Raw genomic sequence first — 144,179 nt, 5'->3', positions numbered from 1 at the left:
GAACTCAAACTCCCCACCCCAGTCTCCCAGCTCCTCTGAAATCTCCTCTTCCCATGCTCCTTATCTCAGTATTCTTTACCATTGTCCATCCAACTTTGTACAAGCCAGCACCCTAAATACCAAATATATATTTTCTTTTTCCACATCCCATAAAATAAGATATCAAGTTCTACTGATTTTCCAGATCTGTTCACTTCTTTGTATTTCCTCCAATATCTCCCCGGTTTAAGAGGCCATCACCTTCCCAGTCCCACAAGAGTCTTCTAACCTTTCTGACAACATCCATTCTTGCTCCATTGCCCATCCATTCTCCATCCGATAGCATAATTTTTTTTTTTTCAAAACAAGTCTGACAATATGACACCATGTTTGAGACCCTTCAGTGTGTATCCATTGCTGCATCACTGACTATATGCCTAGACAGTGTCTTCCAAGAGCTTTCACACTTTCTGGTCCCCTCTTCTTGCTCAAGTTCTTGTCCTCGTCATGCTTTCTCATTCTCCGGGTTCCAGTGCAGTGGATTTCTTTCAGGTCTCTCAGAACGTTAAGCTCTTTTTTGCCACAGATCTAGTCCTCTTTCCTCCAACCTTATCTAGTTGAACTTCCTCAGTGTTCAGATTTCTGTCTAAATATTGTTGCTTCGGGAAGCCTTCTCTGACCTAAACCAGATCAGCTCCCTTTATCATATGCCTTCTTCTTCATGTTTTAAAATTTTATGTTTATATTTTATTACATATTTTATATTTATTTTTAAACAATTTGTATTTTTAAGTTCATTCATTTTGAGAAAGAGTGCATGTGCATGAGTGGGGAGAGGGTCAGAGAGAGACAGACAGACAGAGAATCCCAAGCAGGCTCTGCATTGTCATCACAGAGCCTATTGTGGGACTCGATCTCATGAACTGTGAGATCATGACCTAAGCCGAAATTAAGAGTTGGGTGCTTACCTGAGCCACCCAGGCGCCCCATAGTTATTAAAATCTAAGCTCCATGAGTGCAGGCCAGTGCCTGTTTTCTTATTATCGTATTCCCACTTTTCAGCAGAGTTCCTGGCACAGAGTAGGTCCTCAAGAAAGACTTGAAATATTTGTCAAGACAGGGTAGAACCAGGTGACATCCAAAGTCCCCTCTCCCCACCAAACTGCTGCTTCTAAGATACAGGTTTTTATTGTAACATTATTTATCGTATTTAATGAATGTTTTAGGCTTTTAGGTTTGCACTATTCTCTTTAAAATTAATTTTCTCATCCACCTTTTTTTAACTTTTTAATATTTTTGGGTTAGTCATGTGTGATTTTTTTCAAGTTTTTCGTTTCTGCATTATGATAAAATCATGTTGTTATCAATTCCGTTTGTTTGCTATTGGTATTTCATCTATTGCTATTTTTTTCCTTTTTGCGTGCATAGCTTGCTTTTAATTGTATAATAGTTAAGGTGATCTTCTGCGTCGGGAATTTAATATTTCGGTGATGACTAGCAAGTGTTACTCTGCTACTTTTACACCCCTAGGTCTTTATTTCAATTAGTATAATTTGCTCATTAAATTAACACATCTATTATGGTGCCAGCATTCATGTAACAGACAGAAAAATATCTCATGTGGGTCAATTGGAATCATTTGGTTATATTAACTTCGTAGCCTTTTATAAGAGGGTCTCAGTAGATGCTGTTATTAACAGAGATAGGGCACAAATTCAAATGAGGTTTTTATGCATTACATGCTCTGAGTAGATTTTCAATCGACAAATCTGTGCAGAAGGCAGCTGGGCTTTCAAAATGTACCTTATTCATGCGTCCACAGAGCCATTTGCCAATTTTCACAGAATTAAGGACCATGCATGTTTGCCTGGGTCAGTGTATAATAAGGCAGAGCAGCAAGCTTGTGGCAACTTCAGAAATATTATCTGATATTATTTTACCTGAATGTAAGAAATGTTCTCACACTTTGTGAGTCAAAGACATCTCCGGCTAAAAAGCCTCTATCCTGCTTCTCAGGAGCCTTCTAATTCTGTGTGATTCGGCCCCTCCTAAGACAACCAGTCCCACGTCGGCACTGACCAACACAGGATGCCCTTCACGTGTTAGTGCACTGGCCAAGCTTTAATAAGACAAATAAAACTAATCGATGGTGATTAACTCCCATCTGGACTCTAGCCCTAAGCTTACGTTCTCGTGTGTGGCCTTGAGCAAGTCACATGCCCTCTTCTCCCTTGTTTTTTCAACTTTGAAACCTACCCTGACTCACCCAGACATTAAGAATATCTAATGTATTGGGGTGCCTGGGTGGCTTCGTCGATCAAGCATCGGAATCTTGATTTCGGTTCAGGTCATAAACTCAGGGTTGTAAGATGAAGCCCCACATCAGGCTCTGCGCTGAGTCGAGACTGCTCGGCATTCTCTCTCTCCTTCTCTTTCTCTCTCTCTCTCAAAATAAATCAATAGACTTTTGTAAAAAAGAATATTTAATTTAATAATACAGTAATAACTTTATAAAGTGAAGGTATTCTACAAATAGAAGATTTCATTTGTGTTGTGAACAACTTGCATTTTTATCGACTAGCTATTTCAAGCACTTACCATGGTTTGTCAGCCCACCTATAGCTTTCCCTCCCAGATGTTACCCCACTTGATTAGCTTTCCCTGGGACACTACTCTGGTCATGTCCTTCGCCAATGCAAAGCTTCCAATGATGTACCATTGACCTAACAGTGAGTTAAAAATTCCTCAGTCTAATAATCCACATTCTACAATACACCCCCATTCACATATATTTTGAGGCTGACATACTTATTGATGCAACAGGTAGGGATAATCATTAGTGCTAACTGGGGAGGGACTTGAGGAGATTCGTGTCACAACTGTTTGTTTTCTTAATAAATATTTCTCTGCTTCGAAGGTTTTTTCTCATTTGATTCTGGCTGCATTCACAATGAGTAGGACCTGGAAGATCTGATTGAAGATGATCACAGAGCAGAATTCCAAGCAACACCTGTATGAAACGTCCTTATTCCTACCCCACACAGTATAGTACATTCACAATAGTGTATTCACAATATAAATACTCCTGTAAAGTGTATTAGGCTAAGGCCATTGGGGTTGTACTTTGTATTTGGCAACCAACGTGAACTAACCTAATGACCAATGAGAAGAGAAAAGGTGAGCACCAGGACCTCCTGAGGTCAAAGGCAAGGGAGACCCCCCCATGACTCAGAGAAGTGGATAATGCGTCAGGATGATGTACTCAGGAGGATGTCCTGAATTCTAAGTTGGAGACAAAACCTAGGGGAAGCAGCCCATGCTCTATCAGGTCAGAATCCCTCAGTTACAAATGGGAGAGTCGACCTGGGCTGAGAGACACCTGTATACACCTGCGGAACAGAGAGGAAGCCATCACAAAGTAAGCAGGTGATAATCCTCAGTAGGGTTATCATCTGATTCTCCTCTTGATGGGCATTTAGCACAAATTGCCCATTCATACAGATACAGGACTTCATAAGCTTTTAACCTTCCTAGAAATAAAAAAAGGTCCTTATTCATGCATCTTTCCCACAAAACTTATTAAAGACCTGTTACGTGTCAAAGACTATACTAGACACTGAATATATGGTCATAAGCAAGGCATGTTCTTGAAAAGAAGACATATTCCACCCTTCCGTATAGATGAAATCCAGCAGTAACTATACATTTATAATAGATACTTTGTCCAAAAAAAACCCACCAGATGTTCATAGCAGCTAACAAAGTGATTAAGTCACTTTACGTTTTTGCACTCGATTCTTGACTAATATTATAAAATGTCAGAGCTAAAAATAACTCTACATGCGTGAAATGTAGAAGACAACCAGGGGGAAATTAAAAACAAAGGAGCAGGAACTGGGGACTTTCCATAAAACCATCAGATAAAAGTGTCACATAGTTTATAATTCCATTTATATAACATTCTTGAAATGACAAAATTATAGAGATGGAAAACAAATTAGTGATTCTCAGGGGTCAGAGCTGGTGTCAAGGGGTAACGACTATTATAAAGAGATAGCATAAAGGAGATATTTGTAGTGATGGAACAGTCTGTGCCTTCATCACGATGGTTTTCACACAAATTTACGTATGCGATAAAATGGCATCGCGCCATATACACATACTGTAACAGTGTCAAATTCCTAGGTTTGATATCCTACTGTAGTTACATAAGATAAAGTCATCGGCGAAATGAGATAAAGAGTACCTGGGACCTCTATATACGATCTTTGCAACTTCCTGTTAATTTATAATTATTTCAAAATTAAAAGCTAAAAAAAAAAAAAAAAAAAAAAAAAAGGAGAAAGCACTAGGGACTTTCCATGAAACATCAGTTAAAAATATTTGTGTAGAAGCCGAATCTGCTTTCAAGTGCGACCAGAGGCAGCTTTTAAGAGTTTGGGGCACATGAACAATGCGTCTCTAGCTGTTCAAGACTGACCGGGGGAGTATAATTGCATCCACAGATGATCTCCTGGTCAACTAGTTCGTGTTATATTCTTGTGGTTTGATAACATGAGTGCAAGACTAATGTTTAGAAGAACAAACAAAAAGCTTAAAGGCCGCCACCTGACATCTATCTAAAGCGTGTATTGCTTCTAATTCCTATCATGCAGTCTCTGGTTATTAGCTTAGGTAAAAGGAGAAATAACTCAGAAATTTTTCGGAGTGGTATTATTAGAGGCACACAAATTAGATCGACACAAGAAGTTTAAGATACGCAGCAATGTTTCATGCTAATGAACTGAAGTACCTCTTGAGCCTTTCCCATCATCGGTGTCTGTGGTTGTATTATTTCTGTTGAGGTAAAATTATCTACGTAATGTCATTCCTTAGGTCTCTTGTGTATAAGGATAATAGAAAGTGCCTCCATACTTTGCAAACGCATTATATTCTAAAAGAATATTAACGTGGTATTTCATGTAAGTTCCCAATGGGAACAGTTCTAAAACTAAAATAATTATTCAGAATGCCTCTCTGCTCATAATTGCAACAAATTTTATAAAATTATAGATTCGAGGAAGATATTTCTATCTATTAGATTTTGCTTTGTTAAGGTACGAGGCATTCTAATTCACTTTAAATATTCATAGAGTTTATGTATACATGTTATGTATAGCTATGGCATAGAGATCAGAAGACCATGATGATAAAATATATCATTGACTATACTGTCTAGTGCATTCTAAATACTTACACCGGCAGTATTTCAACTTAAAATAATCCTATAACTGGCTCTATCCCGTAGTTGGTTAAACACAATACTGGTATATTCTGTGGAGCCATTTTCATGAGCTATGGCTCCTCAAATCCGAACTCCAGACATGAAAATTCAAAACTAGAGTAAGAAAAGAAATTGCACCGTTGCCAGTATTCTAATTATTGGGGGGGATATAGGTGTAAAGACCCCATGGGAGAGGAGTATAAAGGTTCATTTTGGTTGTGACCCAACACCATTCTCCTCGAGTACAGCAACATGTGTACATAAAACCTGACATTAACTTTAAGAATCATCTGAAACATGGGCGCCTGGGTGGCTCAGTGGGTTAAGCGTTCAACTCTTGATCTCAGCCTCAGGTCATGATCTCAAGGTTTCTGAGTTCGAGCCCTGAGTAGGGCTCTGCACTGGCAATGCGTAGCCTGCTTAGGATTCCTTCTCTGCCTCTCTCTCTCTGTCCCACCTCTGCTAATGCACGCTGTTTCGCTCTCTCTCTCTCTCTCTCTCAAAAATAAATACATAAACTTAAAAAAAGAAAGGAATTGGAGAATTGGGGGCACCTGGGGGTTGGGAAGGAGATCAGTTTGTTAAGCACCCAACTTCAGCTCAGGTTTTGATCTCACAGTTCATAAGTTAGAGCCCAGACATCATCAGGCTCTCTGCTGTCAACATGGAACCCATTTCGGATCCTCTGTCCCCCCTCTCTCTCTGGCCTTCCCTCTCTCATTTCATTCTCTCGCGCGCCTGCGCACAAGAAAAAAAAAATAAGTATAAAATTTTTAATTAAAAAATAAAATTTTTTTAAAAAGAATCGTTTGAAACAATAAAGTAGAAATATATTCAGGAAACATTTCAAGTTATGTTTTTTATTGTATTTAAACCCTCTAGAAATTGGTAACTCCTACATATAGCATAGGCAGGTCTTCATTAACCGAAACATTTTATCGGAACACCCTGTACATAGTACTAGTTCAGAAAATCCTCTTTAAATAAAAGCAAGATTGATGAATGTCATTAAGTGACATACTTTTTAAAAAATGTCCCATTAGGGAGGAAATGGATAAATAAAATGTGGCATGCCATACAATAGATTTCTTCAGGGCAATTTAAAATAATAAAAGAGCTACATCAACACAGATGTAGCCCAAAAATACATGTGGAAAAAGCATATTGCAGAATATATTAAGATATGTCATAATTTGTGAAAAAATTTAGATAATGCCAAAATAATATTTTATACTTCTCATGAATACTTAATTTGTGTAAAACAATAAAAAACAGACTGCAAGAACATACATTAGATTTATAATAAAGATGTCCTTTAGGGAAGGGAAAAAAGAATAAATTAGCAATGGGGGTTTAAGGACACTTCAGATGTTGCATTTATTTTAGTAATTCAAAACATGTACCAAATTTATTTTAAAAAACTGAAAATTCAGATGCAATTCATGTCTCTCAAATAAATGAAAATCATCTTTTAACAAGCTTCTTTGTCTCAAGTACGCTTGCATTGCATCTCATATTATTTTTAGGAATCATTTTGGGAGTATTATAAACCAAAGGAAAGAAAGTATTTTGTGAACTCTGCAGACAAATAAAGGATAAATCTATTCTAAGTCCTGTTAGTAGGTATTTTTCATGAGCACAAAATGACTAATCTGACAAAATGTGAAATATAAACAGAACTTTCTTATTATGGTTATTTCTTAAAAGAAATATGGTTATTTCTTAAAAGAGCTAATTGAGATTGTCTGGGACACTTGGAAACCCTGCCACTAAATGTCTGTAGGTCAGAGTGAATACGTAATCCAGTAAAACAGAAACCAGTGAGCCTGCCCCTTCCCATCCCCAGGGAAGTTCCGAGTTGAACCTAGGGATGTGGTACAATGCATTGCCCCAGTTAGCAGGTATTATGATTGGAGGTCGCTCCACTCCCAAAATAAGAGCTCCAAACCCATCTCGGCAATCCCGGTGTTTCAGTACCAGACCTTCTACCCCGTGAGCAGACTTATGAAGTCTGGTCAGAGAACCGCTCACTTGGCAAACAACTCGCTTGGTTTTTATATGCTGTACACTCCTCATAAGGGATCCGACATGTTCCATGGAACGTTCCATTCCATAGCTAACCCTAGACCCCGAGTGCAGACTCAGCTGTCAGTGCCCAACCTCTGTTGTCTGGTCTACAATGTCTTCTTAACAAGCCCTGTCCGCCCCAACTACAGAGTTGTGGAATACTACAAAATTCTAAATCAATTTTCAGATCTTGAATAAAAACTTATTCCCTTAGTCCATTAAACTCACATGTCATACACATTTTATTGTGTTCTTATCCTCTGAAAATGAGTTGAGCTTTAAAACATGTAGCAGAGTCCTCTCTCAAATTAATTTAGCAAAACATGGCACACATTTTACAAAACACTGCACACATTTATGACTTCTGAACAGTAACTGACTAGTAAGGAGGAGCTAGGGTAGACCCCACGCAGCCAGACAAATTCTAACACTCCCCAAATGCCCTGCTTGTCGATGTGTCTACACTGCACCCAGCCCTGGGGATAACCCCAATTCTGTGTTCTGACTCTAGTCTCTCCACTTCCTACTGTGTATCTTGTAGCTTTATGGAAAGACGCTCTAGATATATATCTTCTGATAAAAGAACGCACTTTTACTCTCTGGTTGAATGTTAAAATAAGATTGAGAGTGACATCTATTCATATTCATAATTTTTATGAAATGCACTATGCCTCTTAAAATATACTACTCTCCTTTGTTATGCTCTTGGCGTTTTGTTGCTCTCAGTGCAAGGGACAAAGGTCTCTCTAACCACAAGCTTGCTTGGCTACATGACCTTCTTCCCTGCATAGGAAAGATTTTTTTTTATTTTTTTAATGTTTATTTGTTTTTGAGGTGGGGTGGGGGGGGGGGGTCTTGGGAGAGGCAGAGGGAGAGGGAGACAGAGGTTCTAAAGCAGGCTCCAGGCTCTGAGCTGTCAGCACAGAGCCCAATGTGGGACTCAAACCCACATGCTGTGAGATCAGGACCTGAGCTGAAGTCGAACACTTAACCCACTGAGCCACCCAGGTGCTCCAATAGGAGAGATTTGGACCACATGACTCAATTAGACTCCCACAATCTGTTGTCCCAAGAAGCATGAGTGAGGAAGGTACAGGAAGGGAGGAATAGCACACACACACACACACACACACACACATTTTTAGAATCTTGGCAACAGATAAGTGAGGTGAGCTTTTGAAAGATACACAAAGGCTCCCAGTTGAAACATTGCCTGTGTCTCAATGCCACAAAGACCACTCTTGTGGTTCATAAGTTTTCTTACTCTTTAAAAGAATTCTATAAACATGCAACATCCCTAAAAAAAAAAAAGAAAGAAAGAAAGAAATTACTCTACACTCTCTAAATCCTTAATTGTCACTGCGGCAAACACAGAGATGCACCGCCCAGATGCCCCATCAAGAACAGACTCACTGCCCAACCGTGAGGACTGTGGCTAACTACAATCTCCAGCTGCCAGCTGCTTCTCAATCTGCCTCAGCATTTGCGCCCGGGTCACAGTCTTCTCAGGGTGTGGTGGCAGTACCCATTCATGAAGGTGATGGTAGCCACAGTCATGCATTACTCATTGCACTCCCAAAGTATGAACCAAGCAAGGCAGGGCCACAAAGGACCTCCTCGGTCCCACCCAATGCAGGTGGGACACATTTTCTAGATCAAATTTCCCACAAATATTTATCCACATATCCTTGATGTACTGTGCTACAAAGTTACCTGCCTTCAAAGATAAAAGAAAGGTGCAGATATGTCCACACGCAATTGAAGTAAATATGATGAGTAATATGAAGCACAGAGAAAAGGGTCACCTGTCTGGCCTGAGAATTGAGAGATCTCCAAGAGGAATTAGTATCTAAGCTGACTCATGAAGCATAAGGACTCATTTCACCTGGGATTAGCCAGGTTTTAAAAATGTGGCAAGGATAGTTCAGGCCAAGACACTCCACGTACAAGTAAGAGGAGAGCCCAAAGTTTGACTCTCAGATTCCTTGTAAAAGGAAGAGTCAGGATTCAGACTCAGTTTGGACTATAAAGATCATCGTTAGTACATTTCCACCAAAGTTCAGAACTGAAGATGGTAACAGACATCAAATTGCCTCCCCATTCCCCACAGGTGTGTCTAGAGCCAGCCCTCGCCACTTTGATTCTACGGGGCATGCCTCCCTTTTCCTGTCATTCCCATCAGTAACAAAATAAAGTCCAAGCAAACAACTGACGAGTAACACAGAGAATTGTGAAGGCCTTTTCTGACTGCCAATGGTTAGTTGAGTTGGCAGCAAAAATACTTTCTGAGCCAGAAAATCATTGACAGTGAAAACTTCCGGAAAGTTACACTTAACCTCCGCTATGCCGTTGCTCACACTAAATGTTGACCTACTCATGTATGGGAGGCAGAAAAGAAATGTTTTGGTTAATGCCTGAGGGTTCCTTAAATATTCATGTTAAATGAGTGCTTAAATCTCATAGACTAAAAGATGTTTTGCCTCACCAGAATAATGGAAATCGTTTTATGATTCAGTGTTTAGCTAATGCAAATTACCTCCTCGAGACTCACCCCAAATGTTTCAGAGTGGAATCTAAACAATTTTTAGTCGGGAATGTCAATATGCAAGTAGAATATGAAATTAAGGAACTTACAATAAGGCAGCCCTTGGTACATTTATTTCAACCGTTGATAGGCTCTGTTAGCAGAGTCATTTTGGCACTTGCTTCCAGGTGGAGCATGATTAATCGTGACTCCTGCAAGATGCTAATTTGTCATTAACTGAGTAAATAAACATTTTTACATCTTTAATTTCAATACCTAAATCAGCCAGACAAAAATTATTTTATTTACCGGGTGGTGAGAGATTTCTTCGGTAGAATTAAAGGTCTATGTTGACCAGGAAAGAATCCAGGGGTCACATCGGGTTCGTAGCCCAGGATACTGAAGGCAGTAGAGAAGCAAAGACCACAGCCCAGACTGAGGCTGTGATAGGAAATGTGCCAGAACTCCTAGTGTCTATGGAGGCCAATTCCGAACTCGGAGTCAGACTTGGGTGAACTAGGAGTCATCCTGGAATGTGGGCTTTGATGTGATGCAATTTCGAGTGATGCGGTATACGTGGAAGGACCCCGCGGTGGGCCCAGAAGTAGTAGCCTGGAAGTTATAAGCTGACTCAGACTCTGAGAAGGTCAGCAGGGTTGCCACCAACCACTGTGGGTGGGCTCTGGGTAGAGGATCGTGTAGGAGACTGGTTCTCAAATTTGAGCATGTGTCAGAATGAACCAGTCTGCTTGTTAAAAATGCAGCTTCCCTGGCCTAATCCCAGAAAGTCTGATTCAACAAGGCAGGGATAAAACACACAAATCTGCATATATAACACTTGCCAGGTGGTCCCCATGTAGGTTTCTGACAAGGAATCATGGCCTAGGTGGTAACTGAAATAAATAAGAGAAAGACATTATCTTCTACCTGGCAGAATGAACCATGATATATTAAGGCAGTAAAAATATAGCTCAGTGGCACAAATAGGAAGACAGACGTTTACCACCCTCTCCCACTCGGGCTGCACTACAGGTAAGTGTAAGTGCCCCCGATTGTGCTGCCTCCAATTTTCAGAGGCCATTAAGAAATTGCTAAAAACGCTGTACATTTTTTTTTAATTTTTAATGCTTATTTATCCTTGAGAGAGAGAACACGGGCTGGGGAGAGGCAGAGAGAGAGGGAGGGGCACAGTATCTGAAGCAGGCTCCTGGCTCTGAGCTGTCAGCACAGAGCCCAATGTGGGGCTCGAACCCACAAGCCGTGAGATCATGACCTGAGCCGAAGTCGGATGCCTAACCAATTGAGCCACCCAGGAGCCCTAAAAAGCACTTCACATTTTTGAAATTGAAAAACCTTCAACTCACGTAAGCATACCCGTCGAGCACTTAACAAGTATTATAGCAAAAAGTATATTGGATACTAAAAGGAAAAAAACCTGGATTTTAATCCCAGTTCCATTTCTAGTTAAACTGATCACGTTGACATGTTACTAAGAGCTCAGCATCTCGATTTCCTGGACTAAAAACTTGGAATAGTAATAATGCCTGTTGAGAATGGTTGTCTTAAGAATTAAATGAGGAGTATATTTAAGCTCTGAGTCTGCTATCTGGTACATAGAAGAAACTGATTTTTTTTTTTTTTTAGATGAATGGGTGAATGAACAAACAAACATTCGGGTAGATGAGAAGCTCTTTGGCAATTCAGTGAATGTTGGAAATGTTGACAGACATGGTGTGTTAGCTTTCAAGTTATCGACAAACATAAGGGATTCTTTATTTTTAATTATCAGTCTATTTCTCTTTTCCAGTGTGTTTTTACCCACCAGAAACACAAATGTAATCATCCTTTATTTTTATCCTGCTTTGGCTTTGACTTCCTACATAGCCTTGGTGTAAATCATTCAAAATACCACTTAAGCCATAGACCAGCAGAACCTAGCAGTCTTTGGAATCAATGCTGCTGAACCAGACGGGAAAACTAATTCATTCATCTGGCTTTCATTTTGTATACCCTTCCCATCTTCTTTAGTACTTTTATTAATTTCTAGAGCATGGTCTGTGAGTAGTTCCACAGAAGTTCACAATTACGTCGGGCTGTCTTCCATGTTAACTCTTCAAATGGCCTCCTTTATGGGCACAGCTGTCTTCTCTTGATTTCACTGGGAGGGCGGCAGAACTGGCATTTCCCTTCGCACAGCTCATTGATTTTCAGACACGTATCGCAGCATACATTAAGTTCAATTTCTGCAGAGCTGTTATTGAGGTGTACAACCACGCACAGTTGGATGGCATCGTGCCCTCCAAATGGGACAAAGAATAAGGCAGACAAAAGGACAGGCATAAGAAAAGGTAAATTTTCCAATCTGTAACATCCCTTTCATGTTGTGGAAGTCCCCAAGCTTTTCCCAGGAAGAGAAGAGAGTCTGGGACTTGGAGGTAGACAGCGCTTTACTACTTATAAATAACTTCATACACATCACTTGATATTCTATACTATAACATAGGTATTGTTAGAACCCTTATTTTATTTTTTAATGCTTATTTTTAACTTGGGAGGGACAGAGAGAGTGCGAGCAGGGGAGTGGCAGAGAGAGGAGAGAGAACCCTAAGTAGGTTCCACACTGTCAGCACAGACCCCAACATAGGGCTCAATCCCATGAACCAGGAGATCATGACCTGAACCGAAATCAAGAGTCAAATGATCAACTGACCCAACTGACTCAGACGCCCCTAAGATCCCTGTTTTATTTTTTCTAATTTTTTAATGTTTATTTATTTTTGAGAGAGAGAAAGAGACAGAGCACAAGCAGGGGAGGGGCACAGAGAGAGGGACACACAGAATCCGAAGCAGGCTCCAGGTTCCCAGCTGTCAGCACAGAGCCCAACGCGGGGCTCGAACCCACCAGCCGTGAGATCATGATCTGAGCCCAGGTCAGACGCTTAAGCGACTGAGCCACCCAGGCGCCCCTCAAATCCTTATTTTAAAGATGAGGAAGTGCCAGCACAACAGGGCTGTATCAGTTACCCAAAGCCACACAGTTGGCCAGCTGCATAGCGGGAACCACATATCACTTTTTTTGTCTTAGTCTGTTTGAGCTGTTATAACACAATACCACAGCCTGGGTGGCTTATTAACAACAGAAGTTTGTTTCTCTCGATTCTTCAGGCTGGGCACCAAGATCAAAGCACCAGCATGGTTGGTTTCTGGTGAGGGTTCTCTTCCTGGTTCATAGTTGGCGCCTTCTCACTGTGTCCTCACATGGGGGAAGAGACAAACTAGCTCTCCGAGACACTTTTATAAGGACATTAATCTCATCCCTGAGGACTCCATTCTCATGACTTACGCACCTCCCAGAGGCCCACCTCCTAATCCCATCACATGGGGCTTTAAGGATTTCAGCATAAGAATTTTGGAGGTGACAGAAACATTCAGACCATAGCATTTTTCTAGCTCCAAATCCCAGATTCCTTCCAAAATAACAATATTTCTCCATAATCAGAAGTGACTCTAGGGTTAGCAGAGTCCTTAAAAAGGGAAAAAGAGACATGTTCAAGGCAAATTCAGTTTTCCAGAGTCAACCTGCATAATCTGATTCAAATAAACTTCCTGCATCATAATCTGCTCAAAGGTACTCTGCAGATGTAAGTTTATTAATTAATTGCCAGTCACTAACTACAGGAGATTCCCTTTTTCACATGGTCACCATTACCTCCTGGCTTTAGTTTAGCCACAGACACCTAACAGCTGCCAAGGGAAACAGTTCAGTAGGATCATGGGCTGATCTGGACATGCTGTAGTCCCATTTGGTTGAGTTGCCTTGGACGTATGTTCTGAACTTGACTGGGCTGAACAGTCATTTTCACAGAGGAGTTGTTGCACACAACTGAGATTTTACTTAGTACATAACGGTATTTGTTCTGAGTAATTATAAATAATCTCCTGTTCAAAGGATTCCACAGATAAAATGCCCACAGATATGGCCCTCCTCCTCCCCTTCCCTGAAGAAGAAGAAGAAGAAGAAGAAGAAGAAGAAGAAGAAGAAGAAGAAAGAGAAGTAGGAGAAGGAGAAGGAGGAGAAGGAGAAGGAGAAGAAGAGAAGAAGGAGGAGGAGAGGAGAAGGAGAAGCAGCTAAAGCACATTCATTTTTATCTTCTATAGTTCATGTAAACTGCACTTCTGTGACTAACACAGGAATAGGTTCAGGTGAAGAATTACGTGTTCTGCATTCTCAGGTAAATCTCAGAGGATCTTGTTTACCTTGGTTTTTTTATGGTCCAGCAAAGTCCTTTTATAAATGAACTACAGATTTCTCTGCTCTCAGCTGAGACTCTCTTATTGAACATTTGATTAACTGCCTTGCATACATCTTCCAGGCTCAGGTAGTTGCTTAATGCATCAGGTACTAAGAGCTTGAGCAGGAGATCAAGCGTTGGGGGATTGAGGTGAAATCCCCCAAGCACAAGGGGGAACACAGTTAGTGCTAACATTTGGAGCAAAGGAAACACCTCCTCCTCCCCTCCTCACGCACCGCCTGTGCCTGGGGTGCAAGGTGTGATTGTGGCCCTTTCACTTCCAGTCTCCCCACCCACCCACTTCTGCTCCCCCACCCACCCTTATGAAGTCTCCACAAGAGAGGAGTAGCTAATCCTCAGAAATGGAGATGTTCATAGGCACCTTGTACTAGGTACCTTAATATTAACCTGTCCTTAAAGAGTATTGCTGCTGAAAGCTCTCTGCTTTTTCTTCCTGCCTTCCATATTTGCAAAGTAAGCAGATCCAGGCAAAGCCTGACTCCTCTCCAGAATCTTGCTCTCTCTCTCTCTCTCTCTCTCTCCCTCTGAGCATGTAATTGAACAGTGTTAGATTTAGGGGAAAAGGAGTCTTGCTTTGGTTGAGCTGATGAGCCTGGATTGAGAGAGCTTTAATAAGTTGACATTTCACTATTGATGAAATGGTACTCTACTTCTCTTCTGGCTATTAATCTTGAGTTTATCATTCTCCCTATCAGGCATCCAGCAGGGAGAAGTTCTAGAAGGCAGAAGTGTACTCTTTCGTTCTTGGGATGCCAATTAATAACTGCAAAATATACACCACACTTCTTTGGCATAATTTTTATACTTAATTCTACTCAATCATTCACTGGGCTAATGAGAAAATCTCCAAATGAAGGAAACTAAGCATGTGATGGGAATTTCTTAGGGAATACTGAAAGGTAATTCACGTATGTCCTCAGAAGAGCCTTTTAATTTTCCTGTTTCACTTAATTGATCAAGCCTACCATGATGGGTATTATCACTACTATTCTGTCCCCAGTAGGATTTTCCTCCGTCTATTAGCCAAGGTTACTCAGTTGCCTGTTCACAGCTGTCACTGACTAGGGAAGCACCAAAGGCAACTCAGTGAATTCCCATGTTCCAGACCTACTCCTCTCTGATCCTATTATGTAGCAGCAGACCTACCTCCTCATGATAATCAGACTCAAGTTCCCCACCAATATAGTAATTGCTGTCTTTGCCTGCTGGTCCACCAACATGAGGATCCAGGGGTGACCAGGGGTGGTACAACTTCATCCAGTGGAAGTCTTACTGGGTTGTATTCTGGAAGAGCCTAAGATTATGAGGACAGATCCGCTCCCCAAGTGAATTGCCGGAAGTGATAGTTAAATGAGCCAATCTTACTTCTGCTCCCTTGGTTCCCAGACTCCTATTTGATAATCATAACAAAAGAACGTCACATATTGAATGTTTTCCTCTGAAAGTAGTGCCTTAAGCCAAAAGTTCATATACCACGTCCGAACCTTTTACATCATCCATAACTGATACTCCATATCCATTAAACAACAATAACTCTTCATTACTCCTCCCCAGAGCCCTGGTAGACACTCCTCTACTTTCTGTCTCTGTGAATTTGACTATTCTAGGTCTTCAAATAAGTGAAATCATATCATATTTGTTCTTTTATTTCTGGCCTCTATTCAATATAGTATTAGAAGTTCTAGCGAGAGCAAGTAGGCAAGAAAAAGAAATAAAAGGCATCCAAACTGGAGAGGAAGACATAAATTTATCTCTAATCACAGGTAATATGATTTTATATGTAAGAAACCCTAAAACTTCCACACATGCACCAAAACTGTAGAGTAGAATGGCAATGGTTGTACAACCATGTGGGTCTACTTAATGTTATTGAATCGTACACCTAAAATGGCTAAGAAGGTAACTTTTACATTTTGTCTATTTTACCACCATAAAGATAGACAGAGAGAGTGCACAGAGAGGAGAAAATGTTTTTGATTTTCGTTGATATTGGGAGTTGAGAAAAATGCCAAACCCACAACCATACGCCAATGTCAGAGGTTATAAAAAGCAGCTGTGTCTCTGGATACCATTTGATAAACTCATGGCTATGGGGACACAGAAAGGGGAAAGAGCACAGGAAAAATAAGATGGAGGTTTCCCGTGATAGACACCTTGAGAACAGGGAGAATTTCCATAGTAGAGGTTGAGAAGATTATTCCAGGCTTTCCAACTGCGGAAGCAAGACATTGGCTCTTATTCAATTACATCTAGAACGTGCTCTGAACAATCTGCTAAGGTAATTTCCATTTTCATGATTGCTAACTAGCTGAGAAGTAGAAGCCAGCCACTACAGGCAATATTTGATATTTAGGAATAAAGAGGTGCTCCGTGAAATCTAGGGTCTCCCCCCACTCCCATTCAAGTTCTCCCAAAAGTGTTCCCCTCTGGTCCTTATGTTCACCAAACGGACTTAAGAAACCTAATGTCCAAGTCCATCAGGGTACTGTACCAAAATTAACTATACATTTAAAATCCTCTTAAGGTTTTCAATCCTTAGATTTAAAGATAGTTATTACAAAATTTACTTACAATTAAATCATACGTATCAAACTATCACTACATGTATCTCACATAGCCAGCTCTTTGATCAGCGACCCAAACTGCCTATATTTTTCCCAGTGCCTCCTATTTTTTTCAGAACTTTTCCTTCATCTGTGTTTCAATGACTTCCTCCTTTGCAGCCAAATGAAAGATGCATCTGAAGCCATTTCATTGTTTACATACTGGGCGGCCAAGCATTCTCGTGGCATCCTTACCTGTGGCCTTGTCTGGAACACAGGCCTTTATGTCTCCTTCTTATGAGCAACCCCATTCTTTCATAGTATAGAAATGAATCCGTATAAAAGCTCATCCAATTTCTCACGTGGACGCACGTTGGAAAGCATGGGCTCAGTGTCAGTTTTTTCACTGTCTGCAGAATAATCTGGTGAGAGGCCACCTGTGCTGTGACTTTGTCAGCTCTTTAGTAAATTACATGCAAGGATAAAGAGGATAAAGGATAAAGAGGACAATCCTTGCCTGCTGATAAAGCACATTCTTCATTCTCCTTTTTCTACAATGTGTTGAATAACACCATAGTACATAAGTCATTATACCCTTTATATAACAAATGTGTAATTACAAAACATAGAGCCAAAAAAATCCATCTCGAAGAATCTTGTGTTTTCTAACAGGAAGTAGAGAGATATTTCAGAACAGTGAACACAGGTTTTCAAGTCTGAAATCTTTTAACAGCATGATGTTTTTGAACGTCTAGCTTAGGATCCGGCATTCTGCCTTGCCTTAAAACACAAGTAGCAATTGCCACTTGGAAAAATTTGAAAAGAGGAAGGAATTTTTTTAATCTACTTTACTTTCCTAATTTTGTATGCATCAAGTACTTGCCTGTGACATCATTGACTCTTTATGGCATCCTTATAGACTAGGCATTATTGCCTCATTTTATAGCAGAAGCGGAGAAGTGGTAAGAAATTTGCTCAAGGTCAATCTCCAAAGAGGTGGAGTCTGGATCCAAACAGAATATGTTTGAATCCAGTAGCCTTTGACTCTTCAGAGTCCAGGACATTTCTCATTGGAATTCAGTGTATAAAATTACCATTAGGGTTTTTTAGCTTCATAAAAACAAAAATTAACGTTTTTCTTAAGAATAAATTTAGCATATATAGTGCATATTAATAATATGTCCAAATTATATGACACAGCAAAAAAAAAGCTATTTATGGTTATTTGACCTTCTAATATCTAGTTTTATTCAGTTAACACGTTTTGCTTCAACATAAAACAAAAAGTTACATTTAATGGCCTTAATTCTGAATAGTTCACTAACTTGATACTCTAGGTATTTTTCTTCTCTATACATTTTTTAATATTGAGATCTACCTAGACTATTAGCATCAATCCTTTTAAGGAACTTAACTTCTATACATTTGCAGCCAACAAACCAGAAAAAAAAAAAGTGGGGGACGGGGAGGGTGGGAACTGGAGGAACGAGAAAGGTGAGCTAAGGCACCGAGCAAGAGGCTTACAGAATGGAGTTCTTCTGCCACCTCGTGGCTCTTCTGTGTTATAGCCAGAACCACTTTATTCATTTTTTTTTTTTTTTTTTTTTAAGAACCATTTTGATACATTTTCATTTCCAAAAGATAAATTACTCCCTCGGTGGTCTCCAAATATGAATGCCCCACACGGTCATTAAAAAAACTATTCAGAGGACCCATCCCTTGATATGTTGATCTCGTATTTGGAGGACGGGCCTGGGATAGTTTCCCAATTATCCCAGTTGATAATGATGCCTGTTGATTCCACACTGGAGGTCAAAGCTGGCAAGCTTTTTGTAAACCATCAGCATTCTCTTCATTCTGGGCTCACAGCTCCACTCCGTTTAGTGCCTCTCTTTAGCTGGGTTGTGACCACGTGACTGAGCTGTGGCCGCCTTCATCTTCATTGAATGTGGTTAATATTGTTTCCATTTTCTTCACCTTGGATATTTTGGCTAATTTTGGCTTTGTTAACCTCTTTCTTGAAACTTTTTCTTCTGTTGGGTTTCGTTTTTTCTCTGGTTATCCTCCTCCTACCGGACAAACATCATCCTAGTAAAAGTCAAAGTTTCCCTTCCCTCTGGTTGAACTGGCCTGATTCTCCAGCACATCAGACATGCCTCCCCTTGGGGCTTTGGACGATTTAGCGTTTCTGGCTCAACACTCTCTCCTCAAATACCTACATGGGACCTGCCCCACCTCATTCAAGTCTTTGTTCCAACATTTACTTTGCGCTGATACCCCTACTCATAAATGCAACTTCTTCCCAACAAATTTCTTATGTTTATCCGGCTTTATTTTTTCCATAACAGTTACAATATTCAAATACTACACAATTTTAATACTTGTTATGTTTATTATCTTCTTTACCCCAGAAAACAAAATTCATAAGGACTGGGATTTTTGTTTTCTCCACTGCTGTGTGCTCCGAAACAGAGATAGTGCCTCTCACATACATTGTGGGTGCTCAAAAAAGTATTTGTGCAGTGACTGAATGAAAGAAGGATCGAATGAATGAATAACGATCCATGCTGTTGGTAAATAAACACATGAAACAATATTCAGCCTCACAAGTATTCAAACATAAAAATTAACACAAAATACCATATTTTCCTATTGATTTTTCAATTTATATGGTCTTTAAATATAATTCCTAAACCCAGTGAGTATGTAGTGAATTGCATTCACATTTTAAATTGATGCAGTCATTTTTTTAAATCAATTTACATGTCGTCATAATGTATGTATAACCTCTGGCCCAGTAACCCCAGTTTTGGAATTTTGCTTCAACAACCACAAACAAAATTTTTAACACATATGTTCTACTTAGCCATCTACTGCAATAATATTAATAATGATGAAAACGGAAAGAAACTAAATGAATTAAATTATGTCAATGCCATGGACTATTTGCAGCCATTATGATCATAAGGACTATGCTTCAATATGGAAGATTGTTTATGGAAAATGGAGTCTGTAATTACACAGCTTTTATATGTATACGGGAAAAACTATAAACAATACACAAATATTAGAACTGTCGCGTATATGAGGGATGAGATTAAAACTTATATTTGTCTCCATTTCCCAAATGCTCCAGTTTGTTGCCATAGCTTTTACAGGTCCTCAGCATTGGAAAAGAAAATAAATTGTCTTATTTCTAAATGTTATACCCTCAACTGATGTGAATTTATTCGAAGTTCCAAAAAGGTGATCATTACTTGCTTTTATTGAATTCATCCAGAACGATTTACATCATTGTGGAAATACTTTTAGAGTCCTTAAAACAGATTTATTTGCATGAAAATGAGACATTTACCCAAAAGGATCAGGCTAGAATTTAACATTACTTCAAGAATTAAATTGTCCTTCTCCTTTCTCATGTGTCTGCTTTACCTAACTGTCTGCAAGGGTTTATGTTCTAACTGCTTGGTTTGTATAGATCTGGTTGAGCCCATTATCTCTCTACATTTTAATATATAGGACTACCTGTAACTATTCTTCTTTGCATACATTGCCACGAGTTCCTTGGATACTCCCCGGGGATTCATGGAGGGGAGGGGTTTTCAGACAAAGGAACTCAGGGCATGCCCTTCCCCCTCAAAAATAAGTTTCCTCCCTTGAAAACTGAACTAAGCCTTCAGCCTTCACCAGATCCTGAGATTGTGACTTCCTTGCTTGATCTACCCTTCCCTACCAGCTCTCAAACCAGTAAACCCTTCCCTTCAGTCGTGTATGACCGGACATATTATTGAAATTCAGTCTTCCTCCGGGTGCCTTGGTCAGCAAGGATTTGGGCTGTGCCCTTGATGCCCTTCCTGGTCATAGAGAGAAGTAGCTACTCTCAATTTCATAGTCCCCCATTTGCATGACTCTCTACTACTCTGTCACTCCCCAGTCAATACTGACTGCCAAGAATTATTTTCAGGGTCATAACATTAACTCATCGGTGTGAAATGACATCAAATCAACTATTCCTTGGTTTGCATGCTTGCAAAGCTAAAGATTCTTATAACAACAACAACAAAAAGACAAAAATCCCTCCCTGTGGGACCTCTTACTCCAAAGGCCCTCCCTAGAGAAGAATTGCACTTCTCACCATTGACAGCCTTGCCATGGACTTACTTAAGCCACAGAAATGTGAGAAAAAGTGCTATGTTCCACACCCAGTAGAAGCTGTAGGAGCCATCACATGGTTCTTCCATGGCGTTATATTTCCTCTGCCTAAAGATGAACAGCGTCCTAGAGAGGGGCTGCTTCTTCAGGAAAAGTCCAGAAATGAAGCAGACCAAATGTCCTGTAATGAAGTTTAAAAAAAAAAAAACTTATTATTAGATACAATTAAGATTTTTAAAATCTGTTACCATATGCTATTACCATAGCATAACCCAGCCAAGCCTGCCTGACACAACTGGTGTCTTTCTGACATTTTAGGAGGCAGGAATGAGCTGGATGTGTGACTTTGGGCAAATTACCTAATCTCACTGTGCCTCATCTATAACATTGAGGTAGTAACTGCTGCATGAGGTTATTGTGATAAATACGTAAATGAAAACTTATGAACATGTAAACACTACCTGGTAAATAGCATATGCTTAATCAGTGTTAGCTACTGCTATTTATTATTCTTATTATTACTATTGTGGTTATTAATCTACAACAGATAAGGGTCATATCCTAATTCTGTACACACAGTCTCCAGCACAGCGTCTGACTCATACACCCCATTTGACTATTTTCCAAGTGTCTTTAATTGATCAGCCTCTTCCCTTTTGTTTCGTTTCCTCATATGATCACTTCCTTTGATTTTCTTTTGCCACCACTTTTTCCTCTTCCCTTTAAACTAGCAAAGGTTTTATAATATAAATTTAAACAGGAACCGAATACCTTCAAACGTTCAGCTCATTTTACTTGATATCCTGAATTTGGTACTTTTATAGACTTCGATCTATTCTTTGCCCTAATGGAGCTCCCAATAAATCATTTCATGTATCAAAATGTCTGATTAATGGATGTCCTAGGACACAGTAGGTTCAATTTGTAAACACAAGTATCTGAAATAGTCAAAAGTTATGGAGCCAGAGTCTCCAGAAAAAAAGTCTTTTTAAAAACCATTCTTTTCTACTGTCATGTTCTCAAGGATGGGGAATAATGTTCTTTTCTCTTTTTCCTACATGGGACAATTGTACAAAAAGACAACCTTTGTTTCTGAGAAATCCTATATTTTTTGTGTCCTGAGTTTCTTGACATCTTTCTATTTTTCTCACACAAAGCATCCTTAATCATCTGTGACACTGATCTTCATTGCGACCCATTTTCCTGGATTCTATAAACAGAAGACATATGCTTTGAATTACCAAAATTTCACTCACCTCATTTTTCACTGCAAGAAAATAAAATGGAAAGTTCTTTCTCAAAGTGAAAACGATTATTTTCTCTTCAGCTTTATAGATGCTTAAGGTCTTCAGGGTTGTTCTTATTACCTAATTTTCTAACTGGCCACCTGGACTTCAGTTTCTCCCGTAACCCAATACTTTTTTTGTGTGGCCAAAATCATCTTCTTGAAGTTAAAATTTGACTATTGAACTTTCTTGGGTAAAAACCTCCATACACTCTCCAACAACAATGGAATTATTGCAGTTGGAGAATTAGTGCCAAACTAGCACTCCTATCCAATAGACCACCCCTCCTAGAGCTTCCTCTTCCTCTCATTCCTATGACATGTTTTCTGTTCATTCTCCAGCTCCTTGCCAGCCTCCTTCTCTTTTTAGACCTATGAATGTAGACATTCTCCACAGTTACGTTCTCAAGCCTTCATACTTCCCTTACACCCTATCCTTAGCTTCACACTATCCTTAGCTTTAGAACTCAAAAGAGTTTGAACACCATGACCTAGTGACTCTTCTCTCTTCTAGAATGGCCACACCCAGTTTACTACCAAATTCTGTCCCTTCAACCTTCCAGATGTCTCTAATGGAAACCTTTTTCTCCCTTCCCGCTACCACTGACTTATACCCATATCTCCTGGATTGTTTTGGCTATGAGAGCATGAGACTCTGCCAGGGAGCAATGGGGCCAATCTGTCACTGACGGAAGTGGCTCGATCATGCATGAACACCCATGCAGGATCGGGTAGGTCAAGATGATTAAAAAACGGAATCAGTACCAAGTCAGTCGGAAGAAGAGCTGTGACTAGTGTTTTGGCCAGACTATACCAGATGGCATCAGACCCCAGCGGTCTGAGACACCACTGAGTTTCCTGCTGGGAGGTCTCAGTGCTCTGAGAAGAGGCTGGCTGCGGTCCTTTTGCGGGGACCCTCAACACTTCCCTACCCAGATACCTACAGTAGACATGTTACCAGTCCCGGTATCCCCTTGACTGTGCTTTGTCTCATGTCAACAGATTTGTTCTCATTTGCACAAGATGGTATTTGGTATCCTTATGTTGGATGGAGGATACAAGTTAAGGGCATGTCCTTCAGTCTGAGTAGAGGTTGTTGGCTTCCAGAGTCTGAGGATTTATCTCAGGCCCACCCTTTTCTAGGGCTGAAAACAGTTTTCTGGAAGTTGGACTTTGGGCTAATGCCTTGACAACTGACTGCCCCTTCCTTAGGTATCTCTCTCCATTACATCCTGCAGACCTCTGACTGATGAAACGTCCTCTCTCACAGATACAGTGTCACTCCCCTTCTTAGTTATTCTTCTGGGTGCCTCTCAGCCAAGAAATAAAATCAAAACTCTCTATAGGCACCTGGGTGGCTCAGCGGGTTAAGTGTCTGACTCTTGATCTCAGCTCAGGTCTTGATCTTAGGGTCATGAGTTCAAGCCCCACGGTGAGCTCCACACTGAGTGTGAATCCAACTTTTAAAAAAAAAAAATCAAAACTCCTTAACTTTGAATAAATACTTTTCTGGGATGTTTCCTGAAAATTGCCTTTGTATCCTATCTTCTGTATTTCTCTACCCATAACTAACACTCAAAAAGAGGGATATCAGGGGCACCTGGCTGGCTCAGTCGGTGAAGCATGCAACTCTTGATCTTGGGGTCATGTGTTGGAGCCCCATGTTGGAGCTAGAATTTATTTAAAAAAAAGAGAGAAATAGAGAGAGAAGGCAGAAGGGGAATATCAGAGCTTTTGATCTTGCTAGTCATTTGTTTCATATTTTCAAGAGGACAATTTCAATCAATGGTATTAGATAAGAATCACTGCACCCTGAAACTGCCATCTCCTGTGCAGGCATATTAACACTGGTGATAGAATGGCCATAAATAATGTAAAGTACTTAAGTTGTCAGACCTCTCAGGTCATAGGAGTCCTAACTCATATTCACGAGCTCACTCATGACCCTCTTCATCAGAGTTCCAGCCCACTCCATGCAAACTGAAGTAGGCAGGTTGACAAGTCGCCATGGCTTATGTCAGACATTGAAACTGAAGAATGGCCCCAAACTGCTACAAAAGAGACTGAATTGTCCTCTAGACACTATTTTGGCCCTGATGCAAATTCCTATTTTGGCCTCCTGCCATCCTCTCATTTCTACAAAAATTTAAGCTGCCTGAGAAATATTGGTCTTTCACATGGGCAAAGGGATGGTAGGACCCTCTACGATGTGTCCCTCAAGCGGAAGCTGTTGATTCCGAGATCAAACCCTCCAGCTGCTCCTTGTAATACTCCCTCTGTTCTATCCCAGTGCTGTAGCTGAAACCATTTGATCTATTTCTCCCTCACACTTCACTAGTCAGAGTCCAAATTGCTTCGCTTCGTTAAGGCCTTTATCTCTACCCACTGGTGTAACCAGAATCAAATCTGAGAGAATATCAAGGTTGCTCATGTTATTCATCACAATGCCAACCTGGGAAAGAAGCAGCTCAGTGTTGGGAGAAATAATGCTCAGTCTTCATGTCTCCTCAGAGAAAATCTCCAAAGTTGCCAGAACTTAGGCCTTGTCAATACACCACTTCCCCACATCTCCATTTCAATGATAATGATCCGCGGAGCTCACAGGCACGAATGGAAGGTTGCTGATTTTTACACAAACTCTTTTGTGAATTAGTTTTAAAATACCATTCAATAGTCACATAACATATTTGTTTTAAAACAAATTTATTGTGATCAATGAAATACTCATTTAAATATGGGAAATGGTGGATCCCATGGTAATTTGATATGTAATATCTCAGTAATATAAAGAAAACTCTTTTGTAGCACACATTTATATTATACCTTGAAAGCTCCCTTTAAAATTCCATAAAACACATAAGCACATAAGGGAAGGGAAACAAAAATAATATAAAAACAGGGAGGGGGACAAAACAGAAGAGACTCATAAATATGGAGAACAAACTGAGGGTTACGGGAGGGGTTGTGGGAGAGGGGATGGGCTAAATGGATAAGGGGCACTAAGGAATCTACTCCTGAAATCCTTGTTGCACTCTATGCTAATCTGGATGTCAATTTAAAAAAATAAAAAAGAAAAGAAAAGAAAATTCCATAAAAGAAAACAGAGAATGGAGGAAGAAAGAGAAGGAAGGAGGAAAAAAGGGAAAGAGGGCAGAAGGGAAGTAGGAAACGAGAGGGTAGGCAATGAGGGAAGGAGGGAGGGGAATAAAAAGTTCACATCTCTAGAGGGCAGGTGGGTCGGGATGGGTGAAATAGAAGTGTGCAATAGGGATCAAAAAGTGCACCTGTTGTGATGAGTACTGGGTGATTAAAATAGAAAGAAGAGGGAGAAGAAGAAGGAGGTGGGGGGGCAGGAGGAGAAGGAGGAGGAGGAGGAGGAGGAGAAGAAAGGGCACAAGAAGCCTGTGTGGTACAACCAAGTTTCTAGTTCTTGGTCAGGCCGTTGGCAGTATGAGTGTATTCCCTTTGTGAAAATTCATCTAACTGTATACTTGCGATTTGTGCACCTTTTTGCATGTGTGGTACTTCAACAAAAAGTTTTCTCAAAACAATGCTCAACAGAGAAAAGTAAAATATAATAGAAAATCACCCCCTTGGGGATTTTTCTATAGAAAAAAAAAGTCACATCTCTAACCACACATGAATAGTAAGCAGAATGCTTTATTAATCACATAGAAAATTAGATCAATTAACATTACTTGTGATTTTTCCTGTGCAATTTTGTAAATGATTCTGTCTGTGTTGACCATGGCCAGTGAAAAGCTCCTAGAATCTTTCTTTCTGTAATTTTTGGTTAACAAACCTAGGGAAAATTCAAGGTTATTTGGAACATTAAATAAAAGCTTTCTAACTCAAACATCCTAACTTTGAAAATCATCACATTCATGATTCTGCCAAACACTGTCAGAAGTTGGGATCTTTGTTTTCCTAATCTCATTCCAGGTGTGGTCTGATACAATTAGGAGGTTCTCTGGAGTCTGAATTGAAAACTTGTACTTCAGAGAAGGGCCTCGAGTTTGTAATCTGTTTACTTCTATAAAATAAATAGAATTTATTCATTCAGTCTTATTTCTTAGCAACAACAGGAAGTGCATTTAATATGCACCTTGCCCTCAGTAAGGTACTCCATACTCTTTATTATGTGAAAAATAATCATCATCTGTGTTTTGAAATATCCCATGTGAACTACAAATAAATAAAAGATAAAGATACAGATAAAATAAAAGATAAATATCTGTAAAGATACAGATAAAACAAAGCAGTAAGAAGTATATAAAAGGACTAAAAGAATACAAGTTACCATTTCTTTCTGTAACTCTTCATACATTTTCAGGGAATTCATATTTGCAGGACTCTGGAGGAAAAACCAAAATGAGACAAAAGTTTTCTGGCTTCTTTTGAATGTCATAGATATGGATGTTGGGCAACAGACCTGGAGATGTGGTTTGGGTACAAGACGTTTATTAAAGAACAAAGTCTACAAAAGGAAGGGAGAAAAGGCAGGATTGTGTACAAGAAGTTACTCTGGGATCCAGGCTTTTCAGTGATGGTCCATATGCTTTGTTTCTTCACCAAATAATAGACTGGAAATACTCTGAAGACATTGTTTTAGGGATCTAGTAGATCCCTAAAATGTTCTCTTCTATTCAGCTTTCATAAGTAATGTTTATAGAAAGTTTTGGCAATAAAAGAAACCTTCTTTCATACTAACAGTGAACCGTGACTGGTGGAGAAAGGTGCTAGAACGTGAACGTTGGTGGTGGGTATGTCTTCTTGTACATACAGTTTTTTCATTTGCCGAATTATCTAAAGTGGATATGTGCAACTCTTAAAACAGTTATATGATAAAAGTCCACACTGAAAGGAGTCCCACAGTGGTATGCAGGGCCAAAGGTAGGAGCTGAGGAGCTAGGACAATTAGTGTTTATAAACAATGGTTTATTTTGGTCGAGTGGAACCATAAATAATTGTGTTTTCTTTTTATTTTACCAACATTCCTAAGATAAGAAGTTATTACCTTTATGGCAGGGTGATAGGGGAAACAAGTCCTCCAAGCTCATTTAGTGTTTAAAATAATACTAAAATATAAAGCAAAGACCCAAGTAGAGAGTTTAACCTTGGGTAGCTAAGACGCAGCTGAAAGAAGTGATGAACAGCTGACCCCAGTGTGGGCCCCATGTGATTCAAGTTGCAGTAGGAGGAAGGCAAGTCTCAAAGAGGGAGAAGCAACGATATTTCGGGCGAGGGGATGGGCTGAGGTGCGTAGACTAGTTAGACAGCCTTTCAGGGAATGTCAGGACTTTTGAAAATGAAAATGCTCTTCTCTACTGGAGCCCTTTTGAAAGAGACAAATAACAGTAACCTCTCTTCCATGAGGGGGGCTTTCCAAGTGTATCGTATGAAAATTATAGCAAATGGCATCTGGTGGAGAGTCCTGTTAACACTCCCCTCCCCCATGAGTCATTCAGACATTCATCACACCCACAGACCCTTCACCAGCCCCACAATTTCCCCCCATCACACTGGTTTGTGAATGTGTGACTGAAGGCCTCCTGGAGCCTCTCCTCATCCCCTGAGCTGAAGCCTCTCAGAAACCACATTCAGCTCCAAGCAGAGCCTGTACCACAGCCTTTGGCCTCAAGGACTCAGAGACTGTTCTTGGCAATCATAGAATTAGTCAACAGGAACTTGACCTTGTTGGGGGAGTTTTCCAGGCCTCACCTCATCTCTCAATTCCAGAGAGCTAATATGAGCGATACACAAAACCTACACAAGTACTGCTGTAAAACCAAAAAGAAAGTCATAAATGTTGTAGAAAGCCTGAAGCCATTTCAACTGTCAAAAATATTCAAACCTTTCCATCAATGTTCAGTTACATTCTGTCTCATTCAAGTCAAGCAGTTCACCTAAAGAAAGAATCTGGACATGAATACATTCTACATCATAATACACAAGAGATAGAGATTAAATGGATTCTTTTTAGAACTTTAGAAATCTGCAACTAATTATTTCTATAATATATGCCAGTTTCAGAAAATTATGATGTCTAAAAATCTCCTCTGAAATCTCCACTAAAAATCTATGTTATTACTTACATTTGAAATTTCAGATTGTTTATTCAATGTAATCTTTTAATAGTCTTACTTAGAATAAGTGTTCCATTAAAAAAAATTATCCTTTCAATTTCTGAATTTAAGTTTAATCATCTTATAATTATATTAAAATGTTCTAAAAGCATTTTAATCTAATATCTGATTTCATGGAGTCAATTTTTTTATTCGATACAAATTGAGTCTTCACTAATTTCAGGAAGAAAGATCTGTCCGTAATTTAGCCCTCAAAATAAAATTCAACTAGCTATAAGCCACTGGATGCCTGCCTTGTGGGCAGATGGAATTTATTTATGAAGGAAGTTCAGTGGTCAAGCGTTAGAGACCTAAAACAAGGGTATGAGATTTCTGATCACTGAAATGAAAAACTCATCAATTAAGGTGTTAACTGAACTAAGGCATAGGGGAAGGAAGGGTTCTTTAGTGAGATTTAGGAAGACCTGTTCCGGAATATATAGTTTTCCAGAATAAGATTTGTGTCCTCTGGTGGGATTTTGAGTGGTAGATACTTTAGCAGGGAAAAGAAGTCAGTGGAGAAATGATAATGAAAACACTCCCACCTGGAGAATGCAGGGTGTGGGGGGTGTGAGTTCCACCACATGAGAACTGAGAGTTTCTCCCAGGGTACCAACGCTTTTTGGTAGAGGAGGGGTGGAGAACGGCTCTTGGCATGTGATAAGTACCACCTAAGTGTCTATTGTTATTGTCAACAGGTCAGAACACAGGAGAAACATGGTGAACAGCATAGGGCACATCGCTCCAAGGGACGCCACATCTATTCTAGCTAGCTCTTCTAGCTATAGGGTGGGCCAACCTTGGAGCAAAGTATTAAAAAAAAAAAAAGTTATTTACATGGTCATGGTTCGTTGCGTATCTTAACACAAAGCGAATTTAATTTTTAACAATCTTTTTTCACCGGATTTAAATTGTCACCGTTAACTAGATGAAGAGCATAAACCAAAGGGCATATGGGTTAACACGCATTCTCACTGAAGGGCATGATTCAGCTGAAGTCACACTTATTTCCTCTCATCTTGAGGTATCGCTGTAGACTCGGGTTGAGTGACTCCAAACCCCGGAGCCACAGCAAGAGCCCATGGGAAGATCTTGAATTTAGCAGGGAGAACAAAAGACCCTGAGGGTGCCGGAGGAGGGTGAGAGCCAGAAAGTTGGAGAAAATAAGTAGGTTGGGCCAAGGATTTGCTCTTAAAGGTAACCTCTGATTGAATCTGATTATCTGTGACGTGACCATAACAGAGCAAGAATGATTTGCAATTAGAATCAAGATGCATGAAGTTCACTTTATGTTCACACTTCTTGGAATGATATTAAATATATTTATTGCTCTTTTCTCTCTACAAAAGGGCAAGGGACCTGTTTTTTATGAACCTGCTTAAAATATGTAAAAACCCAAGGCGGCTTTCTTGGTGTGGGAGTTGTTTTATGGCAATTGAATAAAGACAATCATTCCAGTGGAAATTCTGCACACAGGAAAGTTTGAAATATCTGAGGACATATGTAATATAAGACAAATGTGCTCTTAAATATTATGGTCCTCAAGATGTTGATGAGTTTTAAAAAGTTGAAGTAACATTTGTTCCTTCCTAGGGCTGGATTTATATTTGAAAATTTTAATAACAGGTAAATAGACAAACTTTAGGAGGATTCTAAAACAGGACACTGGTCAATAACTTTCAGGAGTACTTGGAATTTTGAAGAAAACAAAATAAGTCCTAGAGCTGAGAGGAAATGACAGACTCTCTAAAGAAGAACTATCAAGCTCTGGAAAATAAGCATTCTAAAGACGAATTCTGATTTATAATATGGTGTTTTATTGAGTTCAACATTTTATTATTTCAACAGTGAAAACAGTGTGGTGATTAGTGTTACGTCTCAACTTGACTGGGCCACGGGGTGCCTAGATATTTGGTCAAACATTATGCTGCATGTGTCCACAAGGGTGTTTTAAAGTGAGATTCATATTGGATTAGACTACGTGAAGCAGGTCCGTAATGTGGGTGGACCTCATCCAACTAGTTGAAGACTTGAACAAAAAGCCTGGCTCTCAAACAAGCAAAAGAGAACTCCTCCCGCCCGACTGCTTTGAACCAAGATGATGGTTCTTTTCTTGCCTTCAGACTCCAACTAAAATGTCAGTTCTTCTCGGGTCTTGAGCCTAGAAACTTCAGATTTTTTGATTTCTCAGCCTCCATAATTGCATGAGCCAACTTCTTGTAAGGAAGAAACAAACAAAAAACACATTGGTTCTGTTTCTCTGGAGAGCCCTAATACAAACCGGGACTCCCACAATCCTGACGAGCACATTGAACATTCGTCCAGGTGAATTAGTCAGAGTAGGTGATCTAGCCCAATGCCTTACCTGTGCCAGCATTTAACTTATTTCTTGAATGCGTGAATGTATGAATGTTTGAATAACTAAAAACTTGAATGCATGAAGAAATAAATGATCGAATGTTAAAATGATCAAGTGAGTTCTAAGAATAAAAATGTGTGATTCTTCAATTATTCAGGACTGAGAATTTTTCAAAAACAAGCATTCAGATGACTAGCTTCTTTCCTGCCCAACATAAAGCAATGCCAAATGACCCAGAGAAGTTTCTGGAAACTGAAGGCTGGCTACGTCCATGTGGCCCAAATACCCAGTTGAAAACTGATTAGTGCAGGGTGCCGGGGTGGCTCAGTCGGTTAAGCATCCAACTTCAGCTCAGGTCCTGATCTCACAGTTCCTGAGTTCAAGCCCCATATCGGGCTCTCTACTGTCAGTGTAAAGCCCGCTTCGGATCCTCTCTGTCTGCCCCTCCCCCACTCATTCTCTCTCCCTCTCTCTTTCTCTCTCCCTCCCTCTCACTCTCTTTCTCTCTCTCTCATCAAATAAATAAACATTAAAAAAAGAAAACTGATCAGTGGTATCTTTAACATTGTGCCAAGTAAGAGTGGCCAACGTGTTGTCACAAATGAATGAGTTTCAGAGGCAACATTATTCAAAGCCTGTACCTTGTTAGGCAATTCACATTCTCTGTACTTTGCTGAAGCAGAGCTGATCGCTACTGCTTTCTTGCAACCTCTCAGCTCCTGCAACAGACACCCATCTCTTAAAATCTAAGAGGCTGAAACAAATGGAAAATTCAAACACACACAAATCCAAAACCCTTATCCATTCTATCATACCAAAAATCTGGGGGGGGAATGATATTCATTGTTCAAAAAATAAAATCAAAAATCAAATAGAAAGTCACACCCCTTGTACTCTAAACTCTATTAGGAGTCATTATTCATTTAAAACCGCATTAGAAATGGGGGTTTTTTAAGTTAATTGAAATTTACCTAAAAAGATTCAACTAAAAGTTATTGAACCCTAAATCCAGGTCTGTGATCTCATACTTGTTTTCTCAACTATCTTTAAAACAATGCTTTAAGCAAGTTATTATTGATTTCATAATGAAACTGATACGGGTTTAGTGGGTTTAGTAATTTGCCCCTCTCCACACGTAATAGGCATCAGGGCCCAAATCATCCTGGTCCCTTTAACTCATGAAAATCTCAAGTCCATCATTCTGATTTTAAATATAATTGTACAGTAAGACCTGTAGTTAGCCACTCTGCGACGTTCTGGCCAAGTGCAGCAATGATTTTGATTATTACAAACACTACCACAGACATGAAACTGACACCTGTTGAGAGACATTACAAGTAAGGTGGTTTTGCAAGATTATGCCTGGAATTTTCTAATGCTCCTGATGAAAGCCCTGACACCTAGGATTCTTATTGTGTTATCCTACGTGAATGTGTCTGAACCGCAGGACTAATATCAGATACACTCAGGCAGGATTCAAGAGGTGTCCCTCATTTGTATATATCATGTATCTTAGGAAGAAAACAGAAAAATGGAATCCTAACCTTTTAAGATGTGTGCCTCCTTGAATTACTTCACTCAGTTTGAACAGAAGTGTGCTAGCAGTCATATCACTCTCTATCTTCTCCAGAAACAAAACCAGACCTTCACATACCCCTGGCGTGACTTTATGTATTGCACACACATACACACATACAAACTCATTGCACAACCCTTTCATTATTCCACTGTCTAAGTGTGTTCTCTCCAACTGGAAGACACTTGCAGAAATGTCATGCAATGACTGACTTCTGAGTCTTTCTTAGCAAAACAATGAAATAAACCACAATTTCCTGCCTCTGGCACCTCACCACATGGTGCTGGTGCAGTGCCTACCCATGAAATGCCAGATGGCCCAGAGACATCAATTGTTCAAGAATAACATCACACGCACTTTGAATAGTATATTTTAACAACATACCTGCTGCTGTCATGGGGGCAAGAAGTCCTACAGCTGTACTCGTCCTTGGGCTTTCGCAACTAGTACAGATCACAAACTTCTTTAGGAACTTTCCCAAAGGGTTGTATTACCCTTAACTGTGAATCCTTCTACATAGCACTGGAGGTTTATGTCCAAAACCTAGAATATTTACTTGGACATTTAGAAAGGCAATCTTGAATACTTATGCCATGAGTCATCACCTTGCCAATCCCCAATTTCATTGTGCCGTGTTATTAAAAATGTTGATGCTAGAACATCAAATCCGACAGGTATCTCTGAGGGATGCCAGCTTTTATCCTGAGGTTGGTGTGGAGAGGATATCTCGTAGAGAAACTGCCTGGGTAACAAAAGCAATTACAAACCCATGTAACACTCCTTAGATTCAAAAATGAAATGAAATTCATCCTAATATTTTGCCAATGATACAAAGCACAGATCAGAAATTTATTTCCATGAAGGCATTGACTGAAACTGGGAATCTTCCAACCTGCTAATTGACTTTTATATTGAATAAAGTTTTAAGTAAGTAAAAATAGTATATGCTATACTACTTAGCACAAAACTGCCAAGAGTGATTTTATGCCCTTGGGAAGTGACCAAGAAACCTTGGGCAAAAATCAATACTGACTTTCCAAGACTCTTCCAACAGAACAGAGTCTGGATTAGGGTAATCTCCTTTGTAAAATGAACTGTAATGAGCATCCAAAAATGTTGCCACTATAATCTCAGAATTGTGATCGTCAGACATTAACAACTAGTCTAAATTTTCATCAGGTGAGCTAAAGGAATTTGTACAGAATTTGTTTCCAAACAATGTGGATAAAGAATTCAGATGAATAAAAATGTGCTAAAAGTGCATTGCTGGAGGAGACTGATCAAATTTCAATAACCAATATAGGGCTTCTATCAATTTACTTTTTACAAGTTATGCAGCAAATTGTAAGGTAATGCAATGTATTGTCATTATCACAGGATGCTGAAATATGAATGGATTTTTCCTAAAGTTCCCACTTTCCCTTTTCCACTTGCTCACCTAATTCAGGCAAATAATCTGTCTATTCTAGTTATTTCCTCAGGATACAGGCGTGACAGGGTAACGCAGAAAACAGAAGCTTCCTATGAGTGCCTGGTTTATATTTGCCAAAATCATAATGCCACAAAATGATTATTTGAGGGGCAAAAATGAATCTGGGGGGGGGGGAGCTATCAAAAATTATAAAGGGAGGGATCTTCCCTGAATACTAGAAAAGTAATCTACTAGGCTGGGGGACAGAAGAAAGAAAAAGTATGGTGGTTTAGAGATAGTATTGACTCTGCTCTCCATATTAGAACTTCATTGAGGAGGCAAGACCCTGAGGTGGTCTGGGAGACAGAGAACAAAGATGGATATTTGCCCCTTCTCTTAGATCATAAACCCAAGGAAGTGATAAAGGCACAACTTAGGCATCAAGGCAAATGAAGCCATAGATACGTCCCAGGAGAAGTCCCTTACTAGGGAATAGCATAAAAGCTTGATGTTTCAGTTTTCAAGCCTGACATGAAAATACCAGAGAGATCCATTGGACCTGAGGCCCTCGATGGACAAGAATGAGAGTTGTCTCAAGAGTTTACTATATGGATCAGAGAGCAAAGACTAAATGGAACCATGGATTGGTCAGCAAATATTTCTGTGGATGGATGATTCAAAAACAAAATAGGTCATATAACATCTTGAAATTGCATACATCTCCCTGGAACTTAGACCCAAGCCAGGGAAAAGAGAGACAGTGTAGGTGTCTGATGGCCTCAGGAACTGAAGATTCAAAGAGGTCTTGCAGATGCTGCCCCCTGAGGCCACCTGCGACCTCACTGTGTTCTTCAACACCGTGCTGGAGGGCGAGCCCTTGGGCCATGTCTCCTTCGAGCTGTTTGCAGACAGAGTTCCAACAACTTTTGAGAACTTTTGTGCTCTGAGCACTGGAGATGGAGAATTTGGTTTAAAATCTCCTGCTTTCACAGGATCATTCTGGGATTTAGGTGCCAGGGTGGTGACTTCGCACACCACAATGGCACTCGCAGCAAGTCCATCTATAGGGAGAAATGTGACGATGAGAATTTCATCCTGAAGCATACAGGTCCTGGCATCTTGTCCATGGCAAATGCTAGACCCACACTAATGTGGGTCCCAGTTTTCCATCTGCACTGCCAAGATTGAGTGGTTGGATGGCAAGCATATGATCTTTGGCAAGGTGAAAGAGGGCAGGAATATTGTGGAAGCTGTGGAGACTTTTGGGCCCAGGAACAGCAAGACCAGGAAGAAGATCACCATTGCTGACTATGGACAAACCTAATAAATTTGACTTGTGTTTTATCTTAACTATCAGGCCATTCCTTCTGTAGCACAGGAAAGCACCCCTTCACCCCCATCTGCTTGAAATATTCCATAATCTTTGTGCTCTCACTGTAGTACTGTGGGTTCCATAGTTTCCTTACTCTCCTCCAGGGCTAGCTGTATTGCAGAGTTAAGTTACAATTATAAAATAAAAACTAAACAACAGCAACAACAACAAAAAATTCAAAGAAAAATTTAGTTGCTATATAGAAGAATCAAGTTATGTTTCTTACATTTCTGGATCATTCTGAACTAAGATTTATACCTGTTATAACAGATAATGTCATTAACACATATATCATGATTTACCATTTCCGAGTTAGCTTCCAAGTACCCTGATCGCCCAGATTTTCCTAATATCGTGAACACAATGAACTTTAGATCCATCTAATTTGTCATCATTTGCCCTCACATATATTTTTTAAGTTTCACATATTTGCTTACATTGTGCATTTCACTTTTTTTCTTTTTTCTCTCCAGTGGTTTGTGAACACCTACTATGTGCAAACCATGATAGAGAAATAGCGTCTCTGCCATTCAAGTCCCATGTTCTATTATTTTACGTGAACTATCATTTATTGTACGTTAATCAAAGTCGGAGCTTTACAAGAGCTATCTCCTCTTCACAAACACAAAGCGTGTGAGTTCAGCATCATGATCCCCTTTTTACAAACAGAAAGCAGAAGCTTCGAAGGGCTACATAACTTGCCTAAAGTCAAACTGATTGAACGTCAAGGAGATGAACTTCAAGCTCTCTTCTGTGTTTAAACCTCCAGCCCACATTGGTCTCTAGCTTGCTACCACCTTTTGAAAGCATTGTCACCTCAATGTATAGTACCCAATTTTCTTTTCTCTTTTCTTCCCTTTCTCATCACACAACTAGTTCACAACAAAAGTTCTTTTTATAGGATGTCTTATTCTTATGCCATTACTTATGTTTCATATTTACCTTCTAAACCAAATTGGAAATAACCAAAGGTCATAGGTAAGGCCTCTTTTGGGGGAAACTTTTTCCCATATTTCTCACTTTCAAATAAATAGTCGTGTACTTCCAGCAATGTTTAATCTTGTGATCATCTTTCCTTTAAAAAAATAACAAAACCCTGACATTTCTTTATTCTTCTTGTCCTCTGGATATTTATCCCATCTCTTTTCTTCTTTCTACACCCAAGATCCTTTAGAGTGTCTGCATTCTCTGTATTTTCTAGCTCCCCTCTTATTCACTCTCTACCCCACTGCCATCTGACTTCCTCTCCCGCCAAGCCACGAAGAGCTCTTTGGAATGTCACCAATGACTTCCTTTATGCTAAATCTATTAAACACCTTTTGGTCTTTATCTGATTGGCCATGTGGCACATAAATATAGCCAAGTAGAAAGAGTGACTGTCTGCCTTGAGCACTTTTTCCAAACGTAAAACCTTGGAAGCATTTATTTCTGAGATAATATGTTCATATAACCAGGGCAGTTGTTAAAACTGTGATGTAAATAAGTAGAGGCGTCAGTGTGAAAGCCAGGGAACACACACAGAAAGAAGAGTCAAGGGCTTGCTCCTTTCTGAACAATGGAGTTTCCAATACCTAGTGGTGACAGCCACTCAAGACTCTGCACTGATATGAGACCGTGGAATCCTCCTCCTAAACAGTGTCTTCCCTTGGACTTTGGGAACCTGAAGGCTTCCGTGAGGAAGCCATTCCCACTGCCTGAACCTCTAGCATCCCGGCTGATTTCTACTCATGCTTCAAGACTTCACTGAAACATCTCCTCATCATAGAAGCCTTCCATGATTCTCCAGGATTCATTAAACTCCCTTTGCTTTAGACAACTTTACAACTTCTTCCATAACCCTCATCACAGCTGTAATTACTCATTGAATATCTGTCTCTGCTAACTGTGATCTTCAGGAGGACAGATGGTCGTGTTCACTCTCATAGCCCCCAAGGCCCAACAGAGTGTCTGGCACATCAAAAGTGCTTGATAACTATTCCCTGAATTGAACTGAAATGAATTTTTTTTTAATTGACTTTCTAATCATATTTTAGTAGATACATTTATGACCTAGGGAGCATTGAAGGAAAAAGGTTATTACAGTACTAAAATGTCTAGAATAACTATCAAAATGGAATAGCTGAAGAACCTGAGAATATTGAACCTACAAAAGAAAACATCATTTGAAGCCCATCATACGGAAGAGAGCCTAGAATTACTCCCGATGGCCAAACTAGAACATAGAGGAACACTTCAGCTTAGTATGAGGAAAGACTCTCCACCAATTGAAGCTAGAGGGGGAAAAAAAGTCATGCCTCAAAGTGGGAGCAGTTCTCTGCTCCTGCTGTAGTTTAGACAGACATGATCCTTAGAAGGGATATCCTCACTGGACAGGTAGTTGGAGGATATGAGTCCTGAAGACATTTCCACACTCTCATGTCTCCTTTGTAACTGAAAGAAAAATAAAATGATATAACAACCCTCTTCCCCTTAAACCATTCTAAGTTTAAAGGGGGGAAAGTTGCATAAAGCAGAGAAAAGGTGGACATAAGCTCTTCAAAAAAAATGTGTTTAATACACACTGTTGTTATGATTTATTTTTCCCCCAGGTATTTTAAACTTGTTCTAATGCTATTTTCATGTTCAATTCATTTTTAGTTGAGGTTTGTTTGGTTGATTGGTTGGTTTATTTGTTTCTTAGTATCTATGAATACATTACCCATGCAAAGAACTTCTTGTACTTTGCCCTTTATTCTGAATTCTGTATCCCAAGTTTGTGGTTCAACAAGGAGCAATTGCTCAACAAACATGAAAATGATGATTGCTTATTGTTGGTATTTAATACAATTATTCAAAAATTTAATAAACACTTTTATAGAAGCTCAAAATTTCCAGTCAGTACACATCCCTTGAGACATGGCTGGTAGTAAGAAGTAGCTTGTCCAAGACATTTCAGAGGGGGGAAATTATTTTTGAAAGAAAATCATGAAGCCATAATATTAGTTTAATTAATATTAGGGTTTGATATTAGGGTTCTAAGGTTAAACACACTTTCTTCATTAGGAACCATTTTATTTCACGTACTTTCTGCCTCGTCTTTCTTGACTCTCAATGTCAGGAAAAAACAGATGGCCAATATGGAGGCATTTGGAATTAAAAATAATTATGCAAGTTAATTCTCTAACAAGACAGCGACAGTATTTAAGTGGAGATTTTTTTCATTTACACTATTATTTCCAATATTATTTAGTATTTCTCTACTATTCAGCAATATAACACACATACAACAGTCTCCTTACGAAGAGAATGAAACTTTTTTCTCTCGAGAAAACAGTTGTTTTGGGCGATTCAAATATGCCCATTTAAAAACAAAATCACTAAATGATAAATTTAAATTTGACTTGAACAAATATTAGAGCATGTCAAATTATAGCATAATTGAGATTATTTTTATCCCTCTTAGTACTCGTTCTCCATCCTACAGAGAATTTTTATTCAGTTTCTCAACAGAGGACAGACGTAGACTAGACACTGGGAAGGACCCAGTAGAAGCACATGAGAAGATACGTACATAAGGATATCAGGATGGAGCCGGGTAATGGGTTTGGAACATGGTAGTGTCTGGGCAGGAGGAGGCACACCTCTTACACAGCCAGATACTGCTCGGAGTGGTTCAGCATTAAGACCAAAACAGATAACCACAAATGAGAGTCTCAGGAGAGCCCACTGAGCCTCTAAAACCTCAAAGTTACTCTATCTTGACATCGGAGATATTTCTACTTCTGGAAAAATGGAGCTGGAGTAGTTTCCCCAGCCTAAGTTTCCTTATGCTAACTAGAGCATAAACAAACAAACAGAGACATTATACATAAAACCAATGTAAGAAGATCCTGAAAGCTACAGAGAACAAAGAAGTCTGGCTAGAGATTTTGAGAACCATGGAAAGACACAGTGGTAAGTTCTCTAGGTTTTTGGGTTTGGGATTTTGTGCTTTCTTTGCTTCAGGTATTCCAGACTGCTTTCTGGATAAGCCAGGAATTCAGAAACACCAATAGCTACCAAAAAAAAAAAAAAAAAAAAAAAGCTACAGTAAACCTGCTCCCATTATCCAAAGGAACATCACAGCTAGACAGAAAACTTCTGTAAAATAAGCATCCTAATCCAGCTAAATACCACAGACAAAACTGTGCCCCCCCCCCAATCGTACTCTCACCAGCAAAGTCCAAGTAGGGTACACAGCCTTCCACCTTTGCCAGGCTATAATGAAGTGCCCCAACCCTTCCACTAGACTGGTATCAAAGGAGACCCAAATGACGACGGGGCTCTTCACTATGCCAGGTCCCATACGCCACCCAACTCCATCCCGTTAGTGTCACTGGGGAGGCTAGATTTCCATCCCTGCCCCTCCCTCATCCCACTGGGTGGTGTCAGAGGTGGCCTAGAAAAAAATCAAAACTTTGATCACTGCCTAGTGTAAGAAGGACCTCTTCAGCCCCACGGTGTTGGTGGAGGCCATGTGAGGAGCAGTAACAAGGCACTCCCGCCTGCCTCCAAGCCAGAGTAGTATCAGCAAAGACCTAGCAATAAGCCTGACCTTCCACCCACACCTACACCCAGCAATAATGAGGATCACCTCTTCTCCAGCTGTCAGTGAGAAACGTGGATTTCCACCCCTCGTGGCAGTCACGAGGCAGTGCCCTTCTTCACCTACCTGATCTGAGTCAGGGGAGGCCGACTATCACAGAGGTTTTACATAAGATCCAGACATCTATATTTTCGTCAAAAACCACTCAGCCTATCAGGAACCAGGAAAATCTCAGCACGAATCAGAAAACATAACCAACAAACACCAACACCCAGATGACACAGAGGCTAGGAATACTTGACAATGGAGGTGTCTGGGTGGCTCAGTGAGTTGAGCAACCAACTGTTGATTTTGGCTCGGGTCATGATCCCAGGGTCATGAGATCTAGCCCCATGTTGAACTCTGTGCTGAGCATGGCCTACTTGGGATTCTCTCTCTCTCTCTCTCCCTCTGCCCCTCTGCCTCGCTCATGCTCTCTCTCTCTCTAAAATGAATAAATAAATAAATAAATAAATAACAATGATTTTAGAGCAGCAATCCAACAAACATGCTCCAGCAAACAATTATACACATGACTGAAATAAATAAAAAAAAAATAGAAAGTCTCAGCAAAGAAAATATAAAGAAGACTCAAATGGAAATTTTAGAATTGAAAAATGTAATACAAAAACAAACAAAAAACTTAATGGATGGTCTCAATAGCAGAATGGAAAGGATAGAGTGAAGAATCAATGAAGCTGAAGACAGAACAATGGAAATTTTCCAGTCTGAAAACAGAAAACAGAAGGACTAGGGCAGGGGAAGAAGAGGGGAGACACCTCAGGAACCTGTGGAACTATAACAAAATATCCAACTTATGTGTCATTGGAGTCCCAGAAAGGAGCGAGAAAGAGAATGGGACTGGAAACGTACTCAGAAAAAGAACATGAAGAAATGAATAACACCATTAAGTTAGCACCAACAGCTCTCTGCTTTCCCCACCTCACCCATCCTTAGAAACTAGAGTCTGGCTTACTGAATTTCGGGAAAACAATTTTGGCTTCATGATGCAGCACTAGAAGGCAGTCAATGTAGCATCCCAAGCCCAATTCAAAGATATATATTTTGGCAGAAGTTGTAAAAACTTCTTTTCTATCTCTCTTACTTCTGGTCCTTCCCCATGATGTGAACCTGAGACATCCTCTAGAGCTACAGTATAGGTCTCTCAGACCTCAGTCTGAGTCTCAATGGGACCCTCAGTCTCAATGGGACCCTCAGTCTCAATGGGACCACAGCCCATATTAGGCAGTTGGAGCTGGATTTGGCCATGAGGAGGGGCAGATGGCGTAAATTCTGACCCTTGGATTTTCTATTCACAAAGGGAAGGGTAACAAAGTCTACTCCTGTCCTGCTTCCTTTAACAAAAGCCCCTGGTCACAGAGCTATGAGTAATGCTCTGACCTTGAAACCACCTAAGAATTTGATCTTTAAGCAGTTAAAGAAAAGCTGTGATTTTCAAAATTTCTAACAATTCTTGGATTGCTAAATATGTATTGCAAACTGGCATTTTGTTTGAGAGGATATATTGGGACTTCAAAAGGCAAAGTCTGGGGCAGACTGGAATAAGGAGGTTGAAAAACAGAAGCTAAATTCTTCCATGGAACGAATTATCAGTAAATTTTACATGTAGTTATAATGTCTATTTTGAAAAGGTTTTCTTTGAAATGGGTGGGAGGTGAATTTGGAACTAGGAGAAAGATGCGGGGGGAAAAGACCCTAGAGTGAGAGAATGGACCCACAAAAATGGCAGCAGGCCAGTGGCCCAAAAGAAAATATGAGCAGAAATGGCCGATGAACTTGAGATAAGGTTATTCACTTACTCGAACTTAGGTTGTTTACTGATTTGTGCTGTAATTCCTTGCCACTTTCACCAAGCCTTCATGTAAAGTTCTCTGTAGCAGGTCGGGGCTGGTGCTACAAAAGAGGAATAGAGGACAGGTGACTGTGGCTTAGAATGAATTGGTGTGGGCAGGAGACAGGTACAGCAGGATGGCTGATACAGAGTGAATTAAAGGGAGACAGGAACAGCCAATGGGAGGATATATGAGCTGAGAGCATCTTGTACGCATTCTCCTCCACTCCCCTACCCAGGGAAATAAGAGGCAAGGTATTAGACTGACTGCATCATTTAGTGCCTTTGTGCAGGAGGGGTTGTTATTGAATTTGTATTTGAAAGGACAGAGTAACCCCAGAAGGCTGAAGGTTTTGGGAACGCTCAGCTCATACATTCTTCTTCCTGAGGATTCTTTAAATCTTGCAACTCATAGCATCTACCGTTGGTCATTATAAAGGTTTCCAAGTAGAGCTGGGCAAGTTTATCCCTTGAGCTATTACCTGGGTTTGTACATGTTTCCTATCCAGGGTTCCCTGACACCCAATAAGACAAATATTCAAATGATATAAATCTTACACAGCAATTAGAAGATAGATGTTCTAAAACAAAAAGTATCAGTCAAGTTGTCCTTGGCTGGACTTAATTACAAATAAGGGAAGTGTGTGCCTGTTTGTAGAGAAATTGTGTTGGGTATTATGTGGAAATCTGGAGCAGAAAAGTGCCAGCCACTTAGTGCTTAGTGACCTCTGCTACTTATGCTGGTGTCTTGATTTGAGTCTTGGTGAAGGATTGCTCCCAGGGACAGGTATCCCTGCCACCCCGTCTGTATTTCTCTGAGCCCGTTCCCAGGAAAACAAGACATACCTGCCAGCAGATGAGTCTGGACTCCCAGGGTATGTCACTCAAAGCTGGGCTGAAATCAGAGGTGGGCTAAGAGGAAGAAATGCAGGCTACCAAGAGCCGCTGCCACACTCCGTGCCCAAAGCAGGCCACCCTAGGACATGCCGTGTCCTTTCCAGCTCCCGCCACAACCTTGCTACTGACAGCCCAAGAGTGAACTTCAGTTCCCTGTCCCCCCAAAAGTAAAGCTTTTCCACTGACTGAACCAACTAGGTGCTCCAAAGAGATCATTTCTAATCACATGGTAAAGACAACTGAAGAACTACAAACGAGGTTACAGAAGGTACGGAGAAGGCAGCAATGGTTTCCTTAGCCCCGCCGGGAGTGGGACAGTGGTCAGTGACGTTCTCCTGAAGGGGACATTGTAGGTGCATGCAATAGCTGGGAAACACACACACACACACACACACACACACACACACACACCAGCATGCTGTGTACTTCTGTGTTTCTTATTTGGTCCTTCCAACTTTTACATCTGATAATAGTGCATTAAGCGTTTCCTTCATAACAATATCTTTATGTATACGAAATTTTTCATGTTCATCCTATGAAGACAAGTTACTTCTGGCTTTATTTGTTTTTTATTTTGGCTGCTTTGTTTTCCAGTTTGGGGTTTCTTTTTACTTCTCTACCCCCAGTACAAACTTATTGAAACTCCCAATAGTTGGTGAATTATTTAAAGAATGAATGAATGAGTGATATTTATAATCTCCTTAAATTCTATAATCTATAAGGAGACTCAGAGCGGTCTGTAGTAGACGAGGCACAGGCTCATCAATTAAGGGCAAACAAGAAAATCAGGAGGCATACTTAGTACTGTACCTTTAAGACATTTGAGTATTTACCTTCCCTGAAAGAGTAGATAATGTTCCAGGAAAAGTTGTTCATTTCCATAATCTAGAAAGTATAAGATTCAAATGCTCTATAAAACAAACTGAGGGTTGCTGGGGGGTGTTGGGTAGGCAAATGGGCTAAATGGGCAATGGGCATTAAGGAGGGCACTTGTTGGGATGAGCACTGGGTGTTGTATGTAAGTGATGAATCACTAAATTCTACTCCTGAAACCATTATTACACTATATGTTAACCAACTTGGATTTAAATAAAATTTAAATAAATAAATGGTCTGTTGGAGTTATTTGGATATTTATGGATATTAAGGCTCTCTGCATCACAAACATCATCTCTGTATAGATACAGAGGGAAATTCGGGGGTTCAGTGCTCCTGTATAAGTTAGTAAGAGTCTCTTCACTAATATGTGTCTGGAGTTCTTACTGCCTACAAGTGTTTTATGGGGTGGGTGGTGGGCACGTCCTTCTAACCAGCACCTTTGCGCACTGCTCCGTGGTGTTGGCTCTTAACTGAACCTGACCTTGGCAAATACATGGACAGCACAGTAGCTTGTCTCAATTCTCAATTCAGCAACAGTCATGTGTAGTAAGGTTAGATATTTGGTTTTCACTTTTAATTTGGCATACTTTGTTAAGTTTAATTTTTATGTGTAGATTACTATTTAATTTGAATACCAACTAATATGTGATGTACTTATCCAAAGGAATAATCCTTGGACAAATTTTTCAATCATTTTTGTAGAATTAGTGATAGATCAGTTCAGGTACATCTATACTTAAGAGGCCTGGGTTTGGTTATGACTTACAGTAGAAAGTTACAAAATAGTATATAAGTTTAGGAAAGCAGTCTACTTTTAGGGAGCAAATTAAAGCTAGCTTTAATTTAGCTTAATTTGAAGCTAAACTAGCTTCAAAGAGTCAGTTTGAAAATTTTATTCTTTCCACAAACACTTACTGAGTATCTACTATGGACCAAACATTGTGCTACATAATAATCCCAAACATCAAGGAACTCACAGGTAAACAGGCTATTTATATTAAATTACAGTGAAAAAACCTCAAAATTCATACTAGGCATAGGAGCATGCTGGCATCGATCAGCAATCAGTATGAAACAAATTTTTAATTCAAGAGTTAAACTAGAAAAGAAGAAAAGCAATGTCTGAGTTTATTAACATGTCACATACCTACCGGCATCAGAAATGAGGTCAGTTTCATGCCCTAATAGCTAACATTTTAAAAATTAGAAAAGCAGGAGCACCTGGGTGGCTCAGTCAGTAGTGTCCGACTTTGGTTCAGGTCATGCACTCATGGTTCGTGAGTTCAAGCCCCACACTGGGCTCTGCACTGGTGGTGCAAAGCCTGTTTGGGATTCTCTCGCGCCCTCTCTCTGCCCCTTCCCCACTTGTGTTCTCTCTCTCTCTCTCAAAATAAATTTAAAATTTAATAAATTTAATAAAATTTAATAATAATAAATTTTAATAAATTTTAAAATTCTCTAAAAGTTAGAAAAAGAATTACTCTGGGAAATTGATTTTCTTGTATGAAAATAAGAGTATTAATAGATATTTCAATATGAAGAGAATGGTTTCAAATTTTAAATGTGTCTATCTTGGTACTGTCCCTTTAACTAGTCTGTTTTTCATTATTTTGTGGCAAAATTTTTGAATAGATTTAATTTAGACCACTTTAAAACCTTTCAGAGGATGATTCTGGTCGAATTCATTGATCTGATATTATGACAAATAATTATCTTAATTTTACCGAATCCTTTTTAGCAACAGAGTGACCATCTTGCCAGCTAGATGAAGGAAAACACAAAAATCAAATCTAAAGAATAAACTGAGTTAAAAGTTTGTGACTAGAGTTTATTCATGTGTTAAACATAGCTGTAGAATTTTTTAAATTATTATAAGAAATATCCTAATCCCACCAATCAAACAACTCTTTTTTCTCTTCTATCTTTCCCTTTCTCTCTCTCTCTCTCTCTCTCTCTCTCATTGTCTTTCTTTCTCCCTCTCTGTCTCATTCACTCTTACACACCCACACACTACACAGAATCATATTGAGTCCTATAATCAATGGCCCATGAAACATTTATTCTTTGTTACTTCTCTTTTTCACTTTTTAGAAAAGGAATATGATGGTATCTGTTTCTATATAACATAGCCAGTGGAAATTTGAAGCAAATTCCTAGATATCTGTCCATAGTATGCACATTTTTAAGTGTTAAGAAAATTGAAGAGTGTGTTGCCTTTATATTCTTAACTACTCAAATTTTATCTTCACTGTACTTATACAAATATTCACACATGACTAAAAAGAAACATTTCTAGTCTTTCTCCTCAGTTATATTGAGCATACATTTTATTGTGAAGCCACTGGAGAAAAAATGGAATATTCTCCAGTTGTTGACCCCAAATCAAGTTCACTTTGCAAGAAAACCATTCCATATTTGTTCCTAAGGTAATAAGAGTTCCTCACATCCAAATGACATACGGGGTGGGGGTGGGGGTGGGGGGAACATGTAATTGCCAGGAAGAACTAAAACTTTTTTCAAAACTTTTCTGGGTTCTCTCATTTCTACTTAGAAAGTCACTGAAGTGAGAAGACCTCAAATAAGGAAATTCCCCTCTGATTGTAACTTACACTGGGTCAGAGAAGCCTAGAGAGGGAGGGACACGACCTAGGAGGTTATCGGTTACATAGCAGTCAGTGTCCTCCCTATGTAGAAAATATCCTTCAGACCTGCCAAATCCCTATGGAATTCATGTGTCATATGAAAATGCCATAGAAATTCTCTTTTCCTTTGCCCTTCCTATCCTAGCTTCATGGAATCAATCTATTTCCAACCAAGTCATTTTCTTCTACATTCTCATAAACCTAACTATAAAAGGAGAAACCAACCTATTGTTCATTTCTGTGCTGATTTACAAACCTCTAAAGCTTTTACATTTTTTTTTTTTTTTAAGAAAAGGAATAGATCTTTGAAGGTACACAGAGTGTAACAATAAAAGAGAGAGAGAGAAAGAGAGAAAGCAGACAGGATACAAGGAAAGTACAACTGGAATAAAAAAAATCTCTTCTTAAAAAGAATGGACCTACCTACAAACCCATTCTTTCTGCAGTTGTTTGAAGATTACCCCGTGAACTGAAAGGGGCGAACACAGGTGATTCATGAAAGCGAGGGAAAATATTAAAAGAAGGTTGTGTCCATTTTCTTTTGGGTCTCCCATCTTCTAAGTCTCAGCTACCACCTAAACATAAATCACAAAACCGTTAAGCATAATCTAGGCAGCAGACTGCCCTCACCATGCACAAGTGGAACTCCCACTGGCCATCTCCTTCTCCAGGAGCCAAAGTTATTTAAAAAAAGTTTCAGACTCTCCAAGTTTTGTCTCTTAGTCTTGAATTCCTTGCTCTTTCCAGTAGCATAAAGGCAACAAGAGAAATAGGACGATGGGGGGGCGCCTGGCTGCCTCAGTCCGTTGGGCGTCCGACTTCGGCTCGGGTCACGATCTCACCGCTGGTGGGTCCGAGCCCCACATCGGGCTCTGTGCCGACAGCTCGGAGCCTGGAGGCTGCTTCGGATTCTGTGTCTCCCTCTCTGCCACTACCCCATTCTCGCTCTGGCTCTCTCTCCCTCAAAAATAGATAAACATTTAAAAAAGTTAAAAAAAAAGAAAGAAAGAAAGAAAGAAAGAAAGAAAGAAAGAAAGAAAGAAAGAAAGAAAGAAAGAAAGAAAAAGAAATAGGATGATGGGTTCAAAAGCCAGAAGCACGTTTTCCCAGAACTGCAAACTCCATGGATCCCACAATCCCTAAAATATTAACCCACATCTTGTGATTCCTGCAAATGCCTCGCATCTTGAAATAAGGCCTGGGTGAGGATGAAAGAGAAGAATTTAGCAAGGTCACGTTCGGTCACATCAGCACGCACGTTACTGGTGGCACCAATCACTAGCACTCTATCCCATAGGTGCTAGTTAACACAAATCTGTTTGATAGAATAAAGGGAGTGAATAAATGAAGGCACAGCAGCAACACATCAAATAAACGGGCACCTGGTGCCAGAAACAGGCCATCCCGGAGGCACGTTTCTTTTGGACAGACTCCCATAAAATACTGATGGTGTCTACTTGCCAATGTTGTTAATTTACCCACCTCTGGCCTTCATCTCTTAGCTTGCAAAATTCCCACAAGACTTTATTAGTATTTTTATTTTTCCCTTTCTCCGACTTCAACTTTTTCTCATCATTAAGCAACTTATGATATTTTCTGATCGAAATTCTCCCTTTGAATTGTGATCAAGAAAAACTGAGGCGCAAAAATAAAAGTCACTTGCTAAGCCCTGCAGTGACTCAGCTGCTAAAAAGAATTCAAATTGAGCTTTCAGTATTCTACCATATAGCCCCAAATAGTATCATATTTATTATTTGACCACCACCAAGAGGCTTTCCAAATGGCCTTGTCCAGAATAGAATCTTAGTCATTTTTCAACCAGACAATACATAAGCAAGTCTATGTACTTTCTGAGATTGGCATAGGTATACTAGTTAGAAATACGAGAAATAGTCCTTTTGTTCAAATCAATAAAAAATCGCTTCCTTTTTGCATGGATTTGTATCGAGGAGGTTGTCTTGTTTATTTTTATTTTACTAAATCTATGCTTATTTGAGATTTAGTTTGGATCTTTTCAAATAAAAAACATGAAAGTTGAGGAAAGCTTTGCTCAATACCACACAAAACAAAATATTTTTCAACATAAGACTTGCCACCCTTGGATTTTTTTAATTAACTACACAAACCAGATTGTAGTGGATTTTAATTAAAGTAATTATATTGAGAATTAATTGCAGTCTCCAAATTGTGAGTCAGAAAATGTTTGCTAAATATCCCATTTTAATGTTCCAGAAAAAAAAAAAAATCCCTACTCATTTCCTAACCAGGGTTATGTAGAAACATATGACATTAAATTCTAGTGCCAAATAATTTTTAAAAAGAGGAAACATATTTGTTTAGTGTGTTTGTTTTATATGATCCTCAATATTTAATACACTTAAATCTCATATTCTAATTATGCCTTTTAATATTATTAAATAAACTTAGCTTGACAACAAACACAAATTCCTAAATAAGTATTAGACCACTCTAGATGTAAAACAATTTCTTTTCTGAGGTTTACCTATGTTTCGTGTTTGATCTGCCACACTGACATTTGGAAAAAGTAGAAGCAGTAATTAACAAGTACTTAAGTTTGACACAAGAAATATCAATCTGAGTACTGCCCTCTGAGTACATGTAAGCTATGTATAATAGTGGTTTTCACAGAGTTAAGACAGATCCTAATCTGAATGGGACAGCCTAAAAGAAACATAGAAAAGGGAGAGATCTTTATTGGCTGGAAAGTAGCAGAGCCCCAAAGAGGCGTGACAGTTGAGCTTACCTGCTGAAGGATGCGAAGATAGCAGTGGTTCTAAATGTTTGGAAATATGAAGGTGGAACACAAGTTAAAAACTCGGAGCACAAGTGTAGACTTGATGTTTTTCATCATCAAGGTTATAATATAAACTCTGAGCAGATCAAAGTCTGGAGAAATTAGTGTGTCAAAAAGAAGAGAAGGCTAACGTGTAATTCTTGAGAAATTCCGACGACCAGGATGTGGGAGGGAAAAGAAGAAAAGAGTGAGGATGTTGTGGTGACACAGAAAAGAAAGGGAAGAGATTTTTCAAAGAAAGGATTCTCAACAGAATCATATGCAGCTGAATAACTCCAGAGGGTGATAATTTAAAAGGTCATTGATTTTCACTGGAAACAGGTCACTGCTTATGACCTTCCCATAAGCAGAGTCAGGAGGCTAAAATTCCCTTTCAAAGTGTACAAACAAAACAGATCATGGAAAAGAGAAGGTGAGTGTAGACTGTGTTGAAGAGTTGGTAATGAAAAGGAAGAAAATAAATTAAAAATGTATTCAATAGGCATCAGGATCCAAAGAAAAAAGTTGGTTTAAAGTAGTTGGCCTCTAAGTATAACCAATGTCAAGAAAAAATGTGTGTAAAGAAAGAAGGAAGGATAGAAGGATGGAAGGAAGGAAGGAAGGAAGGAAGGAAGGAAGGGAAGAAGGAAGGAAAAGAAAGTAGGTTGAGGACCCTACGGAGGTTGGGGAGCAATGTCTGAAAAGCCTCAATCTGGGATGGGTCCCAGGCAGAGAAGAAAAGTTAACTAGAATAGAAATGATAGTGGTTTAACATTCATTGAGGAATGTCATGTGCAAAGCACTCTTTTAAATGCTCAATGTTTATTATCTTTTAAATACTTAAAAAATCTTAAGAGGTAGAGATTATCATTCTCACTTCACCTACGAGGAAATGGGAACTAAAATAAATTAAGTAACCTGCACAAGATCACCCAGAATATATGAGGCAGTGTCCAAACACACACTTATCTGACTTAAAGCTCAACCATTAAAAGCTTTTATTTCTGATTCATTGCCCAGTGTCAGATGCTATAAAAGCACAGTCTCACTCAGCATGATTGGTAGAAGTTATAGTCTGTTTCTTTTCTTTTTTGTTTTTTTGGTAGGCTTTATATTCTTAAAACTAATCTACACATTCATATAATTTGGGCCTGCACAACTTCTGAGGCTGAAAATACAGTTTCTCCATACAGCATTTGCTATATAGATTATACACGGGGAGGCTCTGAAGGTGGAAAAGGAGAAACCCTTATTCCTGCGACAGTCTCCTTCCAAGGAGCAATTCCTTGATGTCCGTGAGTGGGGTGCACAAATAGAATACATAAAGTTGATTTCAGTAATATTACTTCAGGAAGCCAAAAGAAATTCCTTTCTACCACGCTCCCTCTTTGCAGATAGTGGAATGGTGTGCAACCCTAAGCTAGCCCCTCTTTCTCTAGCCATCTCTAACCACACTAAACCCTATCCCAGGGAAGAGAGTGATGCATGAGAGTTTTCATTAAAGTGAACAGAAATGTTACTTCAATCATCCCTCTGTTGCTAAATTCAAATGATGCTTTTCAATCTTTTCTCACTTCTCTGTAGAATTTGAAATTGTTCCCCAAATACCCCTTTTGGAATTTCTAATGTGCTTTTGTTTTATGGATTATAGTCAGCCCTGGATTACTTTTGACCTCTTGGGTTTTCCTTCTTTTTACTTTTCACAGGCTCCTCTTCCTCTACCCATCCTTTGAATATTGGAGTTTCTACTACCCATCCTCTTTTTTCTCTTTCTTCATCCTATCCCTTAAAAATCTCATCCTCTCTAATGACTTGAATTACTACCTTGATGCCAATAAGTTCCAAAGCATATGCTCAACTTGGGCCTCTCTGCAGAGTTCCAGATCCATTTGTACAACTCTAAGCCTCCCCACCTGGGTGCTCGGGAGAGGTGGCCCAACATTTGAAACTAGAAAGTTCCAAAATGGCTCTAGAGCCAAAGCATAAGAGACTCTTAAAAACTGAGAACAAACTGAGGGTTGATGGGGGGTGGGAGGGAGGAGAGGGTGGGTGATGGGCATTGAGGAGGGCATCTTTTGGGATGAGCACTGGGTGTTGTATGGAAACTAATTTGACAATAAATTTCATATAATAAAAAAAAATGGCTCTATACCCCCACTGACATCTGGTACCAGGGATAACACATTAAAAAGATGAAGATATCTGCTCTAAATAACTGAACAATCATGTAGGTCAACCTGATCTCCTTATCCATAGATAAGCAAAGTCAAGATATTAGAGAGATATGACGAATGGAAAGAAAGAAAGAAAGAAAGAAAGAAAGAAAGAAAGAAAGAAAGAAAGAAAGAAAAGAAAAGAAAGAAGCAGAGAGAGAGAGAAGGAAGTAAGGGAGGGAGGGAGGAAGGAAGGAAGAAGGAAGAAAGAAAGAAAGAAAGAAAGAAAGAAAAGAAAGAAAGAAGGAAGACAACTCTTTTGATTTCAGATCTTTACCCTTTAAGTTCATCTCAACCTTTGTTTGAATAACCCCCTCTGAAGGTCAATAAAAAGTTTGTGAAATAAATAAAATAAATGTATTTTGTAAATGCAGTATGTTGTCTATGCCTTAACAACAAAATTTTTCTAAAAACACTTGTTCACACAGCCACGGGGATGAAATATTTTCATAAGGAATGAGACTTAAGGTCTAGGCCAATTGATTTCATAGCTGTACAACTAAATTTTTTTTAATTTTTTTAATGTTTTCATTTATTTTTGAGACAGAGACAGAGCATGAGCAGGGGAGGGGCAGAGAGAGAGGGAGACACAGAATCCAAGGCAAGCTCCAGGCTCTGAGCTGTCAGCACAGAGCCTGATGCGGGGCTCAAACTCACAGACGATGAGATCATGACCTGAGCTGAAGGCGGACGCTTAACCAACTGAGCCACCCAGGCACCCCACAACTAAATTTTTTTTAAGTTTATTTATTTATTTTGAGAAAGAGAGAGAGAGATAGTGAACTGGGGGAGGGGCAGAGAGAGAATCCCAAGCACAAGCACTCCACATAGCCAGCATGGAGCCCGATGCGGGGCTTGAACCTACAAACGGATAGATCATGACCTGAGCTGAAACCAAGAGTTGGACACTTTCCTGACTGAGCCACCCAGGCACCATGTACAACTAAATTTTATAGTGTGGCCAGAGGTGATCTCTTTGCTTGTCCATAAACAGTAGGAGCTCAATTAATCCTTTCTGAAGGAAAGAGGAGAAATTCAGCTGAATGACTTTTCAAAGTCTCTGGATTGCAAATGAATGATGTTTACTTGTGCATTTATGCTTATTGTCCTAAGATAAAACCCATTTAATAACATGCATTTCATACCTCATTGATGCAACATCTTCTTCTACTTGGTTTTTCACAATCTAATTGGCCAACATGAAATAAATTTCCATTCTGAAAGCCAAGTTTCACAAGGGAAAGAAAGAATAGCTGCTCTTCATATTTGTCTTTATAATTTACAAAAGAAAAGAACTCACATACATCATCCCATTTAATTCTTGTCTTGGTCAGGGATTGTTTGGTGGTGAGGAAACGTTTTCCTTCACAAGGGCAAATAAGAGTTTTATTAGAAAGTTACAAAAAGGAAAATTTCATGGGTATTCATAGGTGAGAAATAAAGCACAGCAGGGTCTCTTAGAGACAGACTAGGAACTAAAAATTCTGAAAATGTAGTCATCTCTCTTGGTTAACATGATTTCTGGTCTCCTTTCTAACATACTACCTCCTGATCTCTGGTCCAATCCATTGTATTCATTGTTTCCACTCAACATGAGTAATTGCCATGAGTCACATCAAAGTTTGTAGGAAGATACTGCTTCAGGCCATTTTCTCTCTTAGAGAGTTACAATTACAGTAGATTCTTGGATCTCCATGAGCTCCTCTATTCTTTTTATTACATGGGGGTCTCATTACCCTTGATCAAATGGAAGATTCCTTCTAACTGGCCCATGGCTTCCAGATGGAAAATGGATGCAGACATGTAATGGAGAAGAAGGGAGAATCAATGTCTTACTTCAGCAAAGTCAATCAAAGTTGGCCTCTTTTCAATGGGTTCATGAGAAATGAAATGTGTCCTGGGACACAAAGGAGAGATAGAAAAATATCTCTTTATGAGGGAAATGAACCATAAGAAAATGCTGTTTTGTGGTAAAAAATGGTCACATATCAGCAATTTTATGTGGTCCAAGCGAATAATGAGTATAACCAGACAAATCATCCTGATTATGACGCATACAGATGGTAAAATTTTGTTGATGTGTTATTTATATATTTGAGTTACACCATCCAACTTTTCCCAATCGTACTTTTTTAGTATATCTGGAACAATCCTTTAATTCATCAAGGAAGATAAATCTCAATTTTCTGAGTCTATATTTTTCTTCCACTTAATCAAAAATATCCAGAGTTCCTGGTTCGGGGCCATCTGAGATTATTTTTTCTTAATCACATTTCATTAAAAGCTAATCAAGTTATTTTTCCAAAACACAAATGCATGTTCAGAAATAAGTACAATCACTAAGAGTCCAGATGCCCAGTATAATCCAGCAACAAAAAGGTGGGGGCGGGGGGGAGATGGATGTAGTCACATGGTTCCTGTTATTCTCCAAGCTTAAGAAACAAGGAGCTCTAAAATATAGTAAGGAAGAATAAAAACAGTATAACTTGGTTTCACTTCCAAATTCTTCCACCTATCAGTTTTGCAGTCTTGGGCATGTTGATCAATGAACTGAACTTCTCTGGCTGTGCATATAAATTGAGGAATGAAAGTACCATGAAGGCAAAGTTGATATGAGCACTAACTGAGACCATGCATTTATTTATCAAGCTTCTGCTGTGTGCCAGCACTTTGCTAGGGTAGAGATACAATAGGAAGAAAAGAAAGACACGGTCCCTTTCAGACTTCTTGAGGCTTATGATCTAGTGGGAAACAAAGACAATAGTCAAAAGATTACATGAATAAATCTCAGTAATGTTAAATTTTCTGAAGGAGAATAATGTTCTGAGAATACGATAGGAGAGTGCAGGCAGAGGGAACAGGTCCTATGGCCAGAAGTCACGTGATTGGAACAAGGAAATGACAAGATCTAAATGGTTAAATGAAGGGAAGACTGATGTGAAATGGGGCTGGAATGGTAGTTAGTGCACAGAGATTTTAACTTTAGCCAATGAGCGTGAGAAACCATTGATTATTTTTAGAAGAGAAATTATATGATGAGGTATAAAATTCAAAAATACCAGCCTGGCTACAGTGTGGACAAAAAAAATGGAAGGGGTGGGTGGTCAAAAAAGATGCAAGGCTGTAAGCCAGTGATCTAGATGAGAAATGATGGCTGCCTTGGATTAAGTGGAACAGAACTGGTAAGTCTTGCTGTTGGGTTAAATTTGGAGAATAAAGGAGTGGGATAAGGGATAACTCATAAGTCTCTGGCTTTGTAAGATACAAGTTGGAAACACTGAAAAGGAACAACAGGTATGTGATGAGGGGCAGGTGAATGCATTTTAGGACACGTTGAACATGAGATTACTCTGAGACAAGTAGGCATTTGAGTATTCAGATCTGGAGCTCAGTGGAAAAGTCTGGGTTATAGATGCAAACTTGTGAGTCATGTGTCACATCTGTGGTAACTAAGGCCATGCATGAGTGTGAATGGGATGTTCTGGGGGGGAAGCATAGAATGAAGAGAGAGAGAGAAGGATTGAGCTTGTCCCAGAAGAGGACTGACTGTGCCAAGGAGTCAAATGTGAAGCACCCAAGGAGGTGGGAGAAAACCAGGAGACAATCATACTAAAAATCCAATGTTCTGAAAAGAAGGCCATGGTCAGCACAACTGAGCACTGCTGAGATAGGGTACAATGAGGACCCAAAGGCACCTTGCTGAGCATATATACCAGTATATGCCAAGCATATATAACAGTAAATGAAGCCCAACGAAAAGGGTTTGATGTTCCCCTCACTGGAAATTCATCCCTTTTCAATGAGCCCTTCAGGCTCTGTCCAACCCCTCATCTGTCCTGATTCTGCTCAAGCATGACCTTCTTTGACTAATATTCGCGGAGATTCACTGTCTCAGGTACTGTTTTAATACGTAAATGTATAAAATCAGTTACCCCTCACAAAAACCCTGTCCACAAGGCTTAATTACTACCCTTATTTTACAAATGAAGGAAACAAAGCACAGAAAGGGTAAATATCTTGCTCTGGGCTACCTATCTGGTGATGTGGCAGAACAGAGATTCAAATCCAGGCAACCCAGCTCTAGAGTTTGTGCTTTAATCATCTACCCAGCTCTACAAAGCCTTCTTTACCAGCCCCAAGCAGATGTCAATGTACTTCTTCCATGCTCCATGGTACCCTGTGCATGTATCCTTTAGGAAACTTGGTATCTATTTTCATAAATGTCAGGAGCAATACTGTTCATTAGAAATCTAATGTTAGTGACAAACGTGAACCACACATACAATTTAAAATTTTCTAGGAGGGGTGCCTGGAAGGCTCAGTTGTATAAGCGTCTGACTTTGGCTCAGGCCATGATCTCACAACTCATGAGGTCAAGCTCCACATCAGGCTCTGTGCTGACAGCTCAGAGCCTGGAGCCTGCTTCAGATTCTGTGTCTCCCTCTCTCTCTGCCCCTCCCCTGCTTGTGCTCTGTCTCTCTCTCTCTTAAAAACAAATAAACATTTTTAAATAAATACATAAATAAATAAATAAAATTTTCTAGTAGTCACATTTTAAAAAGCAAAAAAGAAAGAGGTGGAAATGATTTTACTAATATATTTTATTGAGCCCAAGTGTGACGGTTAATTTTATGTGTCACTGTGGCTAGGCTATGGTGCCCAATCGTTTGGTCAAACACCAATCCAGATATTGCTGTGACAATATTTTTTAGACCTGATTAACATTTAAATCAGATTTTAAGTAAAGCAGATTACTCTCCATTCCGTGGGTGGGCCTTATCCAATCAGTTTAAGGCCTGCAGAGAAAAGACCAAGGTTTCCCAAAGAAGGAATTCGACCTCAAGATGGCAATATATAAATCCTGCTTATTTAGCTTCCTAGGGCTGTCATAACAAAATACGACAGACGGGGGGGGGGGGGGGGGGGGGGGGGGGGCTTAAACAATAGAAATTTATTTCTCACATTTCTGGAAGCTGGAAGTCTAAGATCAAGGTCAGCAGTTTGGTTTCTCCTGAGGTCTCCTTGGCTTGCCGAGGGCCACCTGCCTACTATGCCTTCACAGGGCTGGTTCTCTGTAGTCATGTATCATTGGTGCCTCTTACTTTTCTTATGAGGACACCAGTCATATTAGATTAGGAACCCACACTTATGACCTCATTTAACTTTAATTACCTCTTACAGGACATATATTCAAATATGGTCACATTAAAAATTAGGGCTTCAACGTATGAATTGGTAGAGGTAGGGCAACAATTTGGTCCCTTACTCTGCCTGTTTCCAACCTGCCTGGTCTATCCTGCTGACTTCAGACTCAAGACTGCAACATCCACTCTTACCTCAACTTCAGCCCACTAGCCTGCTCCGCACATTTCAGACTTGCCAGCTCCTAAAAGTGTACAACCCAATGGCATAAATTCCCACCTCTCCCTCTCTCGTCTCTCTGCCTTTGTTGATAGATACATAGGCAGAGAAATACTATGGGTTCTGTTCCTCTGGAAAACGGTGACTAATACATCATTATATCCAAGATATTATTTCTACACATAATAAATACAAGAACTATTGAGTTATTTTACATTCTTTTTCATACTAAGGCTTTGAAATCTGGTTTGTATTTTACGCTTAGAGCACTTCTCAGTTTGGGTTGGCCGCATTTCAAGTGTCCAATAGCCTCACGTAGCTAGTGGCTATCACATCACACGGTGTGGATTGAGAGCAAAGCAACAAGGTGAAGCAGAGAAAGGTGGGCTTGAACTCTACCCTGTCACTGAGGCTCAGGGAAGGCTAGCTATAATTTTAAACTCACAGGAGGACCTCTCTGGGCCTAGATGTTCTCATACACAAATGAAGGGTAATAGTACCTACCTTGAACAGCCCCTGTGAAGATCCATTGGAAAGCCCTTAATGGAGTGCCTGCCTGGTACAGCATAGATGCTCAGTTAACCTCACGTGCTGTCTTTCCCTCTTAGCCTCCATATATGTTTTCTGATCTTTCCTCTTTAAGGAAAAGGTTGGTGTTTGTTTCGTCTTTGTTTATGCAGTCTGATACCTTGGCAGGTGCTCAAAAAATGCTTGTGGAATTAATGAATGGTCTCACGTCGCTGTGGTGAGGATATCTACTTGTTGATGTACATTTTCCTTTAATACATCACTCTTAAAAACACTTGGGCAGGACTTGCAAGCTGTGGAGCTGTTGACGTAGTGGTGGGTGGTTCAGTGGGGAGATGAGTCAGGTTTGAGTTTGGGGATTTGAGGGAAGAGCGGGTTGAGCTAAAGGAAATGGAGCGGCCTCACAAATAAAACCAACTGGGTGAGATATACCACAGGCATCTCTGACATAAGAGTACACCAAATTTTTAAGTTCATTACTGCATATAATTTTCCATTACTGAGGATAAATTTGACAAGTGTTAATGAGATGGGATGTATCCTCATTAAAGGAAAAAAAAAATAGGAAACACATTCACACCAAGTCACAGAAAATCTAGTTTAGGCGAAATATTTTTCCCCTGCCAGTAAATACATGAGAAGACCTAATTCGTTTGCAAAAGTAAAATTTTGATACTACGCCAATTGATAAGACACCCAATTATTTAGTCAGTGTTCTCCAAAGAAACAGAACCAATCAGATGTACACAGACAGAGAAAGAGATTTAGTACAAGGAAATGGCTCACATGATTATGAAGGCTGATGAGTTCCGAGATCTTCAGCCAGCAGGCTAGAGACACAGGAGAGCTGATGTTTCGGTTAGAGTCGGAAACAATAAAATACTGTTGTTCGTCTCAAGGGCTGTCGGCCAGAAGGAGTTCTTTCTCCTGCAGGAGAAGTTCAGCCTTCTGTTCTACCAAGGCCTTCAACTGATTAGATGAGGCCCACCCACCCTGGGGAGGGCAGTCTGCTTCATTCAGCCTACCCATTCAAATGTTAATCTCATCCAGACACACTCCCACAGATACACTCAGAATAGCGTTTGGCCAAATGTCTGGACACCCTACGGTCCAGTTAAGGTGACACATAAAATTAGCCAGAATACTTGACAAGGCACAACATGCCATCACAGGAGGGATTTCTATCAGAGCTTAATATGTCAATCAAGTATTCCTTCAGCAAACTGCTCTCCTTTTCCTCCCTGCTCTGCGTCTTCCCTATATAAGCCGTCAGAGAAAACACTTTGGGATGAAAACTAACGTTTCTTGTGCACCACTCTGTGCCACACATTTTCCCAGGTATTCTTCCGCACTGTGCCCACAAGCAGTGAGGTCAGGAGGACTCACCCAAATGGCAGAAGCCTTGTGGAAGCCACTGCAGCCCAAACTCGACGGCTCATTCTCGCCTATTTGAAAACTCAATCTTTCCAGTGTCCCAGACTTGGTCAAACTGGGGAATTGTAACCAGATTCGGGAGACTTCTATACAATTCAGGGGGGAGAAAACATCAATTCTGATGAGAGATACAACTACCAAGACATCCTCTACCCAAAGCATTCCTACCTTGTAAAGCGATCGCAGAAATCAAATTATAATCAAAATACTGCTTCCTGAAAATGAATTCAGAATAAGTGGAGGTTGATTTAAACAAGATGTTCAATGGCAGCAAGCAAAGAATAACTAATGCTATAACTTCAACAGTTTATATCAGAAAGGAAGAAACTTGGGAACAAATAGCACTAGAATTCTCTGCCAAAGTGTACTTCATGAATTCTTTGTTTTATTCTTTCATATGCCAGGCTGACCAAACCCCTTTCTGTTTAACACATTATTTCTTTTAAAAATACTTAACCAGTTACAAGTCAAGTTTTAATGGTTTATAAACTCTTCTGTCTCTGTAAGATGACTTCCATGCTTCTGCTCTTAATTTCCTTAAGTTTTCGAAAAGAATTTCACCATTTGACTTTCTTTTCGTTAATATCCATTTAATCTTTCAAACAATTCCATTCTGGTCGTCTACTGCTGGTTATCACAAAACATAGTGTCTTAAAACAAGAACCAATTTATCAATATCACTGCTATTCTCAGCACATTCTCAGTTTTCAACTCAGGTTATTGGTATAACTGACAATGAGATGTTCTAATATTTTTAAATGGTGTTTTAGGGTTCTACAGACAATATTTGGAAGGAGTAACTTTTATATTTCCTAGTGAACAATCCTCATAAATGTGCTGTACTGTGGACTTTTTTTTTACTTGCTTACACTTATACGATGATATCCCTCCTGTATTCTGACTTCTCAGAAATCCAAAGAGTGACCAGCTAACTGGTCTGTTAGAGTATTCCACCTTAAGGTGTTAATGACGGTTAAACACAGGTGACAGTGGGGTGCCTGGCTGGCTGAGCCAGTAGAGCATGAGACTCTTGATCTTGGGGTTGTAAGTTCAAGCCCCACCATATAGAGATTATTTCAAAATAAAATATTTATAAATAAACAAACAAACAAACAAACAAATACAGGTGATATTAAGATCATTCTTCAATGCCTTAAGCTAAAGGATTTGGTAACTTTGAAATACAAGTTTCAAGGCAGTATAGGTAGAAAAAAAAATATTTGGTCTGGGTATAATATTTGAAGGTGAGAAATTAAATTAATTTATAGGGAAACACATGTTGACCCATAAGACATAATTCTTTGGTAGGAACTGCTAAATGGCAACCCGCAGCCCAAGAAGGTAATCACATTTAATAGAAAGGTTTTTTTAATCACATTCATCATTACAAAGCGTCTATAATCTCTAGCAAAATTCTCACTCTACAAGTAATGTTAAAGAATTACATGGCATTGAGGCATCTAGCCTTCAATCTCCTACCTCATGATAGGAGCACTAGTATTTTTTTTTTAATGTTTATTTATTTATTTGCAGGGGAGGGGCAGAGGGAGAGAGAGGGAGAGAACCCTAAACAGGCTCCATGCTGTGAGCACAGAGCCCGACAGGGGGCTCAATCTCACAACCATGATATTATGACCTGTGCCACAATCAAGAGTCAGATGTTCAACTGACTAAGCCACCCAGGTGCCCCAGGAGCATTAATATTTTAAAGACCTTCTAAGAGAAGGATCTCATTAGATTCCTGATACTTCATGGTTACTAGAATGCTGAGACCTCAGAAGACATTTTTTTTCTTGTGGTTTTCCACAGAAAACCATGAAGTACAAGAATTTACTTTTATTCTGTTGTGTTCATTTATTCAACAAATATTTGTCGAATGTTGCTATGTGCCAGAAGCTGACACAGCAGTGAGCAGGTGTGACCCTGCCCTAAGGAAACTTTAATTATCACTAACGCCTTTAAAACATGGATTCATGTTGGAACTTTCCATATGATCCTTCCTTCCTTCCTTCCTTCCTTCCTTCCTTCCTTCCTTCCATGCTCTTTCTTTCTCTTTCTTTCTTCCTTTCTTTCTTTCCTATTTAGCATCTACCTAAGTAGCTAGGTAGCTATCATCATCTTTCTATTATAATGTACTGGTTAAAAGAACAAATTCTACAGGTAGAAGGCTAGGATTCATAACCCAGTTCCATGAAAAAAAAAAGTTTTAAAAGAATTATAGATGGATGGATAGATGATTTATAGATAGATAGATAGATAGATGCCAAAAGAAATCATAAGTAAATTTTTTATGTAAAGCAGAGCTCTGGCAATGGCCATTGTTAAGTCCCAGAATAACTTTCTAAGAGAATTTTTGTCATAACTACATTGCTTTTTCCTTAAGAAGTTATTTTCACAATATTCTCAGACTATAATCCCTAACTATCTGGTAAATCATTACATTCAACCTTATTTTTCTTCTCCCTTGTACACTGTTGGCCAAGGAAACAGTTTCATTTTCACTTTTGCAAAATGATAGTATAAAAAAACAGAAGTGAAAGTATGAATCATAATATAATCAGGCGTTCATAGTGAGATATCCATTTATAACTCAGAAAACCACAGGGTATTTCCAAACTGATGTCATTCATAGAAAGAATGCCATGTGTTGTGGAAGAATAAGAAAAATTACCTACACTACTTGGGGGATTTAGAATGCATGTGGGATAGTCCCAGCTAATTATTTTAACTTACTTTTAATTTTATTACAAAGATCGATCTCTATTTCAAATACTGAAATTGACACTCATCTTAGAAAGTACACTGGATTCTGGGTTATACTTTTTAATTTTGATATTATCCTTTTACTTCAGAAATCATCAGTAGAAGTGCTGTATATAGGTTAAGGTTTTCTTTTATTTTCTTTTAAAACAACTGTATAAATATTAAAATTACCATGAAATTCTGTGTAATTGTTTTACTTTTTGGGAAAACATGAAATGAATCTCTGCTCAAATTATTAAACTTGATGTTATTTTATTCTCTTCCAGGACGCAGAGAAATAATATAAATTTTATTTTTCCCAACTAAATCATTAAAATAGGATTTTTTCCGTTCCGCCACGTTCAGTTTTTTAAGAACATGAAGAAGATCATAGTATGTGTTAAATAAATTTGTGATGCTACAGGGAGGGAACATTATCCAGAAACAAATCTCCTCTAGGTTATCCATATTTTCTTCAAAAAAATACTTTGGCAGTGTTAGGTCTCCCATATTTGCTTGTTGTTTGCTTGTTTTGATCCCAAGACTAATATCGAGTTGTGAGGCCAGGCCCATTATATCCTTTTTCAATCAGTGAATGTTCCTGTTTCCTACTGGCCAATGTCCACAGCATAGAAGACTCCACAGAAGTCACATCACTCACTCACCCAAGTAACACCACTAGTTTGCTCTTTGGTTTCTGAGGCTTATCTACGAGCCCAGTGACTTACCCACAAGTCTGGTCCTGATGCCCGCCATGAACAGCTTTGCTATCCTGGATTTTTCAGTAAAGCTGCAGGTGAATCTGCTAATAGGATGGGCTGACCCCATGTGATTAAGAAACAAGTCTTAAAGTATACCCGAAAATTAAATTCTCCTCATTCCATAAACAAATAGAAAGTCCACGTGGATCAAAGACTTAAAAGCTAAAAGCAACCCTTAAAAGTTTTAGAAGAAAATGTAGGAGACTATCTTATACGAGGAAAGTCAGGCAAGATTCCTTAAAATACAGAAAGATTCAGTAGTTGTAACACATGTACAATTCTGATAGGGGTGCTGATAATGGAAGAGGTCATACAGGAGTTGGAACAGAAGGTGTATGGGAGATCATGTATCTTCTGCTCAATTTTGTATGAACTTAAAACTTTAAAAAATAAAGTCTATGAAGAAAAAAAAAGACTGAGCCCTCAAGTACAAACTATATATTTGATGACATAAAGATGTTAAATCTTTATACATTAGGGACCAGAAACAAAGCTAAAAGACAAGCTACAGACAGAGAAAATATTTACAGTACTTTTGAGAAATAAATTTAATATAGAATACATAAAAATATCCTAAAAGTAAGACCACAAAAAGCCCTGATGAGAAATCAATATAAACCTTCAGTTCACAGAAGAGAATCTCTATATGACCAAGGAAGATATTTAAAAAAAAAAAAAGTAACTTGCGAGTCATAGGAACATGCAAATTAAAACAAGGTACCTTTTCATGTCCCCAAGACTGGAAAAAATTCAAAAGTAAGTAGTGGTGAGGAAGGAGGGGAAACAGGAACTTTCAAATTCTTAATGTACATTCCTGATGATGAATGAACAGTGAAGTTTTACTAAATGGAGCATAGTTTAAATTTGAGAAAAGAAAGGTTAGAGATTGAGGGGGCAAATTGGTTTAACGTTTAAGGCATTTTCACAATATCTAGCAAAGTTTGAAGGTTAGTACCTAGCAAGTCAACTTCTAAAGCATAAATTACAGAAAAACTCTTGCACAGAGACATTAGAATATTCAGTACAACATTTTCTATAATTCTAAAATGTTTGTTGTTGGAAGAACGGATCCCCTTAATTTCATTTGTCTCAATTCCAAGCATCTATTTCCTCCATGAAGTCTTATTATTCCCTTCTTTATATGGTTGAAAATCAGGCAAGGACCTTATGTCCTTGCTCCCACAGACTCCTCCCATCTCCTCCCGACACTCCCCTATTCCCATGGGAATCTCCTTCTAGCATGGAAAATTCACCTCCCATCGTGTGTCTGGCCCAAGCACTTGGTTAATGCCCACAAATCCTCCATTTGGCCTTTTCTGGCAAAATCTCTCATGACTTCTTCAGACTTGCGTTATTGGAACTTAATAGCCAGAAACATGATCCTGCCTCACACTTCCCCAGCACCAACTATTTGCACAAATGAGGAGGAAAAGACACATAAAAATAAAGATAAATATAAAATAGACATATATAATATGTATACCTAATAGAGAGATAATATACATAATAGAGAAAGCATATTATTGTGTCATAAAAAGCACAGATTAATAACTTAACAGAGTATTGTGCCATATTTTTTCCTAGAAGAACTTTAGACAGTGACATCCACACATAAATCAGTGCTTGCTCTGTGGGTGGGGTGAGGAGAAGATTATCGATGTCTGGCAAATTTCTTGACTCATCTAGAAGTTTCCACTCATGCCTGGAGTTGATGTGCCTTCATCCATCAATAGCCCTCCGCTGACCTTATCCCTACACCCTAGGAGCTTGAGCTTGGCGCAAGTAAGGGCAAAACTTCTCCTGAGGCAGGATATTACCGCACGACTGCACAGAACCGGGAGGAGACTGGCCCTGGGCCACCTGAACACAACTCTACAGAGAAGAGGGGCTATCCGGAATTGCAGGCAACTTGGGTAGTCCAGCCATACTCCTCCTCCTTAGGCAACATCCTTCTCCAAATCTCTGCACTCAAAAAGTCAGAAGCAGCTCTCTGTTCCCATTAGAGAGGAGAGAATGAGGCTGGCTGCCATATTGGTATCCAGCCCTTCTCTCACCTAGCACCCATCACCAGGATGGTGTTCTACTTTTTCTTTTCTCCTGCCTGTGTCTTCCCTTTTCTGATTTCATTCATTCATTCATTCATTCATTCATTCATGGAAAGTAAATGATCCCCCCCACCAAACCTCCCTTAGGTAACAAATGTGAAGAATTGGGTGTGTACTTGTCCCAGTTTCTCTTTGGTCAACCACATAACCTGTGTTTGTTGTTGTTGTTGTTGTTGTTGTTGTTGTTGTTGTTGTTATTCTTGTTCTTGTTGTTTTGGGGGGGGGGGTTGTTTGTTTTACATTTCAGTTTGGAAGCGGTAACTGTTTATTAACTGGCCAGATTACAAAAATAATCATGATAGATACCTTAGTTTATTCTTCTGTTAAGAAAACCACAGACCCAAAAGTGGTATCACTTAGGTTAAGGCCCCAGGTCAGTAAACCAAGACTTAACACCTAATCTAACTGTAGTTTCAAGCCCCTAAAAGGGTAACCTTTAGCCAGTCAACATGGGAATTTCCTGGTCAGCGCTAGGAAATTTACTGATAGACCCTTTCGGTCCCCTTAGGAAAGCAACTTTACCTGAAACAAGGGATTCTCTGCTTATAATCTCCTTTCTTACACCCCCTCTCTACCTTTAAACCTTTTCTCTTCTCTATCCTTTTGGAGATCCCTTCTACTTGCTAGATGGAATGCTGGCCCATTCACAAATCAATTAATAAACCCATTAGATCTTTAAAATGTACTCAGTTGAATTTTTGTTATTTAACACTTCTAATAAGCTTATTAATTTGGTCTTCCCTTTTGCCAGCATCTCTAACTTCTACAAAATGAATGGTCCTTTTCTTTTAATTTTTTAAATATTTATTTATTTTTGAGAGAGAGAGCGAGCGAGCGCGTGCACATGTGTGAGCAGGGGAGGGGCAGAGAGAGAGGGAGACACAGAATCGGAAGCAGGCTCCAGGCTCTGGGCTGTCAGCACAGAGCCAGACGCTGGGCTTGAACTCACGACCACGAGATCATGACCTGTGCCCACGTCAAACGCTTAACTGACTGAGCCACCTAAGGGGCCCCTGAATGGTCTTGTGCTTCCGGCCACCTCGTTCAGAAGATAATGGGAAGAACCAGTAGACACTGTTTGCTACTTTGAAGGGTCTGCCAACAGTGTAGATCTCATGAATTACATCCTCCGCTCCAGTAATGCCATATTTACTAAGAGATGCGGCAATCAACTCTTGTTGATTCTGCCATAACCATGCATGAAAAACATTCACTTACGGACTTCCAGTTAATGGAAGCATTGTTGAGCTTAACAAAGGTACACTGAAAGTCTGGCGAATACAAAGAAGCCGCAGCACCTTTCAGAATTTGGGGGTCACACCGATCCTGATGGCAAGTGCCAATTTGGGTTCTGCAGGTGCAGAGAAGTTGCCAGCTTTTCTTGCCATCCTAGCTATTCTCGTATCGGTTCTGTACATCCATCTATATTCTTTGTGATAGCTTATCTTTTTCATAGATAAGCTTTTTCCTTGCCTTTCAAAACATCCTTTGGGCTAACTTCTTTCTTAAGCATTTGATTTTCAAGTTTTTTTGTTGGTCTGTTTTGTTTTGGTTTGTCTTTTCCTTTTTCTTAGGGGTTCCTGACATAGCAGGAGCCATCTTTTTATTCTCTTCTGCATCTTCCCTGGCTCCAGCCAGAAAAGAGCACCACATAACGTGTTTATCATTTTTTATTTTTTTTTTAATTTTTTAAGGGTTTATTTAAGAGCAAGAGAGACAGAGCATGAGTGGGCGAGGGACAGAGAGAGAGGGAGACACAGAATCCGAAGCAGGCTCCCGGTTCTGAGCTGTCAGCACAGAGTCCGACGCGGGGCTCGAACTCACGAACGGCAAGATCATGACCTGAGCCGTAGTCAGAAGCTCAACCGACTGAGCCACCCAGGCGCCCCAGTTTGTAATTTTTTTAACAGGTTGGTGTTACTCCCTTTACTTTGAATTTGCTTTTTTCCCCTCACTATTTATTGTAAGCATCCCTCTTGTTTGGGACATTTATATATCCCAATACATCACTTCCCACTGTGTGTTTGTGTGTGCAGACATGTGCCCATGCCATAATTTATTCATTTCCCTATTCAGGGGCATTCAGATTGCTTTCGGTTTGTTGACCCTACAAACAATGCTACAAAAAGCATTACTCTATATACGTCCTTTATCAAATGTGACCTTTCTTTAAGTTTATTTATTTATTTTGAGAGAGACAGCATGAGAGGGGGAGGGGCAGAGAGAGAGGGAGAGAGAATCCCAAGCAGGCCCTGTACTGTCAGGACAGAGCAGGATGTGGGGCTCGAACTCACAAAACCATGAGATCATAACCTGAGCCCAAGCCAAGAATCCAACGCTTAATCGACTGAGCCACCCACTTTTTCATGTAAGTTAGGATTCACGAACTAGAATTTCCATATAACATATAGTCATTCTGATTCAAATGAGCACTGTCAGGTTTATTTACCAAGACAGTAGAATTCACACTGCTGCCACCAAAGTAATGGAATTCTCATATTCTTGAGTATATGCCAGCAATAATTGTTATTTCTTGTTTAAATGTTTATTTCTGTTTGAGAGAGAGCATGAGCAGGGGAGGGGCAGAGAGAGAGATGGACAGAGGATCTGAAGCTGGCTCTGGGCTGACAACAACGAGCCCAACGCAGGGCTCAAACTCACGTACCTTGAGATCATGACCTGAGCCGACGACGGACACTCGGAAGACTGAGCCACCCAGGTGCCCCTGTTTTTGCTTGTTTAAAACGTTTCCCAGTCTCAAGGGTGAAAAGTATTACTGTTGCAATTCAGTATCCTAGGCCAGGGGCAAAGAAGTAAATCCAAAGCAAAGAGAACGATGCCTGAGAATCTGAAATTCTTAGTTGCGCCCATTGGTATCTCTTTCTCCACCTGACCCTTGTTTCAGACCTACTTCCCTCTTTGCCGAGGTCTGAGAAAGTTGGAAATAGCCAGTGTTTTTCCTTGGTAGTGTTTTCTTAAAGATCAACAGGATTATGTCAACTGTTATTACAAGGAAAAGGCCACTGACACACCAGTTTAAAAAGGAAAAGGTGTGTCCACTGGCTAAAGTAAATAAAAGGGCAAAACACATAGTAACAGTTTTAAAACTTAACAGTTACAATAGTACTGAGGAAGCAGGTAAGACAAAGCTGGGGCTAGTTGCTTGCAAATTTCAGGGTGTCTCCTGAACTTTCACAGCCTAATTTGGGAAATTAAATGTCGAACATCCTTGAGAAGTTCCGATACTGGCATTGATATTAAAGGTTTCAAAAGGGTATTAACTACAGTCCTAATTTTGGCCCCACATGACACCCATGATTTCAGAATGATTCATGACTAATGAAAGGATGACCGAGCGTAAACTACATAACATACTGGTGTATGGACTCACCTAATTTTATTTTACATCAAAACAGAAATTGATGCAATTGTAAAACTAACACTCGTTCAATTTTAATTCATAGTCGGCAAGAAATCATTCTTCGTAAGTGGCAAGTGATTCAACTACAGTTAGAAGTAGTCTTTACTAGGGGCACCTGGGTGGCTCAGTGGGTTAAGAGCCCAATTCTTGATTTCGGCTCGGGTCACGATCTCATAGTTCATGGCTTCGAGCCTCACATCTGCCTCGCACTGGGAGTGTGGAGCCTACTTGGGATTCTCTCTCACCCCCTCTCTCTCACCCCCTCTCTCTCATCCTCTCCCCACCCCTAGTGTCTCTCAAAATAAATAAATAAACTTACAAAAAATTTTTTAAAGCAGTCCTACTAGTTGATAGGGGCAATGTATTGACTTGGAGAGGATGTGAAAATCATCTAACATTCCAACTCATATTGATTGTACATCGACAGAGAAAAAATGCTAAGAAATGATGCCACAAGGACAAGTTTGTCACAGTCCCTGAAGCAAGTAGGATCTGGCACAAGATCCCAGAGTAGCTCAGGAATAAAATACTCTATCTAAAACATAACACAGTCTGGGCATAACTCACTGCACAGTGCCCAATATGTCAGAGAGCTGAGCAGAAAATAATGGACACTACTATGTAAAAAAACACAATCACAGATTCATTTATATTGATGGGAGGGACACCTGGTTGACTCAGTCAGTTAAGCGTCTGACTCTTGATCTCAGCTCAGGTCTTGATCTCAGGGTCGTGAGTTCCAGCCCCGCACTGGGCTTCACGCTGGACACGAACCCTACTCAAAAAAAGAAAAAAGACATATTGATGGGAAATACAGTGAAAAGAGACATTCTTTCTGGAAGAGCATGTGCACATTTCTTTTTGTGTCTCACATGGTATTATGACATTAGTGGGTGTGCACATCAGTCTCGCTCATTTGTCTACAAGCTGACAGGCAGAAGGCTCTTCATTCATCTTTTCGATGCCCCAAATCTAGCACAGTGTCAGGTTCAGAGTACATGCTCCATAAATGCTGAATGTAGAAATTGAAACATTGATGTTAAACCACTGGAAATACTGTAGTTAGATCTGTTGTTATGCCAGGGCTATGGGTTGAATTTTGCTCCCTGCCCCATGCAAATTCATATATTGAAGTCCTAACCTGCAATGTGATTATATTTGGATATTGGGCTTTTAGGAGGTAATTAAGGTTAAATAAGATCATAAAAGCAGAGTCCTGATCCAATAGGATTGGTGGCCTTGTAAGAGGAAAAGAGACATCTCTGGGCAAACACACCAGTGAAAGAAAGCTATGGGAGCACAGATGGAGAACTGGTCATCTATAAGCTAGGAAAAGAGCTCTCTTACCAGGTTAGAATCTTGATCTTGGGCTTCCAGTCTCCAAACTATGAGGAAATAAGTTTCTGGTATTTAAGCCACCCAGTCTCTTGTATTTTGTTATGGCGGCACAAGGAGACCAAATCAACAACCGGTACAAATGCTAATGCTTTTCACTGGTTTTATGACAATGAACAAGACCAAAGAAAAATGGCTATCTTAAAGTCATTATAATGATCGCCCAAGAATGAATTTTAGCACAATATTTGACATGTGTGAATTTAAGGGTAACCTGAAAGCTTGAGAATAGCACATAACAAAGTAGATGAGAGGGGGGAATTTAAAATATGAGCTGTAAATTACTTTCAACACAAAAAGGGTTTGTTCTTTGCAGAACCATTTATTCAGCCTGCATGTCATTTGACAGAGGGCTCTTTGATTATATTTGATTAACTCTAATAAAGCTTGAAAACCATTTTAGCCTAATGCAAATGGCCCCGTCTCTTCTTAGATTTCATCAAAGATTGGTAACACATTGCATAAGTGTTACTTTCAAACTATAGCCCACTACATTTTCTAATTTGGAGAGAGGAAATGCTTCAAGTGTTTCTTATGAAGCATAGGAGCCCACACAAAAAGAAATGTCATTTATGTCTCGTATGTGTCTCATGATTTGACAGATTCTTATGTAAAGTTGGTCATCAGAAATTTGCAGACCAAAATTAGCAAGAGAGCAGTTTGTAAATCCACCCTCCCTATAGAGTTCCTTGGATGGAAGCTGCCTTTATGGAGGAAGGCAATGGACTCTGAAACGTGACACACACTTAACACATTTACTGTTATCATGCCCAAATGACCACATTAGTGTAGGTTTAGAAATACAGATCTACGTTACTTTCTCACATTTACCAGCTTTTAAATAGAAGGATGTTCTGAGCCATTAGTACAAAGATGCTTGACATTTTCATGAAAGTGCAGGCAACTTAAGAAGGACAATAGTTTGGTTCTTCTGAAGGTCACCGCTTTTGCTGTTTCTTTTCTTTTCATTTTTTTTCCCTTCAAAAATCATATCTACCGCATTCGGCTGCTGGCCGAAAGACAGTGCTAATTTCTCAGTCATTCTGACATATTTGTTATCAGATCTCTCCAACTTTAGAATTGCCACAGTGATACGTGAACATTTGAAAGGTAAAACTCAAAACCGTATTCTCTTATACTTGCTATGCCTTTTTTATTGATAGTTATGAGCCTCATGTATCAAATTTGCTACTGTTTTCTGAGGCAAAAATTTTGAAAGTGAAATTCTGAGTTTTATTCTTTGTTATATCATTGGACTCTAAAATATATGTCCAAGTAGATTCTTCCGTACCGTATAGTTTTGCATCATGTGGAGAACATTTGTAACTAGGTCAACATACACGGTTTCTAGGCACCAACAAGGAGATAATTTGTTGTACCCATATTACAATATTACCAGAGAAACGGGACTAAAATGACTCACTGGGTCCTTGGTTGCAGGCCTCGGTGCTGCACATGGTACTAAATTAAGGCTCAGAAGCCTGGGCAGTTGTGAAAGTCTCTTTGAGAGACTTTGAGAGGTCATAAGTGACTCTCCTCCAAAACACAAAAGCATCAAACAGGAGGATGTGATGGGCCGGGAGAAAAGAAAATATGGAAAGCGTAGAAGAAAAGACCTAAGGCCCCTCTTGCTCCCTGAGAATGCAACCTCAGGCTGATTATCATCTGTGAGCCTTAGAGGAGCCAAAAAAAAAAAAAAAAAAGCTAGTCCAGATGATAGCACCTTGCCCTGCATGATCGATCTAGAAGAATAAAAGAATAACCCAACGGCTGCCCTACTGGGTCAGAGTCACCAGGTCAAAAGGACCAGAGGACATTTGGAAGACACATCTGGATATGAAAAGGAAGAATCTGTACATCTTCAATCGCTGTACCTGAGAGAAGGACTTTCAGAAAGTACCCCTAAATCTTATAAGTTATATACCAATTGTACCTCAAAAAAAAAAAAAAATCACGAATCTGGTAGCCCAGAAAAGAACTCTGCTTCATATACAAGCTATCGATACCTTGTCCTACGCATTCGGTCAGCACTTACTATTGCTTCCTGTGAATGCGATACTAAAAAGAGATAACCGAACAAACACATGGGATTCCCGTCCTCACACAGTTGACAATCTAATGAGGAGATGGAATCCGCACTCACCTGCCTTTTCTCCTTTTCTGCCTCCTTTGCTTGGTCTTCCTTATCTGCTGACCACTGGATGTTCAACAGACTGAGCCACCCAGGTGCCCCAGGATTTTTTCTAAATAAAAGAAGAAGATAAGAAAAAAATACCAGTGAGGGAGGAAAGTGTATAAGAAATGAGAAAAGGAACAATTATAAAAATCCCATGGGGTTGTAAATAAAGTTAGAAGAAAATAAGAATGCCAAATTAATTATTTGTGGATTATTCTTTAGACCAGGGTTTTTCAAATTCAGCAGCATTAACATTATGGGCCAGATCATTTTTTACTATAGGGAACTGTCTAGTGCATTGCAGGGTATGTGATAGTATCCCAGGCACCCTTGTCTCTAGTTGTGGCAATCAAACGTGCCTGCAGATGTTGCCAAATATTCCCTGGGAGGCAAAATTGCTCCCACTTGAGAACTATCGTTTTAAAAAGAAAGAGTTGGCGTGCCTGGGTGGCTCAGTCTGTTAAGCATCTGACTCTTGATTTCAGCTCAAGCCATGATCTCACAGTTTCATGAGTTTGACTTCACACAGGGCTCTGTATGGACAGTGCAGAGCCCGCTTGGGATTCTCCTGCTCTTTCTGCCCTACCCCCCACCCCCGCTTGTACCATCTGTGTCTCTCTCAAGATAAATAAATAAACTTAGAAAAAAGAGAGACCCATTGAAGATTTGAAGCAGCAGATAACATAAAAACTAAAATCGATTGAACTGGCAAGACTTCCCATGCTAACTGGGTGGAGCAGGCAAGAGAAAAAAGTGAAGATATTTTTTGCAATATTCCTGCTCAAAGATTATAATAGAGTTCTGAAATACAAAAGAGGTCGTGGAATTGGAAATGACAGATTGTGTGTTATTTATTTACAGAGGGAGACACTTATTATGGGTATAGAATCAAACAGGCTTATCAACGTTTGTTGTTTTGACAATGGGAAACAAAGACAGGAATCAAAGATGGCCGTGATAGGTTGAGCCTAATGGCAAGGTAGCGGTTGTGACAAAAGTGGACAATAGTGAGGGAAACAGATTTAAAAGGGAAGATGAGTTCAATTCTTTGAATTGCAAAATAGAATGTACTAGAAGAACATCCAGATAGAAATGTCAAGCCAGAAATTGGAAAATTGAGAGTGCACTTTGGGGGGAAACTCAGGAGTGTAAACATGGACTTAGAAGCCATTTACGAGGAAAGTAGAGTTGAAGTCATGTGCTGAGATTGCCCAGGAGGAGAGTGCAAAATAGAAAAGGAAGCAACCAGAGACAGATGCTCCATTTAAACACCTGTATCTAAATGGGTATCATATTGAAGGAAGAGAAGAGAGTAGTTGGAGGAGTAGCACAAGAGTAGGAAAACAAAGTGTCTCAAGAGACACAAAGGAGAGATTTTAGCAAAGGATGGTGGGTTAGTTGGTTAATGGTGTCGACCAGTGGTACAAGAGGTTAAAGACCATGACAATAGAGAAAGTGGCTATTGGATTCAGTGAATAGTAAGTAGCTAGGGGGTGTCCAGAACGCAGTGTAAACACAGTGGGGAACAGAAAATAAATTAGAATGAATTTAAAACCACATGGGTGCTGAAAAAGTCGGTATTTAATACCTCCATTGGTAAAGGGAAAAAGAAATAGAGCAATGGTGTTTCTCAGATAGGGCAGAAGTTGTGTCTACTTGTAAGTGACTGAGAAATTAAATATGAGTGATTGAAAATGCAAGAAAGGCAGAGAGAGACGAAAGAAGTGATATTTAATGGAGTGTGACTCCAGAGGAGATGAGAAAGTTTGGAACAAAGGCACAAATGTTCGATTTTCTCAAAGAGGAATGTGTTAGTCTCTAAAACTGGGAGAAGCAAAGAGTAAGAGATAATGCAGTGTGGTAATAAATTACAAAGTTGAGGATGATTCTCCAAACTATGTATTTTACATGTGATTTAATTTTTAAATGTTTACACTGAGAAGAGCCCTTTTAAATAGAAGAGTTGAACGTGATTTCCCTATTCGAGGGAGTACTTGCAAAGAGTATTCTGTACTAGTCTCTGAACCAGGTGTTCATAGACCGAAGCCAGATTTTTATGGTATACTTTTATTATCCTGTTCAAACTAAATTCCCAGAACATCAGCACATGCTCGGTTAAATATGATATGAAAACACATTGCAAGTACAGAAATGTTATTTTTGGATTAGCCACAGATTTTGGTCTATATATAACTCTGTACTCCCCAATGACGGCCAGTAATCGTGTTATAATAGTAAAATATCTTCTTAAGTAAGCTTTATTTATAACTTACCCTGCAAATACCCAAGACTTGGCATCGAGAGAAAAGAAGAAAATAAGCAGAAATGTCATGCAACTTGGGTTTCATTTCTTAAATTCTCTGAGACAAGCTGTCTACTTCAAACACACCCTTTCATTCAGCTTTCCTTTATGTACCAGCACATGAATGAAATAAGAGAATCCTATAATGTGAGACAAACCCAAATGTCAATGAATCAGAATGGCAATTATGTAAGTTGGGCAAGATTTTACTACTGCGCACATGATTTCCCATCCAGTAAATGAGAGGAAAACACTAGTGTTCTTTTGCCTTTGTTAAGCTATTACTGTTTTGTCCTTTAATTTGTATTGTATGAAACTATTACAATTCCCAATAAAATATGAAGTTTCATTTGTCTTTGCCAATAATGATTCTTTTGCACCAAAAGACATATCAAAACCACAAAACAGCAGGGTGTGAACAAATAGCTGTGTCAAATTGGCAAAATATTGATAATTGTTGAAGCTGTGCGATGGGTATGTGGACTTCTTTGTGCTGTTCATGCTACTTTTGAGCATTTTCGAGTATGTTCTTTTTTAAATAAATAAGTAGTAAATATGGGGCGCCTGGATGGCTGAGTCAGTTAAGTGTCTGACTTCAGTTCAGGTCATGATCTTCCGGTTCCTGAGTCTGAGTCCCGAGTCGGGCTGCCTGCTGTCAGCACAGAGCCTGCTTTGGACCCTCCACCACCTCCCCTTTCTCTGCCCCTCCTCTTCTCGCTCTCCCTCTCAAAAAAAAAATAAACATTTAAAAAAATCGTGGCAAATAATTCTATTACAAATGTTTGCGAACATTTTCCCTCAGTTCCCAAAGACAAAAGCCTCATATTCCTGCTTTAGAATGTGGTAGGCAAATCAAATAGTGAAATCCTTTTATGATGTGGTAGACAGAATGGCTCCATAGAAATACCCACACCCTAACCCCTGAGATGGAAAAACATATTACCTTACGTGACGATTAATTTTGTGTCACCTTGACTGGCATGGGATGCCCAAATGAAACATTATTTCTTGGAGTGTCTGTATTTCTGGCTGAGATTAGCGTCTGAACGGACAGACTCAGTAAAGTGAATTACCCTCCCCAGTGTGGGTGGGCCTCATCTAACCCACTGGGGGCCTGAATAGAACAAAAGGCAGAGAGAAGAGGAACTGACTTCTTTTTTCTGCCTCACTGATTGAGCTTGAACATCGCATGGCATCTTCTGCCCTCATCGAACTGGGATTCATACCATCAGATCCCCCAGTCCTTAGGCGTTTGGGCTTTGGACTGGCAGTACATCGTTAGCTTTCCTGGATCTGCAACCTGCAGACACAGATCATGGAACTCCTCAGTACCCCTGTAATCACATAACCCAATTCCTCATAATAAATCAGTATATATTTTTAAATAAATATTATGTTTAAATAAATATGTATAATGCATAATATACATTGTTATGTTATTATACAATATTAATAATGCATTATAATATATAATATATAATAATGTATATAAATCATTATATATTTGAACATATTCAAATAGGATATATACACATATCCCATCAGCTGTTTCTCTGGAGAATCCTGACTAATACAACAACCTTATGTGGCAAAGGGGACTTTACGGATATAATTAAGTTTCTAGACCTAAACCAGGAAGAACAGCCTGGATTATCCTATCCAAGAGGGGGTAACCTTATCACATGAGCCTTTAAAAGCAGAGAACTTTCAGGGCGTCTATGTGGTTCAGTCGGTTAAGCGTCCAGCTTCGGCCTAGGTCATGATCTTGCCATTCCAGAGTTCAAGCCCGGCCTCGGGCTCTGGGCTGAGGGCTCAGAGCCTGGAGCCTGTTTCAGATTCTGTGTCTGCCTCTCTCTCTCTCTCTCTCTCTGCCTCTCCCTCCCCAACTCACACTCTGTCTCTCTCTCTCTCTCTCTCAAGAATAAATAAACATTAAAAAAAAAAAAAAAAAAAGGCAGAGAACTTTCTCCAGATGGAGACAGAGCATATGCAACAGCAGAAGAATCCGAGGGAGTCAAAGCATGAGGAGGACTCCACAGGAAGTTGCTGGTTTGAAGGTGGGGGGCAACATGGTGAGGAATTCAGGTGACCTCACGGAGCTGGGAGAGGCTCCTGGCTGACAGCCAGCAAGGAAACAGGGACCTCACCTCTGCAGCCTGAATAACCGAATTCTGTCAACAGCTTGAATGAGCTTGGAAACAAATTCCCCCTCAGAGCCTCTAGATAAGCGTCCAGCTTGCCAACAACTTAATCTCAGCCTGTGTAACTCTGGCCAGAGGAGCCAGCTGAGCTCACCAGGCTCCTGACCTACAGAACTGGGGATAATAAATTGTGATTGTTTTGAATGGCTACATTTGTGATACCTCTAAGGTGGCCATAGGTAACAAATACATCCTACTTAACATAAAAAAGACCCAATAGCTGATCATTTTAGTTTTTTTTTTTTAATGTTTATTCATCTTTTGAGACAGAGCTCAAGCAGGGGAGGGGCAGAGAGAGAGGGAGACACAGAATCCGAAGCAGGCTCCAGGCTCCAAGCTGTCAGCACAGAGCCCGACGCGGGGCTCAAACTCACAGACCGCGAGATCATGACCTGAGCCAAAGTTGGCCACCCAACCAACTGAGCCACCCAGGTGCCCCTGAACATGTTAAAAGACATTCCTAACATGAAAGGTAAGACAATGAGAAGTTATTATAATGTCTTACTTATTATACTGGGAAAATATATAAAACGAAATTGTGGTAGGGAAATGCATTACATCACATGTGATAGCACATGCCTCATGGGTATATATATATATATTTATATATAAATATATAAATCTCCCAAAGTTTGGGGAGAGTGGTAATGTGTATAAGAAATCAGGATAACATGTTTGATGTAAAATTCCACATCTATTTTTTAAGCAAATAATTCCAGTAGTATTTCTTACCTTTGACCCAGTAATCCCACATCTATATACCAAGAAAATAATGTAGATGTATATTATATGAAAAAAATAGTACAGTGTGAACAAAAATTAAGCTGTAAAGATGATCATCATATCACAGCATAGAATAGCAAAGTCGGTAACGATCTAAACATCCAACAAAAGGGATTGGTTAAGTTAGGGGATACCCACATAATGAAATTCTGTAAAGCCAGTTCAAATCATGTGGTAGATAGTGTTTGTTAGCATGGAAAAGTCTTTCAAGGAAAAAAAGGCAACAAAATAGCATTACAATCCAATGTCAGAAAGTATATGCACGAAAATGTCACCAATTTGAGATCCTTTCTGCTGGTCTGCATCTTTTGATTTTTTCCTTTATGATCATAGATTTCATAATAGACTCACAAAAAAAAATTGTTCTTTTTAATAAAGTTTACAAATCTGTGCATTTATACAAATTTCCAGAAGGTTATTTACTCAATTAGGACAAAAATGATTGCAGATATTTCAGGACAAATGACAAAATATTTCTTCTATATTTGGAGCAAAACATTAAGACAAAGAATGTTCTCCTATTTCTCAGATGTTCGTGGATGTTGTATAAGAAAATTCATCACTAGTTTTAGCTCTTCAAAAATATACCCACTGTCCCTCTACCATCAATACATCCTTTCTTTCTGTTCAGATTCTTACCCGCTTTTATTGGTCAGACTCATTCCTCTGAACCTACCTGATATGCAGTGCAAGAGTTTTTAGTGAACATAAACTAAAACAAGAAATACTCTCCTGTCCTCAGTCCCCATCTCTTCCTGCACGACCACAGACACTGTATCTGACAGTTTTGTGTCCACACATCGGCTGGAGAATGAAACACGATTCTATTGATTCTGAACATATCAAAGATTGTGGTAAAATTTGGCTTCAAGGGAGAAAGGAAGTGAAAAATTAGTTCTTGGAGATAAGTACCTATCTGAGACAAATCTGAAATAGACATTTAAAGAGATTTTTCTCAATTTCAACCTTCAGTTCTTGTATTGACTAGCATAGGATGACGTTTTAACCAAAATCAAAACATATTTGAAATATGTTGTGTATTTACTTGTTGCTAAGTCCCTGGTTGTTATTAAAGCATTTGAGGCAAGCATTGGGGTTGGTTCTTTAAAAAAAAAAAAAAAAAATCCATTTCCATTTTGCGCACTAGTACGCTGGAGAATTGTACACGTTTTCATGCCGGTGAGTTGAAATCAGAAAATGCTACACATCAAGGCTCTTCTTGCTTTTTTTCTTGGGGATCCAGTTAATGCGTAACATTGTTTCATCCCCTCCCAACCCATCAGGAAGACCTGAACTAGCTCTACAAGCATCACAGTTAATGCAGTCTCTTGGCTTTTAGTCTCCCTATTAGTCTTGGTCAGCTGAGAATCATGGATGTCAGCAACATCCACTGCATCCCATGGAATCTGTAGGGCCAAGTGGCTGCGAAGTTAAGTACTCATTGGCTAGTCCTTCTTTGACCCTATGTGGATGGACCCTGCTTAGGATGCAAAGATATATCAGGTGAATGAAGCAGCATATAATCATAGAAACCAGGGGTGCAGACCATGTATGCAAGAGCAGACTTTCGTACTAGTGCAAACAAGTACAAACATGGCAAACTAGACAAAAATGTCACTTGGATATACCAGGGTCTAGCTTTATTGCTAATGAGACCAAATTCCTAATAGTATCGTGTTAAATAACAATGGGCACAGCATATGGATGGACTGGAAAACAGGCAGATAGGAGGCAATAGAAAGTAATAGCATTGTCAAAAATTTGTTTCATCTTAAGCCAATTCAGCATGTGTCCCGTGTTCAGTATTCCAAAAATTCATTATATATTTTTAGATTTCCCAATTTCCTTCTTTAGCCCTCCTATTCCCTTAATGCTTGGGCATTTTAAACTGTTATGTATTATCCTTCCATTTAATATCATATTTAGGGGGTGCCTGGGTGGCACAGTCAGTTGAGTGTCTGACTGTTGATTTGGGCTCAGGTCCTGATATCAGAGTCATGGGATCGACCCCGCATTGGCCTCTGCAATGAGAGTGGAGCCTGTTTGGGATTCTCTCTCGTTCTTTCCCTCTGCCCCTCTCCCCCACAAGTGCGCTTTCTCTCTCCCCCCCGCCTTTTTCTCAAATAAAATCATAATAATAACATCATATTTAGGAAGTATCTGTGGATTTTGTTATAAAGTAATGTAATGGGGTGTTCCTCTCTGTTGGGAGCTAGCAATAGCTCAAAATAAATATATACCAGAGTGAAAAGGGATAAAACCTTTAGCTTGTATATATAGATATAGATATAGATATAGATATAGATATAGATATAGATATAGATATAGATAGATATCATATTGGCATATATATTGATATTGATTTTATATATTTTTTGCATATATATATATATATTAAATATATATTTATTCTGGTATAAAACTTTAAGAATAAGGAGCCAGAGTTTTTCTGTAAATAGAATCCCATTCATAATCCAGCAAATGTTTATTCAGCAAACAGTATATAGGAAATAAACACTTCCTGTTGATGTGCTGAATCAAAGTGATGAAAGATAGCCCCAACCCTGAAGGAGATGAATAGATGATATTTTTACATCAACCACAGGAGTGATACAAGTGAATGGAAATGATCAAGGCAAAACAAAATAAAGCAAAACAAAACCTTTATGGAGCAGGTGAAATTCAAAATGGGCCTTGGAAGTTGGGGAGGTTTTCCATACGGTGGTTTTGAGCCACAGGTTCCTGTTTTAATGTTATAGTACATCTGATGAATATTGTTCACATCAACATATACCCAATATTATTAACATGGAAACAACTAACTCCACTAATAAGTAACCAATTATCTATAATTTTCTTTCTCATACTTATTTAGAGTAGTGATTCTCCCCTGGAGCATGCATCAGAATTTCCTGGGAAGTTGGTTGGAATGGATCATTGGGCCCCACCAATGCTTCTGATTTAGTAGGTCTGGGTAGGACTCAAGCATTTGAGTTCCCAGGCAATGCTGATTCCACTGGTCCAATAACCGCAATTTGAGAGCCACTGATTTAAAGCACCTGGGATGGATCCCTGCCTTCACAACATGCTGGCTGATATTCAGAAAGGTCTCAGCCTCTCGAGACTCAATGTTACCATTTACAAAGGTAATGACATCGGTATGATGATTCCTATCTTCTAAGCCTGTTTGGGGAATTAAATTAAGCAATGCATATAATCCAGAGCCTGATATAGTAAGTGCCCTCCACTCAATAGCAATGATGGCTTCCCCACCAGGGGAAGCTAGTGGGTAAGTGTATGCCAAGTGCTATGGCCTGGACATTTGTATCCTTCCCAAATTCACATGTAAGGCCCTAAAACCCAATGTGATGGTATTTTGAGGTGGGGCTTTTGAGGGGTAATTAGGTTTATTTATTTATTTATTTTTGAATCTTTGGACATTAGCTCCTTTATTCCTTTTTTTTTTTTTTTTGTCCTTTCTTTCCTACTCAAGGACTTTTTCTAATTTTTTTTTCAATATATGAAATTTATTGTCAAGTTGGCTTCCATACAACACCCAGTGCTCATCCCAAAAGATGCCCTCTTCAATGCCCATCACCCACCCTCCGCTCCCTCCCACCCCCCATCAACCCTCAGTTTGTTCTCAGTTTTTGAGAGTCTCTTATGCTTTGGCTCTCTCCCACTCTAACCTCTTTTTTTTTTTTTTCCTTCCCCTCTCCCATGGTTTCTGTCAAGTTTCTCAGGATCCACATAAGAGTGAAAACATATGGTATCTATCTTTCTCTGTATGGCTTATTTCACTTAGCATCACACTCTCCAGTTCCATCCACGTTGCTACAAAGGGCCGTATTTCATTCTTTCTCATTGCCACGTAGTACTCCATTGGGTATATAAACCACAATTTCTTTATCCATTCATCAGTTGATGGACATTTAGGCTCTTTCCACAATTTGGCTATTGTTGAGAGCGCTGCTATAAACATTGGGGTACAAGTGCCCCTATGCATCAGTACTCCTGTATCTGAGGGGTAATTAGGTTTAGATGAGATCATGAGACAGTGTCCTCATGATGGGATTAATACCTTAAAATAATCAGAAGAGACACCAGAGCCTGCTCTTTTCTCATCTCTCTCTCCCTCTCCTCTGCTCATCCTCCCCACCCCTGCCAGCATGCACCAAGGAAAAGCCATGTGAGCACACAGGTAGAAGGCAGCTGTCTATAAGCCAGGAAGCAGATCCTCACCAGACACTGCATCTGCCAGCAACTTGATCTTAAACTTCCCAGCCTCCGTAACTGTAAGAAATAAATATTTGTCATTTAAGCCTCCCAGTCCATGAGAGCAGACTAAGACATCAAGGACTCAGTGTGAGCTATGGGACGGAGGTGGCAATGGATCATTCGTGTTCAGAGAATGGCATTTAGGACAAGCCAGGATATAACCTTCATGCTGGGGACAGGAGGAGAATCTCAGAGGACCTCACCGAGAATGGGGAAGAACCCTGGAATTCCTTGGGCACCTCTTTCTCCCCAATTGTCTGATGTTTCTGGAAGCGATTAGCTTCTACTTTCTGTCAAAATGTCTATTATTTCTGGAAGAACAACAGAAGTACTCATATAGTTAGCCACCAATCATAAAAGTAGAAATGACTTTAGCTGCTCATTCAAAGCATGTGCTAAATATAATTGAGCAAAGAAGAGTTTGATATTTCCAAGGCGGAAGAGCAGTGCAAACTCCACATACAAGAACTCTATTAATGTCCCAAGAGGACCCTCACAATGAGGCTGTGCAGAGTCCTATATACCAGAGAGGCACTTAAGCATCCTTTGCATTAACCTCAGACTGAAAGCTACTTATCCTTTTGCTTTGAAACTGACCCCTAGTGATTTGCAGTTGAGGTTGAAATGTTTATATAATTCAATTTCACAACTTACTGTAAAGCTACAGTAATTGACATTAGGTATTGAGTATTAGTGTGAGAATAAATAAATAGACCAATGAAATGCACAGTAGGTTGAGCGGTAGCCCCAAAAACATGTATCTGTGTCCCAAACTCCAGAACCTGTGAATGTGATCTTATTTGGAAAAACAGATGTGATCAGATTGTAGATGTAGTTAAGGTGGGTCCTAAATCCAATCACAGGCATCCTTGTAAGAGAAAAGCAGAGGGACATTTCAGACTTCAGACCCACTGGGAAGAAAGCAGAGATCGGAATCATGCCAAGAAATGTCTGGAGCCACCAGAAGCTGGAAGAAGAAATGATTCTCCCCTGCAGCCTACAGAGGGAGCTTAGTCCTACAACATCTGGATTTCAGACTTCCAGTATCCACAACTGAGACACATTTCTTTTGTCTTAAGTCCCCATTTTGGTAGTAGGTTCTTAGGGCCACCCTAGGAAAGTAATACAAGAAGAAACAAAAGAGATTCCAAACACAGATCTACCTTTACAGAATAACTTGAACAACACAGGATTGCAATTCAGTTGAGAAAAGAAGATCTTTTCAATAAATGCGTTTGGATCCATTGAATATTTATGAGTGGAAAAAAATGACCTTTATCTCCAAAATTAATTTTATACAGATTATAGACCTAAACCTGAAAGCTAAAATAAATCAAGCTTCTGGATGAGAACACAGAACATCTTCATAACCTTGGGACAGTCAGATTTCTAAAAAGGACACACACAAATAAAAAGTCTCACCACAAAATAAAATACTGATAAATATGATGTCGTAGACAGAACAATAGCTCCCCAAAGATGTCCAGGTCTCAATTCCCAGAATCTGTGTGTGTATTAGACTACATTGCAAAAGAGAATTAAGGTTGAAATGGCATTAGGGTTACTGGTTTTGAAGATGGAGGAAGGGAATACAAGCCAAGAAATGCAGAAGCTGCATTCCTAGAAGCTAGAAAAATCAAAGAAATGAATTCTCTCCTGGAGCCCACAGAAAGGACTACTGTCTTGCTAACATCTTGATCTCAGCCTAGTGAGAGTTGCGTCTGACTTCTGATATGCAGAACTGTATAATAAGAAATGTGTTGTTTTAAGCCGCTAAGTTTGTTACAGCAGCCATAGGAAACAAATTCGTATGACTTCATTGAAAATTAAGAGCACCTTTTTATGGGAAGACCATCAGGTATTGGAAAGGCAAGACACAGACTGAAAAAAGATATTAATTATAAATCTATCCCACAGTGAACTTGTGTCCAGATATAGAGGTAACTTCCACAAATCTATAGTAAGATGACAAACAGCCCAATTTTTTAAATGGGCAAAAAACTCGAAAAGGTACGTCACAAAAGAATCGAAGTGAGCAACAAAAGTTGAAAAGATGTTCACAGTCATTACTCATCGGGAGAAGATAAACTGAAGCCCTATAAGACAAACCTATGCCCACAGACTGTCTAAATTAAAAAGACTGTCATATAAAGTGTTGGCAAGGATATGAAGCAAATTGAACACTCAAACCTTGCCGGTGGAGTGTAAATTGGCACAACCACTTTGGAAAGTTGCTTGGTACAACCTCCTGAGGTTAGACTTCTTTCTATCCACAGTCCGACTCCTATAGGAATCCTAATTAGAATGTCCAAAGCAGCTTTATTCAGAATAACCAGAAACTGGAAATAATTCAAATGCCCCAAATAAGGGAAACGGAAAAATAAATTGAAGTATACTAACATAATGCAAAACTGCACTGGAATTAAGAAGAGCGTGTATTCAAATACACACTCAAGGCATGAATGAATCTCATGGCCACTATGTTGAGTGAAGGCAGCCACACATAAAATTGTCCATATGATATGATTCCACGTATACGAAGTTCAACAACAGAACTACTAGATAATAATAGAAATCAAAATAGTGGATGTTTCTGAAGAGAGGGTAGTTACTGTCTGAGAAAATAGAGGGAAACTTATGGGATGTTTGAAATATTCAGTATCTTGATATGGATAGTTTTAAAACTCAGCAAGTCTTACAGTTAGGATAGTTTCACCCACTTTACTCCATGTATGTTACACTTTAAAATAAAAACATAAAAAGTAAAATAAAATTTAAAATTATGCTCAGATTTCTAGGATGTAGGAGATAGGGATTTCCAAGTAAGTAAAGGCTCAAGCATATAATACCTAGAACACAATCAGGCTAGGACTGGCTAGGACTCTGACCTCCCAATGTTGCTTAGCACCACCTAAACAGCCACCTAATTTGGGCCACCTGTGACCCAAGGCATCCTGATCCTCCCTTTACCCTAGACTCCCAAATCTTTCTTTTTTTAAAAAAAAAAAAATTATTTTACATTTATTTATTTTTGAGAGACAGAGAAACAGAGCACACGTGGGGAGGGGCAGAGAGAGAAGGACACAGAATCCAAAGCAGGATCCAGGCTCTGAGCTGTCAGCACAGAGCCCGAGGTGGGGCTCAAACTCACAAACCATGAGATCACGACCTGAGCCAAAGTCGGACGTTTAACCAACTGAGTCACCCAAGCACCCCTGGACTCCCAAATCTTTCTGAGGCCCAGGATTCCTCTGAAAGTTGGTTCACAGCCAGACATCTTACCTGAAAATGAAAAATCTCCAAAAGAGACAATGTAAAACAAAAAGATGATTCTCCTAGAGAATGGATGGGGGATGACAGAAGGATTTCCTTCTAGGGGGGTTGAGTTCCCTCTTAAAGGTTAAAATATATGGCCAACAGAAGCTATTTTAAAAAAATGTGCAGCAGGAAAGCAAGCTAGCATATGATAGAGTCAACCCCTCAACTCGCAACCTCTGTTTTTACAATCTTTATTTTAGGGATGCCTGGCTGGTTCAGTCAATTAAGCATCTGACTCTTGATCTCAGCTCAGGTCTTGACCTCAGGGTTAGGAGGTTAAGCCCTACATTGGGCTCCAAGCCCCCCTACCAAGAAAAGGAACTTCCCTTGTTGGGACTCTGTACAATCTTTCCTTTAAATAAGATACCAAGTACTGACCAAAGTTACATAAAATTGCCTAAACACTAAAGCCAGTTACATGTCACCAAGCCTCAACCTCCTTTTTTCAATCTTATCTCCTTTTATCCCCCTTAAACACTTCCTAAGCTCCAATCACACAACGCCCTTCGTGAATGAAAATCATTACCTGATACAAAGTAAGGGCTCAGTGAAGATTTTCTGAATAAACAGATGACTGTCCATACCCTCTCAGCTAGCATCATCCCAGATTACTGCCCTCCCCATCCCCGCATTTAGAAATGTTGATTCTTCCTCCAGGCTCATCCACTGACATCTTCTCCATGAAGTATCTTCTGCCCCCCGCCCCTCAGCCCGAGTTAAAACTCTCTCTTCTTTGTGCTCCCATAGATATTGTTTGTAATACTATTATAAAGCTTGCTCTGTCCTTCTTCATAATCCACACTTACACTCTCTCCTCTGATGAGGAAAATCAGGGCCCCCCATCACAATCAACAGAAATTGATTTCATGTGTTCAAAATTTAGTTCAGGGGCGCCTGGGTGGCTCAGTCGTTAAGCATCCGACTTTGGCTCAGTTCATGATCTCACAGTTCGTGAGTTTGAATCCCACATCAGGTGAGCACGAGCCCCGCTTTGGGTGAGCTCGAGCCCAGCTTTGGGTGAACACCAGCCTGGTTTAGGGTGAGCAGGAGCCCCAACTTCAGGTAAAACAGGAGCCCTGGGTGAGTCCTGCTTCTCTCTGTACCTCTTTCTCTCTCTCCCTGCCCCTCATAGGATTCTCTCTCTTCTCTCTCTCTCTCTCTCTCTCTGCCCCTCACTCACTTTTGCCCTCTCTCTCAAAAAAAAAAAACAAAAACAAAATTCAACCTACAGACAATACCTTATAAGCTGTATTCCCTCATTGTCATTATTCCCTTTGTTCTCTGGAACAAATATGGTGGCTCCATTGTTTTGTTTTGTTTTTTAAATAAACCCGAACACCTTTTCACAGGTATATTTTGCATTGTTTACTACAATTCTCCTTGCTTTCAAAATGTAAATTCAGGTGCACCTGGGTGGCTCAGTCAGTTCAGCATCCAACTTCCAACTTCCCCTCAGGTCATGCGCTGACAGTTGGGAGCCCGGAGCCCAGCTTCAGATTCTGTATCTTCTCTCTCTGCCCCTTCCCCACTCCTCCTCTGTCTCTCTCTCTCTCTCTCTCTCTCTCTCTCTCTCTCTCTCTCTCAAAAATAAATAAAACATTTAAAAAAATTTTTAATACATTTTTTAAAAACATAAATTTAATCTGTAAATATATGTATGACCTCCATGATATCTTTTCCACCCAGTTTTCAAAATATATACTTGAATCTCTCAAAAGTATAAGTTTATAAGTGTATTTCTTTTTGAGTACAAGGGACTCTCTCCTCTTTGCATCCAAAAACAACACCCAGAAAGATCACGGGTGTCTTGGGTTTTATTCATATATAAAAAGAGAACTAAAATAATCCTGGGCTCCTGGCTGGCAGGCCATCCGCCTCATTTCTCTCTGTGTACAGATTTTTAAGTAAATGTGAGGTCTGTGGGCTTATTCTTACAAGATGGGGTAGGGGCACCTGGGTGGCTCAGTCACTTAAGCATCCAGCTTCGGCTCAGGTCATGATCTCGGGATTCACCAGTTCAAGCGCTGCATCAGACTCCGTGCTGACAGCTCAGAACCTGGAGCCTGCTTCAGAGCCTATGTCTCCCTCTCTCTCCCCCTCCCCTGCTCACACTCTGCCTCTCTCTCAAGATACATAAAAACATTTTAAAAAATTAAGAACAACAAGCTGTTATAGCTAAGAGGAGCTGGAGCAACAAAGATCCTTTTTTTTTTTTTTTAATTTAAATCCAACTTAGTTAACATACAGCATAATAATGGTTTCAGTAAAATTTAGTGATTCATCACTTATATATGACACCCAATGGTCATACCAAGTGCCCTCCTTAACGCCCATCACCCATTTAGCCCATCCCTCCACCCACCTCCACTCCAGCAACCCTCAGTTTGTTCTCTGTAGTTTAGAGTCTCTTATGGTTTGCCGCCATCATTGTTTTTACCTTATTTTTCCTTCCTTTCCTTTATGTTCATCTGTTGTGTTTCTTAAATTCCACATGTGAGTGAAATCATGTGATCTTTATTTTTGATTGACTTCTTTCGTTTAGCATGGTACCTTCTAGTTCCACCCACATTGTTGCAAATGGCAAGATTACATTCTTTTTGACTGCCAAGTAATATTCCAGTGTGTGTGTGTGTGTATACACCACATCTTCTTTATCCATTCATCCATCGATGAACATTTGGGCTCTTTCCGTAATTTGACTATTGTTGATAATGCTGCTATAAACTTTGGGCTGCATGTGCCCCTTTGAATCAGCATTTTGTATCCTTTGGATAAATATGTAGTAGTGCAATTGGTCACAAGGTAGCTCTATTTTTAATTTTTTGAGGAACTTCCATACTGTTTTCCAGAGTGGCTGCACCAGTTTGCATTCCCACCAACAGTGCAAAAGTATTCCCCTTTCTCCACATCCCCACCAACACCTGTTGTTTCCTGGGATGTTCATTTTAGCCATTCTGACAGGTATGAGGTGATACCTCATTGTGGTTTTGATTTGTATTCCCCTGATGAGAAGCAATGTTGAGCATCTTTTCATGTGTCTATTTGCCATCTAGATGTCTTCTTTGGAAAAGTGTCTGTTCATGTCCTCTGCCCATCTCTTCACTGGATTATTTGTTTGTTGAGTGTTGAGTTTAATAAGTTCTTTACAGATTTTGGATACTAATCCCTTACCCAATATGCCATTTGCAAATATTCTCCCATTTTGTCAGTTGCCTTTTAGTTTTATTGATTGTTTCCTTTTGCTGTGCAGAAGCTTTTTATCTTCATGGGGTCCCAATCGTTCATTTTTGCTTTTATTTCCCTTGCCTCAGGAGACATGTCTAGTAAGAAGTTGCTGTGGCTGAGGTCAAAGAGGTTGTTGCCTATTTTCACCTCGAGGATTTTGACGGCTTCCTGTCTTACATTTAGGTCTTTCATTCATTTTGAGTTTATTTTTGTGCCTGGTGTAAGAAAGTGGTCCAGGTTCAGTCTTCTAAATGTCACTGTCCAATTTCCCCAACACCATTACTGAAGACACTGTCTTTTTTCCATTGGATATTCTTTCTTGCTTTGTCAAAAATTAGTTGGCTGTACATTTTTGGGTCCACCTCTGGGTTCTCCGTTCTGTTCCACTGATCTATGGGTCTGTTCTTGTGCCAGTACCAAACTGTCTTGATGAGTCTGGAATTCTTCCAGCTTGAAGTCTGGAACTGTGATGTCTCCAGCTTTCATTTTCCTTTTCAACATCACTTTGGCTATTCGGGATCTTTTCTGGCTGATAGTGGAGTGGGCTACAGGATGGGAGCTAAGTGAGCATATGATAAGACCTCTGTCCTGCTTTGACAGAGTAGCCCCTGCCCCTTATCTTCTCTCCACCACCAAGAGATTCTAGCCATAGCTCCACCTCTTAGCTGCTTTCAGTTCAGAATGGCCTTTGTCCTTTCAGATAGGGATTATAGACCCAAGCCATCTGTTTGTCTAGGTTCTGTGTCACATTTCTTAAAAAAAAGAAAAACTGAAAGGAAACAAAGAAAAGAAAATAGGAAAGGGACTCAAAAATTTAGCATAGATTTTTTTTCATACTTGGAAGTCTTGAGCATATAGCCATTTTAACAGAGAAGCTGTTAAGAATGCAAAAGCAAGAGAACATTTAAAGAAACAGCCAAGAGAAGAAATCAGCCATTTGCACTGGGAGAGTCTACCAAGGCACAGAATTCAGGGACATCCCCCTCCTGGCACCACTTGTATATCTGTATATGACAAACTCCAGAAGGGCAGGGAGCCTCTCTTGCTAAACATACTGTGGCCAGTACTTACCACAGTGAGAGCACATGGCAAGTATACAAAGGAGAGGTAGGAAGAAAAAGAGGAAGAGAGGAAAAGGGGGTGGAGAGGGACAGACATGGAAGACAGACATGGGGCATGACGTTGTCCTGTTTTGTACTGCAAGCCATCTTTTCCTTTTGAGTGACAACCACCATCTACCCTACAGCAGGAGATTGGTCTTAGATAGCCATTACAGAAGGGTATAAATATCTTGTTTCATATCATAAGTCTTACATTTATATTGACTCCAGCCCAGTTCTCCTCTCTTTTTATTTCATATCTTCCCTCAGATGATCTTTACTTCTTTGAACATTTCAGCATGCTTGGTCATATTTATTGACAGTATTTCTAGGATTGCTTCAATATATTACAGGGCCTCTCAGTATCCTCCTGGAAAGTCTTCCCTTTTCACTGTAAGGTTGACAGGAAAAAGTTAAAGAAGGTTCACAAATTCTTCCAATACATATAGATTCTTCTTTCATAGTTTCTGGACTTAGCAGAAAAAACTTGGATTTGAGCACATCTTGAACGCATGTTCTGATGGTCTGGGAATGTATATGCTTAGAAAATATAACTTAAAAGGCTACTGATTGGAAAAATTCTTTTTTGAGACAAAATTTACACCAATCATCTGGAATATAATTAGTATTGCTAAATGATTACCTATATCTTGAGGGCAAAAAAACCACTTCCTCCTTGTTTGTCATTTTAAATTTAGTAAGTGCAAATGATAAATATCTCTATGCATATGGACTTCATGCAATGTAAAATTAAACCACTTGAACAGAAAGAGGTGTGAAACTCGGCAAGGCAATTTGTTTGAAATAATCTAAAACCTTAACATCAGTTTTTTACAGCTCAACCATGTCAACTCATAAATTTGTTTTCGATGCAGTCTTGAATCAGCACAGGAAGATTTTGAATAACAACATGGACCAAGACTTATCCTGAAGCACACAAATCATTTCTGGCATATATGCTCATAACAACAGGCTTCAGAAGAAAAAGGAACAGTGAAAGTTCTAAGAAACTGGGCAGGAATACTTCCTAACGTTCAGTGGTTTAGATGAGTTGCTAAATTCTAAGCTGCAAAAGTGTATGTAGTTTGCATGAAAAAAATAATTTTATTCACAATGTGGACAAAAAGTCCCTTTGAACATGCTCTATTTGGGGGTAATTTTGTGACTCAAAGGGTTCTTCACATTTCCCCAGGGATGCTTTAATCATTTCTGTCTTTTGCCTTTTAAAGACATCAGAAAAATCCAGTTATGTGTCATACGTGTGCATAGGTACCACAGACATTCAGAACGTATATTTCCTGCTAAGTAATTAGGAGTGGAAAAGCAGGTCCCTGTGAGCTGAATGATGGTCTTCCCTATTGTTGAGGACAAGCTCGTTAAATCTCAATATTTCACAACAACTCTTTAATATTCATTAGGGGATCAATGCCCAAATCAAAATATTGTGGTTCTGAAAGATTTTCTACATTTCACAGTTCAGCCAAAGGGCACCTTTGGGAGAAATATCTGAGATTTAGAGAAATGTAATGGAAAATATACATAAATACTTAAAAATAATCTAAACCCAATTCCTTACAACAAAGCTAAGCCAGGAAATGTCTGAATTTAGATACAGTTACTATAATCCAAATGGGTATTTTGGGGAGGGAGTAAAAGCAATCTCTGTGTGCTCTTAAACCAGAATTAACTAAAATATCCTATATAAGTCATTCCTGGATGGGACAATAATCTTTTTTCTTCTGTGTTTGCCATTATTTGTTCTGATACTTCCTTCTCTCATTCTCCTTATTTCAGAGAAATTAGCAAATCTCTCCATTACCAAAACTTTCAATTATTTCATAAATTTGAATGTGGTTTTAGTCTGGAAGCACAAACACATATAAAATGGCACTCATCTATCTTGATCTTTATTTCCTGCTGCTTGTAACATTTCCAGTCTGAAAAATGCGCCTTCTTTCTGTCAACTTCCATAAGTAGAGCAATTACCTCTTCATTATTAATTTGTATCTTCCCCCACCCCTCTCTCTCTCTCTCTCTCCCTTTTTTTTTTTCAGAGGGTCTGAAAGTCCTTTTGGGCTGTTACAAGTTTTCTAAACTGCAGTTACTTCTGACTTCACGGAGTCCGTAATTCTTCAGGTTTATCTCACTCATTCCAGGTCTCCCAAGAGCATGGCACTCCTTTGTCAATATTCTGTTCATTCTTCTTTCAAAACCTAAATACACCCGAGAACCTCTTAGATGCCCCTTCTTTCTTGTTAGGGATTCATTGTTTAGAAAGATTCTTCTAATCCCTCTTGAACCACACTATCTACACACTAGGATCCCTGCTAGGGATGACACCACTTTTTTGTTTTAGTTGTATTTGAAATTTGTTCCACCAAAGTCCAGAATGACATTTTCAAGTGCCTCGAATTGAGCTCCCTTCTTTGTTCTGATTTTCACGAATGACTATTCACACACTGTTCCCTCTGCCCAGAATGGCTTTTCTCCCCTCCTTTTTCTGGCCAACTCTGTCATCCCCTAAGGAAATCTACTTAGTAATCACTTTTCTCTAAAGCCTTCCTGTCTCCCATCTCTGTTCCTCCATGACATTTGCATGTGCCTCTACTAACTCTCAGCACATGGCACTGAAATGAATTACCTAGACTGTGAGTTCTGGAAGGACTACAGACCCAGAAGTTCCTGGTGCCTCTCCGTTATATTCATTCGTCCGTTCATTTACTCATTTAGTCATTCATTTAAAAGCATTTTTCAAGAGTCTACTATATGCCAATCTTCCAGGCTCCAAAACTCAGCAGTGAACGACACAAACAATATCCTTGTTCTCTGGAAGCTTGTGTCTTAGTGGGATGAAGCCTGACGATGAGCAAGTAGGCAGGTAAATGAACAAGATAATAATGATCCAAAAATTCCACTTTTGGGTATGTATCTGAAGGAAATAAAATCACTATCTCAAAGAGATATCTGTATGTACACACACACACACACACACGTACATAAATACACACAATGGAATATTATTCAGCTACTAAAAGAGAAGGAAATTCTACTCTTTGCAGCAGCATAGAATGGAACTTGAGGGCATTATGTTAACTAAAATAAGTCAGAGAAAGCCAAATACTGTGTGATCTCATTTATATGAGGAATCTAAAAAAAAGTGAACTCAAAGAAACAGAGTAAAATGGTAGTTTCCAGGGCCCAAGGGATGAGGGATGGATGAAGGTGGTCAAAAGGTACAGACTACCAGCTGTAAGGTAAATAGTTCTGGGAACATAATGTATAGCATGGTGCCTATAACAATACTGTATCATATATTTGAAAAGTGTGAAAGAGGTAGATTTTAAACATTATCACCACACACATATACAAAAATGGTAACTATGGAGAGGATGAATATGTTAACTAACCTTATCACTGTGGTCCTATCATTGTGCAACATTTATATGTATCAAATCATCCTATTATCCCCCCAAAACTTACATATATCTTATGTCAGTAATATCTCAATAAAGCTCGGTGTGAAAAGATTCCGAAACATTTTCTTTAAAAAAAAAAGAAAGGAAAAGATCTGGATGTAGTGTCTACGGCCTTACAGCAGGAGCAAGCTTGCCCAAGGAACAGAAAGAGGCCTAAGTGAGCAGATCATAGCAAGTAAGAAAGAAAGAGAGGTAGGCAGAGGACAGATCAGGTTCGGCCTTGAAAGCCATGGTAAGGGTTTGGATTTTATTCTAGTGCAAATATAAGCCACTGTAGGGCTTTAAAAATAGTGATACAAAGTGGCTTGCATTTAAAAACGCAATTGTTGAATGTTTGTTGAGTGAATTCAATAAATTGTGTTCCCTTCATTTCCATATCGTCAACAAGTTCTTTGCGCAATTTTTAAATCTCAGATTGCTCTTTCCATATTAGAAAAAGTTGGAGAAAAAAGCTGATTTGATCCTGATTTGCTAGCATCCCTCCTTCCAGAGTCCTCGTTCACTTCACTGTTTTGATCTCCTAGAGTGACTTATTCATGCACTGTTCCTACTGTCCAGAAGGTCTTTTCTCCCCTTCTTTTTCTGATCAACTTTTGGTCATCTCCCAAAGAGACCTTCTGAATAATCAACCTCTGAAGGTAAACTACATCATCAGTCCATATTTCTTGACTGAATAGAACTAATATTGCAAAACTTCTACACAAGAGGATCTGAGATCTTTCTGCCTTTCTCCCCCTCTGTCATACTTTCTCCCCTATCCCAACAAGAGAGCAGTCTTAGTTGCTGATAAATTTTCCTTTAGGTGTGCTCTACCAAAGTTTAAATTAGGGCAGGTGGGGGCAGGGGCAAGTAAATTGGGCAGGAACCCAATTGTTGTCCTGTATCCACGTCATAACCTCCAATCCACTTTTAGGAGTAAGAGAACTGATTAGTTTGGTCTCATCTGCCTGACCCTCATGTCTACCCCAAAACTGGTTCTGAATTCAGAGCAAAGAATAAAAGCGTTTCTGAAATGCCGGCAACGTATACGGTCTGATATGGCTTGATGACACTAAATTGGAAGTTTGAGAGCCCGCTAGACTTGGGGTCTAGTTACAACTCGATTGCTAACCAGCTGTGAAAATGTAGGTCAGGCAATTAAAACCAGTAGCTAACTCTTGCTGTATGTCAGACATTAAGCACTACATAGATTATGTCATTTCATCTTCAAAACAATTCAGAGATAGATATAATTATTAGCCCGTTTTGCAAGTAAAAAAAAAAATGGGCACAGAGAGGAAGGCTGATGATAGCTGCGACTTGAACCCAGACAGCCTGACTGACTTGAGAGCCTGACTCAGCCTATTCAAATTTCCATTTTACTCATCTATAAAATGTGCGGGTTGGACGAATCTCTAAGATGTCTGTTAACCTTAAATTTCTCTGACACCCCCTCTGCCTGGTTTACCTTCTCAAAGATAACATGTCCATGTTCAATGCTCTGATTTGGGCAAAACTATCCCCGTTACTTTTTTTTTGGGGGGGGGGGGGAGTTGTGTGTGTAGTTAGTTGAAGGCACGCTATTTATCTTACCAATTGTAGCTGAATGTTTCCCCTGCCCCTTAAAATAAAGGTAAAGCTAGTTTTATCAGCTGAACAAATCTGACCTACATACTTTTCCCAGTACTTCTCATTTCAACCGTGTCTCTTGTGAGTAGCTACCATCTCTAAAACTCAACTCTTATATTTTGGCAATATCTATCTCCAACCATTTTCTATCCACATCCTCTTCCCCTTCCAAGTTGTAACCTTCAATTAGAAGAACCTATTAATACCCCATACTTAGTTTCCCACCCCAGACCTTAAAATCACATTTAGAAGCACATCACACCCTCTTTCCTATTATGTTGTTTGTTCCCATGTGACATACACGCTGATTATATCCAACTGTGATTATTTGGGACCACAGTTACACACTCGTTACCAATTGCTCTTGTTTAACATGACTCATCCTGTTTTCCACCAAACTGTTTGGTCTGTGGAGAGTGGATTGATGAGTTTTGACAGATTCTTCCTCCCAACTCAGAGGTGACCCTGAAAAATAAACACATCTCCTGAATGACCATGTGGAATCTGCTGTGGGCAATCATGGCCCTCACCTCAGCATTACCTTCACCCCTCTCAAACTTCTAGAAACTCTAGCAGAATCCCCCCATGGTCTAACATCCTTCGTCCCTTTTTTATCTGTGAGAGTTATGGAGTGCTTCTTATTTTTTGAAGGCACGCATTCACACAACATGGTTTGAACCAGAGAACCGATGGCCAGCTCTACCGAGTTCTGATTATTTTTTCTTTTATTTATGTTTTGCTATATTTTCTCACTCTTGACATTAGTTTTGAATACACGCTAATCACTCGGGATCTTCTTCTTGACCTCCTTCTGACTAAATCATTATCCTGCACTATCTCTAACATACATAATCGCTAATAAAAATAGCTAATATATGCTCAGCAAAAGACATGTAGTAGAGGGGCGCCTGGGTGGCTCAGTCAGTTAAGCGTCCAACTCTTGGTTTCAGCTCAGGTCTTGACCTCACGGTTTGTGAGTTAGAACCCCGCATCGGGCTCCATGCTGACAGTCCAGAGCCTGCTTGGGATTCTGTCTTTCCTTCTCTCTCTGCTCCCACCCTGCTCTCTCTCTCTCTCAATCTCTCTCAAAATAAATAAACTTTGAAAAAAATTTTTTTAAAAAGACATGTACTAGAACCTTTAAGACAGCACTATCTGCAAGTGCCCCAAACTGTAAACTAACCAAATGCCTGTCAACAGTAGAATGAGTAGATTGCAGTGTATTTCCACAATGTAATACAGTAAGATAAGCCACTTCATAGGTTGGAGGTATTAAATGAGCAAATCCTTAACTACATGTAATAATATGGATGAATCTCACAAACATAATTTGAGTGAAAAAGGCCCAAGACAAAAGTATAAAACTATATGCTTCCATTTAGATGAGAACAAAAGCAGAGGAAAGCAATCAATGCAGTTGGAAGTCAACATGGTGGTTACCTTGGGGCTTGAGGGACAGCACCAGGAAGGAGACAAAAAGGAGCTCTGGGTATTAGCCATATTGTGTTCTTGATCTGAGTGCTGGTTACATGGGAGTGGTCAGTTCGTCAAAACTAAATGAGTTCTACACTTTAGGGTAGGTGCACTTCATATACCTAAGGCTTTCATTTTTAAAAGTTTAATCAACTAACAACAACATAAAACTTTTGAAACTGAAAAAAACTAATTGCTATTCTATACTAAGGGCTTGCTTTTGTATCAACTGGTGTTTATCTCTTTTTTTAATTTATTTTTTTTAATTTACATTCAAGTTAGCTATCATATAGCGCAACAGTGATTTCACGATCAGAATCCTTAATGCCCCTTACCCATTTAGCCCATCCCCCCTCCCACAATCCCTCCAGCAACCCTCTGTTTTTTCTCCATATTTAAGAGTCTCTTATGTTTTGTCCCCTTCCCCGTTTTTATATTATTTTTGCTTCCCTTCCCTTATGGTCATCTGCTTTGTATCTTAAAGTCCTCATACGAGTGAAGTCATATATTTGTCTTTCTCTGACTAATTTCGCTTAGCATAATACCCTTACAGCAGCACTATCAATAATAGCCAAAGTATGGAAAGAGCGCAAATGTCCATCGATGGATGAATGGTTAAAAAAGGTGCGGTGTGTATATATATGTGTGTATGTGTGTGTATATATATATGTATATATATGATGGAGTATTACTTGGCAATCAAAAAGAATGAAACCTTGCCATTTGCAACTACGTGGATCTATCTCATTTTTATGTGCTAATATTTTTCATCTACAGTAATAAAGCTGAATCCAGCATTCTAATGTAGACAGCTTGAGCCCTTGTTTAAATCTAGGCTCTGATAATTTCTAGATGTTTTGTTTTGTTTTTGCTGCTTTTGCTTCTCCCATCTTTATTTCTTTAATCCTGTTTTCTCATCCATAAAATGAAGGCAATAACAGTAGCCACTTCATAAGTTGGAGGTATTAAATGAGCAAATCCTTGTAATATACGTAACAACACCCGATACGTAGTAAGTGTTCAATAACCTTTGCTGAACTAGTTTCTGGTTTGTCTTTCCTACAAATACTCATTTCTTATAAACTGAAGCATTGTGACACAGTCCACAAGCCCTTCCGCCTTCAGATATTAGAAGCCAAACAAAGGGAGCACCGTGCTGTGTTCCGCACAGGAATAAATGCATAAACGAGGGAAGGAGTGAATGAATGAAGTAGGGAAGAATGTCATCCCAGCATGTGAAGATGTGACCTAGATAATGGAAAGACTGGAAGCAAACTTAAAACCAGCAAGATACATCATCATCCTCAGATTTTCTAAAAGAAACATTAAGGTAGAGGGGTAAATACATCTGTGCTTCTCAATGGACCCTGCCATTCATTACGACTGTGTGTTGTGTGTACGTGGCCGGCAGCTTCTGTAGCAAAAAGACTGCTGACTTGGAGCACCTAGATTTAAGGCCATGGCGGGGCCCCTGGGTGGCTCGGTCGGTTAAGGGTCTGACTTCGGCTCAGGTCATGATCTCACAGTTTGTAGGTTCGAGCCCCGCGTCGGGCTCTGTGCTGACAGCTCAGAGCCTGGAGCCTGTTTCAGATTCTGTGTCTCCCTCTCTCTCTGCCCCTCCCCTGTTCATGCTCTGTCTCTGTCTCAAAAATAAATAAATGTTAAAAAAAAAAAATTTTTTTTAAAGGCCATGGCTACTTAAATGCCTGCGCAGCTAACTTCTCCCTTCCTCAGTGTCCTCACCTGTGTGTGATAAGGGTAGTATTAACAGCAACCGCCTCATAATTTGAGGTTTGTAGCCACTAATATCAATAAGTAACTTGTAATAGTTGGCATTTAGACAGCACTAACAAATATTTGTGAAAGACACTAAATAAATGTTCAAGGTTTACTCTAGAAAAAAGTATAGTGTCAAAACTTGGTTATATTCTTTTCCCTGTTTTCTCTGAAGTAGAGTAAAACCTTGGATTGTGAGTAACTTGTTCTGTGAGTGTTCTGCAAGACGAGCCAACATTTCTAGCAAATTCTAACTTGATAAATGAGCGATGTCTTGCAATACGAGTACTAGTGACACTGAACATCACATGCTCACAACTGGGCCAGTGGTTCTCTCTCTCTCTCTCTCTCTCTCCGGGATTGTGGGTGATCATCTCCCATGCTCAAATGCTCAGTCTCAGGCCACAGTGTTTGGCAGAAATCAGTGATTTTTCAGAACATTGAAAAGTGCCCACAATTGGCCTAGTGTACTTTTTGTCACTTCTAAGCACCTATGGACCATCCTTTGCTTTTATGTACAAGAGTAAGCTTAGGAATTCTTTGCTTCATTCTAGGTCAGGCTGCCTGCAGATAGAGACCCTTTCCTCTGCTGACCTATTGCCAGTTATGTTAAATACAGTCTATGACAAGAGTTTATCAATACTGTACTGTAGCCAACATCTGTGTGAGTGTATACAATGGCCCCCATGCAGAAAAAGGTTGAATAGAAAAGTGGTAAGAAGAAGGAGATGATTACAGGGGAAGTTAAGGAGATCATCGAGACGTACGAGCGAGGTAGGAGAGTTGCCGAAATTGCAAGATTTTATAAGAAGTCTACATCTGCATCTCGTCTACAGAGAAGGAGGAGAAAGATGTGGAGGAATCCCTCACTTCAAATGAGATTATGGAGATGTGTAATATGTGGGAAACAGTGCAAAATTTTATAGAAAAGCACCACCCAAATAAGGCTGTAGCAGTGCACGTGATTAATCTGTTTAACCACAATGCAATGTCACATTTCTGCGAAATCCTCAAAAGGAGGCAAAAGCAAGTGTCATTGGATGGGCTCCTTGTTAAAGTTGCATGAAAAGAATAAGATTCCATTGAGCCAATCGATAGCAGTGATTCCCTTAGTGTTAGTGAGAGTCATCCTACACAATAACCCTCCTCTCTCGTCTCCCTCACCCCAGCCACGAAGGTTTCCAAAGGTAAGTGCAGGTTAATTTGTTTATTTTTCTTTATATTTTTTATTTTCTTTATTATTTTGTGTTATATCACAATATGTAATCATTTTTACATGAATATTTTTGGGTTGAGGCATGATTCATCTGAGTTTTCAGTATTTCTTATGGGGAGACTCGCTTTGATGTACAAGTGCTTTGGATTACAAGCATGTTTCCTGAATGAATTATGCTCGTAAACCAAAGTTTTACTGTACTTCCAACTGTTCCTCTCAGGCCCCCAGTGCACACAAGCCAGCCTCTGGTAATTCAGAGCCCTCCCTGAAAAGTACTCCACACAGACCTGCCTCTTCCCCATCCCAGATCTCTCCTTGGGATCTTTATAAAACGTACTTGTGGGGGCACCTGGATAGCTCAGTCAGTTGAGCACCCAACTCTTGATTTTAGCTCAGGTCGTGAGCCCAGGATCTTGGGATTCAGCCCAGCGTTGAGCTCCACCCTCAGTGCAGAGCCCACTTAAGATTCTTTCTCTTTCTCCCTTTGCCCCTCTCCCCAGTTCACACTCTCTCTCTCTCACAAATATAAAAACAAGAACAAAAACTTGTGCTTTATCTATTCATCGATGGACATTTTGGTTCTTTCCATAGTTTGGCTATTATTGATAATGTTACTGTAAACATTGAGATGCATGTACCCCTTTGAATTAGCATTTTTTAGCCTTTGGATAAATATGTGGTACTTATAGATATTATGGATAAATGTGTGTGTACACACACACACACACACACACACACACATACAATGGAATATTACTCAGCAATCCAAAAGAATGAAATCTTGCCATTTGTAATGATATGGATGGATCTAAAATGTATCATGCTAAGTGAAATAAGTCAAAGACAAATACCATATGATTTCACTCATATATGGAATTTAATGAACATAGGGGAAGGTAAGGAAAAATAAAATAAGATAAAAGCAGAGAGACAAACCATAAGAGACTCTTAACTATAGAGAACAAATTGAGGGTTTCTGGGGGAGGTGGGTAGGGGGATGAGCTAAGTGGGTGATGGGCATTGAGGAGGGCACTTGTGATGAGCACTGGGTGTTATACATAAGTGATGAATTACTAAATTCTACTCATGAAACCAATACTACATTATATGTTAACTAGCTTCAATTTAAATAAAATCTTGGAAGAAGATAAATTAGATAGATAGATAGATGATAGATAGATAGATAGATAGATAGATAGATAATAGACAGATGATAGAACGTACTTGTACTGCCTGGTTTATTCCACTCAATCTAGAATAAAATGCAATCCTTTCTGAGAGATAATAATAGGTGAATTTTTTTCAGATAACATTTCTGATTTCAGCAGAGCTTTCAGAAATCTGCCTCCTAACCCAGTGAAGTAAAACACATGGTACAAACTTCCAACACCATTTCGTGCTGACTGGGATATATTTTCAATCAGAAAGCTTGTGTTGTTTTAGATTCAACAAATACATGACTACCTGTTATACCCTGACTTTTTTGGAGCTGTAAATTGCAAAATCAAAATAATTTTCTCTTTTATATCCTTTCAGATGCAAATGAAGGAGGAAAAGTGGAAAACTAAGAGAAGGAATATGTTCTGATTCTTCTACTGAGTTTTAATTTCCTGGGCAGTGGCCACAAAGCTATATTTAACCCATTCTCTCCCATTTTGAAAAACTCTGTATTTCCCAATACTCTGCAAGCCTGGGAGATAGTTCTCTCCTCAAGCACACCCTTAGATTTCCTGCTTGATTCCAGGGGTAGCCACCCGGCACACAGGCACATACACACGTGTGCACATTCACATGAACACACACAAAGATATATACAACTGCATTGTCAACCCTTCTCTAGCCCCACCGCCCATTTTCCCAAATGGGAAATGCACAACCTAGACCTCAGCAGTAGCCCTGAATGCAGTCACAAAAGAATTCGGTTAAAAACTGAAGCTAGCCTAAGTTGCAAAAGCTCGGGTTTTATTGACTACATGATGCTTAGGGATCACAGAAGTTAAAAAAAAAAAAAAAAGGAATAACCCGGGTCCAGATCAGAAGACCAGCTGCCCATGTAGTACACTGCAGCAGCCTTCGGGAAGGCTCACTTAATCTGCACCCGTACTTTAGTCTGAGGTGACATTGACAGTGTTATCAGTAGGCAGCAGGGAGTCTCAAACTTTACGAAATGATTGAGTGGTGGTTAATTCCAGAGGTCCAAACACCTAATCCTTCTCACACCTTCATACACACACACACACACACACACACACACACGCACACACACAAATCCTATCACAAAAAGTGACTAAAAAACATTCTGGAGATCGACTTAAAAGGTGTTATCTAATGGTGCAAACCTGCACTAACCCATGACTCAGAAAGTACCAGAAACAAATAATTACCCATGCACAGAAAGCACTTCCAAGGAAGCTGAATCAGGTCAAGAAGAAAAGGTGGTTCGGGACATCCAGTAAAGAACTTTCTCCTTCCTTTAATCCCTGGGCAGAAAGGGCTGCCTGAAATGCCTTTAAAAACTCTTGAATATTTTGGACATCTTACATACAGCTTACACGTGGGTATTCTATGAACACCAGCCTGTTCGGAAAAATCTAAACCCTTACAGTCCCAGTGTGGCCATGTACGTAAGGTGGCCTCATTGGACAAGAATTGTATGCTACCAAGGTCACATGGCCCCACTCTGCACCTCCACACTGGCTCGGCACCCAACTGCCTCTTAGCAAAAGCCCACAACCAGCCTGGGCCCCCTTCGTTCTCTAACTCACCTCAGCATTTTCCACCCACTCACACCCCAACCAAACCCCCAACTGTTTCATTCCTTCACGGACTTTTACCACGGGGAGAAAAGTGCAGGATGGAACTCTGGCCGCTGAACCTGCGGTGGAAAAAATAGGTTGACTGTTTGCACACCCATGGCTAAAAGCAGTGTTTCCCTTGACCTGGATGAGGCCCCTGCACTGTGTCCTATGCTTTAGAGGTCTCATTCTGGGCCCCTGCCACCACGCCTCTCCCAAGTCAAGAAGTTCATGGAACCAAACGTGCTCATGTGGAAACTATGCCTCTCCTTATAGACCAGACTCTGGCTACCTGGACCTCTGAAATTCCTTACCCAGCCATCACTGAGCCTGCTTGTAAGGCCAGAATGAAATTCTTCACTCCTGAAAGCAGATGGCAGTGGCCATTTGCCCCTCTCAGGGCAGAGGGGTAGCTAAAGGGCTGCTGTATTTAGGAACTGTGGACACAGCTTTGAGGTGCCCACACACATGTGGTGAGGTCCCTCCTAGTCCAGGAGGGTGCTGCTCGTAGGGGAGAGATGGGGAGCAGGCCAACTCTCAGAATGTCAAGATGCCACGTTTTAGCATAGAACTCTGAGAAGTCTGAGAATTATGAATTTCTGCCTGGCCTCCCAGGTCAATATGAAGGTATATTTGTTAAGGAAGGAGGACAGAACAATTATAATTTTTTGATGGACATGGTTTGTGGGCCTCAATTTGCACTCTTGGTCTGCAGACAATATTAGGGACAGACCTGTGAAAGGCCTATATGCTTAAAGTTCATAGTCTACAGTTCAAGAAACTAACCTCTGCAAGGAATCTACTCCTAAGTGTCAAGCCACAATTAAACTCTTTAGGACTTCCCTGGGACCAGCACTGCTTTTCAAGATAACATGGTACCCAGTAAGTACCACTGCCATCCATCCCACCAGGATGTGCCTTGGGTGATTTCCAGGACTCGGTCCTGAATCAAGTCTACCTTCTCTGCTAGCCCGCCCCTGTGTCACATGCTAACAATCCACCGACGTCATTTTCAGTTAAAGCAGAATCAATTCCATTGTGCTGTGTGTCACCTGAACATGGTATAACAGGAATAACATTTAAAATTATATCCACTCTCCACTCCTGCTTGCTCCCATTAAGAAGCATTATGCCCACGGGGCACCTGGGTGAGCTCAGTCTGTTAAGCATCTGACCTCTGCTCAGGTCATGGTCTCAAGGTTCATGAATTCAAGCCCCACATCAGGCTCTCTCTGCTCTCAGCAGATCCCACTTTGGATCCCCTGCTCCCCTCTCTCTGCCCCTTTCCCACTTGTGCTCTCTCTTTTTCACTCTCAAAACAAATAAATAAACTTTTCAAAAGTGGGGGGGTGGGGGAGGAGGGGGATCGCCTGGATGGCTCAGTCGGTTAGGCGTCCGACTTCGGCTCAGGTCAGGATCTCACGGTTGGTGGGTTTCAGCCCCGCGTCGGACTCTGTGCGGACAGCTCGGAGCCTGGAGCCTGCTTCGGATTCTGTGTCTCCCTCTCTCTCTGCTCCTCCTCTGCTCGCGCTCTGTCTCTCTCTGTCTCCCTCTCAAAAATAAATAAACATTAAAAAAAATTTAAGATGCTCTTTAAGAATCCCCTTAATAATCCTGAAAAAACTAACAATTTATTACAAAAACCAAGGTAAATGAGTAAGGAAGAAATAGCAGACACACTGAAAGGCTAGCTAGTTGGGTTAGCACTGGAAAGGGCGGAGGTATACCAGCAGGATGCATTGTATGGGTTGGAAAGGAAGCAGGAGGGAAGTGAGAGAAACACTGTGAGAAACAGAACTGGAGCAAGGCAGGTCTAGATAGAGTTGAGAATGAGAGAAGAGAAAGATCCGGAAGCAGCCACTATGTGGGTGAGATCCTGAGAAAGCCAGGCATAGGAGAAGAGAGGTGGCCACAAATTGCCACTACACCTGCCCAGGGGGAGAGTCTTCTTCAATTCCTTTGAATCCGGGACTTGCTTTGGCCAACGGAATGTGACAGAAGTGAAACTGTGTAGCTTCCAAGGCAGAGCCTAAGAAGATCTGCAGTGGTCTCTTACGCAAACCTGGAAGGGTCCCTCCTAGAACCTGGCTGCCATGCTGTGAGAATTCCACAGTCAGGGCGTGAAAAGAAATCAAGACATCCTGACTGACCGTCTCAGTTGAGCTCTCAGCTGACAACCAGCGCTTACTGCCAGCCCGGGAACGAGCCACGTTGGGTGTTCCCACCAAATGAGTTGTCAAAGGACTGCAGTACCTGCCAAAAGTATAAGAGAACTACCATCCAGCCGATATCGTCAACCTAGTTATTGATATAAGCCATTAAATTGGGGGGTGGTTTGCTATACAGCAAAAGATAACATGGGCACATGGGAAAACATGGGAAAAGAAGATTTTTAAGACACTCAACTGGACGTTATCAATGCAGTCTCTCAAGAGATTGCACTGAAAAGAATTAATTTGCTTTTCAGTTATTTCGAGATGTCAGCTCAGTGCTGAGATGGAGAGGTGAGAGATAAATGCCTTATATTGGGGCACCTGGCTGGCTCAGTCAGCAGGGCATGCCACCCTTAATCTTGGGGTTGTGAGTTCAAGTCCCACGTTGGAGGTAGAGTCCACTAAAAAAACAAAACAAAACAGGGGCGCCTGGGTGGCTCACTCAGTTAAGCATCCGACTCCAGCTCAGGACATGATCTCACGGTTCGTGAATTCGAGCCCCGCATTGGACTCACTTTTGTCAGCACAGAGCCCACTCTGGATCCTCTGTCTCCCTCTCTCTCTCTCTCTGCCTCTCTCTTTCTCTCTCTCTCAAAAATAAACATTCAGAAAAAAAAAAACCAAAATACATACATACATACATACTTACATACATACATACATACCTTATATGGACAATACATGTAATACCAACCAGAAGTTCTGAATAATTAGCGCAAAAATCAAGCTTTTCATACCCATACAGAAAGTACTGGATTTTCATGATAATAGCTCAAAATATTAAAAATTCAGCAACAGGAAAAAGAAGTACGATTTGAAAAAAATCTCCAGTGATCCAAACAATTTATAGTGACTACAAATAGTCAGATTTCCATGGTTATGTCAATAGTCCCCTCCAAGAGCACTACCCACCCACCATTTCTCTGTAAAAGATCTAGACTCTGAGAATCTTCCAAGCGGTATACTGTCCTTAACAGAATACCCAGTTCTCAGCATCTAGACCATGCCAATATTATGGTCTGTTAACAAAACCCGGACTCTCCAGTATATGGGGGTCCCTAAGTGCCACCGAGCCTTGATGGCTCAAAGGAACACAGGTTCGGATACTTGAGACAGGTTAAAGCACTCCAGGAACTGTAGCAATGCAGCTTAGGTGATTGTCGCACACTGTGGGATTCCTGTTCCTTCGTCCAATCCTTTTGGCCACTTGGAAATGACCACAACTGCTATGAGTCAGTGCTCTTTAATAACAGTGTAGAGTGTTGCCAAGTTTGGATCAGCGGAGTTGTTATTTTCTCTGAGCAGTTCAGATCGTTGGCTTGTTTGCATCCTGGACTGCCACACCCATATGTTTAAAGATATTTAGCTTTAAAATCAGAGCAGAGTCAGATAAGCACTTGGCCATGTCCGCTTTCAAGTAGGAATTATGAGTTAATGGCCGATTTGACGTAAATATTTGCCCACCCTCCAGGTAAACCACTTGGTAGTATTACTGAAAACCGTCTGTCTTCTCCATGAGCAGAAAGGCCAGCATTCCCAACCCCAGAAGGTCTGCGTCATGTAATCTAGAACTGCAACCTTCTACTTCCTCAGCCAAACTCCAAGGCCCATGGGAATAGGCTGGAATCCTGGAAGACACAGATATTGTCCCATGTGCTGATTCCCACAACTGAAATGAATCTCTACCTTAGTCAACTCCAAGAAAGCCCCAGCAATAGCCAGATCGTATTTACCCAACCACACGCCCAAAGTGTCTCTTCCGACGTTAGAGACGCCTCGGTCCATAAAGTAGGAATTAGCTAGAACCTGAGATCCAACATGAGAACAAGGCAGACTAAGTACTTCAGGTCCCCTATAAATAAATATTATTTAAATATTTATCCAACGTTCATTTAGCAAAAATCTGGAGCTAATTTTATGATTCTCAAAAATCGTATGCAGCTATTTAATTTATATTTGCTATTTGTATTTATTCCAGTGAGGAAAATTTAAGAAACATATACATACACTTTAACATGTAAATCATAAAGTAAACCACTATAGTCCAATTTGTTCCAAGCAAACTGGCCTTGGTGGGCAAAGACATATAAATCACCATCCATATGGTCCGATCTGAATAGTATTTCAAGCAAGGGCACAAAGGCCGGCAACCAAAAAACTCATCTGTCACATTCTGTGTCAGCGAGGATTACACTTGACTGAGTGGCTGAATCACCCTACACTGGCTTTTTTAAAGGAACTTAATGAAGTTAGTTCTGTAAATAATGAAGTCATTATTTACAGAACGGCTTAAATTATTAAAGTGTTCCGGTTAATCCTAATTTCCCTCACGTTCTCCAATCTCTGAGCTGCTCCGACCTGCATGGGCAGCATCATCCAAGCTGTAGTGCCCTTTGGCTTAGGTGGAAAGAGAAAGGATCACATAATTATTTCCCATAATCTCCACTCCCACCCCCTTACTTACACAGCTATGGTTCTGGCAGTTTCTTTCCTTTGTAGTCACAGGTCATATGAGGTAGCATCTCTTCTCTGACTCAGGCTCTGGCTCCACTGAATACTGTTCCTCCCCTTAACCTGTCAGAATCCCCACTGCTTCTAGTCCCTGGGTGTTGCATCCTCTCTTCTTAGTTCCTGTGATGGTCAGTTTGGTGTGCCAATTTGCATGGGCCATGGGGTGCCCAGATATTTTGTCAGACATTATTCTGAGTGTGTCTGTGGAGGTGTTTTGGGATGAGATTTAACAGTTAGATTGGTAGACCAAGTAAAGTGGATTGTCCTCCCCGGTGTGGGTGGGCCTGATCCAATCAGTTGACGACTTGGATAGAACAGAAAAGCTGACTCTTCCCCAGATAAGGCAGAATCCTCCTGCCTGATGGCCTTCGGGCTAAGCCACCAGCTCTTCTTAGCTCTGTAGCAACCTGCTGGGCTTCGGACCGAGACTGAGACATCAGTCCTGCAGACTTTAGACTTGCCAGCCTCCATAATGACATGAACCGCTTCCAAGAAAGAAAGAAGGAAAGGAAGAAAGGAAAAAAAAAAGAAAGGAGGAGGGAGGAAGGGAAGGAAGAAAGGAGAAAAGAAAGGAAAGAACCTACTGGTTTTATTTCTCTGTAGAACTGCAACACATTTCCTATATCTCCCCTCGCATCTCTGTAAAGAGTCTCTTCATGAAATTATTTTTAAAGCCGATTGGGTCTACATCTTGTGCCTTCCAGGCCCGTATCTGTTACATGAGGTTTTCCTTTTTCTTCTTTCCTCACTTCCCCATGTCCAGAGGTAGGCAATTCCGTTTCAGGGTGGGAGATCCGCCTTTCACTCCTTCCTTCTCGTAAGCTGCCACCCTTGGCAAGGGACTTTCATTGTCACGTTTCCAAGGTATTCCATGTTCTAGAGGGATAACAGGAAATGTATCAAGAGCTTTCTCCTAGTAAGGCTTTATTCCGAAATGTAATTTTTGCTTCTCCATACATTTTATCCCATGCCTTCCCAGCCAGAATCACCTTTATGGCCCTCCAACCTGCAAGGGCGCTCGAGACACTGAGCACATTGCTTTCTAGGCTCTACGTTAGAGAAAGGCAAGGGATACAGGGGCTAGACGGCATGAAATTTCTAAACCCTCAGCACCTGCCAGATGTGGGTGTCTTGAACCTCATCACCAGTTTCCTCACATGCCACAGCTGTTCTTGCGTCTTTTTTATACACAGTCCCTAAAAGAGTAGAGAAAAGAAACTTTTCCTCCTGACCTGCCTGCAAGACTATTGCCCTTTCTGTCATCACCCTTGTGTTTTGATTCTGCACCGTAAGAGACAAAAAGAATCCTTCTGTCAACGCAGCTACCCGCAAAGGGTGCAGAGAGGAACATCATTGACCCACAGAAACTAGAATCCTCTTGGCAGGCAGAGAAAAATGAAAGTCTGAAAACATTCATACATGAAATAATGTGTATGCCATATTTCACTTCAAAATGTGAGTTGCTGATAACTATCAGCTTCAGCTAACTATCAACTGGCTGGTCTTAGAGACCGTGATACTACCTGTAATTATAGTGTATAATCTACACTTGCAAGCACTAAATTCACATATGTCATTTTTTTTCTCTCAAGATTTCTAATGTCATTATGTTCACAAAATAGCTGCCTCACCCCCAAGCATCACATCTATGTTCCAGACAGGTTTTACTGAACAGGAAAAGCCCTCCCTCAGTCCCCAGAGAGAGATGCAAATTTATATATTTACTTATTATTATATATTAACTATTATTTAGAGTGTGGTTTGTAGAAAGCTGAGTTAACTGGCGGCAAACTTCTAATTTACTCCCCTGGCCCTTTAGTGGCCTTTATAATCAGCTCTCTGGGCCGTTGTTCCCTATCTCTCAAAAAATAAAGGAGTACCCAAGCACAAAAAAACAGTATTCAGGACAGAGGAATATAAGACAAGCAAGAAAAGAAGCTGGACCTTTGTCACTGAATCAGCTCCTGGCTCCTGGCTGTTTCTAAACATCTCAGCCATACTTAAGTATTCCTCACTGGGGGGACCCCAACACTTAGATGCCAATGATGGATAGTCCAGCAATACTGGTCTGAAATATTCTAAGGTCAATACTCCGGAAAGACTTCCTGCATTTCAAAGATTACTACATCACTTCTAATATAACGGCCAAGGAGATATTTGGAAATTAGAGGATCAGAAGCCTCTTAGAAAAGGTGAAGCCCTAATTTCAGTAAAGATATGTTGATTTTTCCCAATATAACACCTTCAGATAGAAGTGCCTTGGCGTTTTCCAGAATTATTATTCTATTGTAATAGAACATATTTAATAAATATTCAACCAAAATAAATACCTTTAATAGCTTCTGTCACTATTTCACATTTGCAGTCATGTTTCACAAAGTTGATCACCATCTTTAATTCCAAACAATAATTATTACTAATCTCCTCAGCATAATTCTTGGCACTTATTAAAATTTAATAAACAACTGTTAATATTGTTATGTTAGATAACTTGGCATTATACATGAAACAGAGAAACCATGCAATGAGAATCCAGATTCCTTCAAAGCTGTACCTCTGTTTACTGTTTTTTCATGTACACATGTGGGTTGTTGCTAAAAGCCAGCTGCTTTCCTTACAGACTCTCATGCCATGGCTCCTTCAAGCAATTGCAACTTCTCTTGATTAACCAAGAGTAGAGTGACTCACTATGTCAGTTAAGTGTTCTGAATCACTGACACAATGAAGTCGGCATGGCAGATGTCAGTGGAGTCATTTGGTATTTAAAAGGCATATATCCTAAAGTGTGTGTCAGTCTCCGGACGGCAAAATTACAAAGGTGTAATTTCCCTCACTTGATATTTACATTTTAACGGAAGCACTTTGGTGTAACAGTAGGTAAATCTTTACAGGCCACTGCCAAGTGTCACTGCTTGGCAATCTTTTAGTGTCTTAAAGACGACCCTAGCCAACTAGCTAAAAAGAGTTGATAGTGCGCATAAATAATATGCCTTAGGTGTATTTTAAATAACCAGGGAGGGGCGCCTGGGTGGCTCAGTCGGTTAAGCGTCCAACTTCGGCTCAGGTCACGATCTCACGGTTCGTGAGTTCGAGCCCCGCATCAGGCTCTGTGCTGACAGCTCAGAGCCTGGAGCCTGCTTCAAATTCTGTCTCCCTCTCTTTCTGCTTCTCCCCCACTCATGCTCTGTCTCTCTCCTTCAAAAATAAATTAAAACATTAAAAAAATTTTTTTAAATAATAATAAATAATCGGGGAGCATTTTCTCCTTAACAAAACTATTCTCAACATTTATGAATCGTTTGCAATTTACACAGGGAAAAAAAAAAGTGAGCAACAAGAATGACCAGAGAGATTGTTTTCAGCTCATACACAGAGAACATTCTAGCCTCAAATTTCAGACGGCTATCTCTCTGAATCCTGATAAGAATCATTGTACTCTTCCTTCCAACATAGGATTGATGAGTACATTAAAAACAGAGAATAACAAGTCCCGATTTCTTGGAAAAAGTGGCTGTGAAGTTTTCAGCACACAAGCTACATGCCAAACACTCCCCAACTGTAGCCAACTTGTCAGCCGTGACCGTGAGTGCACCCAATCCAAAGAACACCACAGCATCATCTAAAACCAGTAAAAGTAAACATGATTAATACACCTGGCACCTACATAGCACTTCATTTGTGCCAGGTTTTATTTTAAGTGCTTAATGTAAATAGCTCAATCTCCACAATAACCTATATGGTAAGAACTATTATTGTCCCTATTTAAAATTTTTTTAATGTTTATTTTTAAGAGAGAGAGACAGAGAGTGAGCAGGGGAGGAGCAGAGAGAGGGAGACACAGAATCTGAAGCAGGCTCCAGGATCCGAGCTGTCAGCACAGAGCCTGATGCGGGACTCGAACTCACAAGCCGTGAGATCATGACCTGAGCCGAAGTTGGACACTTAACTGACTGAGCCACCCAGGAACGCCTACTGTCCCTATTTTAAAGATGAAGGAACCAGGAACAGGGAAGTTAAGTGATCTTGCTCATGGTCAATGGCTAGAAATTAGCAGTCTGTCCCCAGAGTCTGTGATCTTACCTATTATGCTGACCTAATGGTATGCATTCCACATCAAGAAATTTACAATCCTACTGGAAAAAAAAAAAACATATATCCGATGAAAAAGATGTGAGAATACTCACTGGGTAAGGGATTAGATTGAAAAGTAAAGGACCGGTAAGTGGTACACCAGATTTATAAGAAAAGCATTTTAAAAAGCAGAGAACACCCCAATTCTGCTTTCGTTAGAGACAAAATAAACAAATCTATCTTTGATTAATATTCTCTTTAACTTTATAGAGTCGTGGAGTGAGAGAAGGTTTCCAAATTGTATCTAAGAGTTCTACAGTTATGCTAAAAATTAGGATGGATTTCTAAAACGCAGGCTTAATTCTTCCTATGTGTCAAGAGCGGGCCAGCACAGTTTTCCAGCTATTCCAGGAGGCAGCTCTCTGAGGTTTATCTTCCTGGTTAGAGAAATAGCCTCACCAGTGCAGATAATTTAATAGGGATAGGAAGCTTCTAATAGAACAGCACGGCCTTGCTAACCATGCAGTAGCCGTAAGAACAAACTACTCATAAAGAGACCAATGCCCCTGGGTTTGCCCAAGACCTTCTCCAGCTTAGCCCTAGAAGTCCCATATTCTTGGAAGCCCTCTTTCCTGGGAATCCTCGGACAGTTGGCCATCCTAGAGCCAGTGCTATCTTTGACCTTGGGCAAGGCAGCTGAAGGGTGAGGCAAAGAACAAGGTAGGGTGTTCAGGAAAAGAGGCTTTTATTCCAATTCTGCCTCTGCCATTTACAGTACGATCTGGGACAAGTCATTTAACCTCTGAGACATCATTTTCTTTACCTGTAATATGAAGATAATTGCCCCATAACTTTTTGAGAATTTAATGAGAAACCATGAAAAGTTCCTGGAAAAGTATCTGGCATAAAGTAGTTGCCCAGCAAATGGTAGGTGTTATTACTATATTCCAGGAATCCTAAAACCAAACTGTAACTATATAAAAACTGTCTAGACAGGTTTTTTTTTTTTTTTTAAGTGTGGAGGAGGTATGTATCTATGACCACGATTATTTCAGCTTTTGAAAAGTCGATTTATTTGACGGGATTTGTTTGTCAAAACTCCATGTTGACTCATGCCCAACCGTTGTAAAATCAAGCACTTTCAAAATTCATTTATGAATAAAATTCAAATCATCTTGTCCCAAGTAAATATTTAAGGTAAGAGCATAACTGCCTACTGCTTCCAGAAGCATTTTTCTTTCAGTAGAATTTTAGGAAGAAAGAGGTACGCAGAAACAAAATCACCCAAAATGTCCAATTATCTCAAACTATCATGTTTTCCACCAACCTTGGTTTTTATCTAACAAAACTCTCGTTTATACTAAGTCCATTTTATTTTTTTTTTATAAAGTTTATTTATGTATTTTGAGAGAGAGTGCCACACGCAAGCAGGGGCACGGGGGGGTGGAGAGAAAGGGAAAGAGAGAATCCTGAGCAGACTCCACAGTGTCAGCACAGAGCCCGACACGGAGCTTGAACTCACAAACCGTGAGATCATGACGTGAGCCAAAACCAAGAGTCAGACACTTAACCAACTGAGCCACCCAGGCACCTGGGACACTAAGTACATTTTAAAGTGTTAATCAGAAGAGAACCAATATATAATCCTGTGCTTTAAGTTCTTTATATTGACAGATAATAGTAGGTCTCCCAGAATAAGATCCATTAAATCTTATGATTTTTCTTTTTTCTTATTTATTTTTATCTATGATTTTTATTTTTTATTGATGCTAATTCATTTTTCACTAATTACTTTTGTGTCCTATACTCTTCTCCAAATACCTAACACAATTTCCCACACTTGAATTTTTAATTACATAAATGGGAGGCATTTTTTATTAATTAATTTTAAAATTCAATCTCTGACTGTCCACCTTCTCCTGCATAAGGACTTTAGGTATGGATGGAAGGGTGAGTCCCTAGCATCTATTTTTTCTATCTGGGAAGTCTTTTCTCTTCCACCGAGTACGACATTGAATAAGAATTTTCAAATCTCGAACCAAAAAAGATTGTTACTAAAATTGTTTTTTCTACTTTATTTTTGAGAATCATTTTAGATCCGAGCTCATAAAATCTTCAGTTTATGATATGATACAATTCAAGCTAAGCAGTCAAAAGATTCTGAGAAGGAAACTTGAATTGCTCAGAGAAAGTGTGAAATCCCATGTGCTACTAAAATCAAAGGACTGTCTTGATCAAAATTTTCTGAATACGTTGCAAGTGGATAATTCATTTTAAAAACTCCCCACCCACATTGTTCTCTGAAGCATGTCTCAAAGTCCTAACCTTCTTATTCCTTAGTATTGAATACGTGTTGGTTTCTTTTTCTCAACATGTGCTTTTTTAAAAGTCAAATATGTAACATTCAATCTCGGGACATTACAGGAAATATGATTTAGATTCCTCTCATTTCTGCAACATAACACACACACACATTAAAAAGAAAAAAAAAAGTCCCCCCTCCATACTGCTCATGTTCCGTCTCAAATACCGGCTCTTTAAGTTGACTTTGTCAATATCTTAAAAAATAAAGGACTATATTTTCCATTCTTTTTTATGTATTTCTCACATCGTGTCTTATTTGTTCTCTGCCCCCAGATTTCTGATAACTACAGGACCTGCCAATGACCTCTTGAAGCCTTTCCAACACAGGGCTCAGAAAATTTGAGCGTGATTCATACTGGCTAGAGAAGATTCTGAATAAAAGCCTCTCCTCCTAATATAGTACACTTGTAAAGAAGCACATTAGATCTGTCAGATAAGTTAACATTTACTAATCGAATTTGTTGCCACTGTTACAAGCAAATTACTTTTCAAATGGCTGATCTAGAACTTCAGGGGCGCTAAAATTTGCTGAAGTACCTTATTTGCTCAAAGCTTTTATTTTTTTTTTTTTTTTTAACGTTTATTTATTTTTGAGACAGAGAGAGACAGAGCATGAACGGGGGAGGGTCAGAGAGAGGGAGACACAGAATCTGAAACAGGCTCCAGGCTCTGAGCTGTCAGCACAGAGCCCGACGCGGGGCTCGAACTCACGGACCATGAGATCATGACCTGAGCCGAAGTCGGACGCTTAACCGACTGAGCCACCCAGGCGCCCCTTTTTAATTTTTTTTTTTTTTTTTTAACGTTTATTTATTTTTGAGACAGAGAGAGACAGAGCATGAACGGGGGAGGGTCAGAGAGAGGGAGACACAGAATCTGAAACAGGCTCCAGGCTCTGAGCCATCAGTCCAGAGCCTGACGCGGGGCTCGAACTCACGGACCGCGAGATCGTGACCTGGCTGAAGTCGGCCGCTTAACCGACTGCTCAAAGCTTTTAAATGTACTGTGTTGCCACGTCGTAAGTCGTCTGCTCCACTGAACGAGCCAAGCGAACAGAAGTTCACCTGAATGCCTAAGATAGCTGCGCATAAACCTGCTGTTCAGTATTGATCCTTAGGAGAAAAACCCAAACTAAGAACACAGACTGGCCCAACGTTTCTCTAGCTCTCTCAGGATGTCAAATGTCTATACTGTCAAACACCCACCACCTGCCACCAATTTGTTTGCTGAAGGGACAAGGGCAGGTGGGTAGGTTTCTGAGAGGTCATGTTCAGACATTTTCAGGGTTTAACTTCACTCTTTTCTGAATGGCTGTTTGCAGGTAAAATGGCCTGAAAGTCTGTTAAAGACTCTATTCTTCCACTTTATCCGGCTATGAACCCCGGCTTTAATCTCCGAGGGAGATAATTCAGCCTGAAAGTCATCAAAGAAACAAAACAGTTCTTTTTTCATCGACTACTTGCGACAGTATGTACAACATTCCTGCTGATATCCTGGCATGTTTTTTAAAAAGGAAAGTTTTCAAAAACCATGAAAGGACATATTATTTTATCACTTTTCACTGAAATATTATTGTATATTTCAAGAACCTTGAAACTGGTTTCTTCTAGAAAGAAAATGTAAATATTCCCAGGTAGGTTTAATTTTTGTCCACAAGAAATTTAAGATGTAAGAACTTAATTTATAAGAATGAACATTGCTTTTCCTTTCGATCAAAAATTAAAGGAAAATGAGCATTACCTGTAATTAAAATAGAATATAACCAAATTGTGCGAGTTGCTATGTCAGAAAGTTAGTATCATCATTGTGCCTTTAAGTCATTTTTTCCATTGATAGTAAATTTAGATTTCTAATAGAATTAAATATAATACCTAAATTGCATAACAAAATATTGTCATACCATTGAAAGCCTCTTCAGCCAAGAACTTAATAGGTTTTTGTGATTTGTTGGGAAATTTTCACCTAATTTGTTATGTTTGTAAGTGCAAGTTAAAAGCTTCTTCAGTGTTTTTACATGAGTAATAGTTTGTTTGGCTGGCATGTTCTCTTTAAAAATGTTTTCTCTGAAGCACGTGGGTGGCTCAGTCAGTTAAGCGTCCAACTCTTGATTTCAGCTCACGTCATGATTTCATGATGCGTGAGTTTGAACCCCACATCAGGCTCAGCTCTGACTGTACAGAGCATGCTTGGGATTCTCTCTCTCTCTCTCTCTCTGCCCCCCTCCTGCTCTCTGAACAAATAAATAAACTAACTAAAAAAAATGTTTAAAAATGTTTTCTCTACTAACCTGTCCTCTAAATACAAATAGAGATAATCTCCCTGATTCTAAGAACTTTCCACACCATGTAAAAATTTAAAGCGATAATTGGACTGTTTCACATACTCTCTAGTTCTGTAAGTCCTTCTTCATAATACATCTCTAACAGTGTTCTTACTATGGTAAAGCTAATTGAAAAATAAAGTGACGAATGAGCTAGCACTGAAATTTTAAGAACAGCAGCTATGACTGCATAACACAACACAGAAGGGCGATATCTGTCTTTTCCCATAGCAAAAACCATAGGAGGGATCATTAGAATCACTCAGCATGATTAACTCTCTACATTTTAACCATGCAACTCTCAGCATTGGGAAGAAGTTAATAGGGTAGCTCCCCAAACACAAAGGATAAGATGTGCCTAAATGCAAAACTGTGGTTGATACTAGATGATGGGAAAAGTAGGCCAGAAAATGTCAGGACTGGGAGTCAACCCGGCTGATGGGTATGGGAATGTATGAGGCGCAGAAGTGATAAAGCATGGAGTGAGGGGACAACAGGCAAGAGATCAAATACTCTAGAGAAATGTCCAGAGGAAAAAAGCCAAGAAATCAGTTATGTGTCATCCAATAAGAAAAGGCAAGAAGTAGATTACCAAGGATCATGTGGTTGACAGAATATGGCCTCCCAAAGATGTCCATGTTCTAATCCCTACAACCTGTGAATATGTTACATAACAAAAATAATTAAGGCTGAAGATGGAATTACGGTTGCTGTTCAGATGACCTTAAACTAGAGAGATTTTCTGATTTATCTGGGTAGTCTCAATGTCTTCATATGGGTCTTTAGAAGTGGAAAAAAAGAAACAAAAAGAAGGGAATCAGAGAAAGAGATGCGACGGAGGAGGGGAGTCAGAGAGACACTATGTTGTCGGCTTTGAAGATGGAAAGGAGGCCCCCAAGCCAAGGAATATGAGCCCCTAGAAGCTGGACAAAGCAAAGAAACAGATTCTCCCCTAGAACCTCAAGGAAGGATTACAGCCTTACCAACACCTTGATTTTAGCCCAGTGAGGTCAGTATTCAACTTCTGACCTATGGAACTATGAAATCATAATTTTCTGTTGTTTTAAGCCATTAAGTTTGTGGCATTTTGCTAGAAAGTGATTGAAAACCAATACAGATCTGTACTCAAGAATTAAGAACAAATAAAAGAACAGAGTATTCAATGAATTTTTGTTGAAAGAATGAAAAAATTAGTGAATAAAGAAAGATAGGGCAGTTAGCAATCCCATTCTGGGGTCCCTGAAACATAAGAGAATGGTCACCAGACACATAATATGTTGACAAACAAGTGACCCAGAGGCTCATCATCTTCCCTGAACCTTTCCATTCTATTGAGTGTGGATAAAACCTGTCTGGTAGAGATTATGTGTTGAAAGAAAGAAAGAAAGAAAGAAAGAAAGAAAGAAAGAAAGAAAGAAAGAAAGAAAGAAAGAAAGAAAGAGAAAGAAAGAAAGAAAGGGGGAGAGAGAGAGAGAGAGAGAGAGAGACAGAGAGAGACAGAGAGAGAGGGAGGGAGAAAGAAAGAAAGAAAGAAAGAAAGAAAGAAAGAAAGAAAGAAAACCATACTTAAATATATGAAGAGGTGCTCAACATCACTCATCATCAGGGCAATGCAAATCAATACCACAATGAGATATCCCCTCACACCTGTTAGAATGACTATTACCAAAAAGATAAGAAAGAGGCAATAGTGCTGGTGAGATGTAGAGAGAAGGGAAGCCTTGTGCACTGTTGGTGAGAATGTAAATCAGTGCGGCCACTATGAAAAACATTGTGGAGTTTCCTCCAAAACTAAAAACTAGACCAACCATGTGATCTGTCAATTCCATTTCTGGGTATGTGTCTGAAGAAAATTAAGTTACTATCTTAAAGAGATATCTGCACCTCCATGTTCATTGCAACATTATCTATAGTAGCCAAGATATGGAAACAAACTAAGTATCTATCAAAATGGATAAAGAAAATGTGAGATAGATAGATAGATAGATAGATAGAAAATAGATGATAGATAGATAGAAAATAGAGATACATAGACCACATTTATTATATATATATATTTATATATAACATATATACCACACTTATTATATATACATATATATAACATATATCTAGAATGTTATTCAACCATAAAAAAAAGAAATCCTGTCATTTGTAACAACATGGATGAAACGTGAGGGCATTATACTGAGTGAAATAAGTCAAACAGAGAAGACCAATCCTGTATGACCTCACTTATATGTGGAACTTAAAAAAACCAAACACCTAGAAACAAGTGGTTGCCAGAGGTGGAGGGTGTGGGGTAGAGAAAATGGGTAAAAGTGGTCAAAGGGTACAAATTTCCAGTTATAAGATAAATACGTTTTGGAGATGTAATGTACAGCACGATGACAAAATGAAAAATGCTATATTGTATATTTGAGACTTGCTAACAGAGCATGTTTTAAAAGTTCTCATCACATACAGCACAAAAAATGTAACTAATGAGGTGACGGATGTGTCTAGGCATCTTATTGTGGTAATCATTTTGCAATATATGTATGGAATCACTATGTTGTACACCTTAAACTTATACAATGTGATATGCCAATTATATGTCAATGAAGCTATGAAAATAAAAATCAGGCTTATCCCCCAATTCCTCAAGTTACTGTGGCAATTGGTCAAGACTGAAAACATGGTATTACCAGGACTTTGAGCTTGCTGCTGCCTCAGCCTGGCAGGTTCACCAGGCCTCCCCTGTCTACTCATTAACTTCTTGTTTGAGACAGAAAGTAAGTGAGAGAGAAAGACAGCATGCATGAGCAGGAGAGAGAGAGAGAGAGAGAGAGAGAGAAACCCCAAGCAAGCTCCACGCTCAGCACAGAGCCCCACACGGGGCTCAGTCCCACGACCCTGGGATCATGACCTGAGTCAAAATCAAGAGTCAGAAGCTCAACTGACTGAGCCACCTCTACTCATTAACTTCTAAACACCATCTCTTATAGGTTTCCTTAAAGAAATTTATTTGTTTGGCTACTGACTGGGTGTGGCCCCCAACTGCATACTCCCATAGACTTGTATACTCCATGACATTTGTTTAGCAACTGGTATTTCCCAGTACACCCTAAAGCAGGAACACTGGCACAGTCCAAGGATCCAGAAGGGCACCTGTGTCAACCATACTCATATCCGTAAAAATCCACCTTTGCTGATTTCATGGGCCAAACCAGCTCTCTTGGGCTGCCACAAATGCTCTAAAAAGACAGACATAATGTCCACCTTGCCCACCATTGACTCCTCAACATTTATTATTGTACCTGACATAAGATGGGTGCCCAGCAGATTTTTGTGGGATGCGAAAACTAAAAGACCAAACAATAAAATCTAGGTCTCTTCATTTTTTCTTGTATTCCAATTTTCACTCCTGTCACCAAGATGAATGTTTTCATTTCTGTCACCAATAGATCAATATACTATTGATGTTCTCTTCAAAGATAAGGTAATACTGACTTTTATACTTTTCCTTTCCAGCAGGAAGATTAAAAATATTTTAGAACTGGTATTTTCAGCTTCAATATATGAATAATCTGAAACTATATCACATCATAAGTCTGTGTACATATAAATATATACATATAGGGTAACAGTCAAGGTTCTCCAGAGAAATAGAACCAATTGGAGATGATAGATGATGGATGGATGGATGGATGGATGGATGGACGGACAGATAGATAGAGACACACCCATAAATAATGTTTAAGCAAATATCTGAGCATCCTATGGCCCAGGAAAGATGACACATAAAATTTGGTGCACCTGGGTGGCTCAGTCAGTTAAGCATCTAACTTCAGCTCAGGTCATGATCTCACAGTTCATGAATTTGAGCCCTGCATTGGGCTCTGTGGTGACAGCTCAGAGCCTGGAGCCTGCTTTGGATTGTGTCTCCCTCTCTTTCTCTCTCTCTCTCTCTCTCTCTCTCTCTCTCTCTCTGTCTCTCTGCCCCTTCCCCACTCATATTCTGTCTCTCTCTCAACAATAAATACATTTTTTAAAGTAACTATCACACACACATACATATATATAATTCATTTTATTTTCAAATAGCCTTTATTTTTACTAACATATTTTGATTCTAGAGTTGTGAAATGCTCCTTCAGTCTCATTTTTGACAATTTGATGAGCAAGACATTTCTGGATTCAGATGACTGAATGAAGCTATATTGATCCTCTTTCCTACAATGCCGTATGAATTAAAGCACAAATACTTCAAAATTAACAAAATAAGTTCACCAATAGTACTTGGAAAAGTTGGGGTGGGGAGGGGGGTGGCATGGCAGAGTCTAAATATATCAATTCCCAAAGAAAAAGCACCCAAGAAGAAGAACTTAAAGCAGAATCAGGTGGCACAGCATGGTGAGTCCCACCCTCACCTCGTCACATCCTGATCACAGGCTAGTCAGTAATCAAAACCATGGCATTTCTTACTAATATCTCCACATGTTCATTGTCTGTAGCTGCCATAATAAATTACCACAAATTTAGCCGCTCAAAACAACACAAATTTATTACCTCCCAGTTCTGTAGGTCAGGAGTCTGGTGAGCTCAGCTCGTTCCTCTGGCCTGAGTTGCACAGGCTGAGATCAACTAGTTGGCAAGCTGGACACTTATCTGGAGGCTCTGAGGGGGAATCTGTTTCCAAGCTCATTCAGACTGTTGACGGAACTCAGTTATTCAGGCTGCAGAGGTGAGGTCCCTGTTTCCCTGTTGGCTGTCAGCCAGGAGCCTCTCTCAGCTTTGTAAGGCCACCTGAATTCCTCATCATGTTGCCCTCCACCTTCAAACCAGCAACTTCTTGTGGAGTCCTCCTCATGCTTGGACTCTCTTTGACTTCTCTTTTAAAATGCCACATCTCCTCTGCCTCCAGTTAGAGAAAGTGCTCTGCCTTTAAATGCTCACGTAATTAGACTGGGCTATCTTGGATAATCCAGGATAACCTCCCTATTTTATGGTCATCTGCAAAGTCTTCTTTGCAAGGTAACATAACATATTCACAGGTTCCAGAGATTCGGGCATAGACATCTCTGGGGTAGAGAGAGACATTCTGTTGGCCATACCCACAGCTAAAAGGAGCTAAATGCGAAGGGCTAGAGATATCATCTTTCCCCTCTTCTAAATCAAAAATACTACAATTTATAGGGAGAAATTGGCGAAAAGTTGTCAGAAAACAAGATCCAGAGCTACATATAACCAAATTGAGGATCCCACCTGAAATGCAAAGATATTCTTCCCTGGGAATGGAATACTAGCCCCAACAAGGTCGAGGGGATCCTACAGTGGCTCCACTAATTTACATAATCTTGGAAGTGACCGCAGAGCTCAGGTGTTCCAATAATGGTGAGAGCTTAGCTGAGCGCATCCTCCCGGCCACAAAAAATGGTGCTACAAAAAACAGAAGGATCACCAAGAATCCAGCACGCAAACTGTGGAGCAGTATAGGAAGTACATATGTCAAAGGTACGTATGGTGAAGAGAGAAGTAAGAATCTTCTCACACTCCCAGATTTAATAAAATTTCGTGGCAGAGCCACCTAACCATGCATAAGCTAGAAAAAAAAATGGCATGGCAAGCATGGAAGCTACACAGAGGAAGGAAAAAGAAAGCAAGGAAGGAAGGGAGGGAAGAAAGGAAGGAAGAAAGGGGAAGAGAGGGGAAGAAACTAGCATAAAAGAGATATATGTATAATCTAAGGGTGAAGAATTCTGCACAAGGGCTTCAAATTACTTAGAACATTAACAAATTTGCTCAAAGATAGATTTTTTTTAAAAGAAGGATAACATGAGGGGCGCCTGGGTGGCTCAGTCGGTTAAGCATCTGACTTGGGCTCAGGTCATGATCTCACGATTTGTGAGTTTGAGCCCCACATCAGGCTCTGTGTTGACAGCTCAGAGCCTGGAGCCTGATTCAGATTCTGTGTCTCCCTCTTTCTCTCTCCCTTCCTCGCTCTCTCTCTGTCTCTCTCAAAAATAAATAAACATTTAAAAAACATTTTTTAAAGGAAGGATAACAGGAAATTACAGGTTTAATGAAACTATTTAAGGACCTAAACGCTATTATCAAAGACCTGATGGATGGATTTTAAAACAGGAAACTATCACACATGGATACAGACAAAATAATTGACATGGAGGAAAGATGGAGACAGTCATGCTGAAGGCAGATGAAAAAGAGATTAAATCAGAGAGAAACTGAGAATGATGAAATCCAGGTAAACATAGTATGGCATAATTAATGTCTGAAGCAGAAAACCGCCCAAAAATGTTGGAGTAACCCTAGTAATGAAAAAAAAATATCCATTGGCCTTTGTGAAAGATGGTAAGGCAGACTTTATTCAGGACCATTCATCGTGACAGGTATAGGGACCCCTGCACTTGGATTTTACAGTGCGGGATATAGATTCAAATACAGCATGACAAGTAGGAATTTACAGGAGCAGGGTGGGGGGGTTAATGGATAGAAAATTACTAAGAGGAAATATCTGAAATGAGGAGAGATTCTGGCTAAATGGACATGACAGGATTCTTTGCTGAAGACAGGCCAGGGTGATCAGACATCCTTCAGGGGAGTGGAGGGGAGGAATCCAGTTCAGATACTGAAGGTGATCAGATACTGAGAGTGTGGAATCTAATTAAACTAACTCAGCACAGTTCTTCTAAAACTGGATTTTACAAGGAGGGACATACATGGGTCTAGGAGAAAGTTCAGGAGCCTGTCTGAAGTCTGGTCAAGGACAGAGCCTTTGTCAAACTCCTCCTTGCCTCATCCTTCTATAGAGAGGAGGGAAGCTCTACTTAATTCTCCAAGAAGAAAACCTGTGGAACAAAATTTTCATCTTTACTCTGTGCTTTATTCCCTTTTCCCCAGGGACAGAGTGATTTGTCTGATGGGTGAAATTAGAATAAAAGACTGAAAATGGGTGGATGGGTACACTTTGGCTCTTGCTTCTGGTCTGCCTATTTGTGGAGAGGTACAGGCTTCAGAGGGACACAAGGTGAGTACAACTGTCTCCTAATTCAGGAGGAATATCATAAATCTTGATATCATAAACTTGACCTCAGCTCTCAAGTCATATTTTCCAGCTTTCGTTAAACTCCATTAACCTGTCTCCTGGGTTTGCTTGCTTGCTTGCTTGCAGAGAAAGAAATGGGTCCTCCAAAATCCAGCAAAATACCTTCTATTAAAAATATTCAAAGATGTAATACAGAAAAATCTTTCTAAAACGAAGAAATGACTTCAATATGCCAGGCACAAGAGTGTGTGTTTCAGGTATGTCTGTTGCAAACTATAGCTTCCTCATAACTATCCTTTTTAATTGATGGCATGTCAGGAAAAATCAAATATTATTCATATATCTACCCAGAAACAGCAAATTTCTTAGAAGAGGACACAGAAATCAGGCTGGCCAAGACTTCCTGAAGGCAACTATCCACAAAATCCTAAGGGAGGGAGGGAAGGCACACTCTGAGATACTGTTTAATGGAAGAAGTAAGACTCAAAAGCCTTTTTGTTTATCTCTTTGACGTTACACCCAGAAAGATTTTCACATTCTTTTTGATTATATAAATATTTGTTCATATTGTTTTCCAAAATCTCTATGTTTCTCTTTTCTATTTAAGGTTAATCCAACTGGAATTTATTTTAGTTATTAGGGAAGCAAGGGATGGAATTTAATCTTTATCTTTGTAATGATCATCTCAAAATAATGTTTAAATGTTTATTCTTGCTTACATTTGACTTAAAATACCAACATAATGAAGATAATAAAAATATCTATGGAGAAGTAGATGAGCCAGGATCACTATGCTAAATTCTCTTCAATACATCATATATCATAATTAATACACATACACACACACACACACACACACACACACACACATTTATTTCTGGACTTCAAATGTGTTTCATCAGATTGTGTAATTCCTGGACCAGAAACACACTATTTTTATTATGGTAGCTTTACAGTATATTTTAATAAAAATATATTATATATTTGATATTATACATATAGTATATATTATATAAAAATTTAATAATATAAAATGCAGTGTATTTTAATACCAAGAAGTTTAAGTCCTAGTTCTTAATGCCCCCTGCCCCACCATACACACAATTATTCTATTTCAAGTTTTCTTTAGCTATTCTCTTATTAAGTTTTCACAGTGAGTTTTGGGTGCATGAAATTGGATTAATCATAATTCTTGGTCAATCTTAGTTCTTGAAACAGACCTATTTTACTGTTTTATTTATTTAACATTTATTCAGTGATTGTTTAATAATGAGATGGATACCTACCCATTAATCCATCACCCATAGGGCGCCTGGCGGCTCAGTCTGTAGAGCATGTGACTCTTGATCTAAGGGTTGTGAGTTTGAGCCCCAAGTTGAGTGTAGAGCCTACTTAAAAAAAAAAAAAATGCATCACCCAGGCCAAGGTAAGGAACATTAACAGTAACTTCCATTTCCCATATTCTTCCCATTCTATTCTCCTGTGTCTCTTCCCCCCACACACATACCTGGACATAACCACTATCCTCAATTTTGTGTTTATCATTTTCCCACTTTTTAAAATAATTTTTACATGTTTAACCAAACATTGTCCATTTTACTTGTTTCTTCACTTTAGAAAACATTAGTTTTACAGATGACTTTAGTATCATTTTATCAAATCTGCCATTGAAAAAGTTTTACAACTTTAACTGAAATGCATGATATTTACGAATGATTTGGGAAAAATTATTATCCCTATAACAATGAAATTTCATATTAGTGGTGATTACCATTTTCATTCATAATGTGTATCTCTCTTCTGTTGCTGTTATCATTTTCTTTGGTTCCGATTTGTCTAGTAATTAAGCCTCTAAATGAACTGTTTTGAAAGAATATCTAGAATTTATTTCCTAACTTTCTGCTTTAATCTATTTTGTTCCATCCTACTGATGTTCTTAGACTCCTTATACTGCCCTTTCTTAGCTTCTTATATTAATGCTTAGCCTCTTTAATCTCTATTTTTCTTCTTTAATAAATAACGTATTTAAAATTCTCAAGCACACTCTTACTATTCTGACTGTCACACTAGTCCCAATATTTTGTAATTGCAATTTTGTTTTCCTCCAGACCTGGAAGCTACTAGGGAAATTTTTTTTTAATTTCCAAGTGATTGAGTCTTTAAGTCAAAATTATATTGTTTATATTTCTGTTTTCCTACTTATGTTCAAGGGTTGTGTCCTGTAAATTTCTGCTTTTTAAAGTAACATACGGAGCTTTATATGTTCTGATGTGTGGTCATGCTTTAATGTCTTAAGAATATATTCTCTGTTTATAGGATACAATAATTCCTAATATCTACATTATTTAAGGGTTATTAGTGAAAAAGTAAGATAACCTAGAATATGCTTTAAAACACAACAGTAATAACTCATTAACTAAATAGACACAAACATAAAGGGATAGAGATAGATGAAAAAGTGATGACAAAATGTGAATTTTACCTTTTATCAATATGAATTTTGCTTTGGATGTCAGTTTTCTTTTTGTTTGCATTGACCTGTGCTTATTCTTTAACTTTTAACTTTTTAGGTGATTTTTCTTGAATGGTATCTTCTTTCACCATTAACTGGTTGACTTTTTAAAATCCTACATGAACTTGTTCTTTTAATAGAGGAGTTCAACTTATTTATAAATATTGTTATAATGTATATATGTCACATTAATTCTCTTTTTTAATGCTGTTTTTAATCATTTCTTACCACATGAGTCAGCTATCTATGCTAGTCTTAATATATAGGAAAATATGTCCTATTTGTAAAAATTCTATGTTTATGTTAAATAATTTTTAATGTGTATTTATTTTTGAGAGAGAGAGAGAGTGTGAATGGGGAAGGGGCAGAGACAGACAGACAGAATCTGAAGCAGGCTCCAGGCTCTGAGCTGTCAGCACAGAGCCCTACACGGGGCTCAAACTCATGAACCAGGAGTTCATGACCTGAGCCAAAGTTGGATCAGCTATCCAGGTTGCCCCTGTTTTAAATAATTTTTAATCTACAAATCTAAACTTCAGAATCAAAAATGAAACTCATATATTCAATGAATAAATACATTTTGAGCCCTTACTCTGTGCAACCACTGTGATAAAATTTGAAAATCAATCTTTCTGATTGCCAAGTAATACTCCATCGTATATATAAAAGAATGAAATCTTGCCATTTGCAACTACGTGGATGGAACTGGAGGATATTATGCTAAGCGAAATTAGTCAGAGAAAGACAAAAATCATATGACTTCATTTATATGAGGACTTTAAGAGACAAACAGATGAACATAAGGGAAGGGAAGCAAAAATAATATAAAAACAGGGAGGAAGACAAAACAGAAGAGACTCCTAAATATGGGGAACAAACTAAGGGTAGCTGGAGGGGTTGTGGGAGGGGGGATGGCCTAAATGGGTAAGGGGCACTAAGGAATCTACTCCTGAAATCATTGTTTCACTATATGCTAACTAATTTGGATGTAAATTTTTAAAAATAAAAAATAAAATTTAAATAAATAAATAAATAAATTTGAAAATCAAATGCCAAAAAAGATAAACCTAGTCCTTGTCTGTACGCAGCTTAAAATCTAGTTGAAATATAAGCGAATGAAAAGGTGTTTACAGCTGAGCATTTTAAGACAATTAAGGGAAAGCAAAAGATGCTACCGATGCACATAGAAGAGACCCATCTTGACTACACTTTATGGAGGAAGCAACATCTAAGTGGAGACTGTAAGACCGAGTGGGAGTTAGTCAAAATCTTTCCAGCTGCCTTATTTCATTTAGAACATGTTTAATCCCCAGCCCTACCGCCATTATTTGTCAGTTGTTATTAATAATATCTTACATTTTATATTTAAATATTTGCCACTAGTTTAATAGTATTGCATCCTATATTTTCACTTTCAGGAGAAAATGTTGACTTTTTTTTTTCTCAGATTCTAATAAAGTTAGATGAACCTTCATTTCAACTAGCTCTAGTGTTCACATCCAGGCCTTTTAAGTTGTTACCTCCCTATTCCTTAGTTATTATTTTCCCTGGAAAATTCTGGTTAAGTATTTTCCCCTGAGCTCTGTATTTAATTCTTCCTCCATGTCTTTAGGGACATCACTAAACTAATTATCCCTTCTTGACTATATCTCTAGCTCTCTCTTTCCAGCTCTTTTCCTTCAGCATATAAATATTCTTCCTACTTTCCCTGTTTGAAAAGTCTTGCTCCTTGACCACAACTCTACATCCTTCTCTCTAATGCCAAACTACTTCCTATTTGAAAAAGTTGTCTCCAATCTTATGTCCCCAAGTTGTAAACACTTATCTGATCTTCAAACCACGGCTGCAAGCCAGTTTCTAGCCTCACTCTTTCCCGATACTGCTACACTAACATCATGAAAGAACTTCTTGCTGCCAGAGTGAAAGAAAAATTTTAAATTTTTATGTTACTGGACGTCCCTGCCACACCTAACTCTGGACATCATCTCCCTGTGTCATTCCGTCCTCCTCAGTTGGCTTTAAGACTCTTTCCTGGTTTTTCTCCTTTCTTGTCCCTCTACTTTCTCCTCTTCAATCATCTCTTAAATACTGAGGTTCTCAGACTTTCAAACAAACTTCTCCTCTTAACTCCTCCACTTACACAAGTACTTTTCCTAATTGCCATTGTATAATCTCCATGGCATCAACTAATGCCTATATGCCAATAACTCCAAAATATATACCTCTGAAACCAAAATGAATGTTTTGTGTTCCAAACCATCGTTTCTAATTGTGCATGCACATCTCCCCTTGGATGTCCAATGAGCATCTCCGTTCGCTCTGATCATCTTCTTTCCAACACCTTCTTCATATACTTGTTTTTCTCTTCTCCCAAACTAGAAACGTAAGGATCATCTTGCTTGACTCATCCTTCTCCCTGACCTATATCGTCAGGCATCAATTACTACTATTTGTACCTTTCAAATTCATACCTTCTTCTCTGGCTCCCTGCTACTGACTGAATTCAGATTCTCATAATTTACCAGGTGGATCATTGCCAAGGTCTTCCATTGTCTCCATTTTTGCTCTACTCCAATCCATTCATTAGATTCCTCACCGAATTATTTCCCTAAAACACAAATATGATCATGCCACTTACACACTTACTTCTTTCAATAACTCTTCACTGCCTTGAATATAACATGCAGACCCCTTAACCTGGTATATAAGATCATTCCTTATCTAATCCCTTCCATTAATTGCAGTCTTATTTCTACCCAACTCATACACACAGGCTTATGCAACCATTTTCCCTACCAACACACCTTCTCTCTTTGCATACGTAGTTCTAACTGGAAAAAAATTTAAAACCTTACCTTTCCTTCTTGACCTGACTCAATTCCCACTCATCTTATCAGAAGTCTGTGTCTGACAAGTCCATCCCTCTCTGTAGGTTTCATATTATTTTCAAATATTTATATCACTGTTGTAATCAATTTTACTGGAGCAGTTATACTATTTAAAATCACTGTCTCCAATATGCAACAGGGATTCAGTGAGGACAGGAATCATGGTCATAAATCTCCCTGCCCTGAGGGTCTATCAATTTGCAGATCAATTTACAGATATACAAATTTACATGCATGAAGAGCAAGTAGTTCAGGACAGAAGTATTTTAAGGACATACAGGAAAATGGCTTGAACATGAAAAATCTTGTATGCCAGATAAGGTCTTTGAAAGTTATCAAAGTCATTTTAACAGGAAATTATATGATCAAACGTGCATGTTTGAAACCTCAGCCTCGTGGTCATGTGGTGAAGAGACCATAGAAGGATAGCACTGGAGGAAGCAAGAGACATTGACATGGTACCAGTGAACAATTATGAAAAACAAGTTGACGACAGCAAGGATGTCGGATGGAAAGCCGATACAAAAGATACTTGGAAAGTAAAGTAAATTGAAGTAAATGGCCAATTAAGTATAGGGGGTTAATGAGGCATTAAGAACCAAGAGCACCTCTAAGACTCCTGGCTCGTGTGGCTAGGAAGATGGATCATTTATTCTGAAAATCATCAAATCATTTTAAGCCTATCCTCTAACCAGGCCATACGCCAGGTGATAAGACCGTAAGATAAATAAACAAAACACAGTCCCTGCTCTCCAGAGTGTGTAGTGAAAAAGACAAAAATGTAATAAAACATAATAAATATTATTAGAGATCTATAGGCAAGGTCCAAAGGGAGAAAAATGAAAGATGGTGCTGAACTTTATTTGGAAATGAGTAATATATAAAACTAGTCACAGTAAAACTCCAAGAAGAATGAGGTCCCATCAACTGATATAGGGAATTCAAGGCATGGAACAGAATCTGAGAAAAGTAGAAATAATATTTTCTATTTTGAAGTTGTGATTGACTGGCATGTTGGCTAATCTAGGTGACAGCCATTAGGCAATCAGGATCCAGAGCTCATGGAAAATTGTTAACAGAGAGACCTCTTGCATCGAGACTATCACAAAGGCCTTGCATTCATTTCCTGTAGCTGCTGCAACAAATTACCACAACGTGGATGGCTTAAAACAATAGAAATGTATTCTCTCATAGCTCTGAAGACCAGGAGTCCAAAATCAAGGTATGGGTAGAGCTGTGCTCCCTCTGGAGGTTCTAAAGGAGAATCCTTCCTTGCCTCATCCAGCTTCTGGAGGCTGTCAATATTCTTTCATTTGTGACCACGTCACTTCCTCTCTGCCTCCATTCTGTCCTCCTCTTCTGTCCATCTCAAATCCTCCTGTGTGTTTCTCTTGTAAGTACACTTGTCACTGGATATCAGAGCCACCTGGATAATCCAGAATTATCTCTCATCTCAAGATATTTTGTTTAATTATGTCTACAAAGATCCATTTTCCAAATAATGTAACATTCACAGGTTCTGGGGATTAGGATATGGACTTATTGGGGGAAAGGGGCACCATTCAACCCACTACAGGCATCCTAAATAAACTTTCTGATTTTGCCATTGCTTTCTTCAGTCAGTTCTCAATACTGCAGCCGGCAGGACTCAACATTTAAATCAGATCAAGACATCCCTATTCGGGTGCGACCCTTGATCTCAAAGTCTTGAGTTCGAGCCCCATGTTGGGCATACTGCTTACTTAAAAACAGACAAATAAACAACAATAACAAAAAACTTCTCTGTTCAAATCCCTTTTATTGGTTCCCACTCTTAAGAGCCTACCAAGCTCCAGTATATCTGGCACCCCCGTTACCTCTCTGGTTTCATCTCCTCCTTCTTTGCCCCATGTTCATTCCACCGCAGATACATTGCTGTTCTTAACATGACAGACACACTCTATCTAATATACCTCATTGTGATGGTTAATTTATGTGTTAACTTGACAGGGCCTTGGGGTACCCAGATATTTGTTCAAAATTATTCTGAATGTGTCTGTGAGGGTGTTTCTGGATGAGATTAACATTTTATTTTATTTTATTTTATTTTATTTATAATTTATTGTCAGTAAGAAAGACTGGCTAATGGTCATTTTCAATAAAAACCTTTACAAGACCATTGCATCAAAATATACAGATACCATTAAAAGTCTGTCATGATGATTTTGGTTTATTAACAGATATACAGAAGGTACAATTACTCTTTCCAATAATGAAAAATGTTTACACTTCTAAACAATCCATTTAAGACATGTTGATATATCAGATCTTTCCTTATCATATGTACAGCTAGAAATGAATGAGTGTATAGAAATGTGTTAATGAAATAATCATACTTTAGTGGAAAAAAAGATTTAATGAAATCCTGATTATATTTAAAAATCAGGGTGCTAGGTAATGATACTAACACCACCAAAATTCAGTCCAAAACAAATGCACAAAATATCTTGAAAGTCCAGTTGAAACTATGAAAAGTTAAATCTGTACATAAAATTTACCCCCCAAAAGACAGGAAAATTAAAATAATCAATTTTATATAAATCTATGATCATGCTAACAAGATAGTAGGACTGATTTTTATTTCATTATTTCATCACAAATATTAATACAAAAAGATGTTCAAAAATGGCATAGCCAACATAAATCTCACCCAGTTAAAGTGGGTTAGGACACGGAAAATGGCTAACATGTCAAGAGGCATGTGGATCAGTGTAGGCAGGCCCATTTTAGCTCACTGAGAAAAGTGCTTAAGCACTGCTACAAAGAACAATGCAGAAGGGGCTCAGTCAGTTAAGCGTCAGACTTCAGCTCAGGTTATAATCTCTCAGTGTGTGAGTTCAAGCCTTGTGTCAGGCTCTGTGCTGACAGCTCAGAGCCTGGAGCCTGCTTCGGATTCTGCGTCTTCCTCTCTCTCCCCCACTCACTCACACTCTCTCTCTCTCTCTCAAATTTTAAAACATTAAAAAAAAAACAGAACAATGCAGATTATTTACATAATCTCTATAACTTCATTAAAGTGCAGGTACTGGGGGAGTTTTAAGCCTCAGACTTCCCTAAATCGTTGCAGATCTGGTGGAGGAATTGTCACCTCTTCGAAGCGCCCACTGTCTCCTCTCTCGTGGTCACTCATCATGACCTCGGACTCCAACAGCATGCCGACCCATCAGAGCAAGAAGCTGTGAAAGCACACACAGACGTGGGTATGTTTTCTACAGAAGAGGCTTCAAAGTTTCTTTGATGCTGTGAGTAGTTCTCTACAAGCACTGTTCTCACCAGTGCCTGTTCGGGGAAGTTCAGACATATTGACAGGTTAGAAACTGGGCAGATAAACTGATTTAAGCTGAACTCCTGCCAGTTTCCCAACGAAAAACCCAAACTACCTGCAGAAAGTATGTCTCCAGGAGGGTCCATTGATTGAAACTGATCACTGAATTCTAGAGGCAGTGATGGTAACTCATCAGGCACAGGAAATTCTTCTGCTGGTGCTAGAAAATCACTTTCAATGTCATAACTTCCAGGGTAATAGTCTGTATCGATGGTATTTGGATCTGCTGAGTACAGGGGTGTCTACACGTCAATAACCTTGTAATTGGGGAATTCTTGTATATCTGGCAGAGGAACACTTGACATCGAATCTGAAATATCTCAGTGATACCCATTGTCATCACACACTTTACCCTAAAAGGAGCCAGGAATTGCACTTCAGACAGGCTGTTTTGGGCACTGTAAAGATGAGAAGGTCTTTCCTCTGGAGGTTTCTTGCAGAGGCAGAGATCAGGATCCACTGATCTTATCATAGTTGGGCTTCTGGAGTGAGTTGCTGTTAGAAGGAGTCTGAAGGAGGAGGAGGCACGTTTGGGGCAGCAGTGGAATCCCCAGGGCTGTGCCTGATGCAGTGTGGACTGCATCTAGATCTAGAACCAATCTAGTATAGTTTCCATTCACGTTGAGAGACACTACTTGTCACAGCCCATTATTGACTTGAATGCTTAGAACAGAGATAATTCCAGGGCCACTTCCACTATCAGCTTTGTGTTGTAGTCTTCCATTGTGCATCTCCAGGGTGTTATAGTCAGTTCCCCAAGCATATGTTACAACTGAATGAGTAGAATATGTTCTAAGCTTCATGGTCAGTTTCATCTCTAAACTTCTTTTTTAATTTTCAAGATTAACATTTTAATAGGTAGACTGAGTAAAGTAGATCATCTTCCCTGATATGCCTTCATCCAATCAGTTGAAGGTCTGAACAGAATAAAAATCTGATCCTCCCCTAAAGAGGGAACTCCTACCTGATTGCCTGTGAGCTGGGACATTGGTTTTTCCTGCCTTCAAGCTCAAACTGAAACCTAGGCTCTTCCTGGGTCTTGAGCCTGCCAGCTTTTGGACTGAGACTAGACATTTGATTTTCCTGGTTCTCAGGCCTTAGGACCCAGATTGGAACTAAACTATCATATCTCTTGGGTCTCCAGCTTGCTGACTCATCTAGAAGATCTTGGGACTTGCCAGCTTCCATAATCACATAATCTTTATAATAAATCTTTACATATATACTCCTATTAGTTCTGTTTCTCTGGAGAACCCTAATACACATATCCTCACCTAGTTATCCTGTTTACCATCTGTTTCCCACTAGAAAGTAAACATCATGAGGTCAAAGATTTTTCTGTCTTGGTCAGTGATCACTCAGTCACTTTTAGAGCCTGAAAGATGCCTGGCACGTTGTATGCATTCAAAAATCCTCTTATTGGATTAATTAATAGATATATACAGATCTAAGAATACTCAGAAAAACACTGTCTTCTCCTTTCAGTTTAAATAACATAACACACAGTATTTCCTATAATTTTCAACAGATTCTCATTCATCTAAAATATCAATAATATTTGGCAGAAGAGTCACATAAGAATTAAGAGCGCAGTACAATTTCAAAGAAAGACGGGGAGATTTTAAATCATACAGTATCAAGGCGTTAAATATCCAACCAAAAGAGGAAGGGACAGATAAGAATATCTTGTGAGAAGAAAATAAGTCAAAAATGGAATGTAAGTGATAAGAAGTTTGAGATTATGTCTTTAGGATCAAATACATTTTAAAGAGAAGTTAATGAAAAGCTTCTATAAGTGGGTGTGCATAATTATATTTTTAGAGTGCTTTTTCTAAAAGCTTTCTGATTGATAGACTATGAGGATTTTATTAAGAAAGAAAAGACTGGGGCGCCTGGGTGGCGCAGTCGGTTAAGCGTCCGACTTCAGCTCAGGTCACGATCTCGCAGTCCGTGAGTTCGAGCCCCGCGTCGGGCTCTGGGCTGATGGCTCAGAGCCTGGAGCCTGCTTCCAATTCTGTGTCTCCTTCTCTCTCTGCCCCTCCCCCCTTCATGCTCTGTCTCTCTCTGTCTCAAAAATAAATAAAAACGTTAAAAAAAAAATTTTTTTTAATAAAAAAAAAAAAAAAGAAAGAAAAGACCATTTAATTACACCATTTAGAAATTTGAAGGTTCCAGCTTCCAGATGAAGACGGTTGACTTAGCACACACATTTACTTTTCTCCCCACTGCAAATCCCTTTAAAATGACAAAATATTAAAAAATGAACAAATATGACAATGCAGGAAAGCCACGAAGGCTTGGACAGAAACAGTGAGGAATTTCTCGAAGATATAAAGGAGTTAAGATGGATGCTGGAGGCTCCTGTGTGGCTCAGTCGGTTAAGCGTCCAACTTCATCTCAGGTCATGATCTCACACTCCGTGAGTTCGAGCCCCACGTTGGTCTCTGTGCTGACAGCTCAGAGCCTGGAGCCTGCTTCTGATTCTGTCTCCCTCTCTCTCTCTGCCCCTCCCCCACTTGTGCTCTGTCTCTCTCTCCATCTCTCAAAAATAAACGTTAAAAAAAATTATAAAAAAAAAAAAGATGGATGCTGAAACTTGAGAGCCAGATGTCCTCCCAAAGAAGATATCAAATATCCACAAATGAGAGTTTTGCTCAAAAAAGTGAGTTTGGTAGGGTTTTTGTATGTGTTCTCAGTAGAAACCCTGAAAAACCCCTAAAAGCATAAGCAGCAAAACCTGAGCCATCTAGTAGGCTAGGAGTTGGTTGGTGAGATTAAAGGCCCACAGACTCCAGATTGAAGGTGCAGTGGGTACACGTTAATCTCTTTCTTCCAAGGCCCTCCGCTGAGAGAACAGGGGGTGACTATCAGTTAATAAGAAATCTCAATAAATTCCTGGAAGACACAATGCATGAGGAGGAATAGGTACTAATGCTGTAGAACACAGGAAGGTGCAGCGTAAAGCACACAGACAGAGGCTGTACCGGCAGAAGGAGCTACCTGTCTGCTGGCGGAAGTGAAGTATGGGCCCAAAAGCAAGAGGCTATAGAGGAAACAGTAAATCCTTCCCTAACAGCCAGGTGTTTCTTCCTAAGGAAGAGAACATGGGGAATTCTTCTCTTGAAAAACTGAATGAACTCTTAAAAAAGAAAAAATTGAATGAACTCTTTGGGAGAACAAAGGCAGCTGGGAATTAGCACTTCAGAGATCTCCTTCCAGCTTTCCTAAAGGAAAATGTGCCAGCTGACATGTCCCATCCGTGTTCACAGACCCCAGAGTCAGCTTGTCTATTTTCTCACTTTTAAATAAGAATGGAAAACCAAGAATCACCAGACATTTGGGGGAGTGGGGGAGTGGGGGAGTGGGGGAGTGGGGGGGGGGGGGGGAAACAATAGTATACTAACCACAAAATTACCTCAAGGAAACATAAAATTCAAAACAAAACAAAACAGAGCACCGAAAAGAATCTAGAAAAATGCTAATTTGTACTCTCAGAGAAATTAAACTAAAATGAAAATCTAGATTTTGTGTAACCCTAAAGCTTAATCAATCTTTAGGGCCTTTTTAAAAGTACGAAATTAGAATGTAAAATTAGGTACAAAAAATAAATATTTATATGTGGAAAATATGCCACAATTTAAGTTACAGAATCTTAGAGGTTCCAATCCCTTTCTTCTGAAACCTATTTAGCCTAAACACTTTCCCAGAAATTCTTCCTGATTGTAATCTAGCTGTACCTTCCCACTGAGAACACTCTATAATTCCCAGAAACTTCCAGGACCTGAGTGTGGGGAAATCAGCTTCATGGCAAATCTACTCTAGCACAGACACAAAAAAAGGAGGAGGTGGAGAAGGTTAGAGAACAAGAAAGAAGTATTTTTAAAAGTTACTGCTGATAGGGCACGTGGGTGGCTCAGTTGGTTGAGCATCTGACTGTTGATTTCAGCTGAGGTCATGATCCCACGTTGGGTCCCACATTGGGCTCCATTTTGAGTATGGAGCCTGCCTGAGATTCTCTCTCTCTCTCTCTCTCTCTCTCTCTCTCTCTCTCTCTTTCTCTCTCTCTCTCTCTCTCTCCCCCTCTGCCCCTCTCTCCGCTCTCTCTCTCTAAATTAAAAAAAAAAAAAAAAATTGTTCTAAATTTCTGCCACAAAGCATCAGTAAAAGTGCTAAGAGACATAGTTCAATATATTTCAAAAAATAAGACACAGAACACCCCTTCCCAAAAAGACAGAAAAGATTAGACACAAAAGAGGATTAATCCAGGTGGCCCATAATCAGACCAAGAAAGTTTCCATTAAAAAAAGACAGAGACAATAGTCAAAAAATAATAATGAGTAAATGCCCTCTCCTGTACATATTATTGTGAAATTGTAGCATGCAAGAATTGAAACTATTCCCAGCTAGAAAAAAAGGAAAAAAGAAAAAAGGAAGCCACATACAAAGGAACAAGGGTCAGTTGAGCATCATTAGAAATACAATGAAAACATGTCTTCAAAGTTCTAAAGCAAGGATTGACAAACTCCATCCCGTGGGACAAATCCAGCCTGCTGCTTCTTTTGAAAATGAAGTTTTACTGGAACACAGCCAGACTCATTCATTTACCTCTTGTCTATAGCTTCTTTTATGCTACAAAGGCAGAGCTGAGTAGTTGCAACATAAGCCCTGTGACCCACAGAGTCTAAAATAGTTACTATCTGGCCCCTCTCAGAAGTTTCAAGGAGGGAACTCTATTACCTCCAATATTATACACTAGTAAGTAACATAAACACTGAATATTGAATTTCAACTTGTAGCATCCATCTGTAAGCAAACGTGAAAGATTTAACCAAGGCTGCAGAACAGAAAGTAAAGATCACCAATCACTACCGTGTAAAAGTAAAAATACAGATCAAAGAAGTTGAAAGATTAAAGGGAGAGGAGACTTAAGGGATAACTCCCGCTCCTTATAATATCTTCTTCCTACAAAATGAGGCACGGCTCTGATGTAACAAGTAATAAAGAAGTGGAAGTTAACCAATACAGAAATCAAAGGGGATGATGGAATCACATTGAGAAGACAGGAAGAAGGGAATGTATGGTGTCAATGAGCGAAATGTCTAAATCTGAAAAAGTAAAGAACAGTGAGTGATATAAATATCTCATTTAGAAATATGGTTGAAATCACCTGGAAAAGCAGGGGAAAGTGTTTAAAATTGCTCTCTGGGAAGCAGAAGCCGGAGTGGGAGGGATGGGGCAGAACTGTGGTTTTTAAACTTCAGTCTCTGTATCTGATTTTGTAAACAATGGGCTTGGTAAATGTTTACTTTAAATGAGTAGCCAAGTCGTTATTAACCTCCGTACTGAAATGAAATAAAATGAATGATATGAAATGAACTGAACTCCATCCGGAATAGGGTCACCACCGCCACCCTTGTGGCAGCTGGCTGCTGTAATTACCTCTGGGGTAAGTAAAGCAAATTTGCCCCGATGTTGCTTCATTACCTCCTTCTGTGCTATTATTATCACCTATGTGGCATGTTGTCAAATATATATTTTTTCAAATGCATATTTTACATATATAATATATATTCAACAATATGGAGCTATAATTAGTTCATCGTTGTTTTAAACATTCCTGTGTGGGTTTTTTTAAGGAAACTGAGAAAAGAGGAAAAAATATATATGTGGTCTTTTACGTATGCCCATATACTTAATATTTCCTATGGCCTTCATCTTTCCTGTGGATCTCAGTTACAATCTCATGTCAGTTCCTTCCTCTCTGGTGGGCTCCCTTTAGCATTTCTTGCAGTAAAAGATGGCTAGAAATGAATTCTGCCAGCTTTTGTTTATCTGGGAATGTCCTAGTGTTACCTTCATTTTTGAGGAGTATTTTTGTTGGCCATCGGCAGGTTTGTTTTTCTTCAGCACTTTGTCATTTCACTGCTTTTGGGTCTCTGTTGTTTCTGATGAGAAGCTAGCTGTTTACTACCGTATTGTTAATGCTCTGTGTGTGGGAAGTCGCTTTTCTCTTGCTGATTCTAAGACTGCCCTTTATTTTTGGCTTTTGGTAGTTGGCCGAGGATATGTCTAACTGTGGTTCTCTTTATGTTTCTAATAGGATTCGCTGAGAATCTTAGATATCTAGGTAAAAGTTTTTCATCAAATCTGGGGAGTTTTGGGTCATTACTTCTTCAAATATTTTTTTTCTACACCCTTCTCTCTCTGTCTTGCCTCTCCTTCATTGACTGCCATTACATGTATGTTACACACTTTACGTGATTCAAAAGTTTCCTTTTTCTTCCATCTTTTTTCTCTTCATTTTTCTGATTGGAGTATTTCTATCGATCTTTCTGTAAGTCTCATTTTTATTTCTGCCATCTCAAATATGTTACTGGGCCTATGTAGTAAAGTTTTATTTCAGTTAAGTAGTCCCCCATCATCCACAGTTTCCTTGCCATGGTTTCAATTACACACAGTCAACCCTAGTGGACAAGCAGATGATTCTTTTTCTGATGTATTGTCACACGCTCAATAGTAGCCCAACACTATGTGACAATGCCTAGGTCATTGACCTCACTTCATCTCATCATGCAGGCATTTGATCATCTCACTTTATCACAAGAATGCAGTGCAATAATATCTTTTGAGGGGCACGTGGGTGACTTAGTCAAGCATCCAACTCTTGATTTCAGCTCAGGTCATGATCTCATGGTTTATGGGAATGAGCCCCACATCTACACTGTCAGCAAAGCCTGGTTGGAATTCTCTCTCCTTCACTCTCTGCTTCTCTCTGTCTCAAAACAAATAAATAAACTTTAAAAAAAAGATATTTTAAGAGACATAACTTTTATTACAATATATTGTTATAATTGTTCTATTTTGTTATTAGTTATGGCTGTTAATTTCTTACTGTGCTAATTTATAAAGCAAATGTTACCACAGGTATGTCTATATAGATAAAAATATAGTGTATTTAGGGTTTGGTACTACCCAAGGTTTCAGGCCCCCACTGGGGTTCTCAGACCATAATCCCCATGGATAAGGAAACACTACCGTATTGCATTTTTCAACTCTAGAATTTACATTTGGTTCTTTTCTTATACTTTCTAGTTCTCTACTTCTATTTCTTGTATGTTAAGTCAGTGTCATTAAATTTTGCTTTCATTATTTGAACATAATTTCCTGTAATTCTCTTTTTTTTATATAGTTTTAAATGTTTATTCACTTTTGAGAGACGAGAGAGACAGCATGAGTGGCGGAGGGACAGAGAGAGAGAGAGACACAGAATCCGAAGCAGGCTCCAGGCTCTGAGCTGTCAGCACAGAGCCTGACACAAGGCTCGAACTCACACACCACGAGATTATAACCTGAGCTGAAGTCTGACGCTTAACCGACTGAGCCACCTGGGCACCCCATAATTCCCTCTAATTCTCTGAACATATTTACAATAGCTGCTTTGAAGTCTTGGTCTATAAAGCAACATCTGGGCTCACCCTGAGCAACTTCTATTGACTGTCTTTTTTTTTAATTGAGTGTAGATTATATTTTCCTCTTTCTTATATGCCTAGTCAATTTCGTTTTAAAAATCAACATTTCTAGATAAATACTGTAGCAATTCTTTTTTTTTTTCTACTGACATGGGTGGGAATATGGGAATTGGGGAATGAAAGAAAAAATCATTGTGCTTCTTTCAGCCTGACGTGAAAGAATGGTTGGTGTTTTTCCTGCATTGTATCTTTTCTTACTGTTTCATTAATAAATAGAGTGAGAAGACATTACTTCTTGATTCTGTTTTATTTTTCTTAAGGTTATGGGGTCATTATTTTTAAATAATTTTTTTAGTAACTTCCTTGTACTTAAAGTGTGGAATCACTGATGTCTCTGCTCAGTTTTTTAATTCTTATTTTTGTTTTTAGACTATTTTCCTAAAGATCTCTCTTTTATGTGCATAGCTTAGTGGTAAGCCAGTGATTTGGGCAGAGCTTGAGGTCAAATGCCTCATTCCCACAAAGCTTTCACCTCTATCGATTAGTTTCTATGTTGCTGGCAAAATGTATCTCAAGTTACAGCCAATTCTCAAGTCTCCCTCAGCTTTCAATGTTCACCAGCCTCCCTCAGGTCTCCTCCAAGCATGGAGAGTTTTCTAATCAGTCAAGAACATATGGTGAGATTATCTCCGCCTTTCCATGGGTCTCTCATCTCCAGGATTTCCCCATTATATTTCTGGCTGGTCCACCACTCACCATTCACCCCAACCAGAACCATACGGTCAGGCTTGCAAAGCTGCACTTTCCTTTTTTGTCCCCAGCCATGTCCACCCCTTTTAAACAATAAAGCCAAATATTTTCACCACCACCACCCCCCCCCCCGGACACACACACCCAGATTGAGTTCATCCCCTCTGGCAACAAAGCTGTTGCTTTTCGTGTTCCTCCCCCATGCTGATGAAACTATTATTCTTGGCAGCCAAGTTAAGTTGCGGGGGGGGGGGGGGGGGGGGGGGGGGGGGGGGAGAAGACGTATTCCTACTATTCTTACCTGAAGTTCTAGCAGCTTTCCAAGAATAAAGGCTCCTCGATTTGTTATCTGCCTTTGGTTGGTCTCCAATGCCCAATCTCTTCATGGCTCCATAACTAGAAATACCTTCCTTCAAAGAGATTTGAGAAAGTTGGAATCCAGCATGGCCAAGAAGTAGGGGGATCCGAAGTGCCCTCGTCTCTCAAACACAGCAGTGTTGAGGCCAAAGGACTCTGCACTCTAAGAGTCTGGGCAGCAAAGTGACAGAGATGCCTCAGGGGCCCACAGGGACAACCCGGCGGGCCATGGGTGCGTGATTGTGAACCGGGAGAGATAAAACGGGTGGCAGAGAAATGGAGGGGAGGGATCCCCTTTTAGGGAGAGACAAAAGGAAGAGAAAGAGAGGCTGAGGAAGCGTAGGACTTTACCTGGACAAGAGAAAAACCATGGGCCAGGATGGAGAAAGATTCAATCTCGAACTGTGGCGCTTTCTACAGACTGGGGCTGGCTGCCCTGTTTGTGCACCTTGGGAGGAGGGGAGCCAGTCCAGGGCCGGTAGCTAGTTCAGAGGCACAGTCCACAGTGGGAGAAAGCAGTCCCCTCCCTGGAGTGCCCTGGCAAGAAGGTATATACCCGTTCAAAGGACAAAGACTGCCCGTGCCCGCCAGAGGCCATATATCCGCGATGCGGAGCGGCACTCCCCCCGGAACTGGGGTGCGCAAGACCGGAACCTTTAAGACTTCCGGGTTTAAGACCCAGCTGAGCACCAGGGAGGCACGGGAGTCGGCGGAGCAGGACAAACCGCCTCGTTCGTGCCCATAGCACAGTGAGAACGGCTTGAACAGAGCCGTTTGGGACACCAGGTCCGTGGAGGAGAGACTGGGGCCTCACCGTTTTCCTCGCCATCACCAACAAGGTAGGGGCTCAGGGAACAGAGAGCCGGCCCCCAGTGGAGGCGGGACCCACCTACACCAAGCCACGCCCCTCCACGCCCGCTAAGTGCGGATCTACGGGAGCCGGGAGCCGGGAGCCGGGAGCCGGGAGCCGGATTGACGCTGACCAGCCAGCCAGTCCCTCGTCCAGACCAGCGCTGCTGCCTTGGCTGATTTAATTCACAGACAACTCTTTATGTTCTTCCTTCATTTTCTCCTTCTTACTTCTTCCCTCCTCTAGTCTGATTATTCTGGTTGTTGATTTGTTTAGGCAGACGCATTTAATCTATTCTCTTTACACATGTTCTACACCTCCTGCTTTCCTTTCCTTTCTCTCTCTCCGGATTAAGCCGTATCGTTTCTCTGTCTGGTGAATTTTGTTTTATTTAATTTTTCCCCGCCCCTGTCATTTCTCTTTGCGTGGGATAAGGCCTCTTCCATCAGCACCACCTCCACCCTGTTGTTTACTTGTAGTTGTTGTTTCTGGGTTTTTTTGTTTTGGGGTGTTTTTGTTTGTTTGCTTCTGTGTTTGTTTTTATTTTCTGTTTGTTTTTTGTTTGTTTGTTTTCCTTTCCAGGGCTACTTCAACGAACAAATAAAAGCACACCTGGTGGAGGGTCCAAAACATCACTAGGAGTAGGGAGATAAAGTAATCAAAGTCACAACAACGGAGAGCAAGTACCACACTCCAAAAAATACCTCCTGAAGGGCCAGGCCCTGGACAGTGTATGACTCCTCTTTAATGTGGTGCTCACAGGTGCAGGACACATAACAAGCTTTTAAAACACATAAGGGATAGAAAACTAGCCAAAATGACAAAACGGAAGAATTCTCCTCAAAAGAAATTAGACAAAGAAATGACAGCTAAAGAAATGATCAAAACAGATTTAAACAATGTAACTGAACAAGAATTTAGAATAATAGTCGTAAGATTACTCATTGGGCTTGAAAAAACCATAGAAGACAGCAGAAGATCTATTGCTGCAGAGATCAAGGAACTAAAAAATAGTCATGATGAATTTTAAAATGCTGTAAATGGGGTGTAAAATAAACTAGAGGTGATGGCAGCGAAGATTGAAGAGGCAAAGGGAAGAATAAGTGAAATAAAAGATAAATTATGGAAAAATATGATGAGAAAAAGAGAGATAAAAAAAAATTCTGGACCATGAGGGGAGAATTAGAGAACTAAGGGATTCAATGGAATGGAATAATATCCGTATCATAGGAGTTACAGAAGAAGAAGAAGAGAGAGAAGGGGGAGGAAGGTGTACTTGAACAAATCATAGCTGAGAACTTTCCCAGTCTAGGGAAGGAAACAGACATTGAAATCCCGGAGGCACAGAGAACTCCCTTCAGACATAACTTGAATTGATCTTCTGCACAACATAACATAGGAAAACTGGCAAAATACAAAGATAGAGAATTCTGAAAGCAGCTAGGGACAAATGGGCCTTAAACGACAAGGGTAGACACATAAGGGTAGTAGCAGATCTATCTACTGAAACTTGGCAGGCCAGAAAGGAGTGGCAGGAAATTTTCAATGTGCTGAATATGAAAAATATGCAGCCAAGAATCCTTTACCCAGCAAGCCTCTCATTCAAAATAGGAGAGATCAAGGTTTCCAAGACAAATAAAAACTGAAGGAATTAATCACCAGTAAACCAGCCCTATAAGAGATCCTAAGGGGGACTCTGAGTGAAATGTTGCAAAGGCCACAAAGGACCAGAGACATCACTACAAGCATGAAACCTGCAGATAACACAATGATTCTAAATCCATATCTTTCAATAATAACACTGAATATAAATGGACTAAATGCTCCAATCAAAAGACATAAGGTATCAGAATGGATTAAAAAAATTAAAAAACAAGACCCATCTATTTGCCATCTAGAAGAGACCCATTTTAGACCTGAGGACACCTTCAGATTGAAAGTGAGGGAATGGAGAGCTATCTACCATGCTACTGGAAGTCAAAAGAAAGCTGGAGTAGCCATAATTATATAAGACAAACTAGATTATTAAACTAAAGGCTGTAACAAGAGATGAAGAAGGACATTATGTCATAATTATGGGGTCTATCCATCAAGAAGAGCTAACAATTATAAATGTTTATGCACCATATTTGATAGCACACAAATATATAAACCAGTTAATCACAAAGATAAGCAATCTTATTGGTAAGAATGTGGTAATTGCAGGGGACTTTAATACTCCACTTACAACAGTGGACAGATCATCTAGACAGAAAATAAATAAAGAAACAATGGCCCTAAATGATACACTGGACCAGATGGACTCAACAGACACATTCAGAACTTTTCATCCTAAAGCAGCAGAATACACATTCTCCTAGAGCACACATGGAACATTATCCAAGATAGATCATATATTGGGTCATAAAACAGCGTTCAATATTGAGATCATACGATGCACACTTTCAGATCACAATGCTATGAAACTTGAAATCAACCACAGGAAAAGGTTTGGAAAACCTCCAAATACATGGAGGTTAAAAAAACATCCTACTAAAGAATGAATGGAAAAAAAAAAAAAAAGAATGAATGGATCAGCTAGGCAACTAAAGAAGAAATTTTAAAAATATATGGAAACAAATGAAAATGAAAATGAAAACACAACAGTCCACACCCTTTGGGATGCAGCAAAGGCAGTCCTAAGAGGAAAATACATTGAAATCCAGGCCTATCTCAAGAAACAAGAAAAATCCCAAATACAAAATCTAACAGCACACCTAAAGGAACTAGAAGCAGAACAGCAAAGAAACCCCAAGGCCAGCAGAAGAAGAGAAATAATAGAGATCAGAGCCAAAATAAACAATATAGAATAAAAAAAAATTAAAAAAAAAACAGAACAGATCAATGAAACTAAGGGCTAGTTTTTTGAAAAAATAAACAAAATTGATAAACCCCTAACCAGACTTCTCAAAAAGAAAGATGACCCAAATAGATAAAATCATAAATGAAAATGGATTTATCACAACCAATCCCTCAGAAATACAAGCAATTATCAGAGATTACTATAAAAAATTATATGCCAAAAACTGGGTAACCTGTAAGAGATGGACAAATTCCTAGACCCCTACATGTTACCCAAACTTAAATGGGAAGAAATAGAAAATTTGCACAGACTCATAACTAGTGAAGAAATTGAATCAGTTATCAAAAATCTCCCAACAAATGAGTCCTGAGCCAGATGGCTTCTCAGGGGAATTCTACCAGACATTTAAAGCAGAGTTAATACTTACCCTTCTCAAGCTTTTCCAAAAAAATAGAAATGGCAGGAAAACTTCTGGACTCATTCTATGATGCCAGCATTACCTTGATTCCCAAACCAGACAGAGACCCCACAAAAAAAGGAGAATTACAGGCCAATATCCCTGATGAACATGGATGCAAATATTCTCAACAAGATATTAGCAAATCGAATTCAACAGCATATAAAAAGAACTATTCAGCATGATCAAGTGGGATTCATTCCTGGGCTGCAGGGCTGGTTCAGTATTCACAAATCAATCAATGTGATACATCACATTAATAAAAGAAAGGATAATAACCATATGATCCTGTCAATAGATGCAGAAAAAGCCCTTGACAAAATACAACATCCTTTCTTAATAAAAACCCTCAATAAAGTCGTGATAGAAGGAACATACTTAAACATCATAAAAGCCATATATGAAAAGCCCACAGCTAATATCATCCTCAATGGGGAAAAACTGAGAGCTTTCCCCCTGAGATCAGGAACATGACAGGGATATCCACTCTCACCACTGTTATTTGACATAGTGTTGGAAGTCCTAGTATCAGCAGTCAGACGACAAATTGAAATAAAAGGCATCAAAATTGGCAAAGAAGAAGTCAAACTTTCACTTTTCATAGATGATGTGATTCTCTACATGGAAAACCCAAAAGACTCTACCAAAAGACCGCTAGAACTGACACATGAATTCAGCAAAGTCGCAGGGTACAAAATCAATGTACAGAAATCGGTTGCATTTCTATACACCAATAATGAAACAACAGAAAAAGAAATCAAGGAACTGATCCCATTGACAATTGCACCAATAACCATAAAATACCTAGGAATAAACCTAACCAAAGATGCAAAAGATCTGTATGCTGAAAACTACAGAAAACTTATGAAGGAAATTGAAGACACAAAGAAATGGAAAAACATTCCATGCTCATGGATTAAAAGAATAAATATTGTTAAAATGTCAATACTACCCAAAGCAATCTACACATTCAACACACTCCCAATGAAAATTGCACTGGCATTCTTCTCAAAGCTAGAACAAACAATCCTAAAATTTGTATGGAACCACAAAAAGACCCCAAATAGCCAAAGTAATGTCGAAGAAGAAAACCAAAGAGGGAGGCATCACAATCCCAGACTTTAGCCTCTACTACAAATATGTAATCATCAACACAGTGTGGTATTAGCACAAAAACAGACACATAGACCCATGGAATAGAACAGAGAATCCAGAATTGGACCCACAAATGTATGGCCAACTAATCTTTGACAAAGCAGGAAAGAGGATTCAATGGACAAAAGACGGTCTCTTTAACAAATGGTGCTGGGAGAACTGGACAGCAACATGCAGAAGAATGAAGCTGGACCACTTTCTTACACCATTCACAAAAAATAAACTCAAAATGGATGAAAGACCTAAATTTGAGACAGGAAACCATCAAAAGCCTAGAGGAGAAAACAGGCAACAACCTCTTTGACCTCAGCTGCAGCAATTTCTTGCTCAACACATCTCCAGAGGCAAGGGAATTAAAAGCAAAAATGAACTATTGGGACCTCATCAAGATAAAAAGCTTCTGCACTGCAAGGGAAACAATCAACAAAACTGAAAGGCAACCAACGGAATGGGAAAAGATTTTTGCAAATGACATATCAGATAAAGGGTGAGTATCCAAAATCTATAAAGAACTTACCAAACTCAACACCTGACAAATAACCCAGTGAAAAAATGGGCAGAAGACATGAATAGACACTTTTCCAAAGAAGACATCCAGATGGCCAACAGACACATGAAAAGATGTTCAATGTCACTAATCATTAGGGAGATACAAATCAAATCCACACTGAGATACCACCTCACA

General features: G+C 39.6%; 1 protein-coding gene, 1 long non-coding RNA gene and 2 pseudogenes across 7 annotated transcripts; 1 reads left to right on the top strand and 3 right to left on the bottom strand.

Moving 5' to 3' along the window:
- Positions 1-34,408: 34,408 nt before the first annotated feature.
- Positions 34,409-34,921, top strand: LOC122229226 (annotated as a pseudogene).
- A 29,560-nt stretch (positions 34,922-64,481) lies between these two features.
- Positions 64,482-65,410, bottom strand: LOC122229225 (annotated as a pseudogene).
- A 2,677-nt stretch (positions 65,411-68,087) lies between these two features.
- On the bottom strand, positions 68,088-73,132 carry LOC122198541. Its single transcript, XR_006193039.1, has 3 exons — positions 73,046-73,132; positions 70,740-70,839; positions 68,088-68,213 (listed from the first exon to the last, which is right to left on the bottom strand). It is a non-coding gene; the product is annotated as an uncharacterized LOC122198541 (long non-coding RNA).
- Positions 73,133-74,109: 977 nt separating this feature from the next.
- Positions 74,110-139,094, bottom strand: LOC122198540 (protocadherin Fat 1-like). Of its 6 annotated transcripts, XR_006193036.1 has the most exons (5): positions 139,005-139,094; positions 138,135-138,243; positions 93,419-93,528; positions 88,194-88,370; positions 74,110-74,374 (listed from the first exon to the last, which is right to left on the bottom strand). XR_006193036.1 is itself a non-coding variant. In XM_042903210.1 (4 exons), exons 1-4 carry the CDS (start codon positions 139,017-139,019, stop codon positions 129,419-129,421), a joined length of 339 nt encoding a protein of 112 aa, XP_042759144.1. In that variant the 5' UTR covers positions 139,020-139,094; the 3' UTR covers positions 129,267-129,418. The 6 variants fall into 6 exon arrangements, 3 of the variants coding, with proteins under 3 accessions (XP_042759146.1, XP_042759144.1, XP_042759145.1); XM_042903210.1 differs by lacking the exons at positions 74,110-74,374; positions 88,194-88,370; positions 93,419-93,528 and adding exons at positions 129,267-129,465; positions 129,670-129,837; XM_042903211.1 differs by lacking the exons at positions 74,110-74,374; positions 88,194-88,370; positions 93,419-93,528; positions 139,005-139,094 and adding exons at positions 129,267-129,465; positions 129,670-129,837; positions 138,542-138,803.
- Between the last annotated feature and the right edge of the window lie 5,085 nt (positions 139,095-144,179).

The sequence above is a fragment of the Panthera leo genome, chromosome C2 (assembly GCF_018350215.1).
Source record: "Panthera leo isolate Ple1 chromosome C2, P.leo_Ple1_pat1.1, whole genome shotgun sequence".
Lineage (NCBI taxonomy): Eukaryota > Metazoa > Chordata > Mammalia > Carnivora > Felidae > Panthera > Panthera leo.
The sequence above is the reverse complement of the archived record's forward strand: the minus strand, read 5'-3'. Positions and strand labels throughout refer to the sequence as shown.

Coding starts and splice junctions, on each gene's coding strand:
- LOC122198540 (XM_042903210.1), bottom strand. Junction 129,838..138,134: donor GAAAGCTGCTAGAACTTCAG/GTAAGAATAGTA, acceptor TGTACTCAGCAG/ATCCAAATACCATCGATACA. Junction 129,466..129,669: donor TGGAGACATACTTTCTGCAG/GTAGTTTGGGTT, acceptor GTGCTTTCACAG/CTTCTTGCTCTGATGGGTCG.